Source organism: Physella acuta, unplaced genomic scaffold (genome assembly GCF_028476545.2).
Source record: "Physella acuta isolate Inbredline_101_S28 unplaced genomic scaffold, ASM2847654v3 ptg000331l, whole genome shotgun sequence".
Lineage (NCBI taxonomy): Eukaryota > Metazoa > Mollusca > Gastropoda > Physidae > Physella > Physella acuta.
Genome location: NW_026731850.1, coordinates 281,706 through 425,884, shown reverse-complemented (window position 1 = coordinate 425,884; position 144,179 = coordinate 281,706). Strand labels below are relative to the sequence as shown.

The following is a 144,179-nucleotide window of genomic DNA, read 5'->3' as shown; positions in this document are numbered from 1 at the left end:
AAATGCTGTGGGTAGAGGGGATGTTATGGTGGTGGTGGGTGGAGCATGGGAGGGGTTTTATGTAGGGATGGGTTGGGGTGGGGATCGGGGGTGAAGGGATTAAATCAGCTGTCTGGAGACGTTAGGGGGGGGGGGGTAAATGGTTATCGTATTGTTGACATGCACGGAGTGTGTAGAAGTAAATGGTTGGCTTATTGTTGACATGCATGGAGTGTGTAGAAGTAAATGGTTGGCTTATTGTTGACATGCATGGAGTGTGTAGAAGTAAATGGTTGGCTTATTGTTGACATGCATGGAGTGTGTAGAAGTAAATGGTTGGCTTATTGTTGACATGGAGTGTGTAGAAGTAAATGGTTGGCTTATTGTTGACATGCACGGAGTGTGTAGAAGTAAATGGTTGGCTTATTGTTGACATGCACGGAGTGTGTAGAAGTAAATGGTTAGCTTATTGTTGACATGCATGGAGTGTGTAGAAGTAAATGGTTAGCTTATTGTTGACATGCATGGAGTGTGTAGAAGTAAATGGTTGGCTTATTGTTGACATGGAGTGTGTAGAAGTAAATGGTTGGCTTATTGTTGACATGCATGGAGTGTGTAGAAGTAAATGGTTAGCTTATTGTTGACATGCATGGAGTGTGTAGAAGTAAATGGTTGGCTTATTGTTGACATGGAGTGTGTAGAAGTAAATGGTTGGCTTATTGTTGACATGCATGGAGTGTGTAGAAGTAAATGGTTGGCTTATTGTTGACATGGAGTGTGTAGAAGTAAATGGTTGGCTTATTGTTGACATGCACGGAGTGTGGAGACGTAAATGGTTAGCGTATTGTTGACATGCATGGAGTGTGTAGAAGTAAATGGTTGGCTTATTGTTGACATGCACGGAGTGTGTAGAAGTAAATGGTTGGCTTATTGTTGACATGCATGGAGTGTGTAGAAGTAAATGGTTGGCTTATTGTTGACATGCACGGAGTGTGTAGAAGTAAATGGGTGGCTTATTGTTGACATGCACGGAGTGTGTAGAAGTAAATGGTTGGCTTATTGTTGACATGCACGGAGTGTGTAGAAGTAAATGGTTGGCTTATTGTTGACATGCACGGAGTGTGTAGAAGTAAATGGGTGGCTTATTGTTGACATGCACGGAGTGTGTAGAAGTAAATGGTTGGCTTATTGTTGACATGGAGTGTGTAGAAGTAAATGGTTGGCTTATTGTTGACATGCATGGAGTGTGGAGAAGTAAATCGTTAGCTTATTGTTGACATGCACGGAGTGTGTAGAAGTAAATGGTTGGCTTATTGTTGACATGCACGGAGTGTGTAGAAGTAAATGGTTGGCTTATTGTTGACATGCACGGAGTGTGTAGAAGTAAATGGTTGGCTTATTGTTGACATGCATGGAGTGTGTAGAAGTAAATGGTTGGCTTATTGTTGACATGCATGGAGTGTGTAGAAGTAAATGGTTGGCTTATTGTTGACATGCATGGAGTGTGGAGACGTAAATGGTTAGCTTATTGTTGACATGCATGGAGTGTGTAGAAGTACACGGTTAGCTTATTGTTGACATGCATGGAGTGTGTAGAAGTAAATGGTTGGCTTATTGTTGACATGCATGGAGTGTGTAGAAGTAAATGGTTAGCTTATTGTTGACATGCATGGAGTGTGGAGACGTAAATGGTTAGCTTATTGTTGACATGCATGGAGTGTGTAGAAGTAAATGGTTGGCTTATTGTTGACATGCATGGAGTGTGTAGAAGTAAATGGTTAACTTATTGTTGACATGCATGGAGTGTGGAGACGTAAATGGTTAACTTATTGTTGACATGCATGGAGTGTGGAGACGTAAATGGTTAACTTATTGTTGACATGCATGGAGTGTGTAGAAGTAAATGGTTAACTTATTGTTGACATGCATGGAGTGTGGAGAAGTACACGGTTAGCTTATTGTTGACATGCATGGAGTGTGTAGAAGTAAATGGTTAACTTATTGTTGACATGCATGGAGTGTGGAGAAGTACACGGTTAGCTTATTGTTGACATGCATGGAGTGTGTAGAAGTAAATGGTTAACTTATTGTTGACATGCATGGAGTGTGGAGAAGTACACGGTTAGCTTATTGTTGACATGCATGGAGTGTGTAGAAGTAAATGGTTAGCTTATTGTTGACATGCATGGAGTGTGGAGAAGTACACGGTTAGCTTATTGTTGACATGCATGGAGTGTGTAGAAGTAAATGGTTAACTTATTGTTGACATGCATGGAGTGTGTAGAAGTAAATGGCTAGCTTATTGTTGACATGCATGGAGTGTGGAGAAGTACATGGTTAGCTTATTGTTGACATGTATGGAGTGTGGAGAAGTAAATCGTTAGCTTATTGTTGACATGCATGGAGTGTGTAGAAGTAAATGGCTAGCTTATTGTTGACATGCATGGAGTGTGGAGAAGTAAATGGTTGGCTTATTGTTGACATGCATGGAGTGTGGAGAAGTAAATCGTTAGCTTATTGTTGACATGCATGGAGTGTGGAGAAGTAAATGGTTAGCGTATTGTTGACATGCATGGAGTGTGTAGAAGTAAATGGTTAGCTTATTGTTGACATGCATGGAGTGTGGAGAAGTAAATGGTTAGCTTATTGTTGACATGTATGGAGTGTGGAGAAGTAAATCGTTAGCTTATTGTTGACATGCATGGAGTGTGTAGAAGTAAATGGTTAGCTTATTGTTGACATGCATGGAGTGTGTAGAAGTAAATGGTTGGCTTATTGTTGACATGCATGGAGTGTGGAGAAGTAAATGGTTAGCGTATTGTTGACATGCATGGAGTGTGTAGAAGTGAATGGTTAGCTTGAAGTGCATGGGACCATTTACGCAAGTATAGACGTCTGATATCTAATTAGCGGTGTAGTAATACCACATGACGTCAACATATCCACTTAATACACGCAATACATAATTATGTGATTGCTATTTTTATGCACGTTAATCTAAATAATATAAGTTACACCTGCATCTGTTTCAGTTTTGATTTACTCCTAGTTGTGCGAGAATAAATTTAAATAAACTATTCCTGCATCAGATTACCTTTTAGAAAGGCTGTTTACAGACTGTAATGTGACGATGTCAAGGTCGACAGATATCCCATAATTGTGACCATCTGTTTGGTAAAGGTTTAAATCAACTAAAGCTGGTTCAAACCCAGGTGTTATCTGCTACTGGAATTATGGGATATGGATTAATCTACTTAAATATGTAATAAACCTACGAAACTATGGGTAAAAATCTACTTATCTATCAGATAAACCTACTATACTATGGGAGAAAACTGCTAGATGGATAAACATTTAAAATGAATGGTTTAAAAAAACATTTTAAATTAAAACAATCCGCGTTGGTGCTGTTGTTTGTTGTTGTTCTGTTCTTGTCAACAACCTGACGTGTGTCAAGTTTTGACACTGGTTGCCACCCACTAACAGATCGTGTCATAGTGCTAGCCGTAGGGAGCTGTATGGTTGGGTCTGGGGGGTCTTCGTGTGGAGAAAGGGATGTTTATCCGAGGACTGATATGTTAGGTAGATTGCCGCGCTCGGGTGGGTGGGTTAAAATAAAAAGGGGGGGGGGGGGGAATGGCATGGAAATAAAACGTAAATAATAAAACTTTTTTTTTTTTGCTATCCGTAATTGTAAATAATTATCTTTAGCCGACATTGGTGGCACACATATCAGACTTAAGGTGCACCAGTCCCTAGTCTCGACCTGCTCGCGTGATTGGGCTGACACACACACACACACACACACACACAGAAACATGTACACACATATCAGACTTAAGGTGCACCAGTCCCCAGTCTCGACCTGCTGGCGTGATTGGGCTGACACACACACACACAGAAACATGTGCACACATATCAGACTTAAGGTGCACCAGTCCCCAGTCTCAACCTGCTCGCGTGATTGGGCCGACACACACACACAGAAACATTTGCACACATATCAGACTTAAGGTGCACCAGTCCCCAGTCTCAACCTGCTCGCGTGATTGGGCTGACACACACACACAGAAACATGTGCACACATATCAGACTTAAGGTGCACCAGTCCCTAGTCGCGACCTGCTCGCGTGATTGGGCCGACACACACACACAGAAACATGTGCACACATATCAGACTTATGGTGCACCAGCCCCTAGTCGCGACCTGCTCGCGTGATTGGGCCGACACACACATACACAGAAACATGTGCACACATATCAGACTTAAGGTGATTGGGCTGACACACACACACACAGAAACATGTGCACACATATCAGACTTAAGGTGATTGGGCTGACACACACACACAGAAACATGTGCACACATATCAGACTTAAGGTGATTGGGCTGACACACACACAGAAACATGTGCACACATATCAGACTTATGGTGCACCAGTCCCTAGTCGCGACCTGCTCGCGTGATTGGGCTGACACACACAAACATGTAAACACGTCAGTTACTGTGTGTGTGGGGTGGTGGTGGTGGGGAGGGGAGAGGGTGTCTTCTCTAGATACAGCTAGTGATAGCAACACAAAAATCTACTTGCATTAAAGCGTCACTCGCACACTCGTATATTTATGGGAATCGGCCCTACGTTTCGTGTTATGTTGTAATACTAATGCAAATAGAGGTCACCTATCAACCCACATGGCCTACAAATAGAGGTCAGCTACCAGCCCACATGGCCCACAAATAGAGGTCACCTACCAGCCCACATGGCCCACAGGTCATCTACCAGCCCACATGGCCCACAGGTCATCTACCAGCCCACATGGCCCACAAACAGAGGTCATCTACCAGCCCACATGGTCCACAAATAGAGGTCATCTATTAAACCCACATGTCCCACAAATAGAGGTCATCTATCAGCCCACATGGCCCACAAATAGAGGTCAGCCACCAGCCCACATGTCCCACAAACAGAGGTCAGCCACCAGCCCACATGGTCCACAAATAGAGGTCAGCCACCAGCCCACATGTCCCACAAACAGAGGTTATCCACCAGCCCACATGGCCCACAAATAGAGGTCATCTACCAGCCCACATGGCCCACAAAAAGAGGTCATCTACCAGCCCACATGGCCCACAAAAAGAGGTCATCTACCAGCCCACATGGCCCACAAAAAGAGGTCATCTACCAGCCCACATGGCCCACAAAAAGAGGTCATCTATTAAACCCACATGTCCCACAAATAGAGGTCATCTATTAAACCCACATGTCCCACAAATAGAGGTCATCTATCAGCCCACATGGCCCACAAATAGAGGTCACCTACCAGCCCACATGGCCCACAAATAGAGGTCATCTATTAAACCCACATGTCCCACAAATAGAGGTCATCTATCAGCCCACATGGCCCACAAATAGAGGTCACCTACCAGCCCACATGGTCCACAAATAGATGTCAGCTACCAGCCCACTACGGTAATATACCAACCATTATGGCCCCCATACATCAGTTACATATGTCCACCTATCCGACAACAACATATCAACCTACATTATATCAGCACATGACCTTGTTATGTCACATACTTGTGCAGACGTCAATGCCTACACTTAATAATCTCAGATTATCCAGATATCCTCCAAAAAAAAAGCGTTAAAACCCCTAGCTTCATATTACCAATCCCACCCTCTTTACAAAACCATGTAAAAATAACAAATTTTCACGAAACCTGCCCTTTGAAAACTGAACCAGACTTGTGTATGTTGTGCATCTGATATGTTTGATTTAGAATGTGCAGCTCCATACTGTCATAGCTCTCTATAGGACAGTTTTATGTCAGCGCACCTCTCTTAAAACTACACAAATTTTATCGCCTCCTCAACTTCTCACTCGTCTATAAAAACATAACGTCGTGTCGCATCCTATGATTTTCGGTAATTTTATCACGTTTTTTTTTAAACTAGGGTCAAAACATAATTCTAAAATGTATAAATCATTAAAGAAAAAAAAAACAAGTTATATAATGGTTGCAATAATCTTGTTTGACATTTAGTAATTATCTTTTATATATTTTTTTTAATTATGAAATTATCTGTATTACTTGCGAATTTCGAAATTTCGAAATTAATTTAAACTTGTTATTTTGAGTTAGTAAATGAGAAGTAAATAATGAACAGAAATTAACAAAAATATTCAAGGTATTAATAGAAGAGAACAGAACACGGACAAAAATTGTCATGGACTGTCGTCCATGAACGACCATGGACTGTTGTGGACTGTCGTGAACCTACAAATCCACTTTACCAACTCACCGATCTACTCCAACCTAACAGGTCAACATCCAACCCAGTCAACCCCAGCACACGTCAACCCCCAGCCCACAAGAGACCCCCCCCCCCCCCATCCGACAGATTAAGCACCAACTGTATAGATCACACCAACAGCCCTAGAACACTGAAGACTCTTAGACTCGATCAATGAGATTAGCCGTACACTGAGGCACCATGAATTTTCGATGATTTGAAAGATGCTATCTCACTCACAGTGAGGCTGGTCAATAATGTTAACCTCACAACAACACTCGTCGAACTGATCACGTGATTCGTCATATGACCCACGGTACGAGTTGTTTCTTCAGGGGAGAACACACATACACAGATCGTTGTAATTTTCTTAGCCTGAGGGGGGGGGGGCAAAAATAGTAACAATGTATATACCTAAGTTATAATATTATGTTAATAATAATATTAGTATTTAGATGTATATCGCTAAAATCAGTACATTTTAGAACATTTAGTATCAATATTGTTATACGAGTCAATCATTCAATCTACCATCCAATAAACCACCAACAACGATCCAAATAAATCTCGAATTATCGCCCGTGTATCACCAAACACAAACAAACAAAAAATTAAGAGCGCACTGACTGACCTTTGGTCTATACACCTGAGTGAATCCCACACATCCCCCCCCCACGTTCCCCCTCTGTAACACTAGTCCAACAGCCGTCACCAACATCATAGGGGACGACAGCGGTAGTCACGTGTCTCTCATCCTGCTACACAGTTACACGCTACAGTTGTTCTTCTTTTTAGCGCAATTTCCATTCTGGAGAATTGCGTTTATTAACCCGTCATTTCTGGATGTATGAATGTATGAATGGATGGATGGATGGATGGATGTGTGTCCGCAGCTTTAAGTCGTATCTCCTCCTCAACGAAGCAATATCGATGACTAGTTCCAAAAGCAATTATGTTAAGCAAGTTACGAGGATGAACATAGGCCATAAAAATTCCGGGTTTCTTTCATGGATTTCCCGGAAAAGCCAAAAAACCAGTTTTTGGCCCATATCTCGGCAACCAGACCACTTAGCGACTTGAAACATGTACCAATCGATTCCTGCCATAATTTAGAACAATATTGCCGAAGAAAGTTTTCAAAAATATCCTTTCGTTCGGTCACAATTTTTTTTTTGAATTAATTAAAATTTGGACCGAATTAGTAAGCATATTTATCCAACCACACCACACGCGTCATCACGTTCAATAGCTGCGCCATCACGTTCAATGGCTGTGTCATCACATTCAGTAGGCGCGCAATGGTTTTTAGTCATGTAACTCTATTGTAAATAAAACATGTAAAATACTGAAAAAAAATTAATAAAAACGTTTTAATAACTAACCAATGGTTTTACTAACCCTGCTCTTGATTTACGCTACGACAGAGCTATTTTTAGATAACATAAGGAAATTGCGCTTAAATGTCACTAGACTTTTTAATTAACTTGTTTTTACTTAGTTTGGTAATTTGTGTAGTTTGATTGACGCCAATATACGGTAATTTGTGTACTTTGATTGACGACAATATACGGTAATTTGTGTAGTTTGATGACGCCAATATACGGTAATTTGTGTAGTTTGATTGACGCCAATATACGGTAATTTGTGTAGTTTGATTGACGCCAATATACGGTAATTTGTGTAGTTTGATTGACGCCAATATACGGTAATGTGTGTAGTTTGACGCCAATATACGGTAATTTGTGTAATTTGATTGACGCCAATATACGGTAATTTGTGTCGTTTGATGACGGTAATTTAGATGCAATCCAAGTCACATTTTCAGGTGGCCATTGTGTAGTCATGGAAGTCTGGATGTTTGTGAAGACGGAATTATCTTAGACCTGTATGGGAACTATGTAGGACCTTATGGAAATTATGTAGGACCTCATAGAAACTATGTAGTACTTAATGGTAACTATGTAGGACCTTATGGTAATTATATAAGACCTATATGGGAACTATGAAGTAAAGTATGGGGACTATGTAGGACCTTAAGGAAATTATATAGGATCATGTTAACTATATAGTTTGGGAAGCAACTAGGTCTGTACTGTAACTTAGAAGGTCTTGAACTGAGTAGGACCTTTTTAAGAAGCAGATTGAACCTGAAAAAACCATAGTAACTGCTGAATCAATAGCTCGATTAGACCGAACAATTGCCGAGAAAACTGATATTAAAAATCTACCGAAAAAGGCCTATACTATAACTTCAAAGTATACCGAAGTGCTTTGTTCAAGAGGTTCTAACTCTACCAGACCCCGACCCTTCACTGTTTCTCCCTGCCGGGAACACACGACCCCGCCCAATGAAATAACTGAGATCCCCAGCTGCTAGCAATAAAAAAAATATTCTCGCTGTAAGATCAATAGGTCCAAACTCTGATTTGGTTTCACGGATCAACACCACTATATAGTAAGTATATAGTCACTCAATGTCCCAGCTGTCACGTGTTTTAAGTTCTTACAGTAAATAGTAAAGGCTGAACTTACTATTGTGAGTTACTCGGGATGGAGATCTATTGTATTAATAGAGTAGTCAAACTATCGAACAACGCGAATACCACATTGAACTAAAAATCTAAATCATCAGTTTAAACAGCCTTAGTCCATTTTTATTTTAAACCCACAAGATATTAAAAGAGTTGGGTCGGCCAAGGCAGGCATATATTTAAATCAAGCATACATTTGTACACGCGAGAGAGGGAAGACAGGATCATGAACCTGCTCGCGATGGCTTGTTTCCTTTATATGCCGTATATCAATCAAAAGAGTTAATGATGATGACGGCGGTACTGAAACCTAAAATATTAAATTAAATTACCCTCTTGGAACTAAAGGTTAATAGGTAGAGTTTCTTCCAGGCATCTCTTCGGGGGGGGAGGAAGCCCCCCCCCCCCCCGAACGAAATGAAATTTGTATAATTTATATAAAAAATATATACTTTTAACAGTGTCCGCCCCCCCCCCCCCCGAAGAAAGTTTACCGCCCCCCCCCCCCCGAAGATTTCAAGTGCCCCCCCCCCCCCCAGAGAAAAAAGTCGGGAAGAAACACTGTTAATAGGCCCGATGAAGTAGAGTTTAACTGTTTCTGTAACTTTGCCATTATGAAGGGATAGTGTGGTCAGTACTATGTTCAGTCACCTACTTTCTCTAACATGGGTCAAATTAGAGCTGATTTCACCGGGAGATGACAAACAGAGTGTAGCCCGGGATCCGACATTCATGAGAATATTTTATTTATGACATTTCAACCTAAAAATGAAACCAATTAGGCCTAATCAAGCTAAATGAATTGATTGCACCTCTAAAACTATCCCTCCCATAATTTAGAAAAAAATTAAACTTCTAGTTGTCCTACCCATTATCGTAGCGATATTCCCCCCCCCCCCCAACCATTATATATCACCACCAGATAGGCCTACAGGGAAATGTCACATTGTATTTTCCCTAACTGGCACATCAGATTTCATCACGTGACATACAATGACACGTCAGCCAAAGATATCGGATCATGTCAGCTGTACAGTGTACCTCACCATACCTCATCAACCATACCATACTCAACCCTCACCTAACTACAACCCAACCCATACAAACCGTAACCACCCCCCCCCCCCCCGTTTCTTCCTTAGCAAACTAGAACTCAACGAATACAAACAGCATGAAAGAAACCAACATTATATTGTATTCCCTTTCACGTAGACCCCCTTAATATATTCTGCATGCGTGCATACATTATCCAACAGCACGAACAATGGTAGATCTTTTGTACCCTCCCCCCCCCTCTCCCACCAACATGCAACTGAAAAGGTGGGCGGGGCACTTGTTAAAAAATAGAAGTCTCATAAACGCTTGAAAAACTTTGACGAAACAATACTTTTAAAACAATAACCTACATAAGAGGTGTATCCATTTTTAATTCGCCCCGAGAAATTTGTTTTCGATCGTGGCATTAGCGCTGGAGTGAGCTCCTGTGTTCTGTGTATGTGCACGCTTTTGTTTATGGCAGCGCCTTGTTAATATTTGATTCAATTATTGACGCAATAATGCACACCGACTTTTGGTGTTTTAGAATGTTATCAAACAGTAGTGTGTGAAAATAATTCGCACTTTTTTGGTGCTTTTTAATGATATCAAACAGTATTTTATTAGAGCAGATAGTAGGCTTCAAGAGTCGGCTATTTATATGATCAAATAATTAAGCCCTGGTGGCTGAGATTGATTGAATAATTTCAACATAACAATAGGAATGCTCACGTGACTATCAGTCTAAGAATTATATTATTCACTCTTTCAAATTATGAATTAATTGAACCATCAGACCAATTAAACCACCTGTAGATTGGTAATGATAGTCAATGTAATTATGACGTGTGAGTTATTTTCGCCAACATATGACACGACTACCCCCTCCCAGCCCTACCCCCTCCCACTACGCCGTTGAAACTGATACGCTGAACATGTATTGTATGGGCTGTGAATATTACACCATCCGCCTTCTATAATGACTCTCAGCGGAGACTGGGCCAAACCTTACTGTATTATATGACGGCACGCCGCTGAGATGTAGCCCACCACGTGACTCCCGCCAACATGTCTGCTGCCACAGACGACCCAGGCAGCACGTCGGAGTCCCACTGAACTTTACGCGGATGTTTTATTCAGTCAGCGTTTTCCAGAGGTCGCTCACACACCGGGTCGTGAGTTGGTTTTTGTTTTCATTAAATTTTAACCCTCATTCCATCCCTAGCCTCATCCGTCCCCACTCACTCCCCATCAATGTCACTCAGTCCCCACATCCCCATCCATTTTACCCATCCTCCAGCAGCTCCACTCATCCATCCTCAGCCGCCTCCAACCACCCCTGCTCACTCCCCATCCATCCACAACCACCCCCGCTTACTTCCCCACCCATCCCCATCCATATCCACCCACTCTCCCACCCAAATCTCTAACTACACAAAAAAGCAGCGTTTAATTAAAATTGTGAGACTGGCAGAGTACAAAGATAATTTAATTTTCTAGAGGCCTAACTCTTCAGATTTAATGTCATGTTTGATTAGGGGGAGGGGGAGGGGGAGGGGGAGAGTTGTCCAAATCTACAGTTGTTTGCTTCAGCGACCAAACGAAACCTTTTTTTATATAACCGTGGAGATCAAAGGTCACTGTATTGAGCATGCAACAGTATGGTTTGATGCCGTGTTAGTGTTGGATGTCATCTTCTACCCAGTGTTTTTTCCAGACTTTTTTCTCGCGGGGGGCACTTGAAATTTTCGGGGGGGGGGGGGGGGGGAGCGGTAGACTTTCTTCGGGGGGGGGGGGGGGGGCGGACTCTGTTAAAATTATATATTTTCTATATACATTATATAAATTTAATTTCGTTCGGGGGGGGGGGGCGGTAAAAATCCCCCCCCCCCCCCCCCGAAGAGATGCCTGGAAGAAACTCTGCTTCTACCTCGCAACTCGCCTCCTAAATTCGATAGATGCCAATATTTGTTAGCAGTTTGGCGAAACTGATTTACTTTTCATCACTAGCAGGATACGCCTTCACGTGTTAATAATAAAATATGGGCAATAGGAAATCTGTACTTCCGCCAAGGGGGACCATCAAGACAAACTTGTATGCCGATCACGGAAAGATGAATGCGAGCCACGGAAATATTCAAGCAGCCTAGCACGCAATGTGGCTATTAGGAGCTAATGGGGGAAATGCGAGACACCCAACTGATACGGTGGATAATTCATTACCGATGGCTGTGGTACTCTAAGACACAGCCTTACACAGCAGCATTATATTATCGTGTTAACTTGTTTAGTTTGAAATAAACATTAACCAAAACTTGCATTAAAAAACGCAACATTCATTAACGCCTAACACAGTTACACAGTAGCATTATATTATAGTGCTAACATGTTTAGTTTTAAATAAACATTAACCAAAAACTTACATTATAAAAAAACACAACGTACATTGCGGCTTTTAGAATAAATTTTTGAAGAAATATTTCGGAAAAAAAAATGACACTTCGCCGGAAGAAAGTCGCCGACCACTGTCTAGCACTCATCATAATCCTTGATTTAATCCTTAACCACGCTAGTTGATATATAGCTGCTAATTCAGCAGTTAGAATACTTATTGCTAACACGTTTAAGTAAAAAAATTACAATGTTAATAGCGGACTTGTGGCGGAAATCTTGTTTCATTACTTGTTGGGTAAAAAAAAAAATTACTATAAGAAAGAGTGTATTGCATCCCGTCTGAATGGATTTTCTCAGTCCAATTTTCATTCATTTACATTTACTCCAAGCCATTTCGTTTATTTTGTGCAAGTTATCTGTCCCGGGTGATAATGTAAAAAACTATACTATTGCCATCTAGTTAAATATTTAATCAATTCCCATTTAACCGTCACAAAATTCTATCGTCGTGTCAACACTATACACCAGAACATTTCAAAGTCCTGCAAGGCTTTCATCTGAGTTTCACTCACATCAAATTCTATGAGTGATGAGTTTCAATCACACAAAACATAATAATATGTTTGTTGAGGTTTATTCTCTCTTTCTCTCTCTTTCTCTCATACACACATATGTACACACAAACACATCAAGTCCACTCCGGGTCAATCACGGTCATTAAAAACATCCACATCCACATCCACTGCCTGACTGAATAAATGGCGAACAATGTGCGGGCTTTAATTAACAAAAGCAAAGTCTGCAATTTCCGGTGATTTTAGCCCCTTGATTCCTAGCGGGATGTTTTTAAACGGTGATCGCGTGGTTTTAATGAGTTATTTACTCAAAGGCTCGTTATTGTTGAGTCATTGATCCAGTCACTTGTAACATTAAACCCCCTAGATAACAAATATAAGTAATACCCAGCAATGAGCGATACTATAATAATATGGGGGAACATGGTGAGTAAATCTGGGTAGGGGGGTGACAGGTATCTAATAAATATCTCATTCAATGACGTCATGTGTTGACATTTTCCTCCACCCCTGGCCCACTCATCCTACGTGATGACAATAGTGACGACGTTAATTATTTAAACTCGGCCTCCTCTCCACCGTTACAGTCATTATCATCATCGCCACATGATGACTGCGGCGATGATGCGGCGATGATGATAATGACGATGTTAACTATTTACACTCGGCCTGACCACCCCCCCCCCCACTGTGACGTAACGCCCCTGCTGTCTTCATGTGTCAGTCAGGTAGTGACACGTATGTCAGTCAGGTAGTGACACGTATGTCAGTCAGGTAGTGACACGTATGTCAGTCAGGTAGTGACACTTATGTCAGTCAGGTAGTGACATGATTTGTGTCAGTCAGGTAGTGACACGTATGTTAGTCAGGTAGTGACACGTATGTCAGTCAGGTAGTGACATGACTTGTGTCAGTCAGGTAGTGACGAGACAGGTAGTGACATGACTTGTATCGGTCAGCTTGTCACATGACTTGTATCACAGAGATGATACTTAAGGACAAGTACAGAGTTTCTTCCAGGCATCTCTTCGGGGGGGGGGGCTTTGCCGAAAAAAAATTACCGCCCCCCCCCCCCCCGAACGAAATGAAACTTATATAATTTATATAGAAAATATATACTTTTAACAGTGTCCGAAAATTTCAAGTGCCCCCCTGGAGAAAAAAGTTTGGAAGAAACACTGGACAAGTCCTATACAGAGTTGACTCAGCGTGTATATGTAATATTTCTGACACTTGTCACTTTAACAGACACACATTTGGATCGCTGGTACCCCTGATGACCATAATCCCTCTTTTGTCTAACTCGTCTAACCTCTGATAACGATAATCCCTCTTTTGTCTAACTCGTCTAACCCCTGATGACGATAATCCCTCTTTTGTCTAACTCGTCTAACCTAGGCCTAACCGGCGCTACAGTTTCATCGGTGTAAATGCCTTAACTCTCATAGTCCTTGACCTTTGGATTATGATTCTGACCCTTCCCCACTCCTCAAGTAACATAAACAACTTAAGTACGGAGGGGGGGGGGAGGGGTCGAGTTGTATTGAGGATGTCTGGATCTCGTACCCACGACATGAACTGCTCGTACAATTAATATATGACTTATTGATTAAGGGATTCTGGATTGTCTTCTACGGGGTGAAGGCTCATGCCGGTCTTGGCACAATGGATCGGTTGTCGCCCCTGCCTCTTATTTCTCCATCTCCAAGTGTCGGAGGGTCACAGTTCGAGGACACAGAGGTATATCTCGCCGCTAGAGGCGGTGTAGACTTGTGGAGATCATAGAGCGATGGCCGGCTGATTCAGTTGACAAAAACTCTATATCTTTGTTTTCTGTCTGGTTTGATGCACGAGTCTTGCCGGGGCCGAGCACGCCAGTAAAGCAGGTATTACTGCTGAGGTTGTCAGTGTTGATGGTGTGTCTGTTGATGGTGAGGATGTGGCTGTTGGTGTAGAAGACGTGGTTTTGGTTTTTGATGTTGAAAGTGTGATTGTTAAAGTAGAGGATGTGGCTATTAATCAACTACGTACATAGAAACGCAACTAGGCTTAAATTTGCCGCAACCCCCTTCACCAATCCATAACTAATCCAACCCTGACTTGCACATTAAAGTTGAATGTAAAGCAAATAAATGAATAATTCAAGTGAACAAAACAAACTGTGAGCACCTGCATTTCTGACTAGAATTGTAGGCTCATGCTTTAAATAGCGTTCAAGTTTAAGGATTTAACTCATATAGAGCTATCTGTAAAGTGATTGGGGACATAATACAAAGCTAGTTTTATTTCAATTAATAGTAAAGCCATCTGCAGAGTAATTGATTTAATTAATTGTGGGGTGTATAAGGTCATGTTTATTCATTAGTGTATTATCACCCCCACCCCCCCCCCCCCACCCCCCGACTGACCCCCACCTGAACTGAACAGGCCGTAATTCTATAGGAAGGGTGAGTGGCACACCTAGATGTGTACTGGCCTATGGTAATACTGTCGCCTAGCATATGACATAAGGCCCACCCCCTCCCTCGACATCTGGTAGCTGACAATAGTCCGTAAAGAAAAAACTGACGACCAAAACAAGCCACCAAAACATATGTAGAGATAAGATGACCGTGTGTAAAAGTGCAAGAAAATAGTTGTTTATTCAAACATTTGACTTGGATCGCACGCTCTAATCAAACTAAACACACTTTATTTTTAACAATTTTTTCGATGTTATAATGTGTAAATTATTTAAAAGTAAAGTAACAATGTTTTCACAAACTTTATTGAGAGTGTTCTTATGTACCATGCATTAATCCAACAGGACCGGCTACGAGTCAACACCAACACTCACAACACACGCACCCACAACACCAGCACCCACAACCCCAGCACCCACAACACCAGCACCCACAACACTAGCACCCACAACACCAGCACCCACAACACTAGCACCCACAACACCAGCACCCACAACCCCAGCACCCACAACACCAGCACCCACAACCCCAGCACTCACAACACCAGCACCCACAACACCAGCACCCACAACACCAACACTCACAACACCAGCACCCACAACACCAGCACCCACAACACCAACACTCACAACACAGCACTCACAACACCAGCACCCACAACACCAGCACCCACAACCCCAGCACCCACAACACCAGCACCCACAACACCAACACTCACAACACAGCACTCACAACACCAGCACCCACAACACCAGCACCCACAACCCCAGCACCCACAACACCAACACCCACAACACCAGCACCCACAACACCAGCACTCACAACACCAGCACTCACAACACCAGCACCCACAACCCCAACACCCACAACCCCAACATCCACAACACCAGCACCCACAACCCCAACATCCACAACACCAGCACCCACAACACCAGCATCCACAACACCAGCACCCACAACACCAGCACCCACAACACCAGCACTCACAACACCAGCACCCACAACACCAGCACCCACAACACCAGCACTCACAACACCAGCACTCACAACACCAGCACCCACAACCCCAGCACCCACAACACCAGCACCCACAACACCAGCACTCACAACCCCAGCACCCACAACACCAGCACCCACAACACCAGCACTCACAACCCCAGCACCCACAACACCAGCACCCACAACACCAGCACCCACAACACCAGCACTCACAACACCAGCACCCACAACCCCAGCACCCACAACACCAACACCCACAACACCAGCATCCACAACACCAACACCCACAACACCAGCACCCACAACACCAGCATCCACAACACCAGCACAACACCAGCACCCACAACCCCAACACCCACAACCCCAACATCCACAACACCAGCACCCACAACCCCAGCACCCACAACACCAACACCCACAACCCCAACACCCACAACCCCAACATCCACAACACCAGCACCCACAACCCCAGCACCAACAACACCAGCACCCACAACACCAACACTCACAACACAGCACTCACAACATCAGCACAACATCAGCACCCACAACACCAGCACCCACAACACCAGCACCCACAACCCCAGCACCCACAACACCAACACCCACAACCCCAACACCCACAACCCCAACACCCACAACACCAGCATCCACAACACCAGCATCCACAACCCCAGCACCCACAACACCAGCACTCACAACACCAGCACTCACAACCTCAGCACCCACAACACCAGCACCCACAACACCAGCACCCACAACACCAGCACTCACAACACCCACAACACCAGCACCCACAACCCCAGCACCCACAACCCCAGCACAACACCAGCACCCACAACACCAGCACCCACAACCCCAGCACCCACAACCCCAGCACCCACAACCCCAGCACAACACCAGCACCCACAACACCAGCACCCACAACCCCAGCACCCACAACCCCAGCACAACACCAGCACCCACAACACCAGCACCCACAACCCCAGCACCCACAACCCCGGCACCAACAACACCCACAACCCCAGCACCCACAACACCAGCACCCACAACCCCAGCACCCACAACACCAGCACTCACAACACCAACACCCACAACCCCGGCACCAACAACACCCACAACCCCAGCACCCACAACACCAGCACCCACAACACCAGCACCCACAACCCCAGCACTCACAACACCAGCACCCACACCACAAGCACCCACAACACCCACAACACCAACATCTCATCTAGATCAATACCCACGGCCCGCGTGTTTTCTTCTCGTGCGACCCTGACATCTATCGTCTGATCATACCAAGATGGCGGAGTGCAGTTTTTTTCTATTGATTATCACACACGTTTGTCCTACCTTCACACCGTGCGAGGGTGGAGTCACGTGTTTTATCCAGGTGGGGCGTAAAGGGGGGGGGGTAAATCAAGCGTGGACAACCGTGCAAAGAACCGGTTATTTTCTAATACCATCCTCTCATATTGTTCATTAGCCGGCTTTTGTTTCTTCCTGACTTTTCTGACTTTAATTCGGTAGAAAAAGGTTGCCGGCTTGTATTTTTTTGATAGGCCTGCTCACATACCGGCTTTTATCTTGTGATAGGTATATACACAGGCTAATACACCGGCTTTAGTTTAATAGTTTAATCACATGGCTCTCATTCCGAGTTTAACATTACAGGTGGTCAGAGCTGATGTGCCTATTGTGTCGTGTCGGTCAGCTCATGCCCTACCAACTAAACGCAATGGTTTGCCAGTAGCATAGCGAGGGGGGGGGGGACGATAGATGTCCCCGGGGGGCGCCGACCTTTGGGGGCGCCAAAATGGGTTGGAAAAATAAATTGAAAGTTTGAGGGGGGGGGGTGAAAGTCGAAATCTTGAGGGGGGGGTGCAAATCGAAATCTTGAGGGGGGGGGGTGTGCAAATCGAAAGTTTGAGGGGGGGTGCAAATCGAAATCTTGAGGCGAGGGGGTGCAAATCGAAATCTTGAGGGGGGGGGTGCAAATTGAAAAGTTTGTCCCCGGGCGCCGGGAAGGGTCGCTACGCCTCTGTGGTTTGCTTAATTGATCAGCACAATATGACATACATGAGTAGTGTGAAGTTTTACAGAGATCAAAATTGTGTATGATGTTTGACATAGAAACATATGTAGTGTGATGTTTTATATTCAAAAATATGTAGCGTAATGTTTTATATAGAAACATATTTGGTGAGAAGTAATTTATACAAACATATCAGCAAAATGCGTAACGATATTTATGTACAAGTCTACACGTGCATATGCTAATGAGTTTACTATACATGAATGCGGTTCATGAGTTTTATGTGTGTTACGTGTGTAGGTGGCTTTGTTATTAAAGGTTGCGTGTGCATGTGTATCGTGTATATGTGAATTCATACACACACATACTTAGGCTGATTTTACGGTCAACGCTTATTCATAGACAACCACAACACAAGTTGTACACAGCATCACCATGTACATATCCCAACACATTACACATCACCGTGTACATATCCCAACACATTACACAACATCACCGTGTACACATCCCAACACATTACACAACATCACCGTGTACACATCCCAACACATTACACAACATCACCGTGTACATATCCCAACACATTACACAACATCACCGTGTACATATCCCAACACATTACACAACATCACCGTGTACATATCCCAACACATTACACAACATCACCGTGTACATATCCCAACACATTACACAACATCACCGTGTACATATCCCAACACATTACACAACATCACCGTGTACATATCCCAACACATTACACAACATCACCGTGTACATATCCCAACACATCACATATCACCATGTACATATCCCAACACATTACACAACATCTATGAACACATGTTTACATAACAAATAACACGCCTGTCCTACAGCCCTAAACATGAATCGATACATAATGTGTATCAGCATATTTTGCTCCAGTGGTAAGCTAAGTCTTGAATCCTAACATTCATTGAAGGGAAATTCTCTTATATAGGCAACTACCTACATGCACGCCCAGTTTTAGTCTCATCAGCTAATTTTCGATACCGGTTTACCAAGTTTTAATTGAGAAAAAAAGTCAACTCTAAGACAAATTATTTTAGAATTGACCACACGCCATCAATAGCCCACTGTGTCTGAGAAAGATTGAGAAACTACTGATAGAGCAATCAATAGATTCCCTTAGCAGTGCCGTGACGGCCGACACGATGGGTACAGCGGGGCACGGGAGGTGGAGAAAAGCTTTCACTCACGGTAGGGATCTTGTAATGACATCAGTAGGTTTGGTACCAAAATCTAGGGTCTTTGTTCGATAGTACACTACTTAAAATCTTTTTGTTCGATATTACACTACTTAAAATCTTTTTGTTCGATATTACACTACTTAAAATCTTTTTGTTCGATATTACACTACTTAAAATCTTTTTGTTCGATATTACACTACTTAAAATCTTTTTGTTCGATATTACACTACTTAAAATCTTTTTGTTCGATAGTACACTACTTTAAATGTTTTTGTTCGATATTACACTACTTTAAATGTTTTTGTTCGATATTACACTACTTTAAATGTTTTTGTTCGATATTACACTACTTAAAATCTTTTTGTTCGATATTACACTACTTAAAATCTTTTTGTTCGATATTACACTACTTAAAATCTTTTTGTTCGATAGTACACTACTTTAAATGTTTTTGTTCGATATTACACTACTTTAAATGTTTTTGTTCGATATTACACTACTTTAAATGTTTTTGTTCGATATTACACTACTTTAAATGTTTTTGTTCGATATTACACTACTTTAAATGTTTTTGTTCGATATTACACTACTTTAAATGTTTTTGTTCGATGTTACACTACTTTAAATGTTTAGTTCGATATTACACTACTTTAAAAGTTTTTGTTCGATATTACACTACTTTAAATGTTTTTGTTCGATATTACACTACTTTAAATGTTTTTGTTCGATATTACACTACTTTAAATGAGTAGGTTTGGTACCAAACTCTAAGGCCCTTGTTCAATATTACACTACTTTGAATGCATACGTTTTGGTGGTCCTAGTTGCTTTGACCACAGGTGGTTTGACCATAGGGGGTTTGACCACAGGTGCTTTGACCATAGGGGGTTTGACCACAGCAGAGCTTTGACCATAGGTGGTTTGACCATAGGGGGTTTGACCACAGGTGCTTTGACCATAGGGGGTTTGACTACAGCGGGGCTTTGACCACATGGGGGGGGGGGCACAATACATAGAATTTAAAATAGAAATTATAAAATGCAATTTTAATTTTTTAATTTTAATTTCTGATACAATTGATACCATTTAATTTTATACTTGTTTTCTGAAAGTCCATTTACTAAAATAGTCAAGAACGATATTTTAGTCTCCACATACAGGCTGGTGCTAGACCTCATAGATTTATTTTAAATATAAATGGAACACAAATAATGCGACATATAACAAGTTTCACAAATAAATAATGTAGATGTACTAGAAAATACATAGCATATATAAAGGATAAAAAGGATAAAAAACATGCCAACAGTATAATCAAAGAGGTAATACTTGTATGGTTAACTAAATGGCAGAAGAATTAACATACTATTACATCCTGCCGCAATTTAAAACATAATTACATAACTTTTAAAATTAATCCTTACCATATGTGGACAAGGCGCTTTTTATCAAACGCCAGCATTGGACAAACCATCTGTGATCAAAGACCCTATATGGATAAAACACATGTGATCAAAGCCGCACTCAGCGCTTGTGATAAAACACCCGTTTACAAACCGCCTGTGATCAAAGACCCTCTGCTAAGAAAACACCTGTCGTCAAACCCCCTATCGTCAAACGCCCATGGTCAAAACCCCGTTATGGTCAAAGCCCCACTGTGGTCAAACCACCTATGGTCAAACCCCCTATGGTCAAAGCACCTGTGGTCAAAGGTCCGCGCACCCGTTTTGGTAACAAAATATATGATGAATTTTGTTAGCTACATGTATGGCCCATATCCTCTTTTATCCTGAATACACAGAAGACAACAGAAGAATTAATTAGAAATATTTAAGTAAATGACTACAATTTGCCTAACAAATGAGCAGTTGTCAGATCTCTCTTCGACTACAAAGACGAACTAATGAGCAGATAAAATGAGGAGATAACCATGCCTTCATGAGCATACACACTCAGATCTCGCAGTTTTTAAGAAAAAAAATTCAGTTCTATCATGTCATATGTATGGCAGCTGTTGATTACGCAATGCCTGTAATAGAAGTTCAGTAAAACAGGTTAACTCTACTTAAACTGTACAGAACATAGCTTTTTTACCTTCCGAAATGTAAATAATAATATCTTATGGCAATCAAATACGATAAACTTTTAAAAAATACGATAACAGATAGGAGGATATTTCTGTACTAAACCTGTCTTCTTTAGGCAGGAAACTATTTTACATTGCCTACAACAAGCGTAACACAAAAACAACTTCCTGACATGTGGGACGTAAATTTAACTGAACATGTCTTTTCACATTGTGCTCACCTTTCGTGTTTTTTTTTAATTTATCCCCCCCCCCTACCCTCCTCTCCCGTCTCACTGGCAAAGTTTGGCGTGAGTGTGCCTCCCTGTACCACGTGATACGTCTGTTATCTCCACAGATACCCACGTCAACCAGATAGATCTCACAAAGCGGGAATTCCCACAACAAGCCGTTATTCGCCTGTCCATATATATAGGTGGAATCGGCTGGATAAGGGGATAAGACTACAAGAATGCCAGAAATCTGCCTACAGTAACTGGCAACAGTCCTCTGCTAGTGGCTCACAGACAAGTGGATACATGGATCTCACGATTCTACCCACTCTAGCTCTCTGGGGAGTCGTGGGTTATAAAGGGGAGTATATGGCTGCATACCAAGCTTCTAGATGAGGGCAAGAGGGTGGGGGGGGGGGGGGGAGCTGAGGAGTCATGGGTATAAATTGGATTATATGGGAGTATATGGCTGCATACCAGGGTCAATGGGAGGGAACATCATTGTACTGGTAGGTGAGGAGCGATGAATATGATAGTGGATGTAAGACAGTGTGTGTAAGTGTGTGTAAGACAGGAGATATGAGAAAGTTGTGTGTATACGGCAATAGGTGTAAGAAAGTTGTGTGAATAGGCGAGATGGTGTACGAAAGTTGCTTGAGCAGGGTATTGTGTGTAAGAAAATGTGTGAACAGGATAGTTGGTTTAAGAAAGTTGTGTGAATAGGAACAACGGATAAAATAATAAATAGTATATATATATATATATATATATATATATATATATATATATATATATATATATATATATATATATATATATATATATATATATATATATATATATATATATATATCAAGGGTGGGTCCTACTGTAATTAAACGTTCCAACGACACATGCCACAACCAGTAGAATGTACCGTCTAGAATGAAGAGAAAACTGACACCATTCACTGTCTAAGTAGAGATGTTACGACACACAAGACAAGGCAAGAGAGGGAGAAAGAAAAAGAAATATGAATATTCAATGTATTAAGCTTACAGCCTCGATAGTCGGCACGAAATGGGAAATAACTCGAGCTGTCCCCCTTGATGGGATCAATACAGTCTAGCTGCGTCTATGGTAGAAACATGTCCGGGCTAGGTCGCCTATGCTGTAATCTGTTTGATTTCTTCAAGTCGATTCGGTTTTATTCCGGTGCTGCGGTCTACAACGAAAATAATTGACACAGCCCAGCGAAGCTTGTATAGGTTTAACAAAGCTGCAAGAATCAATGCTGCTTGGTATAATTTGTTGCTTGCATTAGTTACAGCATTCTCGTTTACTCCCAGTCTATGTGAGGTGGTCAAACTTTACACAGGCATGTGTACGTATGTCAATAAACTGTATACAGAACAATCTTATGTACACACATCAATAGCCTGTACACAACGCAATCGTATGTACATACATCAATAACTTGTACAATATTCAGTCTGTGTATCAGTTACCAGTATAGGGATTGTGTATTATTAATATTAGTGAACACATAAAGTGACGTATTTACATTTCCCAATCGCCATATATCGGTATACAGCATATCCATAAGTTACTCCCTCATATCACAGAACATTTTAGGATAGCCCCCCCCCCCCCTCCAACACACACACACACACACGCACACACATACACAAACCACATCAACATTTTTACCACAAAGCAGATTTTGCATTATTAAGCTTTTCTAAACAGCAAAATATTGCAAAAACATCAGAACATAAATCAGTGTTGAAAACAATTATTAACTCAAATATTACAATACTACGCCAATCTTTTACGTTATGTGTTGTGTGCGGTCTAAATTTAGATTATTTTGTATTCACTGCCTACATTTTATATTATGTTAAACCGAGAATTCTTTTGATTGTAAAAATAACAGCTGACTGAGTGCATGTGTGTGCCTCTGCTTTGTTGTTGTTGTAAATATCAATAACTGTCGTCATATGTAAATCTATAATGAGCACCTAGTGTTTATAAGTTTAAGAGTCTTAGCTTTTCTTCTTATTTAATATAATGAGGATTCAAATTTTGTATACCAAGTTATTATAGTTTAAATCCATCGCCTATGCCTTCATTGCCCCCTCTCATCCACCCCCATCGCCCACCCATCTGATTACAAATTGTTATTAGTAGTCTATAAATCCATATCAAAATATAAAACCATGTTTACTTACTAGATTTTCTTACCTTGGTTTTACCACCAGAACACTCAAGTTAAATTTCCTGTCGTGTCAGTTTCTCAGCTATAGTCCATTAAAATACAACTGTGACAGCAATAGTCCATTCAAATACAACTGTGCAGCAATAGTCCATTCAAACAAAACTGTAACCACGCTTCAGTCTCTTGTCCATTTAATTAAGACACACCAAGTCCTTCAGCTAAAACTGAGATCCCACGTTTTCTTGTCCATTATTCCTTAACTAAAACGACACAAAGGCACATGTTCATTTACCTAAGAATATGTAGTTTCCAAGTACACAAACAGCAAAATAACACTAGACGAATGTGCTTTATTCGTACAGACTAGACTGCTCACAACTAGTCTACTCACAACTAGTCTACTTACTACTAGTCACAACTAGTCTACTCACAACTAGTCTACTCACAACTAGTCTACTCACAACTAGTCTACTCACAACTAGTCTACTCACAACTAGTCTACTCACAACTAGTCTACTCACAACTAGTCTACTCACAACTAGTCTACTCACAACTAGTCTACTCACAACTAGTCTATTCACAACTAGTCTACTCATAACTAGTCACAACTAGTCTACTCACAACTAGTCTACTCACAACTAGTCTACTTACTACTAGTCACAACTAGTCTACTCACAACTAGTCTACTCACAACTAGTCTACTTACTACTAGTCACAACTAGTCTACTCACAACTAGTCTACTCACAACTAGTCTACTCACAACTAGTCTACTCACAACTAGTCTACTCACAACTAGTCTACTCACAACTAGTCTATTCACAACTAGTCTACTCATAACTAGTCACAACTAGTCTACTTACAACTAGTCTACTCACAACTAGTCTACCCACAACTACTCACAACTAATCTACTCACAACTAATCTACTCACAACTAATCTACTCACAACTAATCTACTCACAACTAGTCTACTCACACAACTATACAACTCACATAGGCTAAAAACACTACTGACTCTACTAGATGAAAGTGCCTTACTTACACAATTAGTCTACTCACACTACAAGTCTACCGGCATAGCTATAGTACTCACACAGGCCAACCCCACTACTCCTGCTGCTGGGGCGGGGATAGCGAGGCTAGCACGCATGTCCCACCCGCTGACAATTCGCACGTGCGATCCTAGGACGGTCTGCTCACGCTTGCCTCAAGACGCCGGTCGTGTTGTTTACACGGGCGGTTTATCTAAGAAAAACTGCTTAACTTTAACAGTACATAGCCGGCTAATTTTCATAACCGGTTACGTTTAATGTATATACCCGATTTAAGTTACTGTCGTAGGCGGCTATATAAAATGTCCATTTATGACTAAATTAACAGTGCATTGTCTGTTGTAAGTATTTCACTTCTTCCCAAATTCCGTTGCTGTAATGTCATGTTTTTCACTTTAGCCCTGAATTTAACACATCCAAAATGCATTTGTATGTTACATAAATTTGAACTCTCCCAGGTTTTATCAACCTTGAGATATCTGGTTAAACATGTTTACATTTTAGCGGGTATTAGCCACGCCCTGTCTGAGAACATCCGATTGTAGCGGGCTAACGGTAAGATGCGGCAATAGCCAATGGCCGTGACGATATGGGCACGTGACCTGTGTTGTACTATATACTAGTGGACCAGCTGTGCCGTCCAATACAAGCCGTGTACAGTTCGAGACATCTGTGTCCAACTTTGTCAAACCCTGTCATCTTCTGTACAATCAATGAGTCAGTAGCTCATATTTTGTTAAGTATGTTCTTCATAACTTTACAATCCTGGTAGGGGGGGGGGGGGGGTGATGCCGAACAGTTAACTAGTTACAAATGCTATGGGGGTTTTGTTTACATATCACATTGGTAGAATGTGTCAGTTTTATTTCTGTCAGTTGTAAAAGTAGATTTGGCGATTTGATCTTTTTGTGTTAGATAACATGGTTTATGTGTGTGGGTTGGGCCCTGTAGTTGTAGGGTGTCTGTAGGTTAGGTCCTCCGGTTGTGGTGTGTATGAATGTTAGGTCCTCTGGATGTGGGGTGCCTGTAAGTTAGGTCTAATGGGGTGTCTGTAGGTTAGGTCATCTGGTTGTGGGGTGTCTGTAGGTTAGGTCATCTGGCTTGAGGGGTGTCCATAGATTAGGTCATTTGGTTTGTGGTGTGTATGAATGATATGATATGCACTTTGTGGAGGGTCAGTAGTTTAAGTTATAAGGCTTACTGGCCTTTCCTTAATTTTAAAAAAAACTTCCCCCTTATTTAAAATGAAATAAAACTAAGCTTACATGTGTCATCTTAAGATACACAACAATCTTCCCTAACACATCTGCACAATTTTACACATTTTAAAAAGCCATCTCTCTGTTAGCAGATGGCGTGCTTGTTGTTTCTTTAAGTCGAGAAAACAAATTCCCCAGCGTCGTATGACCCAGTTAACTCCCACCGGTGTAGCAGGGATCAATACAATTTACAGATCCCCACTCTTCAGTCTATCTTGCGGGCATCTGTGATCTGGCATCTCATTAGCTCCTGACTTCCACGACCCTGTATAGAAAGTAACACGTCAACGCTTGTTTCTTAAGACAAAAAAAGAACACGTAGTTTGCGTGGACTTTATTTTACTCGAGTGGTAAACTAACTCGTTACCTGACATGTAGAGTGGTGTTCTACCTTGTGTAATGGTGTTTACTAGACATCGTGATGGTAGTTTGCTTGGCACATACATGATTATTTATTTGGCAACTGTGTTTAGACCTGCCACTTCGTTGTTTAACCAGGAACATTGATGTTATTTTACTTGGCACGGTGATGTTTTACCTGGCATACTGAAGTCATTTCACCTGGCACGGTGATGTTTTACCTGGCATACTGAAGTCATTTCACCTGGCACGGTGATGTTTTACCTGGCATACTGAAGTCATTTCACCTGGCACGGTGATGTTTTACCTGGCATACTGAAGTCATTTCACCTGGCACGGTGCTGTTTTAACTGGCATATTGAAGTTGTTTTACCTAGTACGGTGATTTTTTTTACCAGGCGCATTGATGTTGTCACACATGGCACGGTGATGTTTTGCCTGACATAATGATGATGTCACACCACTGAAAAATTGATGCTTTTTGACCTAGTATATTGAATGTTGAATCTATTTTACATGGCATGGTGATGTAACGGTACTCAAGTTATCGTGTTCACAGACACACATATAACACACACACATAGACATACGGAAAAAAATTGCAAAATAATTGTTTTTCCGACTCTGGGAGGTAAACGTCGAGATTTGTGAAAAAACTCGATTTAAAAAAAAAATGTTGCACGATTACAATAATTCCTCTATAGTACTCTATACTATTACTACGTATACGAGAAAATAAAAAGACTGAACCAATACTAATAACGATAACTTTATATTAACTTTAATCACAAATTGAATTACTTCCCCTCTTTTAGTTGCATTTAGTTAGATGCGAAACTTGAAGAAAAATATAGCAAATATATTATATCCTTTAACTTTAAGCAGTGTCTGTCACTTCCCGCCTAATTTTTTTAAAATGCCCCTTCCCTCCCCCCGCCCAATAGAAAAATGAATGAAAGAAAAACTGCCTGTTGCAATTAAAATTACGCTAAAATTGGTGATCATTTAACTATTAAATTATTTTTTTATTTAACAGCACATTTTTGTCATTCATTGATTTACAAAAATGATTTAATTACTGTACTTGGCCGTTTAAAATAAGATCTAGTCTACTTCGTTTTATTATGTTTGATGATTAAAGTTTATAAATTATAATAAACCCTTTAATAATTTAGATTTAAATTATTTATCTTGATTGACTTGACTTCCGGTTTGAGATACTTAATAAAAAGAAAAAGTTTACTAAAGGTGTTTTGTTTAAAGTTTAAAAACGCATGCAGTTGTTTCTTTAGTTTGAGCATTGTCTTTCAAATACTCTAAATAGTCTAGCTAGAATATGTGACGGTGATACTAAATATTTAATTTATATCTAGATTCTAGAACTAAATCTAGATCTAGATCTAGTAGCCTACTAATTTACTAAATTTAAATGAATTTATTTATTTACTATTTAGGTCTTTCTTTAGTGAACTTTAGTCACTTTTCATTAGACTTTAGTACTCTTTTAAAACTCTTTTTAGATCTAGATCTAGAGATTAGGTCCTAGGCCTAGGATATTTATAATATTTAATAAATATTTATTAATTTAATTTAATATTATTTCCTTGCCTTATTTTAAATTTTTTAAAATTAGATTATAGGCCCTATCTCATTTCTATTTTCTAAGTGTAGTGAGTAGTGTACAGTGTTTCTTCCAGACTTTCTTGGGGGGGGGGGGGGGGCGGACACTGTTAAACACTTAAAAGTATATATTTTCTATATAAATTTCATTTTGTTCAGAGGGGTGGTAGAAGAGATGCCTGGAAGGAACTCTGGTAGTGTAGTTTAGTGCTTACTTACTTTCACTTATAATTTACTCAATACTAGATCTAGGTTAGTAACTTAGTAGATCTTACTCTTTACTCTTCAAGCTCTTAGTCTAGCCTTAGAGACTAGAGAGTCTAGGTCTAGATTCTAGATCTACTTACTACTAGTAGTAGTACTGTAGTAGATCTAGCTTACAAGCTAGATATCTAGATCTAGACCTTAACAGCTAGATCAGTTTAGTAGTTTTTAGTTAGATCTTGATCTAGTTCTAAATTTAAGAGTGTGAGTATCTAGACAATCTAGTATTCTAGTGTATTTAGAAGGAAAAAAGGCTGTACTGTACAGCACTGAGTACTAACTTAACTAGTGTTACCTGTAGGTAGACTAGTGTAAACTAAGACTGCACACATACATAGTACATAGCTATAAGATTAGATTAGTATCATTAGTTAGTAGATCTAGAGTCTAGCTAGACTAGATCAAGTATTCATAACTTAACATGTTAACCTAGTTCTAGAACTCTAGACTAGAATCTAGATTAAATATTCTATTGCTATGATAATATTAAGTAGAAGCTACTAGAGATTTCATAAATAATCTAGAGTAATCTATAGCCCATTCTAGTTTAGAAAAGTCATGACCGCTAATCTAGGTGCTAGAGCTTAGTAGATCTAGAATCTAGTATTAGATATTAAGTTACACTATTCACTTTTTTAAAAAAAAATAATTGTTTAACTTTTACAGGAATCATCTTAATTAATAAACACATCCTCACAAATGGCTTTACCTCCCAACTTTTTTAACTTGTATCAAGACCAGCTCTTGGACCAAAGAAAAAGAATGGAAATGTATGAGACATATAGGTATTATAGTTTATTATTATCTTTAACTACATTGAGGAATACATAACTTCTTAATTTCTTCTTAAAGGTATTGCTGCATAAAATGTTAACACACATTTAAACCAGCCTTCATTTACTATTTAACAGGGCTCAACAACTGCGCAATGGAAATATTCTACCACCTTACCAGCTCATACAAAATGGACCATCAAATTGTCAAGCTCCTTTTGGAAATGGATCAATGATGGATATGTCAACTAACAGGTTTGACCCATCATCTGGCAATATGTGGCGAGTTTATGACAGATCCTCACAAAGTTTTGAAAGGTTTCCAACTCAAGGCATTACAACAGACAGGCAGTTTTCTGGATTACCAATGAACTGTGGTCCATACCACCCTAACAATTATATGACCATGTCTAGAAATCAACAACCTGGTTTTCCTCTAATACCTCAGCAGCCACCTGTAGTAACACCAGGCAGATATGTAAATACACCTGGTATAAGCAGTGTGACATCACCAAACAGAATGTTCTCTCCACAGACAACCCCAAGGTTGTACAACACCACAGTGCCTCAGCCAGGATTAGACCCAAACAAATCTCCTCTATATCATACTAATCAGAATGTTACCAGTCTTTCACCTAAAGATTTGCAAAATAAGACCCTAGAAAAAACACAAAAGCCAAATGTGGCTTCATATAGTTATACTGACCATTGGACTGTCCAGAAAAGCAATGAAATCCTTAATAAATCTGCAAGCGGGAAAGATTTCCAGAAAGTGGCACTAAAAAACACTAACAGTCTAGTAGTAAATCCAGGTAGAATAAATGATAAATTTACAGAGGAATCTAATTACCCTTTAATATCAGACTGTGATTGCAACTCTAAAGATGGATGTAAAAAGTGCACTGCTAGAGCTCATATTGCAAAACATAATAAATTAGAACATGATAAAATGGTAGCTGTGGAACTGAAGGTCTATAACAAAGTTGAAACTTCAGAGAAGAAGTCATTGTGTTGTGATCCAAAACCCAAAGCTAAACTTCAGTCAGTATGGGATGTTGAAGATGAGAATGAAACATTGACCAGTACAAAACTACCAGATAAAAGAAATGATTCCGTAAATACAAAAGGCAACTTGATGGGAAAGGATAGTGCTGAAGCTGGCAGCGGGAGAGTGGATATGTCAGCAGAGGCCAGTGATGTAGCTGATGTTGCAGCTCTCATGCAGAAGATGGGTCTTGGACCTCCATACCAGCTACCCATTGGTCTAGCTCCACGCCATGTATTGCCTTATCTAACTTGGATGAAACAGAGAGAAATGATTGATAAAAGTGCTGAGAAGAATGAAGTTAATCAATTGATAAATACACAGCCCATGTGTGAAAGTAATTTAAACTTAGCATCAGATGCAAATAAAAATCCAAAAGGGCCAGAAGTAGTTCAGACATCTGGAAATCCTGTGTTGAGTAACAATCTCAATGCTATTCCAGTGATGGCCCCATCTACTCCCTCACCTTACTCGAGTGTCCAAATGTTTAATCCAACACCATCCTACATGTTACCCTATAATCCTGAGGCCACAAAGTTGGCTTTACACCTCCTTCAACAAGAGCAGCTCCTATTGCAAGCTTACAGCCTGCAAGCTTGTATGATGAATCAAGCAACCTTAGCACAAGCAATAGCCCAAGGAGGCAGCAGAAGCAGCACTGCCACTGCTATGAACCAAAGCAACCCCATCAGTGAAAGTGACAACAGCCAAGTTGAAACCATGCTGAAGAATCTCTATTCCAATGATTTTGACACTGAACAAGCCAACCCCCACACAATGCTAGATGCTGTTAACAGAAGTGTTGGAAACTTTGGTTTACAGTCAGTTCCTGAAAAAAGAAAAGGTTTACAGTATTTGTCTACAAGTGATTCCAGCTCCAATAGTAGGAGTGATGAGATCCATGTTGAACCAAATTATAAGTGTGAGCTATACTCAGAAGTTGATGTACTTGATGATGATCAGATTGAATCCATTTTGAAAAAACTTCATTTTGTGCCAGAAGAAGAAAAGTGGGATGAAGGTGTGGGTACTTGTTGTGATTTAAATATTCCTTGTTCACTACAAAACAACAGTAAAAGCGCTGACATAACTGAGCAACATAAAAGCCATGTGCTGCCAATAGTTTCAGAGAAGCCTCAAGTTTCTCATATTTTTGAAGACGAATCAGAGTGCATTGCTGTTGATGGGAAAGTCAAGCTATTCTCACCACTGCGAAAGCCTAAAACTTTGATAAAATGTTTGCAACCTATAAAAAAACCTCACTAAGATGTAGTTCATTTGAAATCATACAGCTGCTATTAACAAATACCAAAACCCCTTAGTAAGGCCCCTCCAGTAAAAGCTGAAAAGTGTTGTATCCTTCTTTTGTAAGGGAGATAAAATCTCTTTGTTGAAGTCACCAGTAGAGAATGTTGTGATATCCAAATAAAGTATTATGAAAGAAAAATAAAATGAGTAAAATAGCTTGAGGAAAAAACTGTCAGTTATAAAATTATTCATAACTTTTTATTTAAATTTTCAGGTAAATTTCAAAAAATGATATATTTAAACCTCCTTTCTATACAGTGTTATAATAATTTTTGTTCTACATGACATGTAAATGTTTCACACTTTACTGTTATTTTATGAAAACTGGATGTGTTTTCTAGACTTGTGACTTGTATATTCATTCCATTTTGAGTTTTACTTTTATCAAGTGTTTTGCCTGACAAATTTTTCATGCTATCTTTTATTTTGTAACAAAAAAAATGAGCTCAAATTGCTTCTATTAAAAAGTTTTTTTTTTTATTGTGATAAACTATTTCAGTACAATGTATAAATAATTCCTCTTAATTTATTTATTAAACTTTTCTTATTGCTTTAGTATCTAGTATCTACAAATATTGGACCTATTTTTTTGGTACTAAAAAAGTATCTACATTTTAGTTTATTTTAAATGTTCATTGTTCGGTTGCTACATAGATTGACACATTTTTTTGTAGTTGATTTCAGAAAATTTTTCATTCATAAGAAATACTTTACGAATGTAAAATTAAAAAAATGAAAAAATATCTTTAGATATTATTTCCATAATCATGTTTGACCTGTTTTGTGTTATTTTGTTTTGGTAAATTCCAATGAACTTAGTGCAAATGCAAATTTCTGATTAGTTAAAAAATCAGACAACATCACTTTTAGTTCTTATATTTATTTCTGTTGTACAAAGTACCCTGATATATAGGTTCAATTAAGCTGTCCTTTACTCCATAAATATATGTAAACATGATGGTTATTTTACTATTTAGTGTAGGGTAAATATGTTTTTTTAAATTAGGTATTTCTATTCTTTTTTTAAATTTGAAGGTTTATATTTATTTACATTGTATAATGGTTTTATGATAGACCTGAAATAACCTATTTTAAAAAATGCCTAGCTTTATCAACTTTATTAATGAAATAATAAGTAACATGTAACACAACTAGAACTAATATTGTCTTGGAAATACTATAACTTTGTATTAAGTTGTTAAAAGACAATTCTATGTAATCATCATATTGATACAAAAAAAAAATCAAGACATTTCTTGTTTTTAAATTTTTACTTTCGAAATTCTCTTAAACATAAAAAAAATATTGTAATAACGTAAAATTTAAACAAACACTGTTTTTAATATTTATTTTTTTGATTAATATTGTACCTGCAGTAAAAAAACATTGTTATAGCTATTTAATTTATATCAAAACTAGACTGTAAAATAAAACTGAATCGTTTTATAAATTTTATGTTCATGATAAAACAGTGATTATTAAATAATGAAAAAAATTTGCTATGACATATTTTAAGCATATTGCACAATTAATACATCATTTACAAAAGCAAAACTATAAGTTATAAAAATAAATAAATATCCATCAAGTAAACTTGAAAAAAAAATTTTCATCTTTAAAATTTAAAGGACATAAAGGGCCATGGTCATCACTTTCCTATTTGGCAAGAATTCTGTGGGATGAACAGCTTTTAAGTTAACAGCTTTATAAGAATCAAGAGAGTGCCCAAAAAGGACTAAAGCAAATTAACTATATACAGATATTTTAAAAGTTTGGTATCTTAGATAATGCACAGCACTCTGGCTTGTAATCAATGGCACTTGAGTTCGTAGTAGATTTAAACTTCTTCAAAATAAAAAAATAAAAATTTCACATTTTGAAAAAATAATTTACTGGCTAAACAATTACCAAAAAAAGATAAATGTTCTACTAAAATTCCATATTTATTTTATAATAATATCTTATAATATAAGATCTCAAGTTTCATCTTTAAAAATTAATATTCATGAACATAAAGTATCCTTAAGAGAAACAAGTCTATCCCAACAAATAAATAATGGAAGGGCTTTGGTTGATCTTTTTCTTGAAAAACTTCAGTGTGAATAATATAGAAATAAATATTTAAAAGCACAAATATAGAAATAGTGTGAAAAGTAAACTATACAAGAAACTATCACTTCATAAAATACTACAGAACTTAAGTTGTAATTTAAATTAACATAAAACAATGCTCAGTAGTTTGAAAATTAAAGTATATCTAACATGTGTACTATGCACATAATTTTTACAGCCATTGTCAAAATGACAGCTACGCACGAAATAGCAATTAATTTTTTGAAATGCAGACAAAGAATTATAGCATTCACAGAATCACATAATAAATAGGATAAGACACCAAGCACTGGCAACAAAAACCAAGTAATAGCCATCTTGATTCAAAACTTCAAAATAACATATCTTGTTACAGCTGTATATGGGCTGGTGCAATGGCAATACATTGTGGCTATAGAAAATTATGTCACCGTCACAGGAAAAGTCAACAATTGTTAAAAATTTAGTCTTAAAGTATAACTGAACTAGGGTGTCTCTTTTATTTAGATGCCAAGTCTCACTTATATTCCTAAGTAATTTTTTTTAAATATTCAAGGATATTAAATACATTATTCAAAAGTATCATAGTATCATACTGCTACTATAACTACTAAATAAATAGTTAAAATAAGATGAGAATTTTTCCTTCACAGGAGAATGCATTTTGTCCTGCATTTAATTGTATTGCTAGTACAAAGAAAACCAATAAATGAATGTTATTTCAAGTAATAAGCCTATATTTTAAATTTTCTAATTAAAGTCAAAGATTAATTTGCTTCAAACACCTTAGATTGAGTTAAAAGTTTTTCCAGAACACTGAGCACAAGGTTGGCATCTTCTTGGCAATGTGATCTCACTTCAAGTAGCTCCCACACTCTCCCATCTAAGGAAGCTAGAAGGTTCTCTGGTAAATCAGGGGATGATTCTGAAAATAGGTGTTAAAATAGTTATTAATGGGGGCCAAGCTAAAGACTTTTGTTAGCAGATGTATGCTCTACCCTTTCAATACCTTATGAGTATTACTAGTATTAGTGGAGTGAAGAGAAAATTTGTCTTGATGCATTATGGTGATACATAAAATTTAAAAACAGCCAAAACTTGGATCTAACATTGACTTTAGGAATCACCAATTTTTAGATCGGTTTAATAACGTGTATATTTTTATATTTATTAAAAATGAACTATGGCTTGCATACACCACCTTGAGCATCTTTGTCTCTCCTTATTACAAAAAGAACAGGGATATTCTCCAGATCTCTTTCATGTATAATCTGCATAATCATTTCTTGTTCTCCACTTAGAAGAAAGTCATCTCCTGACACACCCAGCATGTAAATGACTCCTGAAATCACGTCAGTTTGAATTCATCACACACATGTAGACTCTGGTCTAATAACAAAATTGAATAAGGAAGCAGAAAATACAATCTGACAGTAGTTTTAACCTCAAAACATTTCAAAAATTATTTTTTTTTACTTGTGTCTAACCTATTAAGTTAAAACTTCCAAATATTTGACAAACATATTTATGTTTAACATTGTACCTGGATAATATTAAAATGTTTCTTACCATTTGTTCCACCCAAAAAAGGTCTAATTCTGTATCCTATGTTCCCAGCAAGGTCATACATGAGGAATTTTTTACCACTCTGGGAAGTTATTGTGTCCACATTAAAATGACTAGTTGGCTCAATTGATAAAATATAGTCAATGCCATATTTCCATGAGTACAGCATAAACGTCTTTCCTGGATGATGAAAACAATGATATGTAAACGTCTAAGTGGTATATCACTATTATCACATTTCATCCTTTTTATACATTCAGTCAAATGAAATTATATCTTGCATTATATTAAAACCATAGAACTATATAGTTTAAAAAAAGTAAAAAAAAAAATCTTGGTGCTTAAAAGTTAATCAAATCTAAAATACTGATCATCATGTCTAAAACTTAGTAAAACAGGTATTACAATTACATGTGAATTTAAGTATATGTAAAGCAACCAATGATTAATATAAAAAATAAACCTCGGCTAAGGATAAGGAAACAGTTATGGTTTGAAAGTAAGAGCTGGAATTATTTATGGCTGACAAGATTTTGAAAGAAAAAAGAAAATCTCACCATACATAAATATATATATGACATTCAAAATGTTTTGAAATCAAAAGTGACATTCAACATTCCCCTGCCACTGGAGCAATAGATACAACCTCCTAATATAAGCCTACAGCATTAAAGAATTACAAAACTTTATATTAATAATGATATTACAATAGTATGATGAGTAATCAGATATTCAATTATTCACCTGAGTTCTGTTTTCCAAGAATAAGGATTTTTACTGGAGCCAACACAGAGCGAGAAGTGAAAGCAGAGATTCCTGATGTGCATGCTGCTCCCATTTTCTACCAGTTTACAATTTATATAAATTAATAATGATAAAATAGTTAATATATTAACATTCACTTTAAAACTGCTGAAACCTAAGTTTGTAACTAAAGAGAACCGATTGGTAGAGAGAGAGAGATGGTGATGGTATTGAAAATTATTCTCTCTAATCCTTTGCATTCCCTTTGGAACAGTAAGGGTTTAAAGACCTGAGCAAACTAATTACTTCCACTAATACAACATTAATATTAAACTAAAAATAAAACTTAGCATTTCAATACATTTATTACTTATTACGACAATAGAATAGATTACAGTGTTACAATAATCAGAACGAATAACAATATCATCACTCTACATACTTCCAGTACCGGTACTCACAAACTACTCAGCCATACATACAGCGACATAACAGGGACGGTCAACAATACAGCTTCTCTATGACAGCCTCGGGTTGACATCTCGATGACAGGTACAGCAACAGCATCTCATAGGACAGCACAGGTCGACATTACAACGACAGGTACAACAACAGCATCTAGCCGCAGGTACAATGACAGTGGCTCACAGGACAGGACAGGTCGACACCACGATGACAGGTACAGTGACAGCATCTAGCCGACAGGTACAGTGACAGCAGCTCACAGGACAGGTCGACATCACGACAGGTACAGCGACAGCAGCTCACAGGACAGGTCGACATCATGACAGGTACAGTGACAGCATCTAGCCGACAAGTGCAGCGACAGCTTCTGCACCATCTAAACAGCAATGGTACAGCATCTTACACGACAGCAACGGCCCACCATCAAGACCAGCCTTAGCCCACACATACACATCTACTCCATCCAAAGTATAGCTCTCCACTGATCTTGCGACAACCTAACCTCCGTCCCGTCCCAGGTATGTGACCTAGGGTCAACGAGGAAACAGGGGGGGGGGGGGAGAAAACAATGGTTTCTTGCCAGGTCGTATCTGAATTGTTAAATAGGCCACGCTGGAGGAAAAAAAAGGGGGGGGGGGGGTTTGAAGGGGGTACCAGCAAACATATATATATATATATAGAGAGAGAGAGAGAGAGATCAATATTGATAGCGATTTCATTAAATTTTGTACACATATTAAGAATATTTGTGTTAGTTACATATCTCACTCTACTAAGTAAGTTATTAAGTCTAAGGCAGTTTAAATAGTACTTATTAAGTGAAAGATAGCTGTAGTAGTAGGAGTAGCAGTGGCGTAGCGAGGGGGGGGGGGGCGAGGGTGCGGACGACACCGGGTGACACCATTTAGGGGGGTGACACCAAGGCAAAAAATAGCAAAATACATAGAGAAAAATGATAATTCCACTTAATTTAGTGATTAATTCGAGTGTTAAATAGTCTTTTAAGAGGTGCAAATTGAAAGTTTGAGGGGGGGGGGAGCAAATCAAAAAATAAAAGTTTGTCCCCGGGAAGGGTCGCTATGCTATGCCTGTGGGGGGTGACACCATTAAGTTCTGCACCAGGTGACACCCGACCTCGCTACGCCACTGAGGAGTAGTATTAAGTCACAAGGGTAGTAGGCCCCACTAGACTAGTGCCACTACTCATCAAGTCTACTAGTCTAGACACACACTAACTAGATTCTAGTATAACTGCTATCTAGTAGTAGTAGTCTGAAGTAGTAGCATTTTAGCAGCTTAACCCTTGAGTCTAACTTTAGCTTAGTAGAAAGTTACTAAGTCAGAGAGTTATCTGTCCTCAATGACACTTTAGCGCATTTTATTCGCCACTTCAACTTCATGCTCACCTACGGACACTACGGTGGGTTGAGATGTCAGATGTAGAATTCGAAATTGAATTCGATTCTTAAAATATTTGCCTACTTATTATTTAAAATATTCCATGGCTAATAAGAATTTCTATAGTCAATAAATATTTTCAAATAAAATAGATCTAATTGATTACAATTTAGAAAAAAAAATGCAATTATAGGTCTATTAAAGTATTAAATGTTAGTGTTGGTTACTTTTTACAGATTCACAATCCACCATCTTAGTTTACATTAGGAACGTACCGGAAGCTTGGATTAATTTATTACAATAATTTTTATGTTTACAATTAAATCTAAAAATGATATCATAATTTATTTGGAGCCTAACTGCATGATTACACATCAGCATATTTAATATGAACTTTAAAAAAAATTATTCTAAGATATATACCTAAATCTACTTAGACTTTAGTTCAATTTCTATTCCATGTTTATTTATATATGTGACACTTTTAAACAAAATGGCAGCGCCCTATGTTGACAAATGTTTTATTGAGGAACCTCCGTACTGTCGATTTAAAACATTAAAACGAGAAATTCAAGGTAAACTACATTTAAAAACGCATGATTATTCGAGAGTATTGGTAATATCAGTGTCTGACAGTGAAAGTGGTGTGTAATGGACCCGAGCGAGAAAGGTCTCTAAAACTTAAAAAAAAAAACATTTTTTTTTAAACAACAATGAAATGTGAACAATGACAATGCCTCAATGTGACCAATAACTTATTGGTTTAAAAGTTAAAAATAGGCTAAGTTGAATAACTATTATTTAACTAGGCCTAAACTAATGACTAATGAAACTATAGGCTGCGGCTATTGGTACTTCACTACGAATAGCCCTCAGAAGGCTATTTGTAGTGAAGTACCAATAGCTATTTGTACACTGACCAATCAGAGCGAGGCATCCCCCCCCCCCCCTGCCCCCTTCCTTAAACATTTGGCTAGGTTTGTGCTTAGGTCCTAGCTGTAATTACATTAACTAGAGTCTAGAGACTACAATTATTGAATTATTATGTATTAATTAGGCCTAGGCCTATATATAATTATTATAAAATAATTAAATTTAAATAAATTATTTAGGTCTATATTAAAATATATAGAAAAGATATAGATATCTAAAGATAATTCAGTATTACTATACTATAACTATCGATAAGAATGGGGGTCTGGCATTTGTGATAATAGTATTAGGGAGGTAGAAATCGCCTTAAAATCTTAAGGATTACCCCTAACAGCTTTTACACAACACGCAAAGGTAGTGATAAAACTTTTGTCTTCTTGAAGTGCATGTTTAGTAACTGAATGTATTATAAGCTGTTGATCAAAAGTAGTTTTAAATTATGTAGTATTTTTTGTTGTTTGTAATAAAAACATGTATCAATACAAGAGATGTTGACCCAGATCAGTTGATTTTTATTATTTTTTATATAAAGCAGCTTTTTGTTTACTACACGTACAAGGTAGCCAAGTTATTTGTCTCTTAGATCTGATAGATATTGTACCATTTCATTTGTTCTGTTTACTGTTAAATTCTTAAACTGTTTTTTGTTATGTTAAATAAAAGTTTGATTTGTTTGCTACTATCCAAAGCTTTAATAGCTGCCTCCAATTCTTTGTAGCTGTCAAAACAGCTACTGAAGGCAAAATGATTAAAAAATCATGACGTACATCGTGTAGCAAACTTTCTTGTCGAGTGTGCGGCTCTAGACTAGAAAGGTTTAAACTGGGAGGGATTTTACACTGCTTTGATTGGTCAGTGTACGGATTCGTTCCGATAATCTGATTGGTCAGTGTACAAATACCTACCGATAATCTGATTGGTCAGTGTACAAATAGCCTCCGTAGCTATTTGTACTTCACTACAAATAGCCCTCTGAAGGCTATTCGTAGTGAAGTACGAATAGACACTCTCAAACTATAACTTAACTAGGCATTTATTTTGGCTGATTTAGGTAATTAAATTATAAATCTATCGTTTTAGGAAATTTAGGTGCGTAAAATCGGCCGAGGCCAGTAATGTGCTAAAAAGTAAAGTTAAGGCTTTAAAATAGAAGTAGATCTATATATAGTATATTGAATATTGTGTCAAACAAAAAGTTAAGCTTTTTTAATCAGATGGCAAATCCCAATTTTTAGAATGCGTCCTACAGAATTCAAATAATACTCTACGCTCTACGTAGTCACTTCGTATTTTTACATTTTACGATCGCCTACACAATGATCCTGGCGTTTTCAAATGGAGGTGGCCTACACATTACGTAACTAAGTACTTCTTCTTAGACCAAGTATTAACTACAACTTACTACTTACTTACTACTGAAGTACTAATTTTATTTACTTAGTTTGATGAGATGGGTTGACATGGATAAAAATTATTAAAAAAACAAGGGTTTTGTTTGTTTTGTTTAGATTTTAGCCACCAAAGCATCTGTTAAAAAAAAACACTATATCAGTTTTTTATACCTGTGTCAGAATCTTCTTAAAAACGGGTGTTAGGTCACTGACTTTCTGGTAGTACCTAGGCCCCATAAACTAATTTTTACTAAATAATGCACATGACTTGCTTATGTTTACCCTAACCCTAGTCCTACCATAGTAATACCAGAAGCGTAACAAACTATTACGTTACGTGACGGGGCGAACTGTCAGCTTTGCAGACACCCCCCCACCCCCTTGGTATAATTATTTAGTCATTTACCTTGGCATAAAAAAAGTGCCCCACCCCATATCACTATGTTAAAAATATATTTTTCAGAAAACCTTCCTGGTATTTTGAATATTTTAAGAATTTTCTCTACAAGTCACATTCAAAATGACAAGATTTTGTCTGAATTTAAACTTCTAAAAGCTATGATTAATAGAAGAAATAGACAACTGAGGAGGGCAAAACCTATGAGATTTTTAAAACAAGTGAGTATATAATTACATAGTAATTGCTTTTAAACAATAAAAGACTTATTTCAATAATCTAATAATTATATTTCACCGAGCAACAGTCCACTATCAATACCTTAATTTTGTAGCGTAACTTCCATTTTGCTTTAGAATGCTTATTTTCTGTATATAACAATTGATTTCCTTTTCTCCTTATTCTGGCATTTGTTATTTATTCATTCCCTGTAAATATATCTATTTAAATTGTTTTATTTTTTTTATGGTCACTTTGATTGCAAAATCTAAAAAAAAAACCACGTTTTAAATCCATGTTTTACTTTTTTTTCAGATTAGAACCTGTTTAAAAAGAGTAAATCAATATGAGAAGGTGTACAAGCTGCTATTAGATATAATGGAAGATGTGCAAAGGTTAAACTAAACTAAATTATGTCCATTATAATATTTTTATAATTTATCTTTTTAACGTGTAGCACATTACACATTAGGCAGTGTTTACCTAGTCCGTTCACCTACCACACAGTAGATTAGCCTACTAAAAGTATATGTTAACATGAGATATTACATATTGTGCGCATCTTAAAACTTATTTCAAAGACTTGTGAAATTATATGGGGCAGCGTAGCTGGATTGTATAGTGTAAAATGCTGACCCAAAAGTATTTAAATTTTGAGGCTCAAGTCAGTAGGGTTTCCTCATCATGCTCACCCAGTTCTGATGGGTAACTTACTCAGGCTAGTGAAAGTAAAGGTGGCTTAACATAGTGCTGACCGCACTATCCTTGCATATGTCCAGATACAGGTGAACTCTACTTCAGCAGGTACAAAAAGGTTGAGCTGTAACGATGTTTTAAATCAGATATTAGTTTTCAAGTGTTGTTTTGAGAGCCAACAGTTACACAAAGTTTGGCTTACTTTAAATGCAATTTAGTATAGCTGAGGAAAAGTGTGTTTCATCTAGTTTGTTATCCTTTGATGTTCTTTAAAAAAAAAAAGTAAACATAGATTTAGTCTAGTATTACTCTAGTTGTGAGACTAGAACTTGTTTGTTTTCTATCAGAGTTTTCACATGTTTAACTAATTGATGATTGATCACTCACAGTGCAATTAAAGAAGTGACATCTGGCAACTCCAGCTGTTATTTACCTGCTCAACAAACATGGACTTACCTTTTGTATTTGCTATCCATTAAAGCTCAGCTACTTGAGAAGACTCAAATATACTGCATTGCAGCCTTTGAATATCCTTTTTGGTTATATTTAAATGTATACTCTTATTTTGAAAAAACTAATTTTTTAACAAATGAAAACACGAAGGTTGTCTATACAAATGCTCCTTAACCAGTTGTTTAAAGAATTAAGTCGACAGTTTGTGATTGGTTGGCTTATACCACAGATGCTGACATTTATGGGAATTGTAGCCAGAATTTGGTATTATTTTATTAATTCATTTTATAAATAAATGGTTTTTAAAGTTTTTGTTTAAGTTTTAGTTTTGACATGCGTTTTCTCTTTGCTTAATCCATAAACATTTTATATTTCAGGTTATTAAGCAGAACATTGGAAGAGAAAACTATTACTTTTTACAATTCGCTTCATCCATTTATCAAGTTAATTGACAGTACTCAGTCAGCATGGGTTTGTAATTGTTTATGTCATTGGCCACTCTATATTTAACCTAAACTTATTTGTTTTTAATTAACAATAAGTCATCATCTTGCATGTGATTTTTTAGATTCATTTACTATGTAAATCACTTCTTAGTAAATATATGTAACATTTATATTAGTGACTTTTTTTAATAGAAAGAACCAGTGTTAAGTCCACAACTGTTTAACCAAGTCCCTAGTGATTCTTCAGTTAATTTAATGGAAAGGTATTTATTAAAATCTTTACATATAGGCCTATCATAACTGCACTTTATAAAAAATTTAATTATACCCTTTTAATAGAAACGCATGATGTATTTATATGTATGTATATGAGAGAGAGAGGGGACCTGTAATGTGTATATATATATATATATATATATATATATATATATATATATATATATATATATATATATATATATATATATATATATATATATATATATATATATATATATATATATATATTTAAAAAAGATGAATTGCTTTCTATTCCTATTAGTTATTCTTCACTCACAGAGCAGTCAAAAACAGTTGGCTTAAAATTTAATGAAACTGAGTCACTAAGCAAGAACTTAGCATTTCAGGCTGAAGAAGATTTAGGGGGTAAGTTTTAAGGCTGTTTTTATCCAATTAGGATAGAATTTAGAAATTTTATGTAGATTCTTGCAGCAGGTTATTATTACTTTCTTGTATATACAAAGTACTAATAATATTCCGCACTATTATGCATATTTTGTTTTGGCGTTCGCTTGGTGCGCAATTCTTTTTTCTACGAGATTCTATTCTATTTTTAAAAGTTTAAGTAATTAAAAATCATGTCTACATTCCGAGTTCCCAACCCATGTAGTGTTATATTCAAGAAAGTTTAGGGGAGATCACTCCCGGTTTATTTTTTTTCCCACGTTTTCTTTAACTTGCTTTCTCTGTTTGTTTGTTTTTCCAATCAAATCTTGCGATCGAAATTTCTGGCACTTCCCAGTTAGCTAGCGCGCTGAAATTTTCAGGGAAGCTTTCTTTTGGATGACCATAGAATATTCAATTGTTATTATTACTTAATTGATCAATGGAAACATTTTATTGAGCATTTTAGACAGCTATATAATCTATATATATAATTCTCCTCTGCGAGCCATTAGAAAAAAAACGAGCGACGCGTAGCTCGCCTCTCTTTTGCCGCGCGCAGTGAAGCGACCGATCCCACGTCGCGACAGGCTTAGGGGCAGATAATTTAGTTTGAACCGACTTTAAACTTACAGGAGGTAACTATTACCACTGGTGGCCAGTTTGGGGGAGACGATATGGTCGAGTGGTTGGGCACACGATTGCTATCCCACTCGACACGGGTTCAAATCTATGTGTTCTAGTCAGTAACCAGCCCTCGTCCTAACCGCTATCAACTAACCTCTGACAATCATTCACTTGCGATTGAGACCGAAGAAGAAAGGGTCTCTCGTTTTTTACGAGTTGTCTTTTTACAAGTTGTCTTCGTTTACCCAAAAAAAAGTGAAAAGATAAAATCGATAGCAAGATTTCAATGCAAACAAACAGACAAAGACTAAAAAGTAGAAAATAATAATCATTAAAAAAGTTTTAAAAACCCACGTTTTCTGATTGAACTAAAAAGTAGAAAATAATTGCTATACATCACAATAATGCAAGCGATCACACTACTATAAGCGATCAAAAACGTGGGGCGCCGTGATTTTCTTACAGTTTCTAATACTGTTGACTCTCTACAAGCTCCCTAATAAAAGTCAATAGTATTTTCTAATCAATAGTAATATAACTTTTACTTTTATTTTCTACTTTTTAGTTCAATCAGAAAATGTGGGTTTTTAAAACTTTTTTAATGATTATTATTTAAAGTATCAGACTGAAATGCGTAAGTTTTTATACACCATAAATCTTTAAAAAATATATTCTTCTCTTATCAGAGCCACTCATGATTCATGAATTGGATGAACAACCAAATCCCAGTACTAAAAATGCACCCAATGAGAGGCCATGGAAAGGAGAGTTAAAAAACGTTAAGAAAAACAAAAAGAGAAAAATCAAAATGCCAGATGGATTGTTTGCAAATGATTCTAATAATTATAAACAGTCAGAAATGAAGGAAACTATTCATGCAAGTTCTGAACAGAAAACAAGTGAAGATGTGAAAAGAGCTAAGGTCAAAAAGAAAAATAAGGAAAAAGCTTTTGATGAAATCAGTACTACAAAAATTGCAGAAGTAAGCAAAGTTAAAAAAACAAACAAGAAAAAAAAAGTTAAACTTACAAAACACATTCTAAGATCTTAAATTGAGAGTTAATTAAAAAAAAAGTCTCAAGAAAAACTTAGTACCTGATGATCAAGAAACAACCTAATAAACTGCTGATACATTAAATTTTTTTTTAAACCTGAGAGGTTTGTTAGTGACTTTATTTGGTTGTTGTGAGTTAACTTTTTCATTTTAATTCATAAAAAAGGGTATTTAATGTTTTGTAAGGTTTCAAACTCAACTATTTAGTTTTTACTGATTATAATCTTCCTTATATTACAAATATTAAAAGAGTGCAAGTTAGTCATAACATTTTGCCATAGGACAAATATTAGCATACTGTTCTTCATTTGCACACACCTTTATATGTTGATAAAGACAAAAGCAATTTAGTGATTTGCAGTAGGCCTACCATTTTTAATATTTATGTACAAATAAAAACCAACTAATTCTTGCTAAGTACACATTTTTAATAAATTACTATCAAAAGTCTAACCAATCTTTCATATAAACACATGTTTTAGGGGAAATGAGACCATCTACTGTGCATCTTGAAATAACCTGAAAAGTAGGAATGCAACCATTTTAATTCTGATGCACACAAAGTAATTTGCCCTTAGACTTTATTAAGAAAGAAGCTTCACTTACTGGACAGACACCACAAGGTGTCCTTACTAAAGCAGAAGTATCAGACAAAGGCTTGACAGCTCTGTAAATTTTTACAGATGTATCTCCTGATGTCATGCCACTTGCCCCTGTTGTTCGTGCTGACAACTCAGCCTTGCCGTCAAATATTAAAGTATCAAGAATAGATTCCATATCTTTCACAGAGAGATTAACCTGATTAGAACAAAATATGCACGGCAATGTATGTACATCCTCCTTTTTCTTACTTTATGGTACAACAAATTTTTGTGTGGTAATCTTGAAACTACTTTATATATAGGGCCTATTACATTTAGTTAATCAGAGCAAGAGGACATACCTTACTAATGCCCAAATTAGTAATATATTTAAGGACATCTTCAGCTGATGCATAAGAAGCTTGTAATCTTGTCCATGGTTCTTCTGGGTATACCTTGTGGGCATCAACAACCTGATACAAAGCATATTATGTAATACATTGCTTTTGAACTACCCACATGGACGTTATTTTAAATTTTTTAAAAATAGGATGGTGATTAAATAAATAAAATAACAGAACAAAAAAAGCTAGTCTTAAAAACCCAAATCTCACAATCAGTACCTACCCTCTGCTGCAAAAATTTATGGGCTTGAGCATTAAGTATCTCTACAAATTCAGATTCAAATTCGGAAGCGCTGTACCAAGGTCCACCTGTCACAGATTGATCTGGCTCTAGGTTATATAGCATATAAACCTTTTTCTTGGATGCCTATAAGAATAATCATTTGAACTCAAAGGTTAGACAGTTTCCATTACAACCAAACACTCCTAAAAATAAATCACTGTGGATTTAATTTCTACTTGTGCTCCCTAGTTTGGTAAGATATTGGAAGACACATATCATGTTATTTTTTTTATCAATGTCCATATTAAACAAAAAAATTCACTTGAAGTCTCTTAAACTTAATTTTGATAACACATTGAAATTACAATTACACTAGTTATTTTTCTAAAATGGCATCACAAAGCATTCCTAAGTGATTTCAAAATTAATGACTCACATTGACTGACTTGACAGCTTTTATTAGTTTCTTGCTCTCCAAGTTCTTAAGGATCTTGTTCAAAACTTGAATATTTTTCAAATTACTTTTAATTCGGATATCTCTTGTCCATATACCTGTATTTTTAAAAGATTAATGTTTAGAAAATAGCACATCATAGGTAATGTATTCCGAGATCTATATATATCAAACTAAGTTAAAGCAAGCAGCATTTAATTCTACTATAATTTTCTATTTAAATAATTTTACCTTTATTTTGGGAATCTTTTATTATCTGAAACACAACTTTTTCTTCTGTATCAGCACCTTTTACTTGACTATGAAAGAGAGGATTAAGATTTTTTTTAATACAATGATTAACATATGACCAAGACAAAACTTTTTATAATATTTAGATTGTTTCAAGGATATTAGCTTCTTGTTTACCATTGATTTTTTTCTTCAAATCCATTGCATTCATTTTACCTCAGTTTTTGTAATATCAGCATACCTTGCAGAATCTGGATCCTTTAATCTATATAGAAGCTTTGCCCCACTTTTTAAGAGTTCAAGCCGGTTCTGAAAAGAATAAGACATTTGTATGTTATTAATTGAGGGTTTATGTGACCATAATTATTAATCTTTATTAAGGTATTGATAATTATGAGGTTAAATTAAAGTTGGAATAATTTCTAGTAGCATCTATTTCAATTTTTACATGAATTAAAAACCATTATGTGTTGTTAACTGACAACCTGAGAAACAACAGATCACTTACAGTAGACAATAGTCTATTAACAGCAGTAACTCTCTGCTGAATGTCACACTGAGGTACAGCCAATTTGATAACATCATCAGTTATGCCTTTGGGATTTTGCCCACAAAGTTCTATAATTCTGTGAAAAAAACACTTAATACCATTTAGTAGGGGAAAAAATATTGTACAACAAACCTTATTTATTAGAAATGGTTACTTATGTAGCTAAACAGACATTAATTGGTATGAAGCTGTACCAATAAAAGACTTATGGTTTCTTAAACTCTGCTACACTTCACTCAATCTCAGTTATATAGTTCTAGTTCTAGAATTGGAAAATAGTTTGATCTTTCTTTTATTTTCTTAAGAAAAACAGTTTCAATCCCATTTTTGCATAAGGGGGGGGGGGGAGATTCTATAAATAGATCTTTTTTTTTTGTAGGACCTATATATGAAGCGATAAGCAGTTCTACTCTCAGCGTTAATAATGACCTAGATTAGTTTAAAGTACTTTAAACTCTATTAAAAGTAAGCTACCCAGTGGTTGTGATTCAAGCAGCTTCTTTTTTCAATGTAAATTTAGGGCTCATTAAATTAAAGTTAGGGCAGGGGCTGAATGAAAGGTTGTTCCTAGTCAGTACTAGGCACGTCCTAGTGAAATTTCACGATGTAGATCTAGTGTCTGTTATTAAGATCTAAAATTTTTCTAGATCTAGCCCACTTATTACTTATTTAACAAAAATATTTCAATTATTATTTATTATTATTAATCCCGAGATTACATGGGCCATTTTGAGGAACTGGTGGTAGAGCCTATATAATATATATATACTAGATCGGTAATCTATCATTTTAGGTGCTTAAAATCGGCAGAGGCTAGTAATGTGCGAAAAAGTTGCCTCATTGGTTAAGGCTTTAATAAAAGTATATTGTAATATATTTGTGTAAAATATTATAGATAACTTAATAATAAACCAGTAATAAATGAACACCAGCGATGTTTCCAACAGATGCAACCATGCTCATTTACTATAGCAGCCATCTTGTTTAAGTTTTATTTTTATAGACTTATAGCGCGAGATTCAGGCAGAAGTCACTCTATTTTACAAATGGCCGCTGTTTATATTTAATATAGCAAATCTTGCTTACAACACTGCTGTTTAAAGTTAATTTCTGGCCTATATTGATAATATTGATATTGATATATTTATATTTTATAAATATTATTTAGCCATTGATTTAGGTTTATTATTCATTTATCTATAATATTTGACACAAACATATCACAATATCAATATACTTCTATTACAGCCTTGATAATGAGATTAATGAGGTAACGTTTTTGTACATTAATAGCCGCAGGCGATTGTACGTACTCAAAACGATTGATTACCAAATATTCCTATGCATATAGTGACAGCCTACACATTTAATTAATCCTAAGTTAATTTGCTTTCTCTAAATATTTAATACATAAAAGTATTAACAAATATCATGCAAATTTATTTTTGTGACTTTTTATCCTGTGACTTTTTTTGTGTTTTTTTTCCTGTGTTTTTAGTTGTTTTTTTCCTGTGACTTTTTTTCCTACAATCCGTAGAATATACACGAACCCCGCCTAAAAGCAAAGTAATATAGATCTAGTAATTTAGAAAATTAATCTTGATGATTGTTCTAGGCCTAGTTTAATAATTAGGTACGAATGCTACTAACTTTGCTTCTATGTCAACCTCTTCAGCAGGTTCTTGTTTGACCATGGGCGCAGCCATATTTTTTGGTTACACTAATAGCCGAGAAAAAGGATTACACTTTCATTGTAACGCATCTAGATATCTAGATTAATAACCAAACTAGATCTATGGTTTGTGCAATAAAAATGCTTAATTCGCTTAACTGTGAATGCAGTAGCAGGTGGTTTATGAAACTGAATCAAGATACTGGTTTATGATTTTGGCAAACAGTTATATGACTGTTGGTCATGCTGGCTTCTTAAGATAATAATATTATAACCATAAACAATAACACTAATTAGTAATTAGGCCTAACATATAATAAAAGTTTTACTTTACATGTACAACTTATTTTAATTTATTTATAATGAAGCAAGAAGACGGAGTTTCAAGAAGACGGAGTTTGTTTTCACAAATTTTTCAGTTAAACGTTTTCAACAAGGAACTCGTTTTAAGTATTTTGTTAGTGAAGCATCAAACGCGCACCACATAAGTTCCGAGTTCCGCGGAGCATCACAATTCATACAGTTGTGATCGCCTTATTATAGCAACAAGTTTGCTTTGAGTTAGGGTAAAAGAGGAAATTTTTTTTTATTTACGTAGGTCCTACGGTACAGTGGCGTATGCATGATTTTTTCATGTGGGGAAGGTGAATTCAATGGCTGAGGGCGATAAACAGAGAGGATGAGCTCAAAATGGATCTGGATATGTACATGACATGAACGTCACAGTAAACTGCGGGCGTTATGGACGCCAATGTGTATGTAGGAGCAGAGACAGATATGCGCTTTGCTAGTAAGCCTTGCTAACATTATATTATATTAAATGGAAAAGCTGTAGATTGTCTTTTTTCACTCAGGGAAAAGCGGTATATCCATCAGCATTTTGTGGTTTTATGAAGTAAGAAACTATAAGCATAAAGCGACATGAGCACTATGTTGCCAATAGCTTTAACTTGATGTGAAGCACATTTCGTTTGGGGGAACATGGAGGCTAAAGGGGGGGGGGGGGATTAAGCATTTCCTCCAGCGTCAATATGCTTAACACAAATAGTTTTTGCGTGTGAACAGTCATCTAGTCACTAGCGTGGTTGACTATATAACCAGTGGCGGACTTATTAAGGTCACAGGGGCACTTACTTACGGGATCCCAGATTTTATCGCATCAATGACAACAAGTTTCTTTTTCCTGCCGATATCTTGGTAACTACATCATTTTATTATTTTTATAGTCCATAAGCTTGTATTTTCAGATAATAAATTGCAAGTCGCCTATATACTATTGGTTTGTAATAATTTTAAAATTATCTAATTGTATTTAAAATTACTTAGATACTTTTGCATTGTCATAAAAAAATCTAACAGTGTGCTACATTTCAGCCCAATCAAACAATCCGAGTTGGGTTAAATGATATTCTAACACTTGTGAAGCCATACTTAGTGAACAAAATCAAAGCTTGACGTATTTTAAAAAAATCTAATTGAGGGTAAATAACCAAGGTAGGCAGAATTCGAGGAAAATATTAAATGAGTAGTTTCCCTTTATATGGATATCTCCGTAATTTTTTTTTTTTTTTTGCCAGAAAAGTGAAAAATTGTAAATCCAGATGGGTTCTACACACATTGATAAATCGATCACTTTTCATATTTTTTAATGGTAAAAAAAAAATCACAAATTCCCCCTTATGTGGCAGGCCACCAAAAAATTAAAATAAGCAACAATTCAATGATTACAGAAAACAATTACATTACCCAAAGTATATTGATATACCAATGTTTATGTATTACTTCTTTCCTTGACGAATTACTAGTAGTAGTATTGGAAGCCCTGCTAGGACATAAATCAGACAAAATAAACTAAGTTTGACACAACACTATAGAACAATGATAAAACAAGATTAAAATGTCAATAATTTTTATTTAAGTTTCAACATTCTTAATTCTTAAGGCTGGAAAATAAAGCAAACAAGATAATCTTTTATAAATATACAGGTCTGTACATTAGTGTTTTATGAGTTACATAAAAACAAAAATAAACAATCATCGATAATGATAATTAATATACTGGTACACACATTTCTCTGTGTAGGTATGTTCAGAACTTTTCCTTGGTATAGCTTGCTTTAGGACAAAGTGTTTATATGAAACTTTTACAGTGCGCTTACCTGCATAGGAATTTGTTGGTACCAGTAACAGATATGAAATGATCAATAATTTGTATATTTTCTATTTCTGAATATTAAATATTTTTAACACTCTATGAAAGCACCAAAAACAAAAGAGAATTAAAATAAAAGAACAGACACTTATGGGGAAAATAAAAGCTAATACTCATTTTGAAAAATGTTCTACCAGGGAATAAAAGAAAACAAAATACTCAAATGTAGTTAATTTGAGAATCAATCAATGGAGCTGTCCCTGTAAACTTACCATTCATGTATTTTATATTAATTACATTAAATTACAATAAATTACTTGTTGTTTGTCATTGCTGAACAATTGTTATGATTTGCCTATATAGGGTAAACTATCAAAATCCTGGGTGGGGGTGGTGGGGGAGGAGGGTGGGGAGGAGGGGGGGGGAGAGAAGGGAAATCTGTAAGTATGAATCAATGTTTATTTTGCAAGTTTTTACTTTCTTGTATATCAAGTATTGTGAAAGTATTATAATGGTATTGTAATCGTATTTTACACCTCCCTGAGTTGGAAAAACAATTTTGCAATCTTGTCTGTGTATGTCTAACACGATAACTTGGGTACCGATAACTTGGGTACCGTTACAGCTAGGTGTTGAAATTTCATATATAAGTAATATATCAAATTTGTAGTTCTGTATCAACTTTTCAACGATTACCGGTAACCGGAAGTGGCACTTATTCTACTTTTAATTTTTCAAAAGCCTATAACTTGAGTACTGTTTGAGATAGATTAATGAAATTTCACATGTAAGTAAAAGATCTAATTCTCTGCCTTCTAAGTTCTATCAAAATTTGAGTAATTTTCATTGACCGGAGGTAGAAATTTACGCTATTTACGATTTCTAAAAAAAAACCGCATGTGAATTTATAAAGTACTAATAATATTCCGCACTATTATACAGGTTTTTTGGCATTCATTTGGTGCTCAATTCTTTGTACTACGAGATTCTATTTTAAAAAGTTTAAGTAATTAAAAATGGATTAAAATTAATGTCTATATCCCGAGAAAGTTTAGGCAAGATCACTTCCGGTTTATTGAGGATAAAAATAACCCTTTGGGGTGGTGCAACATAACAGAATTTAAATGTGTAAAGAAGGAACTGGGGAGGGGGTAGATAAGAATTAGTGAAACCCACAAAAGGTGACAAAGGAATAGAAATACAAAGCAAACCAAATTGACCTAAAAAAAAATCACTGCAGAATTTAAATAGAGATGCTGGAACTGGAATGATTAGCTTGGCCAAAATTTAAGTATGTCTACAAGAGATCTATTGGTACTAATGTGTTGATAAGAGTGTGAACTTGTTTGCTCAGTGTTCACTAAAGAGAGATAAAGAACATGAATTTTAAGTGCAGTACCAATTGATTTTGTCTGTTATAAAATTCATTAACAGGCTTTTAAAAAGGAGTAATTATATCACTTTGCTTGGCTTTATTAAAAATTGTTGGACTATAGGCTTAATATAAATAAGGGTAGAGATATTTTAAATGATCATTATGTTTCATTATCAGTGCAATCTCAAACTTTTTAAGATGTTTCAATCGCAGCTCAAATTGTGTGGCTACTACCACATATGTATCACTAGCTTACTTAGTTATAGTGAGCATTAAACATGTTTTGTGTCATGCCACAGCCATGATATAACCTTGACCAGGGAAAGCTCCACTGTAATGATTAATTAAATTCATAAAACATCTGTGTTTTATTATACACAGACTCATCGCTTCTCAACCAATGTCTGTAAACAGACAGTATTTCAAAGGTACATCACCTGTAAAAGAAAAGAAATGTATATTAGATACATATATAATAAACTCTTACTTTCACTTTCAATAAAATTGTCTGTAAAAAGCTTTGAACATTCCACTACATTATGAAAGTATTTTAATTTTTAGTGACAAACAAATGAAGGACAAATAAAACAGGACAACATTGGAAATCAACGGACCATTATTTTTGTTTGGAGGAATGAATCTCCAAAAGATGTTTAGTTGCAAAATAGACCATCCGTTCAAATTCAGCAAAAGCATTAGTGATGCCTCTGTAATAAGTACTGAAATGTAAATATGCTCATTTATTACAAATTCAATACCATGTTAAATTGCTATAACAGACAAATATTTAAACTAAAACACACAATTATTTCTTACATTTCAATACAGTTCATTAAATATATTACAAGTTTGTTATTAACACAATTACTATTTAAATTAAACATTACATAAAAATGCATCAAGCTCAACTTTAAAGTGTGTAGATTGAAGTACTTTTATTTTATATACAAGAAATGATGTTCAAAATCCTATATATGACAACCAGTTTAAAAATAAAAATCCATCTAACCTAACAGCATGGTATTAAAAAGTAACTGTTCAATACTTGTAATAAGTGCCAGTAAACAAAGAATTGTATTATTTTACTGCATAGCATATGTTTTAGTAATTTAGATTCTAGATCAATTAAATAATTTTTTCTTTTTCAGGATGTTTCTAAAGTTTGATTATTAAAATCAGGCTACAGAGCTTATAAAAGAACAACATTTAAGTTTTAAAATAAAAATATTACTAATACAATCAGAACAAAATTAGAAATACATACTTAATGTTTCTAAACCATGATATTAAGCCCTATCCAAATGAATTATATTAAGAATGCTGAATATATCCATTTTAAAATGTGTATAGTATATATTTTTAGAAATTATGATATGAATAGGTTGGTATCTGCAAAGGTCACTCTGTAGTGTTAAGTATCACTTTATAATAACAAAAATGTAACATTTCTTTAAAAAATTTATTTTTATTTTTTTTGGAATGCATTAATGATTATTTAATTATTTAGTATTTTGTGAGGTATTTTAATTTTTTTTTAATAATAGTTTTTACGTTACTTTATTTGTTCATAGAAATTAAGTGTTTATACAATACAATGAAAAGTGGAGTAAAACACTAAACACAAAATGTACAGCTTGTTGCCTCTTTTTTTATATCTTAACATAATTATGATCTAAAACTACTCCTGACTGAGCTCTAGAACTACACAAGGAGCAAAATTCTAATGATACATTATTTCCAGAAACATGAAAACAAATGCCAGGGCTAACATTGGAATCCAATTGTTGCTTAGGATTACTATTTAGTGACTTTAAAGAACTATCAGACTCACTGTCACTTACATCTTCCACATTTAAGAAATATTCATCAAGATCTTTCTTACAACTCTTATTTTTAATTTTGTCTCTCTTATTGAACTTCATGTCAATTTGTTGTTTCAACTTTTGGCAAGTAGGTCTATCATGACTCATGCTTGCAGTGTCATATGAGTGGTTTACACTTATTTCTTTTTTAGATGATCGCAAAGAATAAGCAGCATTTTTTATTTTTTTTGCAGGAACTTGGTCAACAGCGTTATTGTTATAACTCTTTCGTTTTAAAGTGTGAGAATTATTAACCTCTTTTTTAACTGCCGAATTATTAGCTGTAAAAGATGAGGACAATTTGATGCCAGGTGTCTTAAGCACATTATTGAGAATTGCTGACAATGTAGTTTGATTAGCTATAACACTTTTTAAATACGACACTTCTGTTTCAAGAGATTTTACACAACTTTTACAGTTTTCGTTCTCTTTTTTTAAGTATGCATTATCTTTTCTTAAATTTGAAACAGTTTCTTCTAAATCTGCGACATATTTTTTCTTTTTCAATCTATTATCTCTTGCAGCCATCGCATTTTTGGAGTTGCTGTCACCTCCAGCTCTTTTATTTCCTAAATAAACTGCAAATGAGTTTTTATTTTTCTGTGGGGGGAATGTAGTCTTTGAGTTTGACTGATTCCAGAAGATACTGTCGCATGATGAAGTTACGTCATCTGAGTCATGATTATCAATAGTCTGTGGATCATGGTAAGCTTTGCTACTACTACTTTTAAAGTTGTTATCAACGAAAGTTTCATTCACTATCAGTTTTTCCCCAACATCACTTTTTTCAACATCTGAAAAGCTAGATCCCGAAATATAAATGTTACAGCTTTTACCTGTTTCTGCATCATCCTTGTTAAATGCTGGCTGGTAAGTAAATTCAAGTGATTCTTGTAAATTTATATCATTCACATTATTAAAATGCTCACTTATCAGGCCATTTTCGTATTCCTCTTCTTCATGTTGCAGATATAATTCTTCTGAGTCTAGTGTAGTAAATAGTTTACTTTGCTCATTGGCAGTTAGGGGGAAATTTTGAAGAAAAGTGGATGGCATGTCATTATTATAAACTTCATTGAAATCCATTTCAAGCTTAGACACAGTACAGTACAGTTGAGTACAGTACTCTGTAACTGTAACTTGTAGATCTACTTGTAAGGGTGATATCCACCGTTTCTGTCACTGTCCGATGGCTGATGAGTGCAGCAGCCCAGCTGTTTGTTCTGTTACTCAGTTCGAAAAAAAAATGTGCTTTGTTTTTTAACACTGAACTTTTGTGTAAGACAAATCAAATGACAAATTTGTCAAAAGTCGAAGTCAAATCAAAACATCAAATTTTAATTTTGCCCACAGCAGTCACTTCGATCTAGAATCTAGAGACTATTGCTAGGTCTAGATTCAAAGGCAAACGCTTGAATTACACACTGATATTTGCAATGCTAGATCTATGTCTAACACTTTTCTTACCAGCTATAAGTAAAACGTAGGGCTGTAGAGATTCACAAACTGATAACTGTTTTCAACTATTCACCGAAGCCATTTTTTTCGTTCAATAAACGTTTCAGTTTCAGTTACGTCATCATTTTATGTGTAAAATCCGAGTTTCTCTTGTCTCACAGTAGTCCTGGAAACAGCATAAAGCGTTAAAGTTAAAGCAGCAGTTTCTAGCAGTTAGCACCGCGTTCAACGAAGACGAGTCATACAAAAATACTACCTACCAGTATATAGATTTCTAGACTTAAATTTGAAAACAGTTTACATCACATCATAATTACTTAACGTTTTGACTCAAGGCAACTAGAATCTAGATCTACACTTCTCTAAATCTAATGGACTCGATTTTGGGCGGGCCCTTCAATCAGTGTTTCTTCCAGACTTTTTTCTCCGGGGGTGGGGGGGGGGGGCACTTGACATTTTCAGGAAAGGGGGGGGGGGGGCGGACACTGTTAAAAGTATATATTTTCTATATAAATTATATAAATTTCATTTCGTTCGGGGGGGGGGGGGCGGTCAACATTTTTCGGGGGGGGGGGGGGGCGGACACTAGTTAAAGTGTATGTTTACTATATAAAATCCCTCTCGTTGGATACCTGAAAGAAACAATTTGAATGCGCATTTGGCCTTAATGTTAATACGACTCCTTCAATCTCAATCTTTGTCTGCTCACCCGTCTTTGTGCATCACGATTCGTGCGTTTATTTTTTTTTAATCGTTTAGCCGTATGGGGGGGGGGGAGGAGGGGGTTCTGGTTGTGACTGATTCTGACAACTTCTGTTTTAGTCTATTGATTTAGACGTCTACTTTACAAGCATCGTTGGGTACCTAAGGAGTATATATTTTTTCAAATAAAAAGGCAATACACGTTAAAAACACACGGGAGCTGCGTGGACAGTAAACAATAAGAAAGCAAACCATGGAGAGGAAACGGTGGTAGATAGGCACACGTTTAGAAAGAAAGCTAACAACAGAGCCAGCCAAGCTCTGGAATGGAAAGGGCAAGCGACGCATCGGTCGACCCAGGAAGATATGGCGACGTCTCGCTCAGGAATGAATTAAGAATAGCTGAGTGGCAGGGGACCGTGGAGAGTGAAAAAGTTTTTACAAAGGCTCTATTCTCCGAAAGGAACGGAATGGGAAAAATGATAATGGTGATTAGAAGCTTCTTCAGATAGTTGCTTAGGTTTTGTTTGAGGATGTTGTTTGATAGGAGGAAGGTATCATCTGCAAAATCAAGGTCTTCCAGCTTTTTTTTTGGTGAAGTTACACTGGTTCCTGCTTGCAGTCTTCTGTATGATCCAGTCAAGAGTCTCATTGGTGTAAGCATGCATCCCTTACTCCTGTCTTCACCGTCATATGGTTTGTTTGTTTTAAGCCTATCTGATTCAGGCTGCATACCTAAGTCCTTATATACAGGCCTATCGCTGTTTGTATCTAGCTTATAATTATAAATGACAACTAGAAAACTTGCATGACTACGTATTTGATACTGATATGTTGGGGGGGGGGGGGGGAGGAGGTCAGTGACGTCTGCATCAACCTAAAATAGCAATTTTTCCTATTGATTTCTAAACTAATGTGAAATCGCAATGACCATGACTTCTTTTTTTCGGCCGGGAGGGGGGGGGGGGGCGAGAAGTGTGTGTGTTGGGAGGGGGGGGGCTATTCTTGTAGTGTAAATAATGATATGGGTACTATCGAATTGTTTTTCGGCTCATGTGGGTTCTTTTCAAGTATTATCTCTAAAAATACAATTGAAAGGAATAGTATCCTTATCTAATTTCAGCTATAATATTCTGATCGATATCATGGTAGATTACATAAACTATGAATACCATGTCCATTATAAAAATTTAAGTTTCTTCCAGGCATCTCTTCGAGGTGGGGGGGGGGGGGGTTAAATTTTTTCGTTTTTTCGGACCCCCACCCCCCCCGGGTGGACGTCATAAATGGGTGACCCCTTATAATTGCATTGAAAACACGAGTGAAATTAGATCATTAAGCCTACTGTGTAAATTAGTTTGTAATAGAAACAACAATTTCCATTTTTGTTTAATTGGGAAATGTATTTACTCTCTATAAGAGAAAAATTTGAATTAAAAAGCACTTTAGATACTTGAGAGCAACATAAAATTCATTTACTTAAGATATTAGCTATTGATTAGTAGGCCCATAATAATTGCGGGTGAGTGATTCATTGTGATACACCAGATAGCTGCATAAACTGTGTTTCTTCCAAACTTTTTTCTCCGGGGGGGGGGGGGGAGAGATTACATTTTTACACTGATAAAAGTAAATGTTTTCTTTATAACTTCCATTTCGTTGTGGGGGAGGGGGGGGGGACAGTAAACTTTCTCGACCCCCCCCCCCCCCCCCCCACACACACACACAAAAGATGCCTGGAAGAAACTACATAAAACATATTGAATATGGTCCGAAATTTGTAAAAATATTTGTTCATGGTCTGGAAGTATTTTTTAAAAAAATCATTGTCTTTTCCGGAACGTAGGTCTTCGTAGATCTTATAGTCTTATAGCTTACGTCTCATCCATTCAAGACCCATCACCACACACACACACACACACACACACACACACACACATAATGAATTTTAGATCCCCCTTTCCAAAAATAGGGATACTAATTAAACAACGTGTTGAGTATGTATGTAGCTTTGCAACGCTAAACAATTTTTAGCCTAACATACTATACTGATTTAGCCTATTCTTTGCCAAATTGTCTGTTATTAAATATTTAAAGTAGAATCTGCAAGGTGTTGAGTAAAATATAGCAAATCTTTAATAAGTATAAATATGAGTTGGGCAAAATATAGCAAATCTTTAATAAGTTTAAATATCAGTAGGCACTTGTTTCATTTAATTTATAATGATCCTCCTCCCTCAGTGTATTAAGAAAAAACGATGCGGATATTAAACTTGTTTATTTTTTATTGAGAAGAACACCTTTACAGTGTTGTTTATTTTTTAAAAATATTTTTGTACAGTCATGCAGCATTATAATAAGTCGCAAAGCAACATTGGGTTCACAACCCATTACATAGATCCATTTCTATTTACATTCATCACTTAGATCGAGGCCTTCATCCCAAAGGTGCGAACTACACAGGTCCATTGATACAGTAATCTAATTCAGAGTTTCTTCCAGGCATCTCTTCGGGGGGGGCGAAGCCCCCCCGAAAATTTTTTACCGCCCCCCCGAACGAAATGAAATTTATATAATTTATATAGAAAATATATACTTTTAACAGTGTCCGCCCCCCCGAAGAAAGTTTACCGCCCCCCCGAAGATTTCAAGTGCCCCCCCGGAGAAAAAAGTCTGGAAGAAACACTGATCTAATTACCTGCTAAATTCACATGAAAAAAAAAAAAAACAACAACCCACGACTCCACGAGGACTGCTGTTTATGTTTAGATATAGAATCGTCACATTGTGTATTTTTGAAAAGCTTTTTTTTTCAGCATTTAGATCTAAAATTTTAGATGTTAAACGTTTATATATCCGAAACTCGTCTTCCACCTTCCCAGCCCACAGAAGTCCACAAAAGTTGACTTTTTGGACCCCCCACCCCTACCCCGTACAAAATGCGCGTGGTCCCCAAAAATTAATGACTCCTTTGAAAATCTAGATAATATTAATTATAGGTCTAATATTTTTTATACTCTATATTTTTTATACTCTACTCTAGATATTCTAATATAACAGCTTAAAAATATTTAGAAAGAATTAAAATTGAAAATAAATTAAATGGACTAGTAAAATAGATAGATTCGGGAGCAAAATATTTTTAAGAGGAAATTCTGTTTAATTTCTGTTTAATTTCGACTAAAAATAATGTAGCCTATCTTTTAACACGTCGGTAAACTTGTTTAAAACTAAAGAGATAGCAGCTTCAGCTAGTGAAACAGTTATAAGAAGTTATTTTCAGAGTTGCTTCCCCAGGTTGGTAATTGTTTAGCCTGACGTCACTATACTGTACGCCATATTTGTGGGACGGGCCAAATTATTGTCAACACCACTATCAAATGATTAGTGTGCTTATTTAATAAATTCCTTTATATCATAAAAGTAGGTTTTTTGAGCTATCTTGTTATAAAATATTCGAATATATCATAATAAAATATAAATCGTATCTATACCTACGTGTTTCATGCAAGCTATTTAAAATATTATTAAATGATATTCAATAAAATAACTCCAAGCGATGCATGTGAGTGAAGTGAATGTGTGAATCACTGAATGAGGAATCACTGAATGTGATGAATCAATGTAAGAAAAATTAATAAGTTCAATTCATTTTTATGAATGAGTGCAGATGAGTCACCACACCATGTTTTATAAATTAATTAAAGGGTAACCAAGACATAACAGACTCGATCTATGAGTTGAAGATAAAGATAGGCCCTACTCTTTTTTTTTTTTTACTAACTTTGACTTTACACTAAAAATACACTTGCATATTCCTTTATTCCAACAATTGAATTTTAAATTAATAGAAAAGTTAAACCTGAACCTGGTCTCTCAGTTTCTTAGAATTAGACTTAATTAAAAAAATAATTAGACATGTTTTTATTATAACAAATCTAGCAAAAATAATAGGCCGATGCTAGCCAGAAAAAGATATGCATGTGCAATAATGGAGAGAAACTACGGCGATGTTGTCGATGGTACTGCGCATGTGTGTGTTTACAATGGCAGAACCCTAGCCCTAACCCCAACCCTAACCGTATCCCTAATCCTATCCCAAATCCTAACCCTAGCCATAGGACCTGCGCATGTGCAAAACTATCTTTTTTGCCGAATAAGTGGAGACGTTGGGGAGAAAAATCTTTTTCCGAGTAGTCATTTAGAAAATAATATAGGCCAAATAATTAGCATACTAATAAGTAATTAGTTAATTAGGCTAAACATATTTTCTAACTAGGCTAAATACTAAATAGGCCTAATTATAGCCTAATTAAATTATGATTAGCTTTAGGCTAGTCTAAATTAGCTTGATAGCAATATCATAAAGAAAGCTATTAGACCTATACTTTGATTTATAATTTTTAGAAAAAGGCCAACTAATTTACTTAGATAGACCTGCTACACATGGATCTAAAGACTATACATCTATTTATTACCATTTTACTGTAAACTTTATCAATAGATTATAGATCATGGCCTATAAACTATTGTCTGTAGACCATTGAAGGCTTATGGACATAAAGACCATGCCTTCCCACCAGCCTACTAATATTTTAAAGCTTCATATAGGCCTATAGTTTTAATGTTTAAATTAACTCTCAGAGGTCAGAAGTAAAAGCATATCACTTTCACCAGTTTTCTCTCAGAAGAGTAACATTATTGTGTATTAGTTGACTTTGTTAACTTACTATTCATTTGAGAATACCACCCATGTAAAAGATCAAAGTATTTTTAGTAAGCAATCGACCTTAAATTTGTTTCACATAATAAGTAGACATATCAAGTCAGTTATCAATAATTGTTTTAAACATTTAATTTCATCTAAATAAATCTCTATTCCTAAACAATATGTAGGACTAAGCACCAGCACATTTTAATACTTTATATTCCAAGCTGTATATAATTTGCAGAAACTCCTAAGCCTAAACACAGCATAAATATTTTTAGACCATCCAGCTAAATTTAAGAGTTATATTACTTCAAATTGCCTATTATAAAGAAAATATAATTAATTAATTAATTGTTATTGATTATTTATTAAGCCAACTCATATATAGGCCCCACTATTAATTTTTCAGTAAAAAAAAACCCGTGGTTGTATCTGTCCTTGTATAATTTGCATCTTATTTTCTTGTTGAATCTTTTGCAGGAAATTACTTATGCAATATTGATGTATTTCATGTACGTGTTAAAATAAGTCAACAATGTTTTTCTTTACAGGCAATCGCAAGAAAGGGAAATATAATTTTGACTGCAATCTCTTGTGATACAGCTCTTAACTTTGCTTTTTGTACATTCACTATTTAAAAACCAAAACAATGGAGGGGAAAGGAGACACTGAAATGCGAACTGAATTACAAGAGCTTCAGATGCAAGCTAATCTGATCACTGATGAGGTAAGTTATACAAATAAATAGGTAAAGTTAATTTATATTTTAAAAAAATGTTTAAAAATACACCAACATCCTGCAGTGTTGCAAGTCAGATGAAAAAATTAAACTATTTAATAATATACCAAGTTTCTAGTGGAATCTTTTTCTGTGAAAATCACTGTCTTCCTGACATTATTTCGGGTTTAATATTACATTTAAATACATTTTATCTTTAAATTAATTGGATACCAAGGTATCTGCATATAAATGAATAGCTTAACTCTAAACATGCTTTTTAATGTACACATTTTATATCCCTAAAAAACAAACCTTAAGTCCATTTTAATTATTTTTCTATATTTCTGAATTATTTACTAAAAAACAAACTTAAAGTCCATTTTAATCATGTTTTCAATATTTCTGAATTATTAAAAAAACTGTAACTGTTGATCAGCCTGAAATGTTTGGAGCAGTTACTGTTTGTCATACAAGTATGTTGCATTTACCTTGTTGTGTCCCTTGCTTAAATCTTGGCATCCTATTGGTTTGTTTTCTAGTAACAATAAAAATGTCTATCTGCCTTACAAAGTAAATTAAAAAGGGGCTAGCTAGTATTAGAGAAAAACATGGTCAAGAGGCAGGGCACATAACTGCTAACCCATAAGTCACAACTTCAATTCAAGGGCATAGACTATAGACGGTCCTTGAGTCTAGGTCTAAAGAATATTTGACAAATTTGACATGTTCTAACAATGGTGTTTACAACACAACATAATCCCAAGCAAATGTTGGCGGGGAGGGGGGGTGGAATAAATTCTTCTTTATCTGCCCAGTGTAAAATTAAGTCTCAATGGGCACCTTACTTTAACTTGAATTACCTACAAAAAATACCAAGTCAAGAGTATTTTTGTAATAAAAATATTAACTGAGGTATAGTGGTTAGTATATAGAAAAACAATTGCCTGTTGAATTAGAGCTAACACTATTTCTTTCACTTTTCACATCTGTTGTAAGATGCACATTATTTTTAGATAAAAAAACAGTTTTATTATATGTAAAAAAAAACAGTTTTGTTATGTGTCATCTTGTTTAACTATTTTACCCAGATGTTTATCTAAGTTTATATACACGACATAAAGTGGATTTAAATGTAAAGTCGTATGTTTTGTTATCTGTCTTGTATTCTCATACTCAATATAGGGACCTCGGATGATGAAAATTAAATTACCATTTGCATAATACAACTGAATTGAATCTGTTCTTTAACACGTAGTACTATGTACACTCAACTCCCTTAAGATTTAGTTGAAGATAATGACAATGATTTGGTGTGGCTCAGATTAGTAAGATAGACCACGATCACTAATCTATCAGATAGTGAGACCCGACAACACCATATGTGTTAAATTGTGTTTTTGTCGTGGTAGAACGCAAGAGATGTATGACTCATAGATATACAGTTTATAGATCCTAGAGGATCGATACTCAGGAATTTCACAAAGACAGCGCACAACTCCCTAGATTATGATGGTCTTCCCCTGCATTCCCGTTTTATACCTTCTCATAGCCAGCTTGTAACGTCTCTATTTCAAGGGAATTAATTAGAACCAGTAATAGAAAATCAAAGAGATAAGAAACGGGTTGTGTGGGGGAGGGTAGGGGAGCTTGTTTTCTTTTAAAAACCCCGAGAAAATTTGCCAGAGAATATTATCAAAATATATTAGTGTTTTTTTTTTTTTTTTTAAATCTCTGAGCAGAAGACGATAATTAAGTTTATATCCACTGTAGACTTGCTAAGGCTTCGATGCAACGTTAGATATCCATTTTTTTTCTCCCACTATTTTAAGTCCTGATGTGATACATTGATTAGCACTGGCCAGCCCGTAGTTCACATAGTCGTAACAAATCTCCTAGGACTTGGTCGACTCGCCGACATATTATAAGCCATCGAGGGGTTGTTGTGTAGTTAACACGAGAAGGGCCGATTTGTGGAATTCTTATATCATGTTATTGTACCTTCCTTTTAGAAGAAAACGTTTTAGTAGAAGTCTTTTATGTACTTTAATATCCCTTGAAAATATATTTTATCAAAGATAAGATTCGCTTGGGGAAAAATAAGACAGAGCCTTGTTGTTTTGACATGACACCGATGTTATCAAAAGACGAGCAACGTCAAAGGCTTACCTGCACAACTAGCCGCCTAGTTAGAGGTTTATGATGAGCACTACGCATGATGTTTGACCATTGTTTGGCGTTCGTCTCATGAGGGAAAAGATGGAGGGAAATTACCTGTTGGATAACAGAACAAATCTGAGCAAATATTCACATTTCCACTTAAAATTTGACATCAAATCCGTCCAGTGACACTAATTGGAAATTAGTTAATAAACTTGATTGACAGCACGTTACAGCGTCATGTATTGGTCGTTTAACTGTAGCGACTAGATACTGCAACGGCTCTGTAGAACTACTATAACTCGGGTAGTAATTAGAACTCTAAAAGAGCATGTCGGAACGCGTTGTTCAGAAGATCTATGTCTAGCTAAGCAATACAGAATCTTATTATGTCTAATCAGGAAAGAAGCATTTTATTCTGTCTAGTTAGGAAATTCGACATCTTATTTTGAATATGTTATATTAGCGAACCCGAGTGCAAAGAAATGAAACAAATTGGAATCCAGACGTTGGCCTCACCCCACTTTGTCAAACGGTGCCTGCAAGTTTTTGCGTACACGATTTCTTTATCTAATGGAGATGTGTTTTTTTTTTTTACTTGGACATATTTGTATGTCGTGTGTTGCCGTTCAATATTTAATAAGATTCGTTACAGAGATTACACAGCTGTAGTGTTCAGTATACTTTATGGCGGATATTTCAGTGGGAGAATAATTAATACTTTGGTGGAGTTGTTTAAGGGCTTTTGAGGGATATACCACATATTCCATTTATGACCCGTGGGGGGGGGGGGGGTCCTTGAAACTTTACTTATATAAGGACAGTCCACCAGAAACGCCTAAAATACTCAATTTTTGACGAGGAAATTTCTTGTGAGTTGTGACGTGAACTAATTTGTCAATGGTCACTTTTCCACCCACACCCCTCACCTATATCCGCAGTTTATAACCAACTGCAGTCCTTTATTTATTGTTGGCAAGCTCCACTGGTTAAATGTTACAACAAGCTCCAGTAACTACATTAACTAGGATGGCCACTGATTTCCCTTTTATCTGTCTGACAAAGCTTGCGGCATCCCTGTGATTGGGCGATTGTAGTTAATCATCATGGCATGGACGCAATCCTGTCTCGTAGGTAAAGGGAAATAACCCAGACCGAACACTTTATTTAACACGGCCAATGTGTGCAGTCGTGTAAAGTGTAATTATTTAATTTTGATCTTCCCTTTTTTGTAGCCACTTTTCTCAACATGCGTCCTGATGCTCACATAACTTAAAGCATCTAGTTGAAAATATGCAATGAAATTATTTTTAAAATCTCAAAGCATTATGAATTAAGTTAAAAGTATACAGCATGCGGTAAAACAAACCAATATAATTAAAATATGTTAAATAATTAATCTTCAAAGAAGAAAAAACCAAAAAAATAATTTAGCTTACCCATCAGATTATATGGAATTCCTTGTTGCGCCTTTTCAGTCTCGGTAACATTTTTTTTTAAAAGGAAAAAGCCAAAAAAAAAAAATCTTGAAAGCAAATTAATCTCACTGTCTTTGAGACACTGTAATCACATCACGTGTATTTCTATCACAACACGAGCAGAATTGTAGAGCTACGGCTATGTTATATGAAACTTGCTGCTCATAATTCTACTGAACTCCCTAATTGCATTTTGTTTCTTGTCCATCCCCAACACCGCCCTTATGAAGCCGCATGCAAGGAGTCCTGGGTACCTGACTTGCTTGGCGCCTCATTACATCCACCGCTAACAATGCCCGCGCTCTGCTCGTCGCGCGTCGTCCCACCATGTGTGAAACTTGAGCGCGCAAACGTACCAAGAAACTCACCGTCAAGAGTTGATTCCAGGACGTAAACATGTGGCAGACATGACTGCTGGCACTGACACAGCGAGCGTAGGCTGACACCACAGGACGAAATATTTGTTCCGTGGAGTGCTGACTACCGTATTTATATACTTATTCAGTAGAACAACTGCAGCACGTACATACCAGTGGAATATCAGCTACATCACTTATATACTTATTCTGTAGCCCACACTTCGCTGTGTGTATCGTTACCAACCAGAGTAGTCTAGGTGTTGTATGGAGCACGGAGATACGTGGTTGTAACGTCGAGATCTGGGGACGAGACGGACTCGGGTAATGACCACATGAGCCACGCGCAGCGCTTGTCGCCGCTTCCTTTGTAGCTTACCGCTATCATTTTCAGTTCTGTCCCACTCCCGTAGACAACTGCTCGGCTCAGCATGGGCCGCTGTTGGTGAGCTGGCGTCGACCATGGTGCCCGGGATCGCCCACGTCGTATGTGAGCAGAATGATTTCATTGGCACCGCTCGTGGAATCAATTGTAACATATACAAGCGTCACGTATTGATTTTTCTCAATCAGACAACAATGCATTGGCCGACGGGTCTCGTTCATGGTTTATGATAGATACTCAAGGCAAGCCACAAGGACAAGCATGAAATATTCAGCGACATTTTTTAACCAAATAAATATTTTGTGCGTGTGTCCCTAGTTTTCTGATGGTTGGCAGGTTGGTACATTTCCGGTTGTGACTCTAGCAGTGAATAATATCGTGAGCTGGAATTCTTTCTGCGGAATCTGGATATGACGCGTTTTCAGTAAATAATATCTGGAATTACGTCCTTTTTTCTAGGACGGGGGTGTTTGCTTTTTTTGAGTATCTTCCTTTTTTTTGTATGTGGATGTCATAATTTAGAGCTAACTGTATCAAGGTCACTGTGAAGTATTCGTGCTAGTTACTTGCAATTATTCCATTTTGTGTTTGTTGGGATACACGCGATAAGAGCACAAGGCTCAAAAACCATTAACTTGGCAAACACGCCCGGCATTGTTTACTTGAATGTTTGTTCCATTCTAATACAATCTAAGGGAAAAGTGCTTTCGTTTTTGTGTACATTAAACGGATGTTCCATTCTATTTTGTGTTGGCAATGTGTAACTAAATGACACTCTATTATGGCTAAGCATTCACGGAATTCAATGAGTGAAATGTGCTTGGATAATAGAAAAAAAATAAAAATAAAATGAGCTTCGAATCGATTTGTTTTTTAAAATGGGGCGCGGATGGTAGTATCGTTGTATGGTGGGACGTTTATCGGCCTATCTTGAAAGGGGGAGGGGGGGGTCTCTTACATGCTGGGTCTTCCGAAAGGCCAGGAGTGCGACTGTCTGAAACAGGCTCTTATTCAATTCCATTCTCTGTCAATAATTAATGAGCGTAGTGTTGGCAGGACGTGTGCTGTATGGTTAGGTATCCGTCAGACTTAGTTAAGGATTACTCGCCACGATAACTATCAAAGTCTGTGGTTAAACATGGCTGGTTAGGGACTTAGTTTAGTAGAACACGTTAGGTGGTAGGTTTTATCTACGTTAGACACGTTAGGTTTTAGTCTAGTTCAAGACACTGGTTGGTAGGTTTTATCCAAAAACACAACCGTTGGTAGGCTTTATGCTAAACGCCATTATGCTAAGCACGGTTTTCAATGATTCATTAAACCACGCTATTGTTCTCCCCCCTCCCCCCCCGTGAATAGAAATGACGCAGTTAGTCGGCCAGAGATGGTAACCAACGTTAATTTACCTTAAAATGGACGGGGCAGTCGATGTGTTTTAAAAAAAAAACAACATACCATTAATCCCGCGTCTTTGGTTATTTTCTCCCACCGTATTGATTTCACCTTGTGGTTACTGTGTGGTTGTTGTCACAGACCACCTTGGTGAGCAGCTTCCGCTAGTCGTTTACACTGTTAGCAGCTCACTTTATGATTCGCAGATTTTCTCAAAGCCGGGTGCCGTCTAAAAATATTTGGTGCCTAATCTCATTTTTTGTCACCTCTTATTATTCTTAAGCAAGAATCAGATATCATTGACATTCATACTGTCTTTTTGAGTACGTTTTTTGTAGTTGCTATGATGAGTCATTTGGGTAAATAAATTAGAGCCAATATTATTAGTCATTCAGTTGTATTTCTTAACATAAATTGACGTAAGTTTAATTATAACCAGAGGCGTAGCGAGGGGGGGGGGGCGGGGTGTGCGGACCGCACCGGGTGACACCATTTAGAGGGGGGTGACACCAAGGCAAAAAATAGCAAAATATATAGAGAAAAACTTGAGGGGGGTGCAAATCGAAAGGTTGAGGGGGGGGGGTGCAAATCGAAAACTTGAGGGGGGGGGGTGCAAATCGAAAATTTGTCCCCGGGAAGGGTCGTTACGCCTCTGGAGGGTGACACCATCCATTAAGTGCCGCATCGGGCGACACCCGACCTCGCTACGCCACTGATTATAACGATAGTCTTTTAAACATTCAGTGTATGAAAGAAAAATGAGAGCGACTTAAGCATCTCTATAAAATCTAATGTCCTCTCTGTACCTCCGCTCTTCGTATACAGGATCTCCTTCCCTTAAGAGCTAAATAGCTATACAACCCAACGTCATGGACGTGATAAACCGAAGAAATGCATGTAGGTCTAGAGCGATCTAGTGGACGATTTGAAACGAAAATAGCGGAGTAAATTAGAGAGAATAACAGACCAATGATAAAAAAACAACAAGCCTTATTTCAGTCATTTGGTAATCTAGAAGCGTTAATGAGTAGGAATAAAAAGAGAATTGTTTTTGAGAGAGATTGCGCGGTTTCAGATTGCTAGCAGAGATAAGGTCCTTTAAAAAAAAAAAGCTATTCATTAAACACCGTGCTCCTAGCTATCACGCGTTACAGTGCTATCCCGTGTTTTGAGTAGCAGTTAGAACTATTAAAATAGAGTGTTCTAAGTTATTTAGTCAACAAGTTTGTTCAATCCATTCTTATTTTTCAAATGGATGTCAGCTATGCATATAAATGGAGGACATTTTATTTAGATTGTGGTGTGATAAAAACAAGAACTTGTGTCGTATTGGCGCTACCAAATCCAGGTGATGTCAGCACGCGTGTGGCGGTGTGGTGATGCTGTAGCATGTTGACACACAGTGTTATAGCTACTGTTTAGCTTTGAGATATTTTGCTTGACGCTACCAGAAAAAAAAAACATACCTATTGAACTCTCGTGAAAACAGACAACAGTTTTCTCAAACAACTTGAATTTGGTGTTCTGGTTAATATACTAATCGAGGAGGACGAACTATGAATGCCAACGGGGAAGCGTTACATGGAGGGGAGGAGGAGGAGGAAGAACTCGGGGAGGATGCCTTGCTGAGGAAACAAATAGAAGACAACACAAATGAAGTAAATATTACATGTTATTTGTCATTCTTTCATGTGCTTTTACCCATTCAGTGCCCTAAAAAAATAGATATTCAAAAGTCCCAATGGTGTGCCTTGTCTAAAAACTGTGGTATACTTTAAGAAAAGGCAAATTATGTGTCGCTATGTAGGACAAAAACACTACGACGTAAGATGGCACATAACTACTAGATCTACTTAAAATGTATTGGGAGAATTTGCGTAACTAGTTTACAGACAACATAGCCAGGCTGATGAATAGTTAAACTAAGATTTTTCTCGCTCTCTTTTTTTTTAACTTTGGGATCTGAATATTTCTTGCTTTAAAAAAAATCTCATTTAGACTGGTATTTTGGCAACACGAGTTTCCTATACACGGTCAGCGTTTCTTGAAGCAATTGTTAGTGGTTCTCCTAAACTCTATTTAGGGTTACCATTTCTTAGTATATTTTATCTTCCAATATCTTAAACACTTTGGTCTGTATTATACAAAAACTTTTTTGTTTCAAGTTTAGTTTATTTAAACAAAAAACACCCCCTCCCCCCGTTTGAACCTAAAACAAGAAGTTCTCGTCATCATCCCTTAAAGCCCTTGTTGTTGACCTTGGCTATTGGGCTGTGTAGAACTTGAGACTCCCTAGTGGCTGGAAACCATAGAGCTAGAAATCGGTCTCTTTCTATTTGCGCTGCGACCGTAGAGAGACAAGGTTATTGCGGCTGATGATATTTCATGTCGGCGGAATGCGGGAATAAGTATGGTAATGGAGGGGGTCTGTCCAGGAAGGGGGGTGTTACTGTAAAAAAAAAGTTTTGATATAATTCAGCACAAATAGGTTAGGTTTTATTTTCACTGGTCCGTTTTAGGAGATATGGCGGTGCCCGATAGTTTGGGACAAAACTAAACTCGCTGTTGTATTGCCTTGTATTTTTAATTAGAGCTAAAAACTAAAACGCATATGGGACCTATATCAAATTTAGCTCTCTTTCTCTCTCTCTCTCCTCGCTCTCTCAATACAATATTGGTAGCTGTCGGGACTACATTTGTAACGGAAATGAAAAGTATTGGTAGGTTGTCATATTTTTTTATCTAAGCTTAGTATCTGGGCCAACAGGTCATACAAGGTTAATGCGGGGATGTCTAGCTCTATTTCCAGATAGTTTTACCACTCTTTTTTAAGCACATATGTAAACTCTAAGTTCAGTAAGTTCATCCTTACAGCAAAAATTGTGATAAAGTCGTGACGTCATATCGGGAGGCTTGATACAAGGTCCATTTTAAAAAAATAACCCACCCAGCAATTTCTTAATGTGATTTCTTTAAAAAAAAAAATCAATTTTTTCATGTTGAATAAAAAAACCGGAAGTTGTCATCGTAACGGCTCTTTCATTGTATTTGATTTGATTTCTTAGCTCAACATCCGGAGTTTTCATCTTTACGATTGGTCCATAAAAAAGCCCCACGTGATACAGCTGAAGGGAAACAAGGCCCTAGATTGAGCTCACATCCCCGACTATAAAGCTTATATGTTGTGCAGGGTGGCGTTATTTCCCCTTTTCGGGGCAAAAGTAATATAAATATCGGTGGCGTTTTCTTCTCATGTTGCCCCCACCCCTCTCCCGCCCAGCCACTTTCCCATTTTGTTTTCATTGACCAGACTTTGTGGTTCTTTTCCCCGATCTGTACTGTCCCAAATATAGACGAGATACATTTTTTTTTCACACTCCCTCTCCCTCCCCGTTACCGCCTATCAAGTTTTTAAAGTCTGGCTATGACAAGTTACCAATATATCAAGACCTTTGACACTTGCTTGTGAGAATGTCGCACGGTCTACGTTAGCTAAATTAGAAATGTCGCACTCAGCACACATCTAAAGGGTGTTTTAGAAGAACTATGGGTAAACGTATCCAACAAAAACCATAGTTCTTCTATGCACCGTACACACACACACGCACACACACCCATATATATATATATATATATATATATATATATATATATATATATATATATATATTTATATATATATATATATATATATATATATATATATATATATATATCCAGTCATTTGTATTTGTTTTTTTACTAGACATGAGAAATATTCTGTTTCGTTTTTGTTTCTCTTAACAAGAGCTTTATCTTCTGGTTGATTTAAGACTTCAGACTAATACACAATCTTGTATGCATAGTTTTCTGAAAACAAGAAAAAGCAACCATCATTCAGCTGTATTAGTTAAAAAACATCCCATCAGTTGTCTTTATGTTCCACGTATTCTGTTTTGTCTTAGAAATTTGTCATTGATTGAAATGTTTTTAGGATGACAAGTGCTGCTTCATTGATCGCATTCTTGCCGGATGCAAGAGAAGTCATGTTTCAAGTGGTATTGATTAGACCTCATTAAACTATCATTTATTCATAACAGGCGCTCAGTTGGTATCGGCTCTACTGTCATCGGTTTATTTTTGTCCGGGTACCTGCTGATGATAGTGATGTCATAGGTCAAAAGTGATCTGTCGGGGTTGTCTTCAATAAGACATTTCGCTTCAGACTCATTTCGGTGCTGGGGTGATGTTTTTTTTTTATGTAGAGCGAGTAGAAAAGTTACTACTTTGTAAGGGGGATTAACCGCTTGTTACAACACGACACTGTTCTATAATTGCAGCTTGATAAACTTTACAAGTTAGAAAATAAAAATCCTTATCATTGTCAGAAATAGATAGGGGTCGGCGTGGTCGAGTCGGTAAAGCTCATGGTTGCTAAACCGAAAAGTCTCGAGTTCGAACCCTCGGGCAGATGAGGCTCGTTAGCTGGGGACTCCAAAAATTAAACAACTGCTGCCTTGTAGTTTGTTCTTGGTTAGACAAAGCCTATGGAAGCAAATCCAAAAAGAAAAGCAGGCTGAAATCGGAGTCAATGGCCTCAATGTCGCATAACCAGTTGACACGTAACGCTTAATTGTGTTGGATGATCGAGTCGGCAAAAAGTTCATGGTTGATAAATTCGAACAAAGTCTCGAGTTCAAACCCACTGGCATATAAATCTCGATCCCCTTCAACACTAATAATTAAGAACGAAGAAAAAGAAGAAGAGTCAGAAATAGATCAAGGAATCTTAGAGAGAAAGGCGCAGTTACATTATTAATTTTCAAAATGCTGTAATTTAGTTTAAAACAGCAGAAAGATATTCAGGGTTCGTACGCAGTCTGGAAAGTCTGGAAAAAGTCTTGAATTTAGAAAAGTGAATTTAAGACTTAAAAAAGTCTGGAAAATCGCTAGTTTTTGGGCTGTATTTTTTAAAAGTCTGGAAAAAGTCTGGAATCTAGTTTTAGAAACAAAACTTCGTAGTCCATATTTTCCATATCAAAAATTGCTATTTTTAAGTGAATTTACTCCAATTTTTTCCCCCGCGCTATCGCGCGGGTTTACACTGTGTTGTGGCGTTTTTTCGCTGGTTCGCAGAAAAAAAAAAGATTGCTCAGTTACTACGTCATTGGGAGAAGAGGGGAAGGGAGGGAAGAGATATTTTGTGGCGCGACTGACCCCGTGTAAATGTGTTACAAGTACTTAAAATTGTCATTTAATGAAAGAATGTCGCCCTCAGAATTGTTAGGCTCTCGATTTTACCCGCTATTTTTTCATCGTTTGAGTTTGCTTGCAGGCAGTCATAACAAAAATTATGGGGGAGATGTGTGAGTGGTAGTTTAGATATAATTTATCAGTCTGTAAGGCGTCATCCATTTATGACTTACAACAATTTTTCGGATTTTAGACCCCCTCCCTCCCCCTTTCCCCACTCCCCCCCCCCCCCCCGCCCTCTGTCCACACGCGTTCACTTACTTTAGATTAATATTAGCATTTATAAGATGAATAAGTCGCAAGGCCTCCTTTGGTTCATAGCTGTATTTCTGTTTGCTTCAGCTTACCAAAGAGGTACTATTTTTTATTTAGGAGTCGTCCATAAATGACGTCACACTCCGGAAAGTCGGGAGGAGGGTTTTATAAAGTGTGACGACACGCTCTTACAATAACGTTAGGGCAGATATAAATACCGTGTTTTGTTTACACGCTGTGATGGTTTTTAAAACACCAGCACAGTCGTCTTAATTTTACTTTCTACTCGCAAGATACACGTTTTATGTTTGTTTTAGAATGTAATCACAAACTCTTCCGACCCCTTCCCCCCTCCATGTGGACGTCATAAATGGATGACCCCTTTAATTTTAATCCACCTTCCATTAAACTGTTTTTGAAATCTTTGCAAATGCTGACGATTAAAGTTAGACTACCCCGCCCCTCCTTGTAACATCGGTCACTTGTGTGAACTCACCGTGACCCCAAGTGCGTAGTTGGTACTGCTTGGTAAGGAGGGTGGGAGAGGGGTATAAGTCACAGCACAGTTCATGTTATGACGTATTAAACAGGCATACTGAAGTCTAGACTACTATGACCTCACAGTGACCCATTCACCGTGTTGTGTGTGTGTCTGTGGGGGGGGGGGGGGGGAAGGATACCGGCAATTTTTTTTTATTGCAAACCCGTTTCTCAGCTATTACTATAAGCACAAACAGTGAATGATGTGGTTTTTTTTTTTTTGCTCCACATTTTTTTACAAGTAGCCTATATTAGGCTACTTAACAAGAGCAGACCTAAATTAATACATTACATTATTATTCTTTAGAGTAATTAATTCTCACTATCCAATACCATTTTAATGATAGTTTAATTGAAAACATAAGCAATTAGATCATTAACAGATTACATTGGAAACTATATAGTTGCATCATTTTAATCAATTATTTTAATTGTTAAAATTTTAGGTAGGGTGAAATAGGCAAACTTAGAAAAAATGATTTTCTGTCAATTTGGCTAGAGAAAGTTCAATATGAATATAGCTCAATTGCCTAAAATAAATGTCAATTTAGTATAAGTAATTATAAAGACAGTACAAATAGTGCATTATTTTAAAAAATTATTCGCTAACACATTATCTGTCTAAAGTCTGGAATTTTTCCAAAAAAGTCTGGAAAATGTCTGGAAAAAGTCTGGAATTTTATTTTCAAAAAGCAGTACGAACCCTGGATATTAGCGTATCAAATTAACTATTGCGTTTTGACAAATCGTGTTTAATTAATCAAGCTTAATTGAATTATTCGTATGTCCTACCTAATGTCTTTTTTTAAAAAGACAAATCGTGTTTAATTGATCGAATGATAATTGAATTATACGTATGTCTTACATAATGTCTTTAAAAAAAGATAACTCATGTTTAACGAAACGTTAGTTGGTAATAGAGCATCGTCTGATTGATCTCGTGATGAAATCGTCAGTTCATTCACCTCAGTTGATTTCTCTTATCTGCCCAACATAAGTGTCAAAGTCACATGGGTTTATATCGGCGGATTTAGTAGCAGTGTGGCTTGTAGGCTTAAGAGCCTGTTGTCTTAAGAAGTAGGTCATGGTAACTGGAACTGGGTCATTTCGGCTGATAGTGGGTCATGCTGTCTTTAGAAGTTGATCATTTTGACTGGAAGTGGTTCTTCATCTTGTCTTAAGAATGTTGACCTTAGAAGTGGGGCCTGTTGACTTGACTTAAACTATGAATATTTCTAACAACTAAACGGATAGTACTGTGGTTATTGTTGGAGAAGATACAGCACATTGAGTTGGCTAAAACTGAAAAGCTGTTCATGGACACTTGACTAAAACTAGTTTGTTCTCTAATATGGTGGTTACTCTTTGAGCCGTGTTATGTGAGGTCATCTTGTTCCAAGATGAATATTCCTCCATCTGTACATCATCATAAGGCTACTGTCTTTGACCACGAGTATGGCTGGTTCATGTCTTGTGTGTATGACTGGCTCATGTCTTACAATGACTGGCTCATGTCTTTGACCACGAGTATGACTGGCTCATGTCTTATGACCATATTCCGGTCAAGTGGCTAAATGGGACTAGCTGTTGGGGGTGGGGTGATGGGTGAAATTCGACCTAACTCGGCGTAAAGTCTCGTCTTAGCTGGCCTGCGAGTAAGTCGATTAGCACCTTGAGATAACAGTCTGCATTCGGCCCCTTCTGTCTGTTTCATATTCAGTCCCAATTACTGTCGGGGTGCCAGTGGCGTCTTGTCTCGACCAATTACCCAACAATACATCATGACTAACGACCGTTCGGGGCTAAACCCTACAGTCCTACAGACACCGCCCCCTTGTGACTGCCACTGTTTGCGTATGTTTGCCTGTAAACTTTGCTACAGTGACGGGAGTGTTAAGGATCAACTCTTGAGAAGGGGGGGGGGGGAGTACACAAAATATTGGGATTAAGGATGTTGAGTATGGGAGTCGAGTGTGTAGGGGTAGGGGGTGGGACGACGGCTGGTTTTATGGATAGAACCAAGATGTTGAACCAAGAGGGAGCGTCGTTTTATAATACCAACATTTTATTGCCAAGATATTATGGCCACTAGGTACCCGAATATTGGCACCGTTACAGCAGTAACTGAAGTAATTTAAATACATAACATATGATGTAGATTTGACATCAGCTACAGACCAACTGGTGGCGCGGGCGGGGATGAAAGGGTATGACCTGCACTGGCGAACTAGATGGTTTGGTGTATTACAGCTTTTATTTGCGTCGTTTACATTGATCACTTCATGAGTAGTGGGTATAGGTTCTTGGGTAGTCTTGATTCAGATGATCTTTTCTAGATCAGTACACAAATACTTGACGTGTTAAACATTGTAGACTACTACCATCGATATCAAGTCTCCTATTTCCCGTTTAGAGTTCAAATTTCAGAAAAAAAAAATTATCAAAGCATTTTATTTTAATGGTTGCTTGGCGTTTGAAAAAGAAAGAGGCATAACATTTTAAGTGCACACAAGGACATTAAGTTTTATTATTGCGTTCACCCCCCCCCCCCCCCCCCCATACACACATGCTAATCATTCCCTTAGCCCAGTTTTCGTACAATTTTCTCCCCACACACTAGACACCGCATCGTTTCTCTTGACTGTATCCCCACTTTTACACACAGAGATTAGTGATACCGTTTTTATTTTAACAAAAAATATTTTTAAGTCTTTCTTTTTAAAAAAAAATTCTTTCCTCTCCCCTCCCCCAGTGTTATTTCAGAGTTCTAGCTCTGCCTAGTTTATCAAAATGAACATCTCGTACGTCAGCAAGTTAAACTTGAAGTCTCGAATTCCCCGCCGCCCGAGGATTTCAACATTGGGAAATAAAAGTAGTGGCAAGAATAAATTCCAGCTCTCTACAGCTGGATCATTTTCCTTAAACTTAATTAATGACTTGCGTCTGCCGTCATCCATTTTATTGTCAGGCCGTTTGTTTATTTTCGGTCAAGTATAATGAACTGTGCGGAGTAGCCTTACAAACTCCATCGATTGCTTCGATACGTTTATATTTGTTCCAGTTTTTTTTTTTTGGCGATACTTGCCTGGTCTACACTCTAATGGTGCTCGATACTGTCGGCTATTCTTCCCCTGGATCGCATTTTTGAATAAATAATCGTCGAGCGTCGATACATCCATGATTTCCCACTCATGTCAGTGTAACTCGCCGGTTGCTATGCTTGGGCTCTGGTCTTGATAATCGATATTGTTCTTTACTTGAGTTTCTCGCATCGGTGTTTTAATATCGAATACCCAGTACTGGGGGTTTTGGAATGGAGTTAAAGGGATAGTGGTTCTCAAACGTGGGTGTGGAATACTCGAAAACGTCAGTATGGGTTGGGGTTGGGTCGGGGTTGTGGTTTGGAGAAAAGAACAATTCTGATATGCATTAGAATTTGTTGCGGGGGGCAGTGGGGTAAGACATGGCTCATGAATAGGGAGATTGGTGTGGGAGGATATTTTATATGACACACCGCTCCCAGGTCAGCTAGGGGTGTGGGTGGATATTTTATGACAGGGCACGTCTCGTATAGGGTGGAGATGGGATTAAAAGAGATAATTAGCGAATGTTTGCTTAGCGACTCCTGCGTTCGTTACATGTATGACAGTTAACCGTCAAATGACGGATAGTAAAATCGTTCTGTAGCTCTGAGCAGTACACTTAGTAGGTGAAACAGTTTTGGAATTATTATTTTTTTCTAAATTCCTGAAAAAGTGATATTTAAACAACCCCCTCCCCCCCCCCCCCCCCCCTAAAAACCAAACAAAAAACAACCCCAAATAAACCACACGCAGTTTTTGTTAAATATGTTAATGCTGCATTTCTTTAGAAAATATATGAGTTTAGCACAACTGTAGTTTGTAGCCACGCTATGTAAAACTTAATGCAATATCTTAAATCGTGGAGCACACAATTGTCTCTGATGTATTGTAGAATTGATTTTTTTTACTAGCGCTGCTATTGATGGCCAGAAACGTTTTATACCAATATTTTTGTGTGAGGATGCAACCCATGCATGTGTGTGATGCACGCTTTCTTATAATTCTTACCTGTGTGCAACAGTTAATTAATCTCTGCACCAAGCTACCCAAGTCAGAGTTAACGCATAATGAAGCGCAAACTGATATTTTTGTAAGAACGCCGGAAGGGACCGTTTCCCCCCCCCCTGCTGTTAGCTTCAGGGCTGGGGTTAGAAAGTTTAACCAGGACCTGAACTAATACTAGGCTTAGCTTAGTTTTAGATCTACCAAAAAAAAAATACAAATAACTTGGGAATGTTTTTCTCAGGTTCTTATTCGTGAAAATAATCAGGTTATATAATACTTATTTTTAAACGGATCAAATACTTTTATCATAAAAGCGCCCCCCCCCCTCTGCTTCTAGTACTGCTGATGTTGGTGTAATTGTTCTATATTCGACAGGGCGATCTCTTGATTCTCTTCTCTGTGGCAGCACTCGAGTCGTGTGCCCATTGTACATCCCACCGTGTGCTCATTAGACTCGTAGTCGGGAAAATATACGTACTTTAAGGATCCACACAATTATTTCAATGAGTTTTTTTCTCCATACATCTATCACAGTTTACTCTCTGTTAATACCCACGAGATGTGTAACCTATTCGTTGATTGGTCAATCGATTTTTTTTTTCGGAATGGGCAATGTGAGATTAACCGCTTGTTACAGCATGTTGAACGTGAGGAACAAAGCTTCAAGAAATGGCTCTTGTTCTTGTTATATCGCGTTTGTCTGTTGTAGAAGTATGGGGTCTTCAGTTGTCTCAGCTCATATGGTGGGTCTGTGGTCTTCAGTTGTCTCAGCTCATGTAGTGTGTCTGTGGTCTTCATCTGTCAGCTCTAGGAGTGGGTCTGTGGTCTTCATCTGTCAGCTCTAGGAGTGGGTCTGTGGTCTTCATCTGTCAGCTCTAGGAGTGGGTCTGTGGTCTTCATCTGTCAGCTCTAGGAGTGGGTCTGTGGTCTTCATCTGTCAGCTCTAGGAGTGGGTCTGTGGTCTTCATCTGTCAGCTCTAGGAGTGGGTCTGTGGTCTTCATCTGTCAGCTCTAGGAGTGGGTCTGTGGTCTTCATCTGTCTCAGTTCATGTAGTGGGTCTGTGGTCTTCATCTCATCTCATCTCTAGCAGTGGGTCTGGTAGGAGTGGGTCTGTGGTCTTCATCTCATCTCATCTCTAGCAGTGGGTCTGGTAGGAGTGGGTCTGTGGTCTTCAGCTTTCAGCTCATGTAGTTGTTAAAGTCTGTGGTCTTCAGCTTTCAGCTCATGTAGTTGTTAAAGTCTGTGGTCTTCAGCTTTCAGCTCATGTAGTTGTTAAAGTCTGTGGTCTTCAGCTTTCAGCTCATGTAGTTGTTAAAGTCTGTGGTCTTCAGCTTTCAGCTCATGTAGTTGTTAAAGTCTGTGGTCTTCAGCTTTCAGCTCATGTAGTTGTTAAAGTCTGTGGTCTTCAGCTTTCAGCTCATGTAGTTGTTAAAGTCTGTGGTCTTCAGCTTTCAGCTCATGTAGTTGTTAAAGTCTGTGGTCTTCAGCTTTCAGCTAATGTAGTTGTTAAAGTCTGTGGTCTTCAGCTGTCTCAGCTCATGTAGTTGTTAAAGTCTGTGGTCTTCAGCTTTCAGCTCATGTAGTTGTTAAAGTCTGTGGTCTTCAGCTTTCAGCTCATGTAGTTGTTAAAGTCTGTGGTCTTCAGCTGTCAGCTCATGTAGTTGTTAAAGTCTGTGGTCTTCAGCTTTCAGCTCATGTAGTTGTTAAAGTCTGTGGTCATCAGCTGTCAGATCTCTCCCCCACCCCATTTTGAAGTGCCTGACGCTATAAGACAATATTAGTTAACACGTTTGGTTTTTTTTTTCAAAACATGCACAACGAAATTATTAAGTTGTTTTAAAAGCCATTCGTTCGGTTGCTTTAGTTTATTCTTTTAAAAAGAAATTGCTTTTAATGTCTTCTACATTTTATGCATCATTAATTTAGCCAATAAATAATATTTGGACGTAATTGTTTGTTAATTAGCTCGATCAATAAACGAGCTAAGAAGTGTAGATTGATTGGGCCGCTGTAATTATTTTAAATAGTTCCCATGGCTCCCCCTGTGCTTAAATCTGGGTGGACCACGACATTCAAGCCGACAACTGAACGAAAACCCTTGTAGCCTCACAAGCCGGCAAAAACGGTCTCCGGAGTTACAGGACCGTAAGGCACATAACACCGCCAAACGCATTTGCCGCATTCAGGAAACGATAAAGTATTAACAATAATATGGTGGGGCTTTAACGCGGCCCCCACCCTCACAAGTCCAAGCGTATGGGTAGACAAGTCCTATAATTCACGTTAGGCTGGATGTTATTTTAACAACTCTTCCCCATTGTTAGTCTAGCAACTCTCTCTATCTTTTGTTGCTAGTCTCCTTCAGCCAGTTTATTATCCTTAGTTGTAACACTGGGTATTAGTCTAGCAACTCTCCCCATCTTTTGTTGCTAGTCACCTTCAGCAAGTTTATTATCCTTAGTTGTAACACTGGGTATTAGTCTAGCAACTCTCTCCATCTTTTGTTGCTAGTCTCCTTCAGCAAGTTTATTATCCTTAGTTGTAACACTGGGTATTAGTCTAGTAACTCTCTCCATCTTTTGTTGCTAGTCTCCTTCAGCAAGTTTATTATCCTTAGTTGTAACACTGGGTATTAGTCTAGTAACTCTCCCCATCTTTTGTTGCTAGTCTCCTTCAGCAAGTTTATTATCCTTAGTTGTAACACTGGGTATTAGTCTAGTAACTCTCCCCATCTTTTGTTGCTAGTCTCCTTCAGCAACTTTATTATCCTTAGTTGTAACACTGGGTATTAGTCCTAGCAACTCTCCCCATCTTTTGTTGCTAGTCTCCTTCAGCCAGTTTATTATCCTTAGTTGTAACGCTGGGTATTAGTCCTAGCAACTCTCCCCATCTTTTGTTGCTAGTCTCCTTCAGCAAGTTTATTATCCTTAGTTGTAACACTGGGTATTAGTCTAGTAACTCTCCCCATCTTTTGTTGCTAGTCTCCTTCAGCAAGTTTATTATCCTTAGTTGTAACACTGGGTATTAGTCCTAGCAACTCTCCCCATCTTTTGTTGCTAGTCTCCTTCAGCAAGTTTATTATCCTTAGTTGTAACACTGGGTATTAGTCTAGTAACTCTCCCCATCTTTTGTTGCTAGTCTCCTTCAGCAAGTTTATTATCCTTAGTTGTAACACTGGGTATTAGTCTAGCAACTCTCCCCATCTTTTGTTGCTAGTCTCCTTCAGCAAGTTTATTATCCTTAGTTGTAACACTGGGTATTAGTCTAGTAACTCTCTCCATCTTTTGTTGCTAGTCTCCTTCAGCAAGTTTATTATCCTTAGTTGTAACACTGGGTATTAGTCTAGTAACTCTCCCCATCTTTTGTTGCTAGTCTCCTTCAGCAAGTTTATTATCCTTAGTTGTAACACTGGGTATTAGTCTAGTAACTCTCCCCATCTTTTGTTGCTAGTCTCCTTCAGCAACTTTATTATCCTTAGTTGTAACGCTGGGTATTAGTCCTAGCAACTCTCCCCATCTTTTGTTGCTAGTCTCCTTCAGCCAGTTTATTATCCTTAGTTGTAACGCTGGGTATTAGTCCTAGCAACTCTCCCCATCTTTTGTTGCTAGTCTCCTTCAGCAAGTTTATTATCCTTAGTTGTAACACTGGGTATTAGTCTAGTAACTCTCCCCATCTTTTGTTGCTAGTCTCCTTCAGCAAGTTTATTATCCTTAGTTGTAACGCTGGGTATTAGTCTAGTAACTCTCCCCATCTTTTGTTGCTAGTCTCCTTCAGCAAGTTTATTATCCTTAGTTGTAACACTGGGTATTAGTCCTAGCAACTCTCCCCATCTTTTGTTGCTAGTCTCCTTCAGCAAGTTTATTATCCTTAGTTGTAACACTGGGTATTAGTCTAGTAACTCTCCCCATCTTTTGTTGCTAGTCTCCTTCAGCCAGTTTATTATCCTTAGTTGTAACGCTGGGTATTAGTCTAGTAACTCTCCCCATCTTTTGTTGCTAGTCTCCTTCAGCAAGTTTATTATCCTTAGTTGTAACGCTGGGTATTAGTCTAGTTACTCTCCCCATCTTTTGTTGCTAGTCTCCTTCAGCAAGTTTATTATCCTAGCTCGCGTCCCGCTGTTGTTGATTAGGTTTTTTAAAACAAGTTGAACAAGAAGCCATCTGTATCGACCAGCGCGGCTGTTGAGTGGTGTAGGACGTACTGAAGCCACCTTTTCACGCCGACTGCTGCAATAAATTGTGTTATATGGTCCAGTCCTCACCCACTCGCTGCCAGATGAATTACTTAGAGCCGATGAAGTGAAGTATTGATTAAGTTGTCCAACTGTTTGGTCATTAATTATTGGTTATGGAATATTTCCCAGCTGAACCAACATTCACTTTAATATTATCATTCGGCTGGGGGGAGGGATGTAAGATTCGTAATGCGAGCTTGTATTAATATACATAATCAGTATGTTCAATTACATTAACTTGTAAATTAAAACTAGCGACACTAAGGCGATTATATTCACTTGTATTAAATATGTATAATCCGTATGTAGAATGCCATTAACTTGTAAATTAAAACTGTAGCAACGCTAGCAGTTCGTTGCCGTACTAGAGAGAATTCCACGGAAGAATTATATTTTTCTAGTTGTTTATTGTTAGAAAAACAATCAATTAAATATACATTATCGTTCTGTTTATTACTATTTTTGTTTTAAACTATCTTTAAAGTACTTTCAACAACACTAATACTTGACGTAATGAAAACTAGTTGTTTTGGTGTAACACTTGAGCCGTAAGTGACATACGTATCACAACACATACAACCGTGGAGCCAGTGAAGACATAGGCCCACGTGTTAAAAAAACTATCACACCCTTTAAAAACACCTGAATCCGATTTTGGACGAGTCTTCTATATTTAACTCGTATTGATCGTGTGGATATAAAACTTCCATCTCTGCTATACATATTTATATAGAAAAAAAATACCGCCCCATAATAGACTGCCGTCTCTCTGTTCAGTCAGGTTCTGTATTTTGACCGTTTGTATTGCCTTGTTAGAGTTTACGGTGCGAGTACCCAGCCAGAGAGATGAATCTCCAAAGCTTGTCGTAAAGCTGCAATAGTCGGGCAAATGGTCTGAGAATGTCCGTGTCCCGTTATGAAATTTGGACAAGAAAATGTCTATTACCACACCGGGCCCAGTCCTGGACGGCCGGGTGTAATGGTCGGTCTGCGGGGACCAGTCACCGCTCGGGATTGCTATGATGATAATCGATAATGGGGAATATGACGTCAACTTTCCCTATGTAATAACTGATTCGATTGTTTTCTTTGCGTCCCTCTCCCTTCCTCTCTTCCCCTTCTTCTACCCCCCCCCCCCCCCCTTCACTGTTGGTTAAACGATTTATTGTGAAAAATTTAAAGATATATTGAAAATGTTGTCCTTTTTACAAGCTTTTATTTAACTCACTTCCTCGTCAGTCGTCAGTCGACAGTCTGTCTGTCTAGACGGAAACGCAGGAGTGAAAATTCGGACAGTTCTACTTGACCGACACGATTCACAGTTGGCACGTGGGTCAAGACATGAAGACAATGCAATCTGAAACTAAATTTGACTTAATTGGATGCCTAATTAATTTTTTATGAATTAATTAAAATTTGGACCGAATTAGTAGGCATGTCTAGCCAACCACACCACACGCGTCATCACCTTCGATAGCTGCGCCATCACGTAATGGCTGCGTTCAAAAACCATTGCGCGCCTACTGAACATGATGTTCAGTAGGCGCGCAATGGTTTTTAGTCATGTAACTCTATTGTAAATAAAACATGTAAAGTACTGAAAAAAAAATTCATAAAAAACGTTTTAATAACAAGCTTTTATGTAATGATGCACTAAAAAGTAGAAAATAAATTATAGACTACTATTTAAATAACTATAAAGAAAAGCGTGGGTCACTTTAGTATCTATTGGATACCTTTACTAATGTTAAGGAAGACACCCACGCTTTTCTTTATAGTTATTTAAATAGTAGTCTATAATTTATTTTCTACTTTTTAGTGCATCATTACATAAAAGCTTGTTATTAAAACGTTTTTTATGAATTTTTTTTACAAGCTTTTATTTAACTCACTTCCTCTGTCGTCAGTCTGTCGTCAGTCTAGACGGAAACGCAGGAGTGAAAATTCGGACAGTTCTACTTGACCGACACGATTCACAGTTGGCACGTGGGTCAAGACATGAAGACAATGCAATCTGAAACTAAATTTGACTTAATTGGATGCCTAATTGATTTTTTATGAATTAATTAAAATTTGGACCGAATTAGTAGGCATGTCTATCCAACCACACCACACGCGTCATCAATAGCTGCGCCATCACGACCACGTAATGGCTGCGTTCAAAAACCATTGCGCGCCTACTGAACGTGATATTCAGTAGGCGCGCAATGGTTTTTAGTCATGTAACTCTATTGTAGATAAAACATGTAAAGTACTGAAAAAAAAATTCATAAAAAACGTTTTAATAACAAGCTTTTATGTAATGATGCACTAAAAAGTAGAAAATAAATTATAGACTACTATTTAAATAACTATAAAGAAAAGCGTGGGTGTCTTCCTTAACATTAGTAAAGGTATCCAATAGATACTAAAGTGACCCACGCTTTTCTTTATAGTTATTTAAATAGTAGTCTATAATTTATTTTCTACTTTTTAGTGCATCATTACATAAAAGCTTGTTATTAAAACGTTTTTTATGAATTTTTTACAAGCTTTTATTTAACTCACTTCCTCTGTCGTCATTCTGTCGACAGTCTGTCTGTCTAGATGGAAACGCAGGAGTGAAAATTCGGACAGTTCTACTTGACCGATACGATTCACAGTTGGCACGTGGGTCAAGACATGAAGACAATGCAATCTGAATCTAAATTTGACTTAATTGGATGCCTAATTAATTTTTTATGAATTAATTAAAATTTGGACCGAATTAGTAGGCATGTCTAGCCAACCACACCACATACGTCATCACGTTCAATCAGGTTTAATAGCTGCGCGCTATCACGTTCAATAGACGCGCAATGGTTTTTAGTCTTGTAACACTATTGCAAAAAAAACATGTAAAGTACTGAAAAAAAAATTCATAAAAAACGTTTTAATAACAAGCTTTTATGTAATGATGCACTAAAAAGTAGAAAATAAATTATACACTACTATTTAAATTACTATAAAGAAAAGCGTGGGTCTCTTCTCAAATATTAGTAAAGGTATCCAATAGATACTAAAGTGACCCACGCTTTTCTTTATAGTTATTTAAATAGTAGTCTATAATTTATTTTCTACTTTTTAGTGCATCATTACATAAAAGCTTGTTATTAAAACGTTTTTTTAACGTTTGATTGATTGTGATTTGATTTATTTTTGAACTGTTTAGATTTGGCTCGCTTTGCAAATGTTGGCGACGTATTTTTTAAAAATATTTTTTTATTACAATTCAATAATCCTGATAACACAGGCGCTCGTTTTTCAGCTTGGTTATCTGATAGTGCTAACAGTCGAGTGTTGTACCAGCACTCAACTGCTGGTAAAATAACAGATTGCCAGTGGAACAACTTAAACATGCCATTATATAGTGCTGTACCGCAACTCGAGTAGTACAAATAATTAAGCAGCCACACGGTGAAAATATGAACGGTAGATGGTTGTAGGCTAGCATTGAGCCGTCCAAAGGGTTAGAAGAGTGCATACAGTAAACGTCAAAAAATCATGCATTCTTATCTGTTTGTATCGATGTTTACATCGTATTTATCTTATTCACTGTTTCGTTGTTGCCAATAGGTGTCTGTCACTTACTGGACTTAGTTTTACTGTCGCTAAACATAGTTTTACTGTCGCTAAACATAGTTTTACTGTCGCTAAACATAGTTTTACTGTCGCTAAACATAGTTTTACTGTCGCTAAACATAGTTTTACTGTCGCTAAACATAGTTTTACTGTCGCTAAACATAGTTTTACTGTCGCTAAACATAGTTTTACTGTCGCTAAACATAGTTTTACTGTCGCTAAACATAGTTTTACTGTCGCTAAACATAGTTTTACTGTCGCTAAACATAGTTTTACTGTCGCTAAACATAGTTTTACTGTCGCTAAACATAGTTTTACTGTCGCTAAACATAGTTTTACTGTCGCTAAACATAGTTTTACTGTCGCTAAACATAGTTTTACTGTCGCTAAACTTAGTTTTACTGTCGCCAAACATTACAATTAAACTACATATTAAAAAGGAGGCAAATATTTATTTTTTAAACACCTTTTTACGAAAATAGTTTAGGTATTGTAAAAAATAATCGGTCATGGAAAGACCAACAGACGCCTCTTATAACCATGTTACTATGACACCAACAGACGCCTATTATAACCATATTACCATGATACCAACAGACCCATATTATAACCATGTTACCATGACACCAACAGACCCCTATTATAACCATATTACCATGACACCAACAGACTCCTATTATAACCATGTTACCATGATACCAACAGACTCCTTATATAACCATGTTACCATGACACCAACAAACTCCTTATATAACCATGTTACCATGACATCAACAGACTCCTATTATAACCATGTTACTATGACACCAACAGACCCCTATTATAACCATGTTACCATGACACCAACAGACTCCTATTATAACCATGTTACCATGACACCAACAGACGCCTATTATAACCATGTTACCATGACATAAACAGACTCCTATTATAACCATGTTACCATGACACCAACAGACTCCTATTATAACCATGTTACCATGACATCAACAGACTCCTATTATAACCATGTTACCATGACACCAACAGACCCCTATTATAACCATGTTACCATGACATCAACAGACTCCTATTATAACCATGTTACCATGACACCAACAGACCCCTATTATAACCATGTTACCATGACACCAACAGACTCCTATTATAACCATGTTACCATGACATCAACAGACTCCTATTATAACCATGTTACCATGACACCAACAGACGCCTATTATAACCATGTTACCATGACATCAACAGACTCCTATTATAACCATGTTACCATGACACCAACAGACGCCTATTATAACCATGTTACCATGACATCAACAGACTCCTATTATAACCATGTTACCATGACACCAACAGACTCCTATTATAACCTTGTTACCATGACATCAACAGACTCCTATTATAACCATGTTACCATGACACCAACAGACTCCTATTATAACCATGTTACCATGACATCAACAGACGCCTATTATAACCACGTTACAATGACACCAACAGACCCTATTATAACCATGTTACCATGACACCAACAGACCCTATTATAACCATGTTACCATGACACCAACAGACGCCTATTATAACCATGTTACCATGACACCAACAGACTCCTATTATAACCATGTTACTATGACACCAACAGACCCTATTATAACCATGTTACCATGACACCAACAGACGCCTATTATAACCATGTTACCATGACACCAACAGACCCTTATTATAACCATGTTACCATGACACCAACAGACTCCTATTATAACCATGTTACCATGACACCGACTCCTATTATAACCATGTTACCATGACACCAACAGACTCCTATTATAACCATGTTACTATGACACCAACAGACTCCTATTATAACCATGTTACCATGACACCAACAGACCCCTATTATAACCATGTTACCATGACACCAACAGACCCCTATTATAACCATGTTACCATGACACCAACAGACCCCTATTATAACCATGTTACTATGACACCAACAGACCCCTCACACTATCATTATGACAACAAAGCCGACCAAAAGCTGCCAGTGGTTGACGTCTGCTACCTGCCAATGAGTTCTAGAACCGGACAAGCATCTCCGTCTGTTCTATTTCCGGCCGAGCCGCGTCTAGCTTTGTCTGTCATGTTGTCGACTGGCGAGTCGTCTCATTCTAATAATAACTCACTCGAAGTATCAGCGGTATATCTTGTAATTAGGCTGATAATGGTAATTTAATTACCACTTCAAACAAATTAGTAATAAGCATAAATGTTAGCGTGCGTTTTGGGAAAATCCCGGTTTTCCTATTTAGAACCTGTGACTACTGTTATGTAATTCCATGCCATCACGCCATGCATACACGTGATGTGATGCAGATTACGTCACTGCTAATGTATTGTATTTGTTGGGATTTGACTACATCCTTCACCCTAACACATCTTCCTTCGATTGTTTTTTAGCGCAATTTCCATTCTGGAGAATTGCGTTTATTAACTCGTCATTTCTGGGAATGTATGGATGGATGAATGAATGGATGTATGAATGTGTGTCCGGGCTTTAAGTCGTATCTCCTCCTCAACGAAGTAATATCGATGACTAGTTACAAAAGCAATTATGTTCAGCAAGTTACGAGGATGAACATAGGCCATAAAAATTCCGGGTTTCTTTCATGGATTTCCCGGAAAAGTAAAAAAACATCGAAAAAAGCAGTTTTTGGCCCATATATCGGCAACCAGACGACTTAGCGACATGTACCAATCGATTCCTGCCATAATTTAGAACAATATTGCCGAAGAAAGTTTTCAAAAATATTCTTTCGTTCGGTCACAAAATTTTTTTTAATTAATTAAAATTTGGACCGAATTAGTAGGCATGTTTTCCAACCACACCACACGCGTCATCACGTTCAATAGCTGCGCCATCACGTTCAATGGCTGCTTCATCACGTTCAGTAGCTAGGTGCGCAATGGTTTTTAGTCATGTAACTCTATTGTAAATAAAACATGTATTTTAACCAATGGTTTTACTAACCCTGCTCTTGATTTACGCTACGACAGAGCTATTTTTAGATAACATAAGGAAATTGCGCTAAAATTGTCACTAGACTTTTTAATTACCTTGTTTAAACTGTTTTCACATCACTCACCATGTGTACACACACACAATCATCTCTCTAGTTATGGATGACGATAGACACAAGTTGTCTGTTCAATAGTTAGTTAAAGCAGTCAGTATCTCACCGCTGTCTCGTAAATTGAAACTGATGGCGTCCCCACTACATTTTTACTTTCTCGTATATACGTAGTATAGAGAAAGTATTGTAATCGTGCAAAAAAAATCGAGATTTTTACAAATCTCGACGTTGTACACCTCACTGATACGGAAAAACATAATTTTGCAATCTTGTCCGTATGTCTGTGTGTCTGTGTGTGTGTGTGTGTGTGTGTGTCTGTGTATGTGTAAACACGATTACTTGAGTACCGTTACAGCTAGGTTGATGAAATTTCATATATAAGTATGTTATCAAAATAGTAGATCCGTATCAACTTTTGAGCGATTTCCGATAACCGGAAGTGGTACTTTTTCTACTTTGAATTTTTCAAAAGCCTATAACTTGAGTACTATTTCAGATAGATAAATGAAATTTCACATGTAAGTAAAAGATCTAATTCTCTACCTTCTGTTAAATTTTGAGTAATTTCCATTGACGGGAAGTACTAATTTACGCTATTTCCGATTTCTCAAAAACGCACCTAAATTTATAAAGTACTAATAATATTGCGCACCATTATGAACATCTTTATTCGGCGTTCACTTGGTGTGCAATACTTTTTTCTATGAGATTCTATTTTATTTTAAAAAGTTTATGTATTTAAAATGGATTAAAAATCATAACTATATCCCGAGTTCCCATCCCCTTTTGTTTTATATAAGAATATTCGAGAAAGTTTAGGGGAGATCACTCCCGGTTTATTAATTATGAAAACAGTATTCCTTAAGGTTTTGACAGAACCAATACATATACAAGCTTAAGCATGAAATTTGCATTTTAAGTAGCGATTGTCCAATCGATGGTTACTATAATTTAATTATATATTAAAGTTAAAGAGTTAATTTTTAAAATTATTGGGTATCGGTGAATAAACCAAATCATCACAAATATTTTCTTTTTATTTGAAGTTATTTTAAATGCTAAGATTTACATCGTAAATTAAAATACATTTTGAAGGAAGAATTTTTACGTCTTTCTTCAACTCTGATGACTCTCCAAACAACCCGTCGAGGTAAAATAATGATATACAGAGATTATAGCTGAGTTGTTGAATCTAAAAGTAAGACGAACAAGCTCTCTGCTTAAAACTGTTGCTAGAAAGGATTAGGAACTTCTATTTGTAATTTTTTCCCTTTTTTTCTATTTTCAGTCCCTGGAGAGTACCCGGCGTATGCTGGCAATGTGTGAAGAGGTAAGTGTTGACATTTACTGTTGTGAGGGAGTGAGGCCATCATACATGTGTTGTTTTAAGGGAGCGAGGCCATCATACATGTGTTGTTGTAAGATAGTGAGGCCATCATACATGTGTTGTATGGGAATGTGGCCATCATACATGTGTTGTATGGGAGCGAGGCCATTATACATGTGCTGTAAGGGAGTATGGCCATCATACATGAGTTGTTGTAAGGGAGTGTGGCCATCATACATGTGTTGTTTTAAGGGAGTGTGGCCATCATACATGTGTTGTTTTAAGGGAGCGAGGCCATCATAAATGTGCTGTATGGAGTGTGGCCATCATACATGTGTTGTTGTAAGGGAGTATGGCCATCATACATGTGTTGTTTTAAGGGAGCGAGGCCATCATAAATGTGCTGTATGGAGTGTGGCCATCATACATGTGTTGTTGTAAGGGAGTATGGCCATCATACATGTGTTGTTGTAAGATAGTATGGCCATCATACATGTGTTGCAAGGGAGTGTGGTCATCATACGTGTTGTTTTAAGGGAGCGAGGCCATCATACATGTGTTGTTTTAATTGAATGAGGCCATCATACATGTGTTGTATGGGAATGTGGCCATCATACATGTGTTGTATGGGAGCGAGGCCATCATACATGTGTTGTTGTAAGGGAGCGAGGCCATCATACATGTGTTGTTGTAAGGGAGCGAGGCCATCATACATGTGTTGTTGTAAGGGAGCGAGGCCATCATACATGTGTTGTTGTAAGGGAGCGAGGCCATCATACATGTGTTATTTTAAGGGAGCGAGGCCATCATACATGTGTTATTTTAAGGGAGCGAGGCCATCATACATGTGTTGTTGTAAGGGAGCGAGGCCATCATACATGTGTTGTTGTAAGGGAGCGAGGCCATCATACATGTGTTGTTGTAAGGGAGCGAGGCCATCATACATGTGTTGTTGTAAGGGAGCGAGGCCATCATACATGTGTTGTTTTAATTGAATGAGGCCATCATACATGTGCTGTAAGAGAGTGTGGCCATCATACATGTGCTGTAAGAGAGTGTGGCCATCATACATGTGCTTTTGTAAGGGAATGAGGCCGTTATACATATGCTGTTGTAAGATAGTGAGGCCATCATACATGTGTTGTATGGGAATGTGGCCATCATACATGTGTTGTTTTAAGAGAATGAGGCCATCATACATGTGCTGTATGGAGTGTGGCCATCATACATGTTTTGAGTGGGGCCATCAGGCTTAGTAACCGGAGGCTGCCATCATATCAAACTTATGAAACAAAATGAAAACACTCCAGTTCTCCTTGAAGACAATTGGTCCTTGTAGTGTGCCTTATCTCTAGAATTCCCACCCATATAAAAAGAATAATGACAAATCAATTCTTACCTTAACCAGAGTAAGGAAGCGGGGATAAAGACTTTGGTTATGCTGGATGAGCAGGGAGGTAAGCGGTATTTGGAAGAGTAGCTTATTCGTTGTATTTCTTATAGCCATTTTAATGTTGCTTTCTTTAGAGTAGTTTCCCTTTTTAGTTTACCTACCCTGGATGTTCCGTTGAGCAGTTTTTTGGATGCACTATTTTTCTCCGTGTTTTGGTGTAGTTTTGTATGAATATATTATTATGTTCTAAGCTTTTTAAAGTTGGTGTATTGGCCCCCACCACCCTATTTATTTATGTACTATTGTCTCTGCTTTTTACTTTTTAATTTAATCTCCGACCATTTTCGATGCCAGACCTCTATCTTTGAGCTACAGATTTCTACTTAAATTTTGTTTTAGTTAGAGCTTTTTAAGCTTATTTACATGCATGCCGCCTTCAGTCAAATGTTTGTATTTTTTTGTGTATACATATCTATATTAAGTAATATAATGGTCTCCATAACATAATGAGGCTTTGGTTCTGAGAAGCAAAAATATGCATTTTAGTATTTGCATCTACCGACACTTTTCGCCTTTACTGATAACTACCTTATATCAATGCTGAAACTATCTTCTACCAATGCTGAAACTACCTTCTACCGATGCTGAAACTACCTTCTACCAATGCTGAAACTACCTTCTACCACTGTTTACACTACATTCTACTTCTGATGACACTACCCTCCACCACTGCTCAAACTACCTTCTACCAACAAACTCGTAAACACGTTTCTCCAAAGCCATTCCAGCTATTGTGTTGCCATGGCAACCCCCATCCATCGCCGGGATTCCAGAGGACAATGTTTTATGTCGCCTGTATTTAGGACACCACTTCTCAGCTTACCTAAAAGCTTCTTTAATTAAAACGAGACGATTAAACGCCCACGCGAAGACAGGCTTGTTAGCCGCGGCTGTCCTCTGACTTTTAACATTTCAAACAACAGACAAGCGAGCTATATTTCCACTCAGCAACAGATTCATTTATTTATTTATCCGGCCGTCTATTTTAAACTGCTCGTGAGGTTGTATCAGCGACTTCCGCCCACGTGTTTGTATCACGAAGAGCAGATCCCGCCTGTAAGCTGGGCTCGCTTACCTGATGTATTCTCATGACGCCAGCCCAGGGCCTGCATTGATTCCCTCACCCACATACACCCACACCGGTGTCTTCTTACAGCCTAGCTAATCATGTTGCAGTCAATTTTATACTTTTCTCAAATATTTCTCATATATTTCTCATACACCCACACGACGGATACATTTTTAAAAAATACGGTTATCTATGCTTGGGCACTGACTAAAGACTTGTACTGTACTTTAGTTTAAAGTTCAATGCCTTAAGTCAGTATACTGCCGGATTCAGTAGGTCATCTCTCTACGTTTAGCAGCCTGTATGTGTTACTGTATGAAACAGACGAATGGGGCGGCATTAGCTGGTCAGCTGACTTTATAGTTGTGGCCAGTGTCCAGCAGATTGGACTAGGATGTCTTGTGTCGGCATCTGGTCCTCACTTTCATGATAGCGATGCATGATAATAGACATTAGGCGAGGGCTCATCAAACCTGTATTTATCTATTGTCCCTGTCAACCTAGCTCTACGGTGGTAGTCCGTTCCGTAGCGTCCAATAGGTCTGTATACATTTCTTTGTCAATGGACAGCAATACCAAACATGTACTAGACATACTACCAGTAGTGCGGATGTAGTCTGGCTTTAACATGAGCTCAATCATCTGGACTAGTTGAACGCTATTCGGCGACAAGGCCTCAAACCGTAGGTGGATACATCGATTTCACCAAGGCAGCTTTCGTCTGTGATGTTGCATGTTTCAGCGGATTACGGTATGGCGCGTCAATGTGTTGGAAGGTCAACGGCGGAAAGGGGAGGGTGCAGGAGAGAGAAGTGGATGGTGTCTGTTGAAAACAGGGTGTCTATTTCGTAGTGAACTACGAATAAGCTATTGTTCGTTGTAAGGCTATTTCTACACTGACCAATAATATAAGATTGGACAGTGTACGAATAGCTTTTAGTAAGCTATGCGCCTTCCAAAAACTCATTCCTTGTGAATTAATTTGAAGTGCCGGACAACTTTGCCGTATACAATAGCTTTTGTTACAGAAGAAAACTTAAAAAAAAATAACGTAAAAGATGTTCAGGTGAGAGCTAGATACAACACACGTGTCTTATCGTGTGGACAGCTATTGCATATTAAAGCAGGTCTAATTTCCTGAGACATGGATAGGCTGGATATAGTCTAGGGGCTGCCCGTTGTGGCACGTCTTCGGGGTTTGAAATATTTATATCAATAGAACATGTTAGGGGCTGTAATGGAATTAACTGTTTGAATCGTGTTATGTGCTAGCATAGAGTTATGGATGCTTCCTTAAGATGGTATAGAATTAAACTTCTCAAGATGGCAGATAATTAAACGTGGATGCTGCCTCAAGATGGCATAGAACATGGGATGCTGCCTCAAGATGGCAGAGAAACTGTGGATGCTGCCTCAAGATGGCATAGAATTAAACATGGGATGCTGCCTCAAGATGAAATAGATTTAAACCGCCAGAGTACCCTTGTTTAGACGTCCTTGGGAGCCAGCCATCACGGCAAAGTTTAGAACCCCTGTAACTAGCGAGCTGATTACAATAACAGCCAGAGTACCCTTGTTTAGACGTCCTTGGGAGTCAGCCATCTCAGCAAAGTTTAGAACCCCTGTAACTAGCGAGCTGATTACAATAACAGCCAGAGTACCCTTGTTTAGACGTCCTTGGGAGCTAGCCATCTCAGCAAAGTTTAGAACCCCTGTAACTAGCGAGCTGATTACAATAACAGCCAGAGTACCCTTTTTAGACGTCCTTGGGAGCTAGCCATCTCAGCAAAGTTTAGAACCCCTGTAACTAGCGAGCTGATTACAATAACAGCCAGAGTACCCTTTTTAGACGTCCTTGGGAGCCAGCTATCCCAGCAAAGTTTAGAACCCCTGTAACTAGCGAGCTGATTACAATAACAGCCAGAGTACCCTTTTTTAGACGTCCTTGGGAGTCAGCCATCTCAGCAAAGTTTAGAACCCCTGTAACTAGCGAGCTGATTACAATAACAGACAGCCAGAGTACTGTTGTTTAGTCTTCCTTGGGAGCCGCGGTCACGAAATCAATGAAAATAAACGCCCATTTCACATTCTGATTCTACTGTTTTAGGTCTCGGTTGAAACGGCACTATTCTGAGACTCAAAATTGGGCCATTTATTTAGAATTTTTTTAAAGAACCGGCTGGGCTATTAATATTTCGTCTTGCCAGTAGCCTAGTGCTCCTCAACCCATGGTTTCTATGCTCTCCGTCCCCTTTCACTCATTTAAATATACCAATGCTTGATTAGTGTGATTAGATTCTTCTGGAAAAGATGTTTCCTGTGACTTTATTGGGAAAACTTTAGGAGTAATGCCTGGGCGAGTTACATTCTAATGAAGTTAGTTTTAAATAATTTGACTATTTGAAGGAAAAAGGTACATGTTGTGTTTATTTAAAAGAAAGAGGGGGCGAGGAATATAATGATATTTAAAATACAAATACACGCTAATATTGATTTTAAAAAAATGATTTTAAAATACACATGCGGTGTTTCTTTGATGGTACAGACTTAGATCACACCAGCGACCTTTGTTTCTATAAATACATCACTCGCTGTTGGGCTAAGGAAAAAAATAGTTTGAATAAATGTGAGGCATTGTTTGCTGTGTGAAAATATTTCCTGTTGATCAATCATCGTATTTTCTAGTCACCGGTCAATTAGCCTCAAGCTTCTTATCGTGGGTGGTCAAATAGTGCATGGTGTTCTTGTGTTGGTTGGTTATAGGGAATTGGCATGATATTTTTGTGTTGATTGGTATAAGAAACATGGCATGATATTCCAGTGTTGGTTAATACAAGGGAAATGGCATGGTATTTTTGTGTTGGTTGATATAAAGGAAATGGCATGATATTTTTGTGTTGATTGGTGTAAGGGAAATGCCATTATAATCTTGTGTTAATTGACTTAGGAGAAAAGGAACAGTGAGACACATTATAAAGTTGACTTCCGGTCTGTTTATCTTTTGGCTTCTGTCTTTCTAAACAGAAAGTATCAGCTTCTGTCTAGTTCATCATGATCATCCCACACTACCTCACACCCCCCCCCCCTCACACCCCCACCCCAATCCACACACACTTTCTATTAATCCAGCCCAGCCCATACTGAGAATTTCCATTTTTTTTTACCTTGGAAAAGTGGGCGACGCTGGCCAATCAAACAACGTTTAAGGTTTGTAATTTGAGAAATGGAAGCGTGCGATCCTGTTATTTTAGTGCTATTTGTTGCTGTAATGTTGTAAACAAGGAAAATAATTCCTCAAATCTATCTCCATCTCCCTTTCTCCTTGCACTTAGCCCCCCCCTCCCCACACACAAATACAAACGTTAATTGTGTTGGTGTAAGCTTTACCACATTGCTTATTATATCTTCAGACAGGTTAGCAGATTAATTGAGGATGGTTTATGAAACAATACAACAGTTAGACACTCCAACAATCAATCGGCGAATGTGGTCACTTAAAAAAAAATGATAACATTAGGTTCTTGTAGAAAATCCGTATCCACATACAGTCTTTATCACCTGCTTTCAATTCATCATTAAAATCTTACAGCAAAAAGATTGTCCTTCTGTATATATTTGAACAGTTGTGCTCCTGTTGAGATATATTCTCAGCCCAACGGGCTTGTTACTTTCGACAAATATATCTTACCACTGTGGAAGCGAGTGATTGAGATCATCAACCCTTTGTGATCTTTCGACTTTTTATAGAGCCACTTAGGCTAGGAATATAGACACTTTTAAAACTTTTCTTTCCTTGAACAAATAAATGTGTAAATACCCTACATCCATTTTTTTGGTTGATAAGGGAAAGAAATCATTAAAATAAAACAAGCGCGCATCAATTATTTATACTTTTTAAACATTTCTTTTTTCTCAACTTTAACTTTAATATCACACATTAATGGATGTAGTAAATCACATTTTTAAAATTATTAACTTGTTTTAAGTTGTTATATTTTGGAAGTAAGTTTTTGAAAGGTCTCGTTAAGCAATAGGTGACGGTTACTGTGTTTACTATTTGATTTACTTGTCATCATTAATTATAGTGTATCATGTACACTCACCTCCATCTGACACAATACTCAATCATCGAGACTTCCCGATAGTATTTTTATCCAGTGCACTTCACAACCCTGACATTAAAGACACGGGTGAGAGAATGAAAACTTCCAGCTGAATGCATGTAATAATCACATGTCTGTATGTTAATAACACGGCGGGCGTGAAGCTTTAAATACCTTGCTGTGAATGTCGCCGTCTCGCTGGATGGTACACGACGCTCCTTTCATCCCACTACATACACGTGTTTTACTAGCGAGGTTTCATCAGGTGGTTTTTGGTGTAAAATGCCATAGGTCGGTAACCTTCAATTGTTGAGAAAAGTGGTGTCTTATAACTTTGAAACGATAGAAAACGGTTTAACGAGTTTCACAGAGAAAATGTGCACATGAAAACATCGTGCCCAGACTCCGAGACATTCATATACATCTCTCATATGTACTATTTCTTCAGACTGCCTGGAAAAATCTTAGCTTTGCTTATCGTTGTAGAAAAGTAACAATGAAAAGAATTAACTCGAAATTAATAGCTGTAGTTTTACTTAAGCTCTGGAACTCTGGAGCTAAACATTTTTAAGTAGGACTAAGTAGCACAAGGCCAAACTGCAGGAGCCCGCCTTGCACTTAAACCCGAGACATGAATATGCTAAATAGATTTTCTCGTGTCGATGTTACTCTATTCAATTGACGCCAGCTTTGCTCAATTTTTAATGCGCCTCTCATGCCTTTTAATGAACATTTTTTTCATCATTAAAAATTTTTAATTAGTTAAAACCATATGACTGTTATCAGGCGAGCGTCCCAGATTCCCATCCGTCCTGTTTTCAAATTTGACCTGCCATTGTGCTAATGGCGTTTGTGGGGCTCTGGCGTCGAACAGCGGCGGAAACCATCTAGTCACAGACACCCGCCCAAGTTTCCATTAAGAAACACACTTGTGGATTTTTATAGACACCTAAAAATAGTCACTGCATCCACGGGGGGAACACGAGAAATAGCTATTTGGAACTTGTGAGCGTGGGCTGAAGAAACAAGAGTTTTATTCCCGTGCTTTATCTAGTCGGGGAAAAACAAGGCTTTGTTTCATCTTATGGCTGCTATTTGGTATAGTAGAAAGACGGGTATCAGTGCTGCCACTTCCAGCTGGTGATATGTTTAGTGCACCCAACTTCCGATTCCACTTTTTATCTGTCGAAAATAGCCAAGGGTAGACACTTATACAAAATATAGTCATTGTAAAGATAGTTCTAGACAGGCTGAATGGATCTCGTCTCAATTAAATAAGCCTCCCCCTCCCCCTCATAGCGTTTCAAAGTGCCTCACAACTAGATGCAATTACATCTAGGAATATGTTGTTATTACATTAGTTTTGAAGGGATTGACATCATTATAAGCCCGCTGCTTTTGTCGTTTGAAACCAAGCTTTGTAGATGGACAAATGCCACCCCCTCCTTATAGCACCACTCCTCCTTATAGCACCACCTCCTCTCTCTCACAACATCCCTCACACCCAGCTCCCTCACACCACAACCCCTACCTCACACACCACCACCACCGCTTTTACAGACATCAGCTACCGTCCTAAAGCAGGACAACAACATTCTGTTTTTGTTGACATTCCGCCTACTTTTTTGCCGATCTTAGCCCGACCTTTCAGAAATAAAATCCAATTTTAATTAATTTAAAAGAATGAAATAAATAGCTATTTGCGCGGTTTATTTTTTTATCGTGATTTCATCAAATCACCAACACAGAGTATTTCTGGCTTTCTGTCTCTATTTTCATTTTTTCCCTGGCTATTTACAGAAGTGGGGCAAATTTTTGATTGGTTACCCAGCAAACAGACTTATTGTTATTTGTATTGGGTAAGAATATATTTACCACCATTAAAGCCTCAGATATCTGTCCTAGATTTTGGTGAGGAGGGAAAAATAACATGACGTTTATTTTGAATTTTTTAAGGGCAAAAAGAAATCCTGAAACGTAAATTTTCGCTGAATTGTGTTTCTAAATAAAGGATTGAACGAATTTCGACATATTCTTAGATATGATCCATCCGTTGCATGACGTCGTGTGTAGACTACACCATTCAATGACCAAAGTGACGGTTCTAACGCCAGTACTGCAGCAGTAACCAGCGGGTGGGGGAGAGAATGGTAGTGGTCAGGGTGACCCACTGTGCTGTTGTTGTTAGACGTGTTAAGCTGTCATCGCCTGCCACGAGCCCGCCGATCATAGGAAAATATTTTTTTTTATCTTTCCTTCTCGCAGCTTAAATCTATTGATTCCAAATGGCGCGATCGGCTAATGCCCAACAACACGTTTCAGCAGCTGTTTCTGAATTTTTCTTCTTTTGTTGCCTCTGTCTATACTGGTCTTTGGTGTAGTCCGTTGTTGCTGTAGCCCGTTATTGGAGCAAAGTTGATCTTCGTGTTGTTTCTGCTGTGTCTCATTGAACCTTCACACACCGATCACGTGATGGTGAACACACACAGCTTTAGCTTAAATGGTTTTCTATTAGACATAGAGCACACGATCATACACTGCACACCTCTTGGCTGCTATAGTAGATCTATCTTTCTCTCTTTATTTATGCCTATATATATATATATATATATATATATATATATATATATATATATATATATATATATATATATATATATATATATATATATACTCTCATACATACACGTGTATTCGCCGTTTTAAATCGTTAGCAAATGTTGCCTTTTCTCGTGTTTCTCCATCTTGCTGTATAGTTATCGGTTAAAAAAAATCATTATTGATTTGGGAGAAGTAAATCAATCATCGTAAACCATATGCATTAGCAGACAGTTGTTTTGTTTTTAAATCGATGATTTAAAAAACTGGCCGTGTATTTTCTTGTAGTTGTGAAACGATTCATGCGCTTGTTTTTTTTTCCTTCTCTCCCTCCCTCGCTCTAATGACGTTTTGTCATACTGCTCGCTGTGTTGATCAGATAATCGTAGCGCTGAAAATCCCCAGTTAAGCCGTTGAACACAGTGCTGCATAAATATATTGATTTATGTGTAACTAACTCCTATCTCTACTTATTCCTTCAAAATATAGTAAACAAAATGAAATAGTATTAAATATAATCTGTATCTTTCAACTGATAAGTCTTTATGAAACTCTGTATGGGCGTGTTAGGTATTACTTTAATATAATTTATTGCGTTAGTTTTATAATTATGTTTAGAGCCATGATTGGGTGTTGATTAGGTTTTTTCTTGTTGGTAGTTTACATACAACCAGTTACCTTACAGCCAAAGAACGTCCCATTATTGTGTCATTATTTGGACACAGATAGGACACATTCCCCGGCTTTTCTATATCAACAAACCCAATAGCATTAATCTTACATTTGTCTTGATAATCTCTGTAGGAAATAAAGACATCCAGTTGTGTTGTTCTCCCTGTAGGAAATAAAGACATCCAGTTGCGCTGTTCTCCCTGTAGGAAATAAAGACATCCAGTTGTGCTGTTCTCCCTGTAGGAAATAAAGACATCCAGTTGTGCTGTTCTCCCTGTAGGAAATAAAGACATCCAGTTGTGCTGTTCTCCCTGTAGGAAATAAAGACATCCAGTTGTGCTGTTCTCCCTGTAGGAAATAAAGACATCCAGTTGTGCTGTTCTCCCTGTAGGAAATAAAGACATCCAGTTGTGCTGTTCTCCCTGTAGGAAATAAAGACATCCAGTTGTGCTGTTCTCCCTGTAGGAAATAAAGACATCCAGTTGTGCTGTTCTCCCTGTAGGAAATAAAGACATCCAGTTGTGCTGTTCTCCCTGTAGGAAATAAAGACATCCAGTTGTGCTGTTCTCCCTGCGGTTGTATGAAACACCACTCAGTTTAACGCTGGACTGGTCTAGGGTTCTTTGCTTCGCTCAAATGGCGTCACACATTAGGGACTCAGCGCCCAAGTGCTCCTCAGTTTGCGGTCTGTGTAAACGTATTAGGGCAACATTCCCTGCCGTTTTTCCACACACTACTGTATATATTTTCCCCGATGTGTCTTTTTGTTGCTGTGGACACCCATTTACCAGCATGTGGTCGTTAAACTGTCATGTTGAGAGGTTTTATGATTTAACAAAAAAAATCTAGTTGGATATCCATTGCATAATTAGATAAAATATGGGGAATGGGCTTTTGGAATGCCTATTTTTTTTCAGTATGTGGATACGGTTCGTATTACAGACCATTCCAGAAAAAGACTAATCTTACATGTCCTGATTGGATCGTCTGACCATTGTCCTAATAAGATCATCTGACCATTGTCCTAATAAGATCATCTGACCATTGTCCTAATAAGATCATTTGACCATTGTCCTAATAAGATCATCTGACCAATGTCCTAATAAGATCATCTGACCTTTGTCCTCATAAGATCATCTGACCATTGTCCTAATAAGATCATCTGACCATTAACCTAATAAGATCATCTGACCATTGTCCTTATAAGATCATCTGACCATTGTCCTAATAAGATCATCTGACCATTGTCCTAATAAGATCATCTGACCATTGTCCTGATAGGATCATCTGACCATTGAATAAGATCATCTGACCATTGTCCTAATAAGATAATCTGACCATTGTCCTAATAAGATAATCAGACCATTGTCCTAATAAGATAATCTGACCATTGTCCTTATAAGATCATCTGACCATTAACCTAATAAGATCATCTGACCATTGTCCTTATAAGATCATCTGACCATTGTCCTAATAAGATCATCTGACCATTGTCCTAATAAGATCATCTGACCATTGTCCTGATAGGATCATCTGACCATTGAATAAGATCATCTGACCATTGTCCTAATAAGATAATCTGACCATTGTCCTAATAAGATAATCAGACCATTGTCCTAATAAGATAATCTGACCATTGTCCTTATAAGATCATCTGACCATTAACCTAATAAGATCATCTGACCATTGTCCTTATAAGATCATCTGACCATTGTCCTAATAAGATCATCTGACCATTGTCCTAATAAGATCATCTGACCATTGTCCTGATAGGATCATCTGACCATTGAATAAGATCATCTGACCATTGTCCTAATAAGATAATCTGACCATTGTCCTAATAAGATAATCAGACCATTGTCCTAATAAGATAATCTGACCATTGTCCTTATAAGATCATCTGACCATTGTCCTGATAAGATCATCTGACCATTGTCCTTATAAGATGGTTTAACTGTTGAACTGATTTCGTCATGTAAGATAGTATTTACAGATTAGATGTAAGACTGTAAGATACTATTTTGTATGTAAGGTGGTGTTTACATGTATGGTGGAGTTGTATAGTGGAGTTTAATACGTCTGAGGTAGTGTTTCTATATTAGTATCGTAAAGTTGTACAATGTCGCAGTCTTGTCTAGCAATACGACTGTGTAGGCTGGTGTAGAAAGTAAAGAAGTATCATTTAGTTTCCTTGTACCCTTTAGGACAGGTTTTTTTTTTCATCGTGGAATAATGTTATGGGGGGGGGGGGGGGGCAAGTAAGAAGGGATGACCCAAATGTCCTTAAGTGGTCAAGGTTATGGGAAATGCTGGTCTATGTGTAAAGGATGGGGGTGTCTGGGAAGGACGGACCGTATTGTCCGCGAGTGCAGGAGGGTGGTAAAGTAGATGGGAAACTGTCTTTCTCGTTGGGATGTTAGGGTGGAGATGGATTATCAATAGAAGAAGGCGAGATGGACTATCAATGCGATTGGATTGCGATTGTGCCGGGTGTCGCGCCTCGAAATGCTGTAATTTGTTCTTGTCTTAGAGGGCTTTGCATTGGGTCTGTAGGGTCAGGACCGGACTTAATTTAATTATGGCTGTTCATTTGAGTCCAACATTGAAACCATTATCCCGTTATGAAGATGTCGTTCATTTCAATATTTTAATTGCGCGATGGGTTCCTAGGTTGTTATGGGATTAGCCATATTCTGTCATCACTGTTGTGATATAACATGTCTAAGTGGTTGGCGTTTACCCTACATTGTTGTTGTTTTCTATTCTGTTTTCTATTAATTAAAAATTGACTGAATATTTTATTCTTATCTGAAGTAGTTGTTTTTATTTGAATCACGTATTCAAGATTCAAACCGTTGTAGCCTCGTATTTTAGCTACATGTCTTATCCATATCGGGTTTTCTCTCACACCAGCCAGCCGCACGCTTGTCGTTCGTACCATCAACACTTACATACACCACCATCACTTACATACACCACCATCACTTACATACACCACCATCACTTACATACACCACCATCACTTACATACACCACCATCACTTACATACACCATCATCACTTACATACACCATCATCACTTACATACACCATCATCACTTACATACACCATCATCACTTACATACACCATCATCACTTACATACACCACCATCACTTACATACACCACCATCACTTACATACACCACCATCACTTACATACACCACCATCACTTACATACACCACCATCACTTACATACACCATCATCACTTACATACACCATCATCACTTACATACACCACCATCACTTACATACACCACCATCACTTACATACACCACCATCACTTACATACACCACCATCACTTACATACACCACCATCACTTACATACACCACATAAATTACATATACCATCATCACTTACATACACCACCATCACTTACATACACCATCATCACTTACATACACCACATCACTTACATATACCATCATCACTTACATACACCACCATCACTTACATACACCATCATCACTTACATACACCACCATCACTTACATACACCACCATCACTTACATGCACCACCATCACTTACATACACCACCATCACTTACATACACCACCATCACTTACATACACCACCATCACTTACATACACCACCATCACTTACATACACCACCATCACTTACATACACCACCATCACTTACATACACCACCATCACTTACATACACCACCATCACTTACATACACCATCATCACTTACATACACCACCATCACTTACATACACCACCATCACTTACATACACCATCATCACTTACTGATCAGCATACTGATTACCCCATACAACGTCACGATATGGGGATCGACATATTGTCAAATTGTGATAGATACTATCTTGTTCTTAAGTCACTTGTTGACTAGCTTGTGGACATTAATGGGCGTCTTGCTGATGGTGTACAGAACATTGAAATAGGTTATAATGGATGTGGATGACCAGCCCTGGTATCTGTTCCCTGCCTACCACCGCCAGCTAGCGGGTTATCTTACACAGTTGGTCACCTTAAGGATTCTAGATATACGGGTTTTCAAACAAATAAGAGAAAATATCTTTAAAGTTTCTTTTTTTTTAAACTAGTGTATTTCGAAATATTCATTTATTTACAAAAGTACCAGAAAAAATATTTTGAAAACGAAACAAACGCTAAATTCCACTTCAGAAACTGATAACTAAATGTTTGTTTGTCTTAGCTTTGTGTTCTTTACCTGCATGGAAACTGAATTTATTTCAACTTGGTTTATGTGGTTATACTTTCAATTAATGCGGCGTTCTCAATACTTATTTTTACATTTTCTTTGTTTTCTAATTTTTGTAAAGTTGGATTTTAACGAGCATTTTCTAACAGTGCAGTCTGTATCAAGAGTTAAACAAAACATTGAAAACACGTATTATAAAACTTTAGTTTTTGCTTGTGAAGTAGCCCCACCCCCTTGCCTCGCGTGCTGTAATGTGAAACCAACACATAAACAAACGTCCTTCAACTCTCTAGTTCTCAGAGTTCAATAGATCCATAAAGGACGGTTGGATAATGGCGATGACGTAGTGGCCATCTCTAGCTGGCGAATCTCGCTGACGTTTCTTATAATTGTGTTCTTCTGTTGGCAAATGCTGTTGCAACCTAGAACTTGGCTAGATTAAAACTGACTTGCTCTAGATGTCCACGTGCTCATTACTTGTTTCCTAAAGTGACTGGATTTATTTATTTTCTTTACAAGGCATGAGCATGTGAAATCAAGCACTTGGTTACAACTATTTGCGGTTTATTTGAAATGAATTAGACCTCCTCTATTCAGTCGTCAAGCCAACTATAAAGATAGTAAAAAAAAGTCTGGACTATAAATAGAACATTTTGACTGAGTTCTAATTTAGCTATACTGTGTGACTGCTGTAATACAAAACTGACCCCCCCCCTCCCCACATGCTGGCTATTGTGTTTAACCAGCGTCGACTAAGAGCTTTCTACCTTTTAGTCCATTGTAATTCCCCTTTGTCCCTCTGTAAATTATCCCATGGGATGTGTATGTGTGGGGGTTAGTGAGAAATTTGTTGGCCATTTTAAAGTATGGCCTGGGTTCACCATACTGTAACCACGCTAGAAATTGGAGAATTCACCAGATACATGAAACTATTTTTTAAAAAAGAAGAATAGTAGTCTCCCTTGGTAGTGACACTGACGTGAGCTATGTGTGCTACTCTTGTTTATTTACAAATGCACGTAGCTTCACAAACCAATATCATTTTTTTACAAGCTTTTATTTAACTCACTTCCTCTGTCTGTCGTAAGTCGTCAGTCGTCAGTCTAGACGGAAACGCAGGAGTGAAATTCGGACAGTTCTACTTGACCGATACGATTCACAGTTGGCACGTGGGTCAAGACATGAAGACAATGCAATCTGAATCTAAATTTGACTTAATTGGATGCCTAATTAATTTTTTATGAATTAATAAAAATTTGGACCGAATTAGTAGGCATGTCTAGCCAACCACACCACACGCGTCATCAATAGCTGCGCCATCACGACCACGTAATGGCTGCGTTCAAAAACCATTGCGCGCCTACTGAACGTGATATTCAGTAGGCGCGCAATGGTTTTTAGTCATGTAACTCTATTGTAGATAAAACATGTAAAGTACTGAAAAAAATTTCATAAAAAACGTTTTAATAACAAGCTTTTATGTAATGATGCACTAAAAAGTAGAAAATAAATTATAGACTACTATTTAAATAACTATAAAGAAAAGCGTGGGTGTCTTCCTTAACATTAGTAAAGGTATCCAATAGATACTAAAGTGACCCACGCTTTTCTTTATAGTTATTTAAATAGTAGTCTATAATTTATTTTCTACTTTTTAGTGCATCATTACATAAAAGCTTGTTATTAAAACGTTTTTTGTGAAATTTTTTACAAGCTTTTATTTAACTCACTTCCTCTGTCGTCAGTCGTCAGTCTAGACGGAAACGCAGGAGTGAAAATTCGGACAGTTCTACTTGACCGATACGATTCAAAGTTAGCACGTGGGTCAAGACATGAAGACAATGCAATCTGAAACTAAATTTGACTTAATTGGATGCCTAATTAATTTTTTATGAATTAATTAAAATTTGGACCGAATTAGTAGGCATGTCTAGCCAACCACACCACACGCGTCATCACCTTCAATAGCTTCAATGGCTGCGTTCAAAAACCATTGCGCGCCTACTGAACGTGATGTTCAGTAGGCGCGCAATGGTTTTTAGTCATGTAACTCTATTGTAAATAAAACATGTAAAGTACTGAAAAAAATTCATAAAAAACGTTTTAATAACAAGCTTTTATGTAATGATGCACTAAAAAGTAGAAAATAAATTATAGACTACTATTTAAATAACTATAAAGAAAAGCGTGGGTGTCTTCCTTAACATTAGTAAAGGTATCCAATAGATACTAAAGTGACCCACGCTTTTCTTTATAGTTATTTAAATAGTAGTCTATAATTTATTTTCTACTTTTTAGTGCATCATTACATAAAAGCTTGTTATTAAAACGTTTTTTATGAATTTTTTTATAAATATATTTTTTTCGTATTAAATGTTCACACGCCTTAAACTAAGTGTTGACACCACACAACACAACTATTTTAATTGTACTGGATGTTTTCATTTTAATGTTTGCTGTTGTATTTGGTGTTGTAAACTCAAGGATGCATTGTGTTCAGTTTTTTTTCTTTAGTTGCTTTCAATGTGGTGATTGTTGTATATTTCTTTCAGTCGCAAGACGTAGCTGTGAAAACTATAGTCATGTTGGACCATCAGGGCGGTACGTAGTCCGTCATGTTTTCTTTGCTTGCTTGTGTACCCTCACCCTTTTTAACCTGTATTGTCCACAAGTATTTCATATTTTTACTTTTATAATCCACATGCCATTATAATTTTCACGAAACAAAAAAACACTAAACACTTTTGGTGGGCAAGTAATAAAGGTGATTTTTTAAAATATATGTGTATAAAGTCTTTATTCTTTGTTAAATATTCAATCACACAACTGTTGATTAAATTACTAAAATACCAAAGCGCATTTATATAACACTTACATTTTTTATATCTCCCTTTATGATTAAATACTACACATATCTCATAAAAATGTAATTTGATTGTAAAAGCTGCAATACTGAAAATTGATTTACGTCATATTATTACAATAGACAACATTACCTGCACCTACTAAAGTCTCTCCGCCTCGTCCCCCCCCCCATAACCTGACACTAACACATGCTGATTATTTCTCACCCACCACTGCACCTACTATACCCCCCTCCATACATAATTCCACTGTAAAATATGCTGATTATTCCCCACATCCCCACGCCTACTACATCCCCCTCTCTTCAGATAACTCCCCCGTATAATCTCTCACAAGCTGATTGTACAAAACACGTTAATCTCTCGCTCATCATTAATCTTTGACTGTCTTAAGGGCCAATAGCGCTGAACAGAGTAAATGGACATCTCAGAGATCTTTGGAGACAGGAATGTATACCTTGGTTTTCATATTTTTTATCGCTCTTTCAAGTATCTTTATTCAAATGGTTCATTGAAAATCATTGGAAATTGTATTTTTTTATTCAAGCTTATTTTCTAACCCACGTACCCTCCCGCTAAATAGTCCCATGCCATCGTTTGGCAACTTTCGTTTAGCCTTGAGAAACTTAAATTTATTCCAGCTAGGTAAACATATTAAGTATTATTTGTGTATAGATTTAAGTAATGTGGCAGTATTCTTACAAAGTTACATACAGTTCTTAGACCCACTGTCCAACCCGTGGTAAATCCATGTATAGCTTTACATTGTGTGGCAGTATCCTCACATTTAGCTCTGTCTTAGACCCACTGTCCAACCAGTGGTAAATCCATGTTTAGCTTTACATTGTGTGGCAGTATCCTCCCATTTAGCTCTGTCCAACCCGTGGTAAAACTTAAAAAACGACGAATGGTAAAAGTATATGAAGCGTAACTCTCTTCTCACATACCCCACGATCACGTGTTTTATTCATATGTTTTCTATTGGGTCACTCCCACGTAGATGTTTGGTTGCCATAACAACCAAGCTCTAGTGGCTCCTCTTCGTGGAAATCTTAGAGCCAAAGTTATACGACCGATATTCGATCTTTTCTCGAATAAATAAATTATTTCTTCCTCATCGAAATGAACGTGAGGAAAATTTTGTCTATTTATTACAACAAAATATCGCAACGATCGTAGCCTTTTGGGCGTATTGATACCCATTATGTAATACAACACGAAAAGGGTCTAAAAACTGAGGAAAAACAAGATGGCCAGCGTTCCATGTGCAGGATTAATGGGGAGGGTTTTTCCCCTCGCTCATAGCTCAGAAATCAAACTGACGCCTCTCTGTGTCAATAAATGATGCGCTCTTATTCATGCATCCATCGGTCTTATAATTCTGAAATAACAAGAGAGGAACCAAGGTCAAAAACTATATCTAAATTTTCTCTTGTTCATGTCTATCACAAGCAGCCTCTTGCTATCAATCAAAAGCATGTCAAAGTTCTATGTTGTTTCAGGCAATTTAGAGGGATCTGAAAATTCAGGATTCTAGGATGCTATTGTAAATGGAGTTTCTAAATGATATGATGTTACATTCACTGAAAAGATTCACTAAATTGTGTGATATTACATTGAAGGAAAATAATCTCTGAACATTTACAGCTCGCCTCAAACTGTTTGCAGCGCGACAATGATAATCATTGAATGTAAATAAAATAAAATAGAAATCTCGACGTCCTGCCCTACTGCCTTAAGCCAGGTTATTATCGGGAATTTCAGCATGGAGAAAAAATGTATAGATTTAGCTGTTATGGAGAGAATGTTACGCTTTTACACACGTTTTCTAACATTATTCTAACACGAGAAAAATGGCCCGTTGAGGAAGGATACACCGGGCGCTAGGTTGATAGTGCTGTCTCTTTTCTCTAAACTAAAACCAACCCACCCCCCCCCACACACACACACCACCCCCACCCCCACCCCCCACCCACCCCCACCCCCACCCCCCAAAAAAACATGTCTACCGTCCCATTCAGCGAAATATAATTATATACTTTTTCCAGTGTCCGCCCCCTCACCGAAAATTCTACCCCCGCCCCCGAAAATTTCAAGTACCCCACCCCTCTCCGGGGAGGAAAAAGTCTGAAAGAAACACTGGTGTCGCGCTTAGCCACTACGCGAAGAATTGCATTAAAGAAATTGCGAGAAAACCACTTTTTAGATTAGACACATTAATTAGGCGGTAATTTTATTATAGAGTATCGATGAAGAAATTTCTTTTGAGTTGGGGAGGGGGAGGGGCTCAGACGTTCTTACGCGGGGGGTGGGGCTTCGCCCCTACCCGAAGAATTGTATGCAAGAAACTCTTCACGCAAACCACTTAGATTAGACAACATTTCCTCTTTATTCAATATTTACGCCAGAATCAATGACGTCATTATATTACTGTGAGATTATTTTCAACTCTATGCTAAATGTGTCGACGTCATACTTCGTTTTTCGAATTACTATGCATGTTTTTAAATTGCTTGTCTTTTCTCTAGAGCGTTCTTGTCAGACAGATAGATAGATAGATAGATAGATAGATAGATAGATAGATAGATAGATAGATAGATAGATAGATAGATAGATAGATAGATAGATAGATAGATAGATAGATAGATAGATAGATAGATAGATAGATAGATAGATAGATAGATAGATAGATAGACAGACAGCGAAACTATTATTATAGATACAGTGAAGTTAAAGTCAGGGTGACTTGTGAGACCACATGTGACTAATTTAGTCATGGCTGACCACGCCTTGAGGCTCGTGGTTGCCGTGATACAGTGGTTATTAGTCTAAAAATAATTGACTAAACTCACAACTGTCTACATATTCAGTGCCGTCCCAATAAACTCCTTCTGCACACTATAAAAGGATTTCATAAAACCGTTTTATAAAAAATATAGTATTAATTACTGCAAAATATATGAAGTCTAAAAAAATCTAAAAGAATGGTCGACTATGTGAACTTCCTGTAGCGTACAAAACAGTGATGACAGGAAAGAGTTGGCCTAGTGTAGATAATGTTCGAAGGGGAATACCCGCGATAACCGAAAATAACGAAAACCAGAAACCTGGCAGTATATCATTCTACACATGTGTGTGGCTGCAACTTCACACGTATTTGTGTAACTACATCATCACAGAGATAGATGTGTGTGGCTATATCACCACACAGATAGAAGTGTATGGCTACATCATCACACAGATAGAAGTGTGTGGCCACATCATCACACAGATAGAAATGTGTGGCTACATCATCACACAGATAAATGTGTGTGGCTACATCATCACACAGATAATTGTATGTGGCTACATCATCACACAGATAGAAGTGTGTGGCTACATCATCACACAGATAATTGTATGTGGCTACATCATCACACAGATAAATGTGTGTGGCTACATCATCACACAGATAATTGTATGTGGCTACATCATCACACAGATAGAAGTGTGTGGCTACATCATCACACAGATAATTGTATGTGGCTACATCATCACACAGATAGAAGTGTGTGGCCACATCATCACACAGATAGAAATGTGTGGCTACATCATCACACAGATAAATGTGTTTGCCTGAAACAACTGAACCTACATATAACAGTCTGCATGTTGGTCTTCCTATGCTGATGACACGGTGGAGATTTGAAACTGCCTCCCTATGAAAGTTAGCAATTAGGACCTATGTGTTTTGATACTTTAAACATGACACGATGAAGGTTTGAAACTGTCTCCCTAGGAAAGTTAGCAATTAGGGCCTATGTGTTTTGATACTTTAAACATGACACGATGAAGGTTTGAAACTGCCTCCCTAGGAAAGTTAGCAATTAGGGCCTATGTGTTTTGATACTTCAAACATGACACGATGAAGGTTTGAAACTGCCTCCCTAGGAAAGTTAGCAATAAGGGCCTATGTGTTTTGATACTTTAAACATGACACGATGAAGGTTTGAAACTGCCTCCCTAGGAAAGTTAGCAATTAGGGCCTATGTGTTTTGATACTTTAAACATAACACGGTGTAGGTTTGAAACTGCCTCTCTATGAAAGTTAGCAATTAGGGCTTATGTGTTTAGATACTTTAAACATTTGACCCAGCCCACCCCCCCCCCCCCCGCCCTGTAACTGATGCTGGGGGTGGCGGGTAGAGACGAGCTTATCAAGCTCAGCTAATGATGCCTAGGGGATTAGTTTTCTATAATTAAAATCTCCCGACCGCGCCGTAAAAAGCAACCTGACCTTTTCTCATAATTATTAAAGGATAAACAAAAAATTGAAAATATTTTGAAGAGTTCTATTAATTTTTTTTCCTTATAAACAATTTTTATACGCAAAAAAAAAAATTCTCAAGAGAAGTTGGGGTGAATTTTTCCACAGATCAATATTTACCTGTAAGATGCCATTAATAAAGTAAGACTTTCGATTAATTATTTTTTGTCTATGTTGATAAAGAGAACTCCCTAGAGTTGGGCTATCATGTGGGAGCTTTGTTCTACTAGTCGGCCGGGTAGTGCACACACAAACAGACAGACACACACATAGACAGACAGAGAGAAAAAAATTAATTGAAAATGTCTGGTCGCGCTGAACTTGAGGGTACTCAAACTACAATTATTTGGCTCATGGCACAATTATCGCATGTCTTGTAGTTTCACCTGGCTACTTAGACAGATAATGTGCATGTTTAAATTGTATGTGAACTAAGAATAGTAATGCCATGGCTAGTCCACGTAGGTAAACTCGAGGGACTACTTAGTTCTATTTAATTGTGACCCAGCTGCAACTCCATAGACACTTATGATGACGTCTTATTATCATACAAATACAACTCATCGCATAGACTTGTAACTACTAGAGCCATCATGCCATAAACAGGGCCATCATGCCATAAACAGGGCCATCATGCCATAAACAGGGCCACCTAGACATAAACCTGCCCAGCATGTCACAGAGTTTAGGTTATTTGGACTTATTACTCCACGTTTGCTAGTTAGCCACAGGTCATCGATAAAGAGGAGTCGTTACTTAGTCACATATATCTGGGGATAGTTACTTAGTCACATACATCTAGGGATAGTTACTTAGTCACATATGTCTAGGGATAGTTACTTAGTCACAATTATATAATGATAGTTACTTAGTCACAAATATCTGCTGATAGTTACTTAGTCACATGTGTGTTACTGAGGAGTCTTTAGTCATAACTAATATCTAGGGATAGTTACTTAGTCACAGATGTGTGTTAGTGAAAAGTCTTTAGTCCTAACGATTTGAGCTTAGCCCCTCACTGTACAGAACGTTGAGCACTACAGCCTCACAGTTCCTTACCCGGCCTGACCAGCCTAACCTAGCGCCGACTGAAGCAAACACTTTTCTACAAATTAAATCAATGCACACACTCATTCCTTTCACCAACAGAAGAAAAAACGTCAAGGATTTTCTTTGATGAATGCTCGTGGTCTCCGGGTACGGCAAGCGTAAGGGAAAAGTTGGTACAGTTGCTGAATGGCATGGCAACAATTCGCATTACTTCCCTTGATGCTAGTACACCGACTCACCTAGAGTTATCCCGCATTGATTATCGATTGTCCATGTTAATTTCATCCCCGGGAGTGTTCATTTCACCAAGATGTTTAAATAAGCAGACACTATTGGCGGATTTTAATCAGTACTTTTTACCCGGGATAATTGATAAAATAAATAGACCTAGCCTTTGCATACTTATGTCGTTGTACAAACATCTGCAAACAAACCCACGGATGAATGTGATCTCTCCCAGCGTATTACTACAGCCCGAGTCTCTCAGAGTAGAATGGAGTCAACCGGAAGTGAGCCAGTGTTCCGTGAAAGTTATTTAAAAAATTAAGAAAATGCTCATAACCCCGGACTAATGCTTTGCTATTTTTAACGCTGTTTTGTAATATAGTAGCGCGCTAATTTTTTTTCTCAGTATTGCGTCGGTTCGTTTTTAATAAAGTCACGCGACACTGAAGGGTTGAGACATTGCGATGGTTTAAAATGAAGGTTATTAGTTTAACGAAAACTTAACCTAACTTCCATCATCATCCTCAACCTTGCCTTAACTAAATCCATCCTTCACCTTAAGAGTAGCGTGATTTCCTAAAATGATGGCTATTTTGTTTATATTATGTCAACACCAATATTATACACCATTGCTCTACAACTTGGTTTCCCATTCATTCACCAATATTATAGTTTGCCCATTCATTCACCAGAATGAATACTTTACCCATTAATTCACCAACATTATACACAATTACTTTGTAACTTGTTTGCCCATTTATTCACCAATATTATAGTTTACCCATACATTCATCAATACTATACGACATTTCTGTGTTACTTGTTTGCCCATTTATTCAACAATATTATAGTTTACCCATACATTCACCAATACTATACGACATTTCTGTGTAACTTGTTTGCCCATTTATTCACCAATATTATAGTTTACCCATACATTCACCAATACTATACAAGATTGCTAGGTGAGCTGAATGCCCATTCATTCAATAGTACTATACAACATTGCTGTGTAACTTGTTTGCCCATTCATTGATTCATTTATTAACAGTGCAAGGTCTGCTCAAGTTAAATGCGAGTTACCTCGCCTGGGTTTATAGTTGGGAGTTCTCTCCCTTGCCCCACCCCGATCTGTATTTTACTTTATCTGGAGTCCATGTTGTCTGAATGTCAACAATTGTGATCGTGCATAATGAGATAATGTGTGCGTGAGTGTCTGTTATTGACTGACTCAGCTGTCGGGTTTGGGGGAGGGGTGGGAGAGGTCAAGCAGAGATGGCGGTAGTGGGATAAACTGAACCGTGAATGTGAGTGGCCGCCACAGCAATCTATCTGCTCATCAAGTCTCTCCAACTTTTTAACCTCTGTTTAGACTCGAGGTCATTCAATGATGGAAGTTTTTTTTAAACGTAGACTGGGGGTTCTCTGTTCAAAGTCCGATTGTAGCTATTGGAATAGAGCAAAGATTGCAAGACATACATACATACATACATACACACACACATAAATAAATAAATTATATATATATATATATATATATATATATATATATATATATATATATATATATATATATATATATATATATTTATTTATTTATTTATTTATTTATTTATCAGGGGCGTAGCGAAGGGGGGGGGGGGGGGGGCAGGGGGGGGGGGTATATATGTCCCCGGGCGCCGATCTTAGGGGGCGCCAAAATGGGTTGTAAAAACAAATTAATGTCATTTTAGCTGCATTTTTGCATTATAAATAGTTTGAGCGGGGGGGGGGGGATGCAAATCGAAAGCTTGAGGGGGGTGCAAATTGAAAATTTGCTCCCGAGGGGGCGCCAAATTGAAAGTTTGTCCCCGAGCGCCGGAAAGGGTCGCTACGCCTCTGATATATATATATATATATATATATATATATATATATATATATATATATATATATGTATATATATATATATGTATATATATATATATATATATATATGTATATATATATATATGTATATATATGTATATATATATATATATGTATATATATATATATATATATATATATATATATATATATATGTATATATATATATATATGTATATATATATATATATATGTATATATATATATATATATATATATATATATATATATATATATATATATATATATATATATATATATATGTATAGTTTATCCCCTGAAGAATCCGCTAACCGTCTTGCGAGATAGCTGAATTAGCCGCGTGTTATCGAGTCAGCAGCTGGTGACAAGCCAATTAACCCGCACACTTTATCTCCAATTAACCCGCACACTTTATCCCCGACCCTGCCACGTTTTTTTTCTCTGCGATATTCACGATCTTCCAACATTTATTTGAAGAAAAGCTCTCCCACCCCCTCCCCCCTGACATTTAGTAAAGACCTATTGTCTTGGCGTGATTTCTGCCAAGACGTGTTAAAAGCCATCGCCGTGTGGCTGATAGATCTGATGGAGGCATGAGGCTGTCCCGTTAAATGTCAGAGGTGCCGTGTGGTGGCCAAGTTGAGCTTTGTTTAAAAAAAAAAGTTTAAACCAAGTAACCCTTTGATTCTTTAAGTGTATTTTGATTGCCCACCGGATGTGTTTTTTTTAAAACTAGTAGTTTACAGAAGAAAAAAAAAATCTTGGCTTACCATTGATCCTCTTCTCTCTCTCTCCCCCCTCTCTCTCTCCCCCCCCCCCCCCCACCTTATCAGCATTGATCCGTCTTGGTTTCTACCCTTGTGGTTTACATGCAGCTTAGAAACAGGCAGGCCTGGGATAGCCGGTGGCCGTAACACAGCCTGCTCGTGAGACATGCATCATTTATTGACTTTAAAGTGGCACGCGAGCTACACTATTGAGAAGTCATAAGGCCCTTTCTGGCTAGTTGATGTTTACCGTGGTCAGAATTATATCGGTATCGGTGTGGACATTACTTGCCTACATCTATGCCTGTCTTTATATATATATATATATATATATATATATATATATATATATATATATATATATATATATATATATATATATATATATATATATATATATATATAGTGGTTCTTTACGTTGACTTGTTCAAAGGGGAAAAAACGAATTCAATGGGTTGGATTTTCCCCGCATCCGAACTTATTTTTTAACATGCAGAAAGATGATTTGTAGCTTTATGAAAGAATCCTTGCACAGAGCAATCGAAAATGTCTGTCTTGGCGTCCTTTGGCTAGAGAGGAACAATAGAGCATCCCCCTAATTGATTGGGGCGAGAAATGTTCAATGGATCGATGTGACGGGGTTCATGGCGCGTGGAAGCTCATCTGAATATGCTAATGTCCCGGCTCCATGCCACGTGTACAATTGGTCATTAGAGTGGGACCGGATTGTCCGATTGTTTACAGTTGGGTTAATGGGGAAGTTGTGCAGTGGCTGGGCTGACATTTGACCCCCTGATGAGCAGTTGAATGTGTTTGACAGCTGGATGAGTTTGCCGAGCTCTTGGCTCCAGTGGAGCAAGCCATATCGTCAAGTGTTTGCTTTGGTCCACGATATATTTGTCTGCCCGGCACCGCGGCGCGCTGATGCTCTAACCTTTGCAAGTGTTGAGTAATGCTCATTGCTGGCTTATCAACACAAACCTCATCAACTCATTTGCACTATGTTTTTTTTTGTACTTCCATCGTTTCTTTTACCAATTTTTAAGGAAGGAAATAAAACAGTTTTGTCCTGTATTTTTTTTGTAAAGTATTTATTTTTGTATACTTTATGTCTATAAATTGTGTTTATATAATATTTTAAAAAGCCTTGCGCTTTGTGGTGTAACAATGATACAAAAACAGAGTCTTGTTTTACTCTTTAACCAAAGTGACCCCGATCAACGCAAACAGAGCATTTAAAACATAATTTCCCGCCCCCTTGCTGTATTTAAACACTATTCTTCTAGCTATCATCTCACTTCCTCCTTTCCATTAATTATCTCCGCCTCCTCCCCCCCACCCCAAGCCTTAGCTACCCGCTTCTTCTTGCTCCCTCCTACCTTTTTTGTCCCTTCCTTCATTCCCACTCTCTTCACCTCAACTGCCCCCTCCCCTCTTATAACAGATGTCACTCCCCACACTACCTCCATCTTTCGTCACCCCCACTCCCCCACCTATCGCTATGCTAACATCACCACCTCCCATTGGTTTCTCCCAGTTTACCCACCACAGGTTAGCGCCTTTGTTCCCCTACTATGTTTTAACATCTTTTGTTTTACTTCCGATTCATTTGGGACGCGGCAATCAACAAAACAAATAATGATTAGCGGATGGTGGCGTTCGACTTTTGACGGTGCTTGCCTGCGTAATTGGCACCATATTTCTATGGTAGGCCCGTGCTTTGTTTGCCCTACCAGCGCAATTATCGCGTCTTTATGCAGCGCCACTTCTCGTACAAACGGTGTCACATTCTGCGTTGTGCTGACCCACTACGGTACAGGCTCTGACACAGTACGGTACAGGCTGTCCTAGTGCTCACTGTACAGATATGGGCTGTCCTAGTGCTCACTGTACTGATATGGGCTGTGCTAGTGCTCACTGTACAGATATGGGCTGTCCTAGTGCTCAGATATGGGCTGTCCTAGTGCTCACTGTACAGATATGGGCTGTCCTAGTGCTCACTGTACTGATATGGGCTGTCATAGTGCTCACTGTACAGATATGGGCTGTCCTAGTGCTCAGATATGGGCTGTCCTAGTGCTCAGATATGGGCTGTCCTAGTGCTCACTGTACAGATATGGGCTGTCCTAGTGCTCACTGTACTGATATGGGCTGTGCTAGTGCTCACTGTACAGATATGGGCTGTCCTAGTGCTCAGATATGGGCTGTCCTAGTGCTCACTGTACAGATATGGGCTGTCCTAGTGCTCACTGTACAGATATGGGCTGTCCTAGTGCTCAGATATGGGCTGTCCTAGTGCTCACTGTACTGATATGGGCTGTCGTAGTGCTCACTGTACAGATATGGGCTGTCCTAGTGCTCAGATATGGGCTGTACTAGTGCTCACTGTACAGATATGGGCTGTCCTAGTGCTCAGATATGGGCTGTCCTAGTGCTCACTGTACTGATATGGGCTGTCCTAGTGCTCACTGTACTGATATGGGCTGTCCTAGTGCTCACTGTACAGATATGGGCTGTCCTAGTGCTCACTGTACTGATATGGGCTGTCCTAATGCTTACTGTACTGAAATGGGCTGTCCTAGTGCTCACTGTACAGATATGGGCTGTCCTAGTGCTCACTGTACTGATATGGGCTGTCCTAGTGCTCACTGTACAGATATGGGCTGTCCTAGTGCTCACTGTACTGATATGGGCTGTGCTAGTGCTCACTGTACTGATATGGGCTGTCCTATTTCTCACTGTACATATAATGGCTGTCCTAGTGCTCACTGTACTAATATGGGCTGTCCTATTTCTCACTGTACTGATATGGGCTGTCCTAGTGCTCACTGTACTGATATGGGCTGTCCTATTTCTCACTGTACATATATGGGCTGTCCTAGTGCTCACTGTACTAATATGGGCTGTCCTAGTGCTCACTGTACTGATATGGGCTGTCCTAGTGCTCACTGTACTGGTATGGGCTGTCCTAGTGCTCACTACTGATATGGGCTGTCCTAGTGCTCACTACTGATATGGGCTGTCCTAGTGCTCACTGTACTGATATGGGCTGTCCTAGTGCTCACTACTGATATGGGCTGTCCTAGTGCTCACTGTACAGATATGGGCTGTCATAGTGCACACTGTACTGATATAGTTGTATACAAAAAAATCCTCCAACATGCTGTTGCTAATGAGTGGTGCAGAAATGAGAATCAGCATAACATTTAGCCACAGTGACAATATAGTATGGTGTTTTAGTGATACTCTTATTGTCCACTAAATAACCCAGCTGAAACACTGTACAAGCCCACAGTATTGGGTTGCAGTGCTAAAGCAGGGGCAGGAAATTTCTGGGTATTGATCCAGATGTTTGAACAGAGAGGTGCCATTTGATTGTTTGCCACAGGAAATATTTGCCTGATAGGTCTCTGACACTGAGCAGAAACCCAATTACCCAGCTCACATCCAATAAGAAAAATAGACTGGCTCAAATGTAAGAATGCTTTTGGCTGGACTGGGGTGGGCTATGGAGGGTGGGGCAGGGGTCTTCATTCAGCAATTTGGATTCTACTTGTTGTAATTGTAAAGATGTTTGAAACGTATTCCATTTTATTACAAAAAACAAATCTCTTGAGACTTTTTCAATAATTTTAACTAAAGATCTAGACAGTCTGAGAGACTTCCATTGAGAACCTCTGATCTAACTAAATACTAGTCTAAAACTTATTTTACCAAAGCTTTTGATGTAACAAGAGACTCCCATTGAGAACCTCTGATCTAACTAAATACTAGTCTAAAACTTATTTTACCAAAGCTTTTGATGTAACAAGAGACTCCCATTGAGAACCCCTGATCTAACCAGTCTAAAACTTATTTTACCAAAGCTTTTGATGTAACAAGAGACCCCCATTGAGAACCTCTGATCTAACTAACTACTAGTCTAAAACTTATTTTACCAAAGCTTTTGATGTAACAAGAGACCCCCATTGAGAACCTCTGATCTAACTAAATACTAGTCTAAAACTTATTTTACCAAAGCTTTTGATGTAACAAGAGACCCCCATTGAGAACCTCTGATCTAACCAGTCTAAAACTTATTTTACCAAAGCTTTTGATGTAACAAGAGACTCCCATTGAGAACCTCTGATCTAACTAACTACTAGTCTAAAACTTATTTTACCAAAGCTTTTGATGTAACAAGAGCCTCCCATTGAGAACCTCTGATCTAACTAACTACCAGTCTAAAACTTATTTTACCAAAGCTTTTGATGTAACAAGAGACTCCCATTGAGAACCCCTGATCTAACCAGTCTAAAACTTATTTTACCAAAGCTTTTGATGTAACAAGAGACTCCCATTGAGAACCCCTGATCTAACTAAATACTAGTCTAAAACTTATTTTACCAAAGCTTTTGATGTAACAAGAGACCCCCATTGAGAACCTCTGATCTAACCAGTCTAAAACTTATTTTACCAAAGCTTTTGATGTAACAAGAGACCCCCATTGAGAACCTCTGATCTAACCAGTCAAAAACTTATTTTACCAAAGCTTTTGATGTAACAAGAGACTCCCATTGAGAACCTCTGATCTAACCAGTCAAAAACTTATTTTACCAAAGCTTTTGATGTAACAAGAGACTCCCATTGAGAACCTCTGATCTAACTAACTACTAGTCTAAAACTTATTTTACCAAAGCTTTTGATGTAACAAGAGACTCCCATTGAGAACCTCTGATCTAACTAACTACTAGTCTAAAACTTATTTTACCAAAGCTTTTGATGTAACAAGAGACTCCCATTGAGAACCTCTGATCTAACTAACTACTAGTCTAAAACTTATTTTACCAAAGCTTTTGATGTAACAAGAGACCCCCATTGAGAACCTCTGATCTAACCAGTCTAAAACTTATTTTACCATTGCTTTTGATGTAACAAGAGACTCCCGTTGAGAACCTCTGATCTAACTAACTACCAGTCTAAAACTTATTTTACCAAAGCTTTTGATGTAGCAAGAGACCCCCATTGAGAACCTCTGATCATGCTATTGCCAAGAGTCTAAAATTGATTTTAGCCAATGCTTTTGATGTGGCAAATATAAAATGGTATAAAATATGACCAGAAAACCATGTCAGCTGAGCCAATAGAAGAGTTTGATAAATGTTCCCATCACCAATTTCAATATTTTAGATTTGGTAATGGACATGAATAATCCCTTCAGGCCTGCTCACATGGTGTGAGCTGTGGTCTATCCTGATGTATATTGGACCACATCATTGGCACCACTGAGTATAAGTAATGTTTTTAGTGGGTTTGAGGGAACCAAGCAAGATGAGAATAAGTTGCTGAACTTGATATAAATCATGTTTGAAACAAATGTTGTAACATACATTCCATTAAGAAATATCTAATCTTGGCACCTGTCCCTTTGCTTTGTTTGAATCACTTGAAAAAATATATAGACTGCTTTAGTACTGAAATATTACTCAATTTCTATAGTGAGCAATTACCTTAGCTCTTACTTACTTCATTCATCCAAAGGAGTATTAACCTCTCTTCATGTGGTCCATGTAAGTTGAGTTAACTTTAATGTCATTCATCCAAGGGTTTGGGAAGGCATCCAGTGAACTGCAAAAAGTGCCATCCTTCTATCAGAACATTACATTGTATCTTTTTAATTGTAGTTTATTTCAACAATAAAAATGTGAATATTTTTCTATTTTTTAAATGTGTAACACAGAATAAATTGACTGTGAGCTTAAATGTTTTAACAATTAGCTTATTGTAATGGCAGTATCTCTTATTTACATCTTTCGATTGTATACTAATTAATGACAAAAAAATCATTTCTGTAAACATTTTCTTTATCTTTTCTAGTAGTAGGCATCAGCTTTCTAGCTTTCTAGTTTACAAATATTCTTTTAGACTCCACATTTAAAATGTAAAGTGATCATAGCAATGACCTTGTAGACAACATATCTAACATATTTTATGATGAATGTACTCAAAGAGTCCTAGTGCTGTTACTGAGCTGTGACCTTTGTTTGTCTCCTACAGAACAAATGGACCGCATTGAGGAGGGCATGGACCAGATCAACCAGGACATGAGGGATGCAGAGAAAAATCTCGAAGGTCTAGAGAAATGTTGCGGTCTATGTGTGCTGCCGTGGAAAAGGTTTGTCTCTGGTGTTGTGTACCTACAGCAGCTTGTTGTTGTGTAACTACAACAGCTTGTTGTCTACCTACAACAGCCTGTTGTTGTGTACCTACAACAGCTTGTTGTGTACCTACAACAGCTTGTTGTGTACCTACAACAGCTAGTTGTTGTCTACCTACAACAGCTTGTTGTCTACCTATAACAGCTTGTTGTGTACCTACAACAGCCTGTTTTTGTGTAACTACAACAGCTTGTTGTCTACCTACAACAGCCTGTTGTTGTGTACCTACAACAGCCTGTTGTTGTGTACCTACAACAGCCTGTTGTTGTGTACCTACAACAGCCTGTTGTTGTGTACCTACAACAGCCTGTTGTTGTGTACCTACAACAGCCTGTTGTTGTGTACCTACAACAGCTTGTTGCTGTGTACCTACAACAGCTTGTTGTTGTGTACCTACAACAGCTTGTTGTTGTGTACCTACAACAGCTTGTTGTGTACCTACAACAGCTTGTTGTGTACCTACAACAGCTTGTTGTGTACCTACAACAGCTTGTTGTGTACCTACAACAGCTTGTTGTGTACCTACAACAGCTTGTTGTGTACCTACAACAGCTTGTTGTTGTGTACCTACAACAGCTTGTTGTTGTGTACCTACAACAGCTTGTTGTTGTGTACCTACAACAGCTTGTTGTTGTGTACCTACAACAGCTTGTTGTGTACCTACAACAGCTTGTTGTGTACCTACAACAGCTTGTTGTGTACCTACAACAGCTTGTTGTTGTGTACCTACAACAGCTTGTTGTTGTGTACCTACAACAGCTTGTTGTTGTCTACTACAACAGCCTGTTGTTGTCTACTGCAGCAGCTTGTTGTGTACCTGCTGTAGTAGCTGTCATTACTGCAACAGCTCGCTGACAGAAACTCGCTCCATAAATATTGATAGACACAGAGTGATAGACACTGATGAATGTTAAGTAAAACTCAACTTAAGGCCTACATAACACATTTGCCTATATGATAAATTCTTACCATCCTGAGGGGAAAAAAATTTATTATACAATTTTCATTTTATAAACATTAGAGCTAAAGCTCTCAGAATATTATAATACAAATTTAAATGCTTTATTTTTTAAACAAGCATTGAAATGGATACATTTTAAAATAGTTTATGTTGTTTGAAGCCAGAATGTGATGTATTGACAGGTCCAAGAACTTTGAGAAAGGATCTGACTACAACAAAACGTGGAAGGCCTCAGAGGATGGTAAAGTCAACACAAATGGTCCCAGGGTAATGGTGGATCAAGGCAATGGCTCCGGCCCCACTGGAGGATATATAACAAGGTTAGGATTAGGGTCTATGGTTTAGGGCCTAAGGGGAATATATATACAGGTTAGGGTTGGAATAGGTTCAAGTTCCGATGGAGGTCATTGAATATGGTTAGGATTAAAGTCAATAGTTCATGTCCAGTGAGAGTTTATATTAACAAGGTTAGGGTTAGGGATATGGATCAGGTTCCACTGGATGACATACAACTAGGTTAGGGTTAGGGATATGGCTCATGTTTTACTGGATGCAATACAACTAGGCTAGGGTTAGGGATATGGCTAAGGTTCTACTGGATGCCATACAACAAGGTTAGGGTTAGGGATATGGCTAAGGTTCTACTGGATGTCATACAACAAGGTTAGGGTTAGGGATATGGATCAGGTTCTACTGGATGTCATACAACAAGGTTAGGGTTAGGGATATGGTTAAGGTTCTACTGGATGTCATACAACAAGGTTAGGGTTAGGGATATGGCTGAGGTTCTACTGGATGCCATACAACAAGGTTAGGGTTAGGGATATGGTTAAGGTTCTACTGGATGACATACAACAAGGTTAGGGTTAGGGATATGGATCAGGTTCTACTGGATGTTATTGTAACACTCTTTTTGTTTTTGCTACAACTAGATGTTATTGTGAGTTCTTCTATCTTCAAAGACAGACTATAAACCTCTGGTTCATTTCATAACTTTATTTACAATAGCAAATCCACAAAGAAAACAGTTCATTCAGTAATCAAAAAGCATGCGAAATACAGTGATTGATCGTTCACTTCCAATGGCCAGGTATTCAACTATCACACACGTTTCACTCCAAATACAATTCACCAAATACAGTTTGTTTCAATCATATAACCAGGTTAGGGTCAAATGCTCAGAACCCACTGTGGTATTTATAACAAGATTAAAACATGAACCTCTTACTTTAGCTGATAGGTTTTTAAATATTTTATTATTTACTCACTTCATTCCCTAGGGTGTAGTTTTAAACAATGGACCCTAGGTGGAGTAGATGGGTCATTTTTTTCACTCAGCTCTTGTACTTGGTATTTGATGGAGAAACAAAAATGGTGCTAATGTTAAATGTAGGTTTTAAAACCTTGTTGTAGTGGACAGCAGAATGTCATATGTATGTGTTCTATGTAGGTTTCTAAAACTGGTTGTAGTGGACAGCAGAATGTCATATGTATGTGTCCTATGTAGGTTTCTAAACCTGGTTGTAGTGGACAGCAGAATGTCATACGTATGTAGGTTTCTAAACCTGGTTGTAATAGATAGCATAATGTCCTCTATGTAGGTTTCTAAACCTGGTTGTAATGGACAGGCAGCACCTGTAATTTGACTGACACCATTAGAGCTAACTATAAATAATGTGCTGGACTGATGGATGAAGTCACTGTCTGTTTTCCCCAGCTCAAGTTCTGAATGTTGACTTCACACTAGTTATATTATTCATGTTACATTTTTTAATATTTTTTAATTCTACTATTTCTCTGATGACGTATAATATGTGGCAGAATTTCTCAAAGCTGAATTAAAATAGGGTAATCTGTAAATATTAAAAGTTACATCAATGACTGAATTTTACTATCTTCTAAAATGTAAGCTTAGAAATCATGAATTTTTAATAGTCAGAAAGTGAGGGAAGTAAACACATACATATTTTATCCTACATGCTTACAAAATAGTACTCACACGTATTTTATAACATCTTTACATCACTCATTAAAAAAAGCAAGGTTAAGGGCGAGCTGTATGTGGCCTTGCTTTAAAGTAAATGTAACCCAAGTACTTGTCTTCCCCATTTTTCTGTTTTCCCACATGGGGTAGTCGAATCAAAAAATAAACCAATAGCATGAATAATGTACATTGTTACTGCAATTATTTGTTTGACATGTAAACGTGGCATGAGATTATAGATATGATGCTACAAAAGTCAACAGAAAGTTTTTAGGGTCAGGTAACCTGGCATAGTGTACTGGAATTGATAGATTTTGTACTACTACATGCATGTTGTGCTGGTCCCAAGAAGTACAACCTAAGTAAGTCATTTAGATCCAGTGCCTAACCTCCTGAGAGCAAACATTAGGGGGTTTGGGGAGCCCTAGAGAATAGAACAAATATTTGGCAACTCAACTGAATAATACATATTTAAACATTGCCGTATTGCTAATAATAGGCTATTAAAGTATATTCTCTTTTGGCAGCAGAAACTGGAACTATTTCATTTCTCTTATGTTTTAATAGCTACAAGTCATGAATATTGATGCTTTCTTTTATCCTTTCTCTATAAGTAATTGTATTTAGACGAGCTAATTAATTGAATGGTTAATGAGTGAGTTTATTGTATTAGGTCTCTGTTTAGTCCTAGATGTGGGAAGCTCTGGATAAGCTTTTCATCTTGAGTAAGCTCATTTACTGTTGACTTGGTAGTTATCATACCTGAAAGTGTTGCAGGGAGGGAGGTGTATTTTGTAGGGGTAGATGTTTCATGCTAGGGTTGACAAGTTATTTAATCCTTTGTGTTGAAATGGGCTGAAAGTGGACAAGTTTTCATTAAAACACATTGTCTTAGAACACTGGTCTCCCTATGTGCTACTGTGGTAAAGATGTCAAAAGTTTTTAGAGTTGTTAAGATAAGCTTTGGTTTAGAAAACAACATAGTGTTACTTTTATCTGTCAAAACATGACACTATCATCAGACTAACTTGTCTTGTCAGACACTGACATCAACCTACCTGTCTTGTCAAACACTGACATCAACCTACCTGTCTTGTCACACAGGGACACAAACCTACCTGTCTTGTCAAACACTGACATCAACCTACCTGTCTTGTCAAACACTGACATCAACCTACCTGTCTTGTCAGACATTGATATACACCTGTCTGTCACAAATATACACAAATCTGTTATGTCAGATGCTGATATAAACCTACCTGTCTTGTCAAACACTGACACATAAATGTACCTGTCTGGTTCCAGGATAACAAATGACGCCAGAGAAGATGAGATGGAGCAGAACATCAGTGAGGTGTCTGGGATGGTCAGTAATCTACGTAACATGGCTGTTGACATGGGCAATGAGATTGAGTCCCAGAATCGACAGCTGGATCGCATCAACCAGAAAGTGAGACTCCTCCTTTATTTTTGTGTCTCATCCAAAACTAATTTGTGTTATCTCCCCAGCAGGTCAGGACCTGGGAAATCAAAAAATTTAATCTTGAGACAGCCCCACAAGATAGCATCTCTTGATTGAGTTTTATTTTTAAACAAAAGGTTGCTAATAATAAACTCTTAATTTTTTTTTTTTGTCAAAGCTCTTCCAAAAAGCAGTAAACATAAAAAAAATCTAGTCGACTTTACTTTTTAGCAACAATTTGCATTTTCATGAACTGGTTGGTTGTGGGCAACATTTCCCAACACAGCCAGCATAAAAACAAGTGTGTGTAAACAATAACTTTGTGGTTGCTTGCTGTCCTCTCAGCATTGTCTCACTAATGTATGGCAATCAACTGGAGCTCATGAAGCTGTTGCAAATAACAACTCGTACTATTTTTAAAGGATTCTCTGTGGACATTTTTAATCCATTTTTAAATTGCAAGTATTAACATCTCATTAAAATTTCAATTGTCCCACAAGAATTTGCGAATTGAGACAGAAAAAAACAATTATGCATTTAAGAATTCAGATTTAAACATGATTAAAACAGTTTGGCTTACAATTTAGTTTACTAGCATATTATCAGGCCTTTGGCAGCAAATGAAGGGAAGTAATTGAGGCATGAACTCCAGTTAGGTTGCTGGTGGTCTCCATAAATACCACAAATACCATTGTACTGCTTGACCTGAGATGACACACAGCTTATGTACCTCCCTTAACTCATTAACCTTGTGTGACATGTGCTCTCTCTCATCTGCTTTCATGACAGTCCACATCATGGCTTATTACTTACATGATACAGGGCCTAAAACAGCTACCATACGTCACAATCATGAGGACATTAAATAAAAAATATCTGCATTTCATGAAAATATTTTTAAACTATAGATGTTGAATTAAACTGAGAAGATTTGTAAGAAATACTCAAAAATGTTTTTCTTAAATACTATTGCAAATTAAATCATATAAATTCTTACATTTGTAAGTGAAATGTCTAAAAATCAGCTTAATTTTTTTTAATACAAACTTGTGAGTTCGTATTTCTTTTTGTTTAGTGTTTGAACTTTAAGTTTTATATATATTTGACAAATTACATTTTAGTTAAATATTAAGGACTGATCATGCTTTGATAAGAAACTAGATGAACATGCTTGCTTTAAGTTATGACATGCTGTTACTAATGCCCCTAACCAAACTTTTCCCCACCACCCCACGTGTGTTTCAGGGCATGTCCAATGAAGTTCGCATCACTGCTGCCAACCAGAGGGCAACCAAACTTCTTAAGGAGGCTTAAGATTATCTGCCACTGCCCTATACAAAAGTCTATTAGAATTTACTTTCAGTTCTGCAATGCCAAATAGCTTGTAAATGGTTGCTCTGCTTCTGACATTTTGAGTTGGAAATTTTAAATTTTTTGACCAACAACTGTACAATGTGAAAAGTTTTTAGTATTACTGAATGATAGAATGGCATCCAGTTTTAGTAGGGATCAGCTCCTCTTGTGTAACATTTAAGTCTTGTAAATTTTGTTCAAGTCAATTCATATTTGGTACTGTGTATAGTGGGAGATAGATTTTGTGATTCTTTTCCATGAGGATTATGCTTAGGTCTGAGTTATCAACTCTTGAGTCACAGTCCATCAAAGGAAACTTTCTTTTCAACTTAAGTGTTGTGTTTACATTTCAGTGTCTCCTGTAGCATGTTTTTTCACTGCATAGCTTTTGATTTCGTCCTTATATTTTGTAGATTTAAGTTAGCTAGAGTTATCTTATTTTCCTTGAGAATTTTGTTTTCTTATTTATCTTTATTTCCATTTTTTCAGTTCCTAGGCTGTCTTTATTCATCCTTGAAATGATTGCAACAATTCTCTCATGAATAAAAAAATTAAAAATTAAGCGCTTTGACATTTTATCAAATAAATTATTTCCAATGAGTTTTAAATTCTGGTCAGTTATTTTGGGAGTGTGGGTCAAATTTTAAAATTCTGGCCAGTTTTTGAAATTCTCCATTCCCTTTAAAGGCAACTAAGTACATACCTCTGTCTATTTTTAGTTTGCCAGTTTATAAAGCTTCCTTAAGTTTTGGTCACTGATTTTTGCCTACAGTGGATATGCCCAGTATGTTGTCAACATCTTGATCCAGTCCATGTTTTCATTTTACTATGAATAATTTACATTTTTTTCAGAACTAGGTGCAGTCATGAGCTTAACTTGTTCACACTCACTTAACTAATTACCCTCTATTTCTGTTTGTAATGTTTAGTATTAAAAAGATTTGATTCTCTAGATCGTTTTAAACATTAAGAAAAATAATTTTTAAAAGATTTTCAGAATTAATATTAACAATTTGAAAAATGTATTTACATATGAATGCTCATAATTGTAATTATGGTAAAGGTCAAGCTAGTGGTTAATTTCAGGGCAAATTCATAATTATTCATACTAATCAAGAGGCACTTGTCTCAAAAAAGATTGTTTTAATTGATAGTTACACAATGAATTAAACGGGTAGGTGTTAACATTACCTTGACTTTATCTCACAGAGACTAATTTTGTATACTCATGTCTAGTTTGAATGCACAGAGTGGATAAAACATTGTCAGTTTTTCAGACAAGACTGTTTAACATCTGTTTAGATCTTTTCTTAATTCTCTCTACTGTGTACGAAGTTTACCTCAAAAATTATTTTAAGGTCATCATTCTGCAGTGCATAGAATTTTAGTCATTTGCTGACTCCATAGTATATTATAGCACAGTATTTGGTTTCATTTCTAAGCTTCTTTTTCCCCCAATAGTTATTTAATTTGTAGCTAATATTTTCTAATGTGTATGTCTGTGTTTTTATATTCTGCAAAACATTTCTCAGGTCACTTAAAATTGCAATACTATAATAAATTCAATTATTATGAAACCTTTATTAATAAACAACCTACACCTTCTTATAATTAACTTGGGACAACATTGACTGTTGCCACTTACTAGCAGGGGTGGACTGGCCTGCCGATCTACCTGGAAAAATCCTGGTGGGCCCCCAGAAAAAAAACTTGGTGGAAGTAATAGTCCTATTAGTGTTTTGATTTCAAAAAAATAAGATTTTGGTATTTCTCCATTTTACCATTTCCGTTCCTTATACTTATACCAAGATGTAAAAGTTAATTTGATGGGAATAAATTCTAGGGATTAGCGGCCCTTTTAAAATTTCACAGACCTCATGGACATAGCCATTCCACCCCTGCTTGCCAGGTTTGTAGCAAACTGACCCTAATTCTAATGCTATGCTATGTGCTTGCATTATTGACTGCATGCAAGAATAAAAACACACACATATGCTATATATATTTGGTAGTCACTGAACAAAAACAATAGATTGTGGTTAAGGATAATTATTGCACACTTACTTAAGTATTTATTTTGTAATGTGTTAATCACACAGTTGTCACTGGGAGATAAAATTATTGATGATTTAATATGATTGTTTCTATCACTACTTTTAAACTAATAAAATCTGTTCATTTTAAATTAATTCATTTATGTTTCACATAAACCATATACATTTTACTAATCCATTTGAAGACAATTTTAATTGCATATTATTAATCATACTTTAATGAATATAAACTGATTACTTATCAAGTTTTTTAAATTGGCTTGCAGTGTTTTCTTCCAGTATTTAGCATCTGTCTTGTGGCATTCATTTGTCTTGCTCTCTTTCACCCCTTCTGTCTAAACCTTTTAGATTGTTTTATTTCATCTTGTGTTGATTTATATTTTTTTGTTTACTCATATTAATGTTTTCTTTTTTTTTCCCCTTTTTTTCCCGTTAATTTGTTGCGGCTGACCAGGGTGGGTCCTTGAACGTTCGTGTAGATGAGGCAAACAAACGAGCCAATAAGATCCTACGGAATCAGTGATTGACCAGTGGATAACTCACTGGATAGAATGGTGTGGATATGATACAATAAGACTGAATGCATTTGTTATGTAAGTAAGGATTGCTGATGAATGTGGATGAAAACTCCAGTCAGAAATTGTTCAAAGTATTATTTTTGTTCTAAAAAAAAATAATGTTCTGTTTTTATTATGAAAGTTTATGGTACGTACTACTTAAACAAAAACACTATGAAAATCATCCACTATTGTTAGAATAGGCCCTTGTGAAGCAGTGTTTGTAAAAATGTTTAATTTAATGTAATTTTGTAGATAATGCTAGTTTTTTGTTCTTTATAAAAAATTAAATGTTTTATTTTAACATGTTATTTGAATAGCATTAATAGCAATATTCAAAATAATAATTGGGTTACATTTATTGTTAAATAATTAAAAACAATTTTTTGCTGTAGGAATAAAACTAAAAATAGTTTTGTACTGTGGAAAAAAATGACATTGCCATGCGAAAATACTGCTATGAAATTTAAAATGACTTTCATTCCTTTCATCACATTTCTCCCAGTGATATTCAATGTTTGCAGGGATACTAACTTGTGATAAAATGTTGGGATGATACAGCAAACTTTTCTCTTATTCACTAGACTATTTTGATAAATTATAAATGAGCTTGCAATTAATTTATTGAGTTTTATTTTGTTGACTATCATTGCTGTATCATATATATATGGTATGTAGAAAAGATTTGTGGCTTGAATTTATTTTTCGTTGCGCTCATTTAAAAATACCTTTTTTTTTTGTTTTCTTTAGGGGCATCTGAATATTTATTCTTATTATCAAATGTTGTCTAATGGTTAATGGTTTTTGTCTTAGTGGTATACACACTTATTATGTTGTTTTATTTTGGGCTTTGGTTAAAGGAAACTTTAATGATATTTTAAAAAAGGGGCAAAGACCCAAGAGAACTAAGTAAAAAAATTTCTTGTGATATTGTTTATTTCTTGATACTGTTACTTTACTGTTTGATTAGCTATTTTAATATCATAGCTGTTCACCAGATGGCAAGTTCATTAACCTTATATTGACCAATATTACTTTATAATTGGAAATGGCACCTTCCTTGCCCTAAAGCAAATCTGCATAAGTTCAAGATAGCCTAATGTTTCAATACTTTATCTGTAATTTATAACTGTTAATGTGTTAATTTGGTTTTTGATTATTCTTTTGCTGCTTACTTTCATTTGAGTTAAACAGATAATGCATTTTATCAGCTTGCACAGGTCTAGATTTTATAAATATATATTTGCACTAGACGTTCAAATTTATTCAATCCTTTTAGTAAAGTATACAGCATTGTATTTAGATAAACATATTCTAAAAGGTGTTTACAATGATCCCAAGGCAACATTCCCTAATTTAGTAGTTAGTACATAGGCTATACATCTCACATAAAAACAAAAAGAAGAGTTCTGCTGTTATAAAACCTACATAAATGTTTAACCCAAACTAATTTATTAATCTGCATGATTTGCTGTTGTTTTCATCTAAAAGCTTGTTAAAAACAAATTGGGTTGTTTAAATTTTTTATCATTTTATTAAAATGTAAACATTATGCTTCCAAGATTCACTCATAGTTGTTGTTTTTCTGTATTCTAGCCCACTGTGTAGGATCAATATGTGTGGATTTATGTAATTAAATATTGATTTTAAATGTTGGGGAAACACATTACTCAGTTCAACTAGAATATTGAAGAATTCATGTAAAAAGTCACAGTAAACAGATGTATTTTGTAAATCTTTTAAAAAATTATCTTGTGAAATATTTTTTATTAAATGTAAAACAAAAACAATAAACATATTAGTTAACAAGAGCTAATTAAAGCAACATTGATTGTTTTAATTTTTATAAATTAATATTTTTTTTAACTGCCCTTCTGTTATCTTGTTATGGGCATTTTGTTCTTTTTATGTTAAATATTCATAGATGTATAATTAATTTTTTTTACCTATGATAATTTAAGTTTTGAAATGTAAGGGTTAAATTAAAAATTGGTTATCACTTGTTTAAACTTTTCCAAGGTCTCAATAAAAAACATTGCTCAAGAGGAAACCATTATGAATTTTTTTACTGTCAGCCCCTTTTTTTTTATTTGAAGAGAAATTATAAGAATCCAGTACAGTGAAGGATATTTAAAAAAAAAAAACACAACTTTTTGTTTATATAACCTAGTGTATAATCTTTACTTTATATGTTTTTAATTCATTTGAACACAAAATATTTATGTGCAATTCAGAGCAAAAAAAAAGTTAGCTCTTTTTTTTTCTCCTAGTGAAATATTTGCTGCTATACCCATGTTTAAATACCTTTCCTACTCATTTCAGCCAGTAATTTTGTCAAGGAAAGAGACTACAAAATTTAAATAAAATATGCTTACTTTGCTGCCAATACTGCAGTTGAAAACAACCGTCTGGAACTTAATCCTTTATGTGCTAAATTATTACCAAATTGAAATGCCACATCATCAACAAACTTTAGAAATTTTTAGTTTTTAAAATAAATTAAAGTGTTTGCATTATGTCACTTTCTTTTCAGAATTCTGGTGGATGTGTAATTTGTATGTTATATGTATGCACATAAATAATCTTTAAAAATATGTATATACATATTCACTGCTCATTAACCTCAAATATTTGCTGAATTTATTACCTGTATAGCTGTTCATTCTATCAGATGCACGAACATAAACAGCTATTTTAAAAAACGTATATCTACGTGGCAACATTCTCTTTCCAATCAACTACGAATTGCTTCTCCCATTTAAGACAAACATGTGCAGGTCATGCTGCTACATTCCAAACAATGAAAATAAGATTGTGTTGTACTAATCAACAAGATTGTGTTGGGCCCATCCAACAAGATTGTGTTGGACCCATCCAACAAGATTGTGTTGGACCCATCCAACAAGATTGTGTTGGACCCATTCAACAAGATTGTGTTGGACCCATCCAGCAAGATTGTGTTGGACCCATCCAACAAGATTTTGTTGGACCCATCCAACAAGATTGTGTTGGACCCATTCAACAAGATTGTGTTGGACCCTTCCAACAAGATTGTGTTGGACCCATCCAACAAGATTGTGTTGGACCCTTCCAACAAGATTGTGTTGGACCCATCCAACAAGATTGTGTTGGACCCATCCAGCAAGATTGTGTTGGACACATCCAACAAGATTGTGTTGGACACATCCAACAAAATTGTGTTGGATCCATCCAACAAACTCTGGCTGTTTGTTCTTCCTCTGGTTCACCTTTCCTCCTGGTGCAGCTCATTCATTACAAAGAAAAAAACATTTTCTATTCTACTAATTCTAGATGTTGCTGTTTGTTTAACATATCTTTCTTCAAAACCGTAGGATTGAGTTTGCCATCTGTGGTCACTTTCAAATGTGCTCTGTTTTGATCTGATACACCCCTAGTGAGTCATCTGACTTGTATGGTCAGTTTTCATCTGCTGCATATGTGGCCAGATTTTCAACCTGCTGTGTATGTGGTCAGTTTTGACCTGTGGTGACCTATTAGCAAACATGATGTTGGAAATAGTGGTTTGTCAGACAGGTGTGTTTATTTTGTAAAGATTGTGTTGCTCTGCCTGTACATAGTCAGTGTTAGCTTTCCTTCAACTAGAAGTTTGATCTGATGAAAGCACAGTGGAATACATTCAATCAAGTAGCCGTGAAATCCTGTCAGACGTCCTCAGTATCTTGTTGTATATCATTGAACAATGTAAAGCTTTACTGAAGTGATGTGTGTATTACAATATCACTCAACTGTAGAGAAAATTGTGTGTATTCCATTCTAAAATTTCATTAACCCTATATTGCATACTGTAGCCATATGGCAACGTACCATTTTGAACAACCACAAATGTTTAATTTTACACATACACATTAACTATAGTGTTTCATCCCTTTATTATAATCTCCCTTACAAAATAAATGCGAACTCTTTTTAGCAGAAACATTTTTGTTCCATTTCCGATTTCATTTTCGTGAGAATGTGGGCCAGCTGATCACCATGAAGGTTGGTATTTTTTTATAATTTTTTTTTTCATAAAATACTTCTTACTTCACTATAAAAAAAATATAATGATAATTCAAAACTATTCTAAATTGTGTATATTCTATCATATGTATCATGTAATATGATTTACATACTTATTTAGATCGAAAATGGTTTGTTGCCATATGGCATCATATTGCAACAGAGGTTACTTTCAGGCTCTGTAGCCAAATGGCAACAATAAATCTATTTTTTGTTTTTCAAAATTTTTTCAATGTATTTAGTTATATTCAAAGAAGATAATAATGCTCCTATTACCAATTACTTCCTAAGTTCTTTTGTTGAGAGGATGTCACAGAAAGAAAATTTATTTACTAAACTTATCCGCCTACTAATAATAGGCCTATTTACTAGGATTAGTATAACAGAGTATAACTACTAAAAAGATCTAACTATTTTAGCACACATATCACTATAAAAATATATATATAAACTGTTATTGGCAAATGCAATATATTGTTTAGTCAAGAACATTACTAATTTAGAATAGAAGTAGTATTACTTATATAAACTTTACAATATTTTGACTATTGGCTAATAAAATTTATAATATAATCCTAGCTTATATGATTTAGTTTTTAATTTTTTAATTATTTTTTCAGAAGCTGCTAGTTACTGATACAAATGAATTCTAGAGAATTTTATTAGAGTAACATGAAAAGAAAGTTAGAAGCATCACCAAACAGATGACCAGGAAACACTTCAGATACATTTCCCATTTCAAAATCATGACGGTTAGTTACAAATAGATTTAGGAGCTCTGTAATCATAAAACAATGTTTACAAGATAGTAATCAATGACACTATCTATTGATAATGTATTAATTGATTGGGCACACTGCATGTCAGGATATCTAGCCTGAATTACCAATATAATTAATTATACCTTAGGGTTTATTTAGCACAGAAATGTTATTGACGACACGAGCATATTTGTTTGACTAATTATTGTTAGAAATGTTAACCTTTTCTTATAGGGAAACAAATATTTGTGTACTATTGACACAGTAAGTTTTATTCCAGTAGCCTACAGTTAAATGGTGGGTAACTTGATATTTTTATTTGTTATTCAGGTGAAGAAATATGAAACACGGCAAGAGTTCTCTCAGAAGAAACAGATTATGCCACCCCAGAAATAAAGTGTCTGACACCACACCATTGTAGGACCAAGAAATAAAATCTACAAGTTGTGGACAATTATGAGTATATAAAAGATACTAATATAATAATATAATTGGCTCTCTTGTTGTAAAGTGATAGTTGTATGGGAATTGTGTAAATAATTAAATTTTGAAATTCAGTTTTGTAAAAAAAAAATTTAAATAGTGCTAGGAACATTTTTGTTAGCCATCATAATATATGTTAGTGTTGTAAATATTACAGCAGCTAGAATACATGGTTATTATCTGGTAGATATTTTAGTAATCACAATAATGTAAGGGGGTAAAAAGTGTATTGTACCATGCAGTGCGGCTAAAAGAACAACTATCACTGGATAATTTATGTGCTTGTATAATTTTTTTTTTATAAATCTCTTAGCTACAAGAAACTTACTACAACAAGCAAGTTCAAGAAATACACACCTGTGCCAATCCCATTAGGAAAACTGCTATAGCAACTTATTTTAGCTACAGTATTCTCATGTGATAAAAAATAAAGATATGTTATACTAAGTTACTCATAATACTTTCCAAATTTACCTAAACAGATAAATAATGGTACTTATTGTGTTAGGTCCAAAATAAGGGTTAGGATTATAATGCAATGAAATAATGTGATCATTGATTTCAATACCAAGCATCCAACACAAGTTTTGGAAGTTTATCTCTTTCTTATGAGTTTCATATATAAATAAATACATTTTTATGTGTTTTAGTAGTATGTGAAAATTACCAATATGTGTTGAAATACATATATTATTGATATGTTTAATAAATCTCTAGTTTGTTTTGCCCTAGAGCTTGTTTGTCTTTGTTTATACTAAAATTTGTTAGTTTGTTGCCATTTGGCAACTACTGAAATTTTTACCCTTATACGCACCATGTTGCCGCGTGGCAACATACCTACAAAAGCAATATCCCATAATTTTTTTTACAAATCATCCATATAGCAGTGATCTATGATCTACCCATAACATAAACACAGCATAGAAAAATTTTTCCATGTTCAAATAAAAAAGCGTGCAATATAGGGTTAAAAGTTTTATTTAATATTACTTGGAAAGTTGAGGAAAATGTTTTAGTGACAATTTGTTTAGATGAACAGTTTTGCAACAATCTGTTTAAATAAACACTTTGAGACTGTGGTTAAAAGATGTATTGTTTTTGTGCATTATACGACAGTTGATGGCTAAACCACTATTTATATGTTAAGCTTCCAGAACATACAAATTTTTTAAAACTTTCCAAACACCTGATGCACCTGGGGAAGTGAGTTTGGCATTTTATACATCTATATTGTATGTTAATTTTCTTAAAATTACACCAAGAAATTTAAAAAAAATTTTTTTTCAGTATTTAGAAAAGTTAAGGTATTTGTTAAAAACTGATTGATACTATTAAAGACAGTTGTTTGTTCTGTAATCCTTAAAATGATTACATAAGTGCTGTAATTGGGGCCAATTTGTGTATCTAAAATGATTGCAATTATTCAGTGTGTTGTTTTCTCATAGATACTCTCTAATCCAGCCAGCCAGCTAGAGTTGTCTAATGATCTTTTGCATGCAGACTGGATCAAATGAGCCAGGTCATTGATCATCCTCGTGTCATTATTGGTAGCTGCTCTGTACAGTTTATGGCATCCATCACGTTTTAGTGTATAGTTTATAGAATTCATTCTTAATAAATCTTTGTTTTCTTCATAACTTTTGACTTTGTTTTCAAGTGTGAGTTTTAGTTGTGTGTGTTTATTGAAAGAGTGATCGGTTTCAATGTTCGATTACTATGCACAATATTTAAAGGGGAAAAAATATTCAAATGCATGTGGGGAAATGTATTAATGGCTCTTTAAAGTTTTTTTTTCTTATCATGCTGTTTTAGTTGACAATGTATAATAATAGTGATATGAATAAAGATCCTACCTAGTCACTTCTACTTCTAGTATTAAAACTGGTTTAAGTCCATAGGTCATGCTTGAGTCTACCTACATACGATAAAATTAATCAGAAGGTATGACTTGAAGCCTTTCGTCATGGTAATTAGATGTTTGAAGGTGCATAAGGCCACACTGATACTTGTGTAATTTATAAGCACACAAAATATTTAGATGCCAAGACTTCTATGCATCCCCGATCTGATTAACAAAGTTTTAATTAAGGTTTGTCCACTAAAGTCCCACACATTGGTAGGAATTTTGACTGTTTGTCATTACTATAGTTGGGGGTCTGTCTTACTGTGATAATATGGGAAGGAGGAAAGAGGCCAATTAATTATGAACAACCTCTTTTGATTAACTGATCTACTGACATAACACTTTAACCTCCTACCCAGAGGCGTATCCAGGTTTTCGTTGTAGGGGGAGCGAAAAGAGCAAAAAAAGGCGCCGAATTTTTAACACGTTCTATATACGTGAATTATATATATATATATATATATATATATATATATATATATATAATTACTAGCTGTATGTCATTACTTCGCTATGATGTAAAAAAAAAATTGAAAGTATCACTCTGAAGAAATAGGAAAAAAACACACAATGTAGGCCGACAAAACAAACAAAAAATACACACTACAACCAAAAACAATGATCGTAACACAATCTGTTTTGTAATTCTTGTAAAAAAATTATTTTACATAATAATTCCTGGGAAATTATTTAAGACAAGTGAAATATGGGAAATAATCACTCGCTTACTATAAATAGGTATATATCTACACATTTAATTATAAATGGCAAAACAAATAAATACTTCCTTTAGAATATAATGAAATTGTTTAACAATATTCGAGTTTAAAAAATGTTTTTATCTATAATCAGAATTTAATATATCGTCATCATAAATGCTAAAGTATTACAGCATAATGAAAGTTTTTAAAATCAGAGTTGGTATAAAACCACGCTTTTCGATATTTTAGAAAAACACGCGGAATAACAGCCGAAATTTAACTAAACGAGCCGGCCCGCGGCATAACATAGGCCGCTATTTAGTTGTTTCTAATTTTCAATAATTCATAATTTGTGAATTCGACAGTACCAACGCTGACACTGAAAATATTTCTTTAAAACATTTCTTTCTACACAAGTAGCTCGTTAAGGACCATAACCCCCCCCTTCCTTCCCCCCCCCCCCCCCCCCCTACGTTTAAAATCGTTGGCTCTGCTTGTAAACATTTAGAGTGAACACAGCTCACTAAAACCATGTAGGGGTGGGGAGGTAGGGAGAGCGTTTGCAGCTTGTTTTCTAACGGCTCGAAGAGGAGAATTATATATATAGATATCGGCCTTTTTAGTTCAGATCATATATTATTAAATACTACTGCTTCTTAGTGTTTTTTAAAGGTATTTTTTTAACATAGTGATAGGTATGGGTTAGATCACACACCTTTTTACTGGTAATTGCAAAAACAATATTTGTGAGTTTTACGTTTAAAAGGTAATTTTCTGGCGGAATGGTACTTTGGTACATCATTACGCGTTTTTCTACATGTACTTAACAGATCAGTTCGGGGTGGGTTGGGGAGGGGGGGTTCAACTTCATTCACCACTGTCCGGTCACTTTAGGTCAATTATCCAACCCAGTGTATACCTAGGTGTGACATTAATGTCGCTCTACACAATTGTGAAGGTGAGGTGTGTGTGTGGGGGGGGGGGGGGAGATAACCAACTCAGAGTGAACATAGCGTCAGTTTTTAGATGACTGTTCTAAACATACATATATATTACACAAATATATATTACACAAATATATATTACAGAAATAGATTTAAATAAGTAGCAGTGGTATTATGACAATATTTTTTTTACAGAGGGATCCATGGGGGAGGTGGGTTGTAACTGTTTCATATCATTTGTAATCGTAATCACTATCGCCCAAACTGTAAGAATACTACTACTTCATCGTGATGACGTTGTTGACCTTGTCAAAAGTTTCCCACCACTACGCAGTTTGCTCATAAGTAAATTTAAGTAGAGGTGCCACATCAGTTGTATTTGTTTCTGTATTGTAATTTAAAAAAATAATCACACGATTCAAACTGTATATATATATATAAAGTAATTATGTGTGAATTTTTTTATGTATACCATTTTCTAATTCTATCATTCGTAAGCAAATACATTATACAGTTGCCTTAAACTTAACACCCCTCTTGCCAAGTGGTACTACCCGTAGAGGTTTTTTAAACATTGCAATGGATCCCTGAAGGCGTTAGAGATTTCGCCGCATCTGATGACTGCTGGATTGAAGTTGCAAGTTGTATTGCTTTTTCTAATGTTAGATCTGACTCGAGCAGCAACTTTCTTTGAATATCAGGGCTGTTTACACCTGTCACAAACTTTTCACACAGTCTGTCAGACAGCGTTTCTCCGAATTCACAAAATTCACTTAAATGACGTAAAGCAGCAACATATTCTGATATTGACTCGTTTGGTTGACGAGTCCTACTGTCAAATCTAGCTCTACATAAAAACTTTGATGGTACAGGCGCATGGTGGTCTGTTAGCAATTTGCTCAGCTCGTTAAAGCTCTTGGTATCTGGACTAGCTGGTGCGCATAAGTCCTTTAGTAGCCTAAATTGTTGAGGCCCTATGACTGTTAACAAAACAGCTCTCTTTTTGGCTTCTATCGTCACGTCGTTAGCTTCTAGGTAAAAGCTTAACCTCTCTAGGTAATCTTGAATGATTTCATCATTCGCATCAAATTGATTTATTTGGCCATACAGCGCCATTATTCTAGAAATAATTAGCTAATAAGCTCTAGCAAACCTCTTTTTTGCGTAAGTAGGTGCTCTTTCTAGTAGATGTTTATCCTTCGTCGCCAGTTATAATAGATTGACGACAGAAGCCTGTGGTTGTATATAACACATTTAATGGGTCTAACTACCTCACGATGGTAACACACAGAGAGGACGGAAGGAAGTACACAAGGGACATCACTCAAGATAACAATATTATAAATATAACTAATACAGAAGAGTGAGTTCCCTTGACCTCGCAATTATTTCAATCTATTACATACCTTTACCCTTAGAACACAATAACACATCTCTCAATAGAACAATTGATAGTATCCTAAAATCACCAATTATATTGTAACATGAACACTATGGTAGATTACATCCTTACAAACAATGCACAATATGCTACAACATAATCAAAATACAAAACAATAATGTCAAAGTCCTTTTTGACCTTTAGAATCATAGGTCTAACTTATTTGGGACTTTGATTGTCCTGCTTGACCTTCTCAGTGGCTTCTGATTTGGTGACTCAAGATTCTGACCATCTGGATTCTCTATCTCAGGAGGTCTAGGATTTAAATCATTAACTCCAGAATTTACATTTTCTGACTCCAGACAACTTGGTTCACTCATATCAACAGAACTTGGTTGTGGAACAAACTGAGTTGGTGTGAACTGTTCAGATTTGGTGGGATTGACAGATTCACACTTATTATCTGCACAAGTTATTTTTAACTGTATAAGGCACAGGTCCTGTACATTGAACAATTTGACTTGGTATCCATTTTTCCCTTCTCCCATAATTTCTTAGATACTCATTGTCATTAACACCAAATTCTCTTTCAATGGATGATTTGTCATGATTTACTTTTTGAATTGGCATCTGAAAGTATTATGCTATTATTCAGATCCTTGACTGACATAGATTTCTTTGATTGATCAATTTTCTCAGGTAATCTGATAGTGCTTTCCTGGTAACCAAAAATACTGTTTAAAAGTAATATCCTGGACAATATCACTTTACAACTGTGATCCAGTATTTGAAGTGGGTGTATTAAATGGCAAAAATCTTTTTCTTCTTTTGATGTTACCCTTTTAGTTTCTGTAAGTGCTAATGATGTTAGCAAAGTTGTTTGATGATCACATTCCTTCTTACTTAAAGCATTTGAAATTGCCATATCACCATAATCATTTATTAAGTTACAAATACTTTGTTTAGGCAACTCTGACTGATAATGGACTGCATCTTCTCCATCTTTTATATTATCTTCACAAAGGTTTTTATTTCTTATTTAATATGGCCTTAAGTCATCATTCACAGACTCTTCAGGCCAACCATTCATACAGTACTCATATACTTTTATTAAGCACTCATCTTTTTGTGTTTCTCTTTTAATATCATTCACATTTATATTGGAGTTATCCATGATAGTGAAGAGAACAAATACATCTTCTGGTACATAGCTCAGGCTTTGGTTTTTTAAAGGTAATCTACTAAGACTATCTGCACTATTCTCAGATCCAGGTTTGTATTTCAATTCATAATTGTATGCAGTTAGTGTGATAGCCCATCTTTGAATTCTTGGTGAGGCATGCTCAGGTAGGGTTTTGTTTTCTCCAAATAAACCTAGCAATGGTTTATGATCTGTAAAGATGGTGAACTTCCTACCAAACAGAAACTTATGAAATTTCTTAACACCAAAAATGATGCCTAAGCCTTCCCTATCTAACTGAGAATAATTTTTCTCAGCCTGGTTCAAAGATCTACTGGCAAAAGCAATGGGTCTGTCACCCTTCTCATCCATGTGGGACAAGACTGCTCCTACACCATCTGGTGAAGCATCACATGTCAATACAAGTCTTTTCCCTGGGTCATAGTGAGTTAGTAAGGTGTCAGCAGACAAAGCCTCTTTTGCTGTATTAAAAGCAGCTTCTTGTTGTTTACCCCAGTGCCAAGTTGCATTTTTCTGTAGCAGCTTGTACAGTGGTGATAGTTTACCAGACAGATTTCCCATGAACTTTGCATAGTAATTTATCAAGCCCAAAAAAGCTCTTAGTTGTTGGGTATTTTCAGGTTTGGGTGCTTCTTTAATGGCTTTTGTTTTCTCAGGTTGAGGTCTGATGCCTTGTTTGCTCAATATATAACCAAGAAAACTAATTTCTGTCAGCATGAATTGACATTTATCTTTGTTTATCTTTAAACCTTTTTCACCAACAATTTTTAATACTTTATCAAGTGTTTTAAGATGTTCAGTGTCATTCTTACCAGTTATGTACACATTGTCAAAGTACACACAAACATTTGGAATATCCTTAAAAATACTGTCCATGACAGCTTGGAAAATTCCAGGGCTAGATGATATGCCAAAACATAGTCTTTCATATTGGTAGAGTCCTTTATGTGTGTTTATTGTCGTATAGACTTTTGAATCTGGATGCAGTTCTAGTTGAGTGTAAGCATGACTAAAGTCTAATTCATTGAATTTGTCTCCTCCTGCCAAATTCAAAGAAATTTCCTCAATGTTAGGTATAGGGTACCTATCTAGCTCTATTTGCTTATTCAGTGTAGTTTTATAATCTCCACAAATTCTTATAGAACCATCCTTCTTTAACACTGGCACAATGGGTGTCGCCCAATCGGAATAGTCTACCTTCTTTATGATGCCATTAGATTCCAATCTACTTAGCTCATTTTCAATTTTGTTCCTCATTGCATAAGGTGGAACTCTAGCTTTGCAGTATCTTGGATTTGTATCTTTAATGCTTAACTTCACTGTTCTATCATTTAGTAAACCTGAATTACCAAAAACACATTTATTTTCAGATATAACTTTATCTAGTGAAGTAAGACTAGATTCTTTTACATTCTTCAATGAACAAATACTCTCCCAATTTAACTTAAGATCACTTAACCAGTTCCTACCTAGTAATGGCGGTCCATTTCCTTCAACCACAAGAAGAGGAAGTTTAACACTTTGACCATTATAACTTACATGAACCATACACTCTCCTATTACCGGAACATTGTCACCAGTGTATGTTGTTAGACACTTGTGACACGGCTGTAGAGACACTGATCCTCCTGCGACAGCGTCAAAATCTTTCTTTGTTATGACTGTTAGAGATGCTCCAGTGTCAAGTTGGAAGCTGATGCTCTTACCGTTGATATTAACTGGTACATTGATGGGAGCATGACTTATTGATTTCACAGAGAACAGGCTGAAATCCGGCTGCGAATCAGTTTGAGCATTTTCACAGGTAGAGTGGTTCATTGGTTGAGTTAGGTAGTCTTGGTGAGAGTTAACATAGTGCTGCTTTTGGTTGCGGTACTGTCTTGACTGGCTAGATTTAGCAGCAGACGAAGACTTTGCAAAGCAGGCCTTGGCAATGTGACCTTGCTTACCGCACTTATAACAAGTTGCTAACTTGAACTTGCATCGATGAGATGCATGGGGACCTTTGCATCGATGACATTTTTGATAATTATTACTAGATTTAGATCTAGGATTTGAACGAGCAGGCTGTTTAGCATAAGTTGGAATGCTCTGTTGGGGTTGATGTTTATTGACTAACCTGCTGTTTACTGCATGGATCCCTGAAGGCGTTAGAGATTTCGCCGCATCTGATGACTGCTGGATTGAAGTTGCAAGTTGTATTGCTTTTTCTAATGTTAGATCTGACTCGAGCAGCAACTTTCTTTGAATATCAGGGCTGTTTACACCTGTCACAAACTTTTCACATAATCTGTCAGACAGCGTGTCTCCGAATTCACAAAATTCACTTAAATGACGTAAGGCAGCAACATATTCTGATATTGACTCGTTTGGTTGACGAGTCCTACTGTCAAATCTAGCTCTACATAAAAATTTTGATGGGGTAGGCGCATGGTGGTCTGTTAGCAATTTGCTCAGCTCGTTAAAGCTCTTGGTAGTTAGACTAGCTGGTGTGCATAAGTCCTTTAGTAGCCTAAATTGTTGAGGCCCTATGACTGTTAACAAAGTAGCTCTCTTTTTGGCTTCTATCGTCACGTCGTTAGCTTCTAGGTAAAAGCTTAACCTCTCTAGGTAATCTTGAATGATTTCATCATTCGCATCAAATTGATTTATTTGGCCATACAGCGCCATTATTCTAGAAATAATTAGCTAATAAGCTCTAGCAAACCTCTTTTTTGCGTAAGTAGGTGCTCTTTCTAGTAGATGTTTATCCTTCGTCGCCAGTTATAATAGATTGACGACAGAAGCCTGTGGTTGTATATAACACATTTAATGGGTCTAACTACC

At 37.0% G+C, this 144,179-nt stretch overlaps 8 protein-coding genes and 1 long non-coding RNA gene across 18 annotated transcripts in view; 5 read left to right on the top strand and 4 right to left on the bottom strand.

Moving 5' to 3' along the window:
• Window positions 1-24,292, bottom strand: part of LOC131940787 (potassium channel subfamily K member 4-like) — a 50,473-nt gene extending 26,181 nt beyond the window's left edge. For 2 of the 3 annotated variants that reach the window (XM_059299600.1, XM_059299597.1), the window contains exon 1: window positions 24,067-24,292. The gene's annotated coding sequence lies outside the window, so the exon portion shown is untranslated. Of the gene's footprint in view, window positions 1-22,881; window positions 22,978-24,066 lie in introns of those variants that run through there. The other variant, XM_059299599.1, reaches the window with a different exon arrangement.
• Window positions 13,228-17,557, top strand: LOC131940806 (mucin-2-like). The gene is made up of 5 exons (XM_059299636.1): window positions 13,228-13,240; window positions 15,913-16,000; window positions 16,092-16,210; window positions 16,332-16,534; window positions 16,733-17,557. Exons 1-5 carry the CDS (start codon window positions 13,228-13,230, stop codon window positions 17,555-17,557), a joined length of 1,248 nt encoding a protein of 415 aa, XP_059155619.1.
• A 3,623-nt stretch (window positions 24,293-27,915) lies between the features above and the next one.
• LOC131940785 (uncharacterized) lies at window positions 27,916-32,818 on the top strand. 2 transcript variants are annotated; one of them, XM_059299595.1, is made up of 3 exons: window positions 27,916-27,959; window positions 29,262-29,380; window positions 29,507-32,818. In XM_059299595.1, the coding sequence occupies exons 2-3, from the start codon at window positions 29,295-29,297 to the stop codon at window positions 31,677-31,679; spliced, it is 2,259 nt and encodes a 752-aa protein (XP_059155578.1). In that variant the 5' UTR covers window positions 27,916-27,959; window positions 29,262-29,294; the 3' UTR covers window positions 31,680-32,818. The 2 variants fall into 2 exon arrangements, with proteins under 2 accessions (XP_059155578.1, XP_059155577.1); XM_059299594.1 differs by lacking the exon at window positions 27,916-27,959 and adding an exon at window positions 27,977-28,055.
• Window positions 32,819-34,404: 1,586 nt separating this feature from the next.
• LOC131940791 (uncharacterized) lies at window positions 34,405-38,242 on the bottom strand. Its single transcript, XM_059299610.1, has 5 exons — window positions 38,213-38,242; window positions 36,123-36,219; window positions 35,382-35,558; window positions 35,014-35,154; window positions 34,405-34,737 (listed from the first exon to the last, which is right to left on the bottom strand). Exons 2-5 carry the CDS (start codon window positions 36,214-36,216, stop codon window positions 34,580-34,582), a joined length of 570 nt encoding a protein of 189 aa, XP_059155593.1. The 5' UTR covers window positions 36,217-36,219; window positions 38,213-38,242; the 3' UTR covers window positions 34,405-34,579.
• A 195-nt stretch (window positions 38,243-38,437) lies between these two features.
• LOC131940786 (uncharacterized) lies at window positions 38,438-44,954 on the top strand. The gene is made up of 9 exons (XM_059299596.1): window positions 38,438-38,560; window positions 40,773-40,927; window positions 41,241-41,320; window positions 42,011-42,149; window positions 42,262-42,338; window positions 42,452-42,545; window positions 42,713-42,783; window positions 43,062-43,165; window positions 44,497-44,954. Exons 1-9 carry the CDS (start codon window positions 38,479-38,481, stop codon window positions 44,859-44,861), a joined length of 1,167 nt encoding a protein of 388 aa, XP_059155579.1. The 5' UTR covers window positions 38,438-38,478; the 3' UTR covers window positions 44,862-44,954.
• Window positions 44,955-45,232: 278 nt separating this feature from the next.
• On the bottom strand, window positions 45,233-49,027 carry LOC131940788 (DNA-directed RNA polymerase III subunit RPC6). The gene is made up of 9 exons (XM_059299601.1): window positions 48,958-49,027; window positions 47,266-47,383; window positions 46,999-47,066; window positions 46,758-46,825; window positions 46,509-46,624; window positions 46,073-46,216; window positions 45,808-45,918; window positions 45,471-45,662; window positions 45,233-45,383 (listed from the first exon to the last, which is right to left on the bottom strand). The coding sequence occupies exons 1-9, from the start codon at window positions 49,011-49,013 to the stop codon at window positions 45,306-45,308; spliced, it is 951 nt and encodes a 316-aa protein (XP_059155584.1). The 5' UTR covers window positions 49,014-49,027; the 3' UTR covers window positions 45,233-45,305.
• Window positions 49,028-53,986: 4,959 nt separating this feature from the next.
• LOC131940805 (uncharacterized) lies at window positions 53,987-55,454 on the bottom strand. Its single transcript, XM_059299634.1, has one exon. It carries the CDS (start codon window positions 55,452-55,454, stop codon window positions 54,156-54,158), a length of 1,299 nt encoding a protein of 432 aa, XP_059155617.1. The 3' UTR covers window positions 53,987-54,155.
• Window positions 55,455-59,846: 4,392 nt separating this feature from the next.
• On the top strand, window positions 59,847-131,774 carry LOC131940790 (synaptosomal-associated protein 25). Of its 7 annotated transcripts, none has more exons than XM_059299608.1 (8): window positions 59,847-59,951; window positions 61,791-61,966; window positions 90,095-90,136; window positions 106,821-106,869; window positions 121,407-121,524; window positions 122,711-122,848; window positions 125,818-125,962; window positions 129,836-131,773. In XM_059299608.1, the coding sequence occupies exons 2-8, from the start codon at window positions 61,889-61,891 to the stop codon at window positions 129,902-129,904; spliced, it is 639 nt and encodes a 212-aa protein (XP_059155591.1). In that variant the 5' UTR covers window positions 59,847-59,951; window positions 61,791-61,888; the 3' UTR covers window positions 129,905-131,773. The 7 variants fall into 7 exon arrangements, with proteins under 7 accessions (XP_059155591.1, XP_059155592.1, XP_059155588.1 ...); XM_059299609.1 differs by lacking the exon at window positions 106,821-106,869 and adding an exon at window positions 91,542-91,590; XM_059299605.1 differs by lacking the exons at window positions 59,847-59,951; window positions 61,791-61,966 and adding exons at window positions 66,019-66,275; window positions 69,023-69,386 and having other exon boundaries at window positions 129,836-131,774.
• Window positions 131,775-133,809: 2,035 nt separating this feature from the next.
• Window positions 133,810-135,954, top strand: LOC131940793 (uncharacterized). The gene is made up of 3 exons (XR_009386579.1): window positions 133,810-133,958; window positions 134,600-134,731; window positions 135,071-135,954. It is a non-coding gene; the product is annotated as an uncharacterized LOC131940793 (long non-coding RNA).
• The last annotated feature ends 8,225 nt before the right edge of the window (window positions 135,955-144,179 follow it).

Bases quoted from the DNA above. Each gene is read 5' to 3' on its own strand.
- LOC131940788 (XM_059299601.1), bottom strand. From the start codon at position 49,013: ATGGCTGCGCCCATGGTCAAACAAGAACCTGCTGAAGAGGTTGACATA. The intron at 47,384-48,957 runs GTTAGTAGCATT...TTTTTTTCACAG, and splicing joins GAGGTTGACATAGAAGCAAA to AATTATAGAACTTTGTGGGC. The intron at 46,625-46,757 runs GTAAAATTATTT...TTAAAAATACAG, and splicing joins AAAAGATTCCCAAAATAAAG to GTATATGGACAAGAGATATC.
- LOC131940806 (XM_059299636.1), top strand. The intron at 16,001-16,091 runs GCACTCACAACA...CCACAACACCAG, and splicing joins ACACCAACACTCACAACACA to CACTCACAACACCAGCACTC. The intron at 16,211-16,331 runs GCATCCACAACA...TCACAACACCAG, and splicing joins CACCAGCACCCACAACACCA to CACCCACAACCCCAGCACCC.
- LOC131940786 (XM_059299596.1), top strand. From the start codon at position 38,479: ATGGCAGCGCCCTATGTTGACAAATGTTTTATTGAGGAACCTCCGTAC. The intron at 38,561-40,772 runs GTAAACTACATT...TATATTTTTCAG, and splicing joins ATTAAAACGAGAAATTCAAG to AAAACCTTCCTGGTATTTTG. The intron at 42,546-42,712 runs GTTTGTAATTGT...TTTTTTTAATAG, and splicing joins ACAGTACTCAGTCAGCATGG to AAAGAACCAGTGTTAAGTCC.
- LOC131940791 (XM_059299610.1), bottom strand. From the start codon at position 36,216: ATGGGAGCAGCATGCACATCAGGAATCTCTGCTTTCACTTCTCGCTCT. The intron at 35,559-36,122 runs GTGAATAATTGA...TTCATCATCCAG, and splicing joins TCTTGGAAAACAGAACTCAG to GAAAGACGTTTATGCTGTAC. The intron at 35,155-35,381 runs GTAAGAAACATT...ACGTGATTTCAG, and splicing joins TTTTTTGGGTGGAACAAATG to GAGTCATTTACATGCTGGGT.
- LOC131940785 (XM_059299595.1), top strand. From the start codon at position 29,295: ATGGCTTTACCTCCCAACTTTTTTAACTTGTATCAAGACCAGCTCTTG. The intron at 29,381-29,506 runs GTATTATAGTTT...ACTATTTAACAG, and splicing joins GAAATGTATGAGACATATAG to GGCTCAACAACTGCGCAATG.
- LOC131940790 (XM_059299605.1), top strand. From the start codon at position 69,285: ATGAATGCCAACGGGGAAGCGTTACATGGAGGGGAGGAGGAGGAGGAA. The intron at 90,137-106,820 runs GTAAGTGTTGAC...TATTTCTTTCAG, and splicing joins TGCTGGCAATGTGTGAAGAG to TCGCAAGACGTAGCTGTGAA. The intron at 125,963-129,835 runs GTGAGACTCCTC...GCGGCTGACCAG, and splicing joins TGGATCGCATCAACCAGAAA to GGTGGGTCCTTGAACGTTCG.
- LOC131940805 (XM_059299634.1), bottom strand. From the start codon at position 55,454: ATGGATTTCAATGAAGTTTATAATAATGACATGCCATCCACTTTTCTT.